Genomic DNA, 144179 nt, shown 5'->3' with positions numbered 1-144179 from the left:
GGATTTAGGCAACAAAACCACTTAGTTAGATTTAGGAAAAGACGTTAAGTTGAGTAACGACTCACGTGACTACCGAGTCATGTGACTAGCGACTCACCTGACCAACGACTGACAAGAGAAGGTGTTTGCTTTTAGTTTCACACGGGACACGAACAGCAGTTTCCTCCAAAAAAGTCCTGCGTTTGTTTGACCCACCTCTCCAGCCACCCGTCCTGTATGGAATATCTCGCTCTTTATACTACGCAGTCGCTCTGACCGTCTAGTAATGGGTAATCTGGTTACTGACAAAATTTGTCCAAAAGTGTATTGGATTAGAGTAGCTGACTGCACCTTTAATGTGTTTAAAGGTGTATCAGACACTAAGGCTGCGTTCACATTACAGTTACGAATTTATTTTTTCCCCAAGATCTGATCTTTCTGCATGGCCAGTTATCAGATATGTATTGGATTTAGGACCACATATGAAAGTGGATTTCACAACTCTGGATAGTTATCACCTTTGAAATTGTTTTCACTTCCGTCATGACAAAGTACACCAGGTTAACAGTAGAAATACAGCGTTACAAGTTCTACCAGTAAAAGATAGGTGGTATAGGAGTTTGGAACAAAGTGGTGGACCGACATCACCTTCCTGAGAGCCATGTGCGGCTAAAAACCCTTTACATTCACACATTGCAATGCATTGAAAACACATTTGTTTTAATTTGATCTAATTGGGTACGACTGCCAAATGGGCAGATTTTGCCAGTAGATAGTCTCTGGCTGTGGACTAAACGTGACAGCACAGCCAACATTACAAATAGCCATTTTCAGGGTAATGGAGAAGTGACTTGGCAGAGTAGTGAGAGACATCCATATAATTTCCTCATCCAAATATATGAGATGCAGCTTTAAGATGGATGACCAGCACTTTGTGGTACATTTGAGCTGTTGCTTACAACAGGGTGTAATCGTTTGGGTTGTACAAATTCTGTCTGACCTGCAGACGACAACAGCACGTCTTTCCGTCTGTCCATGTACTGATGGATGACGCGATGTGACACACTCAACCAATGATGTCGTTCAACTTTAATGTGCTAAATCGATGGCTTTCATATCAGGTGCTGCAGCCCCCAGGGGGCTCATGCTGGAGTTTGCTTGAAGTGCCATTTTGTGGCGAGGCAGAAACCACTTTGTTCAGGCACACCTGGATATGACAACATTTTACACAACTGCTTTGACAAACATGTTTACGATGTTTACTGAGGGAATAAATCAAGTGAGAAGTAGAGATATTTTCTCATAGACTTCTATACAATCAGACTCTTTTTTGCAACCAGAGGAGTCGCCCCCTGATGGCCAATAGAAAGAATGCAGGTTTAAGGCTCTTCTGCATTGGCTTCACTTTTCAGAACCGGAGGTTGCCGTCTGGTTAAAGTCAGATGTTTCGTTGACCAATCCATCCACCCCGACGTCCTCCCTCTGTGGACTCGTGCTAAAAGGCTGTCTCTTTTTCTCTCTCTCAAGAAAAAAAACACACACAACCAAAATGACAAATGTCTACACTATGTCTGAGCACCTTCAGAGAGCCGCCGCTGGTTTCCCTGACAACATTAGAGGCAAAATCGATTGTGCTCTGCTCCTCCGAGAGTGGGGATCGTACTCGGTTCAATCACCAAAGCACCTGCTGTACAGTATTTATTCGCGATTTCACGGCATGCGGAAGTTTCTCCCAATCCAAGCATGCCTGCAGGAAATCATTAAGACTCGTTATGCAGGCCGTAAACGTCTACAAGCATCACACGCTGTAGGCGTGGGGAACCGTGCTGCATCGTTTGAGAGCGCTGCCATTTCCTCACCGTGTCCTCGTCCTTTCTGAGTGATCTCAGTGGTTCTTTGTGGTTCATGCTGTTACACTGAGAGCAAAGTCTGTTGTATTCCTTTGTGTGTTTTTTTTTTTTTACAATCGGAAAATGTGCTGAAACTTGTTTTGTTAAAAAAATCCAAATGCTTTTCCATCTCTGCTCGTAACCGCCCGCAGTGCCTAGGCTCATCGGTGTGTGTTGCTGCGTCCTGTTCCTTGTACTCCACAGAAGTTGGTGCCATATATTTGTGTTCATGTAACTGATCAGGATGATGCCTGTGCAGCGCCTTGATTTTGCTAAGCTGTTTGCAGTCTGCTGTCATGTCCCCCAGTGTCATGTGCCTTGTCATTGCAGTCTCTCTCTCTTCAGATCCCGGCTCATGGAGTCTGCTGTCTCTGACATCATCCAGCCCTGCTTATAGATAGCTGAGATATTTCAGCAATTTATCCTGGTGCTTATTTTCATCAGACTTTAGCTCAGGATTTAAGAGTCTGTTTAAGGAACCTGCCGCGCACCGAGAAGATAAGAAGCACCTGACTTTATTATGCTGACAGGGTTAACATATCTAAATTATAATGAAGAGACTCTAAATGACATTACTGCACACACATGCATGCTCGCATCTGCCAAACAAATTGTGCTTTACACCCTGTATACCTATTTTATGGAGAAAAAGTCTCTGGAGGATGGTGCCTATTAGTGCATGATTGACATCAGTGGAATTTCTTATGTAACCCGTGGAGGGACAAGGACATTGTTATTGCTGGCTTTCCCTGTCATCTGAGTTTAGCGGCGGCTGTGAGTTTTTTCCCCTTTTGGTTCAGCTCCCAGGGCCAAATGATTCAGAGATGCTGTCACATGACACAAGTTAATGAGTAGACCGCACTACTGCAGCATGACAGCATGGAGGTCTGCTCAAATACATTGCGGCAAAGCGCGCCTGAGCATCCAAGGACAATGCTTTGTGAATTAAACCGGCTGTATGTATTGTGTGTCATTGTGTGTGTGTGAGTGTGTGTTTGTTGAAGGGGGGAGGGGTGCTCGTGTATGTTTTGACTAATATATACAGTCTGTGTGGTACTGTATGTCTGAGTCTGAGAGTGTGTTCAAAGAAAGTACGTCCTGGTCTTCATACCAAATGCACTTTATTATACTACCAAGACAGTGCAGCTTCAACTTGACAGTCAGTGTCCTACATCCACGTGGAATGCAGGTTGGATGCAAGTTTTGGTGTGTTTGATCCACCGGGCGACAACCTCCGGTTCTGAATTGTGAAGCTTATGCAGAAGTTCCTTAAACCTGCATTCTTTCTAATAGCCATCATGGGGCGAATCCTCTGGTTATAAAAAGAAGTCTGATTGTCTTTGATGAGAAAATGACCCGACTTTTCACTTCATTCGTTACCTCAGTTAACGTTTTAAATATGCGTTTAAGGTCTCAATCGCTAGTTTCAAGTCTTCTTCAATAGAGCATGAATATAGACGATGAAGCAGGGTATGCCTTAGGGCCTGGCTACCTTCTGATTGACATGTCGCTAACACAGCGTTGTCTGGTCTGGGAGTTGTCCATGTTTTCATTTTAGAAAACCCTTTAACAGTGTGTTTTCAGCTCATGAAAGTTATTGTAATATTTTGGTCGCCTGAAAACGTCTTATTCAGCGCTCGATTGTACTCAGCTCCACACTCTTGTGTCACTACTGGTCGAAAAAAAACAAGATGGCGACGGCCAAATTGTAGAGGCTGCAAAACCGTAGTCCACAAACCAATGGGTGACGCAACGATGACTACGTCCACTTGTTTTATACAGTGTAGTGATCCACTCTAGACATTGTCTGAATGGGAATATAATGCATTGCATGCTTGCATATTTATCTTCCTGAACTGAATCTTTGAGGACCACGAGTTGCCAGATGTGCTCTTTAAAACGTCTTATTTTTTTCTTTGTGCGCTGTGAGATGTGTTGGTTGGAAATTGGTTAGAGTTTTTCTCCGACAGCCGCTAGGGAGACAATTGTGGCATCAAAATTCATCTCCAGTGGATTATCAGCTTGCTTTTACATCTGAGATTGCAGTAGTTTAACCTTTCTCTGAAGTATAAAATTGAAGTTACCATTCTAGGATATTCATTGTGTGACTTCTTTCTCAGGTAGGAACCAAATGGTACAGTCAATCATGGCCCTTTTATGAAGACTTCTTGTTTTTAACAGACGAACTAGTCAGAGGAAGGCTTTCATTGATGGAGAGGTAGTTTGATGAAGCAGACAACAGAAGACAGCTGATTCTTAAAGGAGTAACCCAGCGATTGATCACCCCCGTCAAACAAGGATCAAAATGGATGCCGCAGACCTTAATATATCCTCATTCTGGACCTACACCTCCCATAATGCAACTCAATGGCCCAGATGTGACATCATAACTCATATAATCACTCTATAACTTTGTGGTCTCCAAGCCTAAACAGCAGACACACATATACAGGGAAATACAGTCTGTTTCTGGGGAAAGACAACTAAATTGGAATGTAGCATCAACCTTTTTTGTGTTGTGTTGTAAATCTCAAAAAGTCTTGATGGGTACATTTCACATACACAGTACAAACATTTTCAAAATTCATAGAATTTAACTTAAACATGGATAAATAGAAGTGTGTATATTACTGTAGTATGAAGAGTTGTGAGATAAGACCCCTGAACAATCGTACACTTTATTTATATTTTTTTAACTTATGGTTTATTTGATGAATACATGTTAAATATTATTTTATCTTTATTTTTAGTATTATTTTATTATTACTTACTTATTATTACAAAGCCCCAGAAGACACAGGCTGAACATTCCCTGAGACATTAATTTAAAGTGGTTAAAGAAAAATCGGTGGAGTGCCCCCTTTAATTTAGTTCTTCGTCACCTGGGCTTTATTTACAAAGATTTTAAATTGACATTGTTGCCATCTAATTTCACGCAGCTCAAGTTATTGTGTGTTATGCAACACCCTTTTTAATCTTTAAAATGCCTGCCTATTTTCAGCTGATTACTTTTGGGAAATAATAGCCTAAATATAGCAACAGAAATAATCACAAAACGTACATTGAACTGAGACTAATATCTACAGTAGAGTAAAGTACTGGCCCGGCAGTAGACGGCCACTCGTCACGGTGTTTTTTTTTCTGTCTTTGCTAACGCTCCACTGAACCTTTAGACAGACTATCGGCCCATGTTCTCATAAATGTAATATACATGTCTGTGTTCAGCGTCTTAGTCTTTTTCCGCATAGAAAGAGCAGGGAAAAGATCAGTCTGGCCACTCATGTGTATTCAGGCAGAAGGAACAACAGCTGGGTGCATTCTGTAGTGACTAGAGCGGCTTCTATCTTTCCCTCCCCATTTAGAAAGACCATGCAGAATGAACCTGCCTGCTCCGGAGGAGAACAAATCTTCTGTTTTCTCATTCCCGTGCAAGCACCACCACTCACATATCCAAACAGTATACACACACACACACACACACGTTGATGGCACATAAATGCACACGCACTCATAAGCCCCCATCATGAATATAGATAGTAATGAGCTCTTCCTCTGTATCTGGGTTCATGCTGCTGAGAAGGGATTGTCCCTTATGGCCGCGGTGGCACTGTCACCAAATGAAGATATGCAGTTCATCTAAAATTGAATATCACCCTGGCTGGGATCCATAATTCATTATCTAAGTGAAGACGTGACTCTCATGAAGTGGATGAGATTTAACGGCTCAGTGGGAGGGGTTGATAGAACAACGGCCCACACCAGGTGCCCTCATTCAGACGGCAGCTGAGATCCCTCCCTCTGTCTCTCCCGTATCCTTTTGAGAGGTAAAGTTCAAGGCTTGTCATTCCAGGAGGTTATCTCTGTCTTCCAAAGAGCTGCCACAGTCCCTGCCATTCAGTACTTATGCTAATGAGCACGAGGAAGCACTTAAAAGCTTTTAATTTCCGCTGTTTGACACCGTGCCATAGGTGATATGTCTAATATATAAGCAGTGCAGTAGTAAGCAAAAGAAACACGCAGGGGTGTCATAGTTTGCTTTTATTTGCATTTATTAAGGCACTGGATCAAATTAAAGTGGCTCCTCATGTTTTTCATCGTACTTGTAATGCTAGTAAATACAAGATAATGTAGATGTATTCTGCCACATTATGTAACAAGAGTTACATGCTGCAGGCTCTGTGAAGCTGTGCTGAGGCACGCTGGTGCTTTGAGTGAAATTCTAACGTGAGCACACACTCACAGTGGCAATGCTAACGTGCTGATAATTAGCAGGTACAATGTTTACCATATTCACCATCTTAGTTTAGCGTGCTAGCATGCTAATTGGAGCTAAACACAAAGTAAAGCTGAGGCTGATGGAAATATCATTTCAGGTATTTGGTCATAAACCAATCAGTCAGAAATTATGACCTGATGATGCCGCGAGAGGAAAGTCAGGATCATCAAAGTGCTTACAATTCAACCCGAGGAGAACGTCTGAAGCAAATTTCAGCGCAATCCATTCAATAGTTGTCAAGACATTTCCCTTCAAACCACCAGTGTCCATCTCTTGGTGGCTCTATGACACATCAATGAATACAATCACGAATCCACCCATCCAATCCGTCACATAGATGTTGAGACATTTCACTGGATAAGTGAAAACTTTGACCTGTTGGTGGTGCTGGATGAACAGTCAGGAGATCACCAAAGACGGCAGGACTCTTCCTCTAGGGACTATAAATAAATGTGAAATTTAATGAAAATCCATCCAAAAATATTTCAATCTGGACCAACACACTAAGAAAATGTGTTTCAGAATTGCTTTTAACCTTACAAGATTTTGATTTAATATTCTTTCAAACACCACTGTGGTCTCAGCTTTCTAATATGCGAATGCAGCCCATATATCTGAAAGTCCTTGTGGCGGCAGTATCAAAAATGAATTCACAAATAGCGAGCTTGTTTAGAGTTTTATCGCAATAAATCAGATTCACATTTGCGAATGTGAATCTCCCAGTTGGCTGACAAGAGCGAGAGAGACTGAACAAAGTTCAGATGTGGATACACACTTTCACCGTTGGCGGGTGTCCTTAAACACACGTGTTTTGTCAGTAAATTCATGATCCCATGTGCAGAGTACTTCTTTCTGCCTCTGTCTGTTGGGAATTAATAGTTGAAGGCTTAACTTCATGACTTTGCTTCTGACAACACTGGCTGTGAATCTGAAGCTGAATTCCACGGCTTGCCCGACTTCTCTTCTGACAGCAGTAGCTGGGAAGCTGAAGGCGGAAAGAGACAAGCTCCTGAGGAGATAGGCCTCATATAAGACAGTATGATGTAATCAGAAGTGAAAGAGGTTTTAACCTGTCAATACAGTCCAAACAGCAACACCATTGAAAATGACAAACAACAAAATCACTGCAAGAAAAGAAAAAAACCGTTTTATTTGTATTTATTTATTCATTTATTTGACAGGGACAGTGCACAAGTTAAAGAAAAGAAAGACAACACTATAGTATAAAAACCCAAGACAGTATTCTCCATACAATAACAATACTGAATATATATTGTGTGTGTCGCTGTACTTGACTTTGCTGGTTTGATCTGCAGTTACAGTTAGTTTGTGTTTAAAGTCTCCATTTGCATCCGTGGTTAACGATTATTGAGTCTGCTATAATCTGCTGTGGTAGGTTACTGTTTCTTTGCACATTTAGTGCTATTGAAGTATCTCAGTGTTGTAGGCTGGATAACAATAAAATCTCTGAATACTTTTATAGGACCAAAGATCAATAATTCAATTCTTAAGCACTCTCAATGGAGTAATCTACCCGACTGTAACTCAGGAGTTTTCTTTAGTAGCAGCTGCATTCAGTTTGCCTTTACCAGTAATTTAAACGATACAAGAGGCCCCTTTTTAATTTAGATATTCACAGCAGCTATGTTTACTGCGTCATCCCTTCCACAGTCAGCACTTTTTTTCATTTTGTGTTACGCTCTAAGAGCGGGGAGGGATGAGAGGATAACAATGAGATGAAAGAGGAGGAGAACATGAGGAAGCATTTATTCTGCAGCACAGTAGAGAGCGGCGTCTGTGTGCGAGCGAACGCTTGCAGCTCTCAGGTTGATTGTTGAGATGCGTCGCCTGAACATCTCTCTGATGTCACTGTGACCTAATGAACAAACAGGGAAGTGTTAGCACTCACACTGCTCATGCAATCCATAGCATCACTGTAGCATATCTTCGGCCTTTCACTGTTGGACTGCGTAGTCGATAGCTCTGCCCCCAGTTAGAATAATAATTACACCTGCGGTTTTGTTGGAGCCATTCAACTCCAGGGGGTTAAAGGCGATGTTTTGTCTGTACAACTCACCTTTCAAATTACCATAATGATGGCATTTACTACACTGTACAATTAAATAAATACACAGTATTGTCAGTCTACAACATCAAATATTTACATTGGTTTTAGGGCTAAGCTATCTCTAATTATTCGTCTGTTTTGCAGATTTTTTTGCATGTAGCATTAGATTGAATTTGCCTGAGTGAATGAGGTCTGCTGTAAGAAATCGTAGCAGGCAAAGTTGGATACAGAAGGACTTCTGCCTCTGTGAGCATTCACCTCTCGCTGCAGGACATGTCAGCCTGCACTCACAGCTTTAATTATCCAGAAAGATGACTTTGCTGCCCATCAGGGAGACAGGTGACGGACGTACAGAGTAGACGCAGGCGATCCGGAAAACACGCAACGCGGATCCACCACCCACCTCTCAACATGGATCCCGTGTCAAAAGTGATCGGCCGGTGAAGGATGAAGTAAACACAGCGGCCCTTTTTTTATTGCCTTTTATCCTCAGTGAACGTTTGTAAAAACTGTCCAGTTTGATTTTTCAGCAGGCCTAAAGAAAGCCTAGATGACTCGTGTGGAGACTGTTTGCACTTAGAGTAAAAACGTAATGGTCTCAGGCGTACTTTCCCTGTTCTGAATCAGCCCTTTTATCAGGGAATATTTTGGACCGTCATTATTTTGGGAGACATAAAGAAAAGCCTGTCCTGTGAATAATTGATAACCAGAGATGGAACCCAGTCTATAGTTTGTTTAAAAGTTCACTTGCTGAATCTCTTAACAGTCAAGTGTTGTCCACATCATACTAAAGTCATTTTTTCTACAGAACAAAACTGGCTAGCACAGTTTTTGCAGTTGAAAATACTTTATCACATTTATCACATCCTGTGTGGGAGAGAGATTGAAAGTTTCTCAATTTCTGCCCTCATTGTGGGGGGATCATACATTTCTAAATAAATAAATAAAAAACCCTGTCAGAGCTCTCATCATGACAATTAGTCTTGGCAAAGCCTTTGGCCCCGTAATTAACACCAGTCCAAATGAGGAGCCGTCTCTACCAACGACCTGACAGCCCTGTGTCCACATTGGCCTCACACATCAGGGCCAGTGTGTCGCAGCAGATCTCCGTTCGCACCCATTTCTGCACTTAAAACTCTCGTCTCTGCTGCCTGCATAAGCTCCCCCCGGGTGTTGCCAGACCAACGGTTTCCACCAACCTTCATGAACTGTTAAATTAGTACGGTTACAATCATTGCTTGCACTCCCCATAATAGGTTGAAATCATAACATGTATTTATAGGCAGTATTTTCGTTTTCCAAACCAAAAAAGAAGCCACCATGTTGTTGTTAAATCAGCCATGTCCTCCACCACGGCTCTGCCTCTTGTGACAGAGTGCCTCTTTAGTATGGAGGTGGGAATGGTCAAAGGGGACTTGGGAACTGAGGGCTCAGCAAGATTTGTCACATTTTGACACTCGCTTTGCTCCAGTAACCCGTGTCACACTAGGTCAACGTAATCCACCCCATTTCTGCAGAGAGATATTTCCCGGAGCAGATAGGATGATGGAGGTCGATGTGCAGCTGGTGTCTTTATGTGTGAACCAGAGCTACACAGGTAACAGGATCTGGCACTCGGGTGAAGTCACACGGTGTGGACTAGCTCTTACGCGTTAGGAAAAGTCAAAACAGGTGGGTTTGATTCATGCATCACATCGTATTCAGTGCTATCACCTAGATAACGCTATCGATCAATGTCTGAACTGGTCATTTACTCTCACAACTACGCACCTCTCTCATCAGCATCCATTTCTGACTTTACCTTTCACCAGCTCCCACGTCCACACCTGGACCGCAACACACAGTGAGCTGCAAAACCGAAAAAAAAGTAACTTTGAGAAGCTGACTCAACTGCAAACTCGGTGGCATTATCACCTCCCCTTGGGATGCTCTGATTAACTATTCCTAACCACAGAGATTTATCTGCTGCTTCTTTTACAAAATTCCTTATCTCCGCTGCCGTGAATAATTCATGTGAAACTGGAGACGTGAGAAGACATTGAGTTAGGGAAGGCTGGGAGATGATCGAGGACATCTTGCCTTGTCTTTGCTGTAAGTGTGTGACCTGAAGTATATACTGGGTTTGTAATTGGAAAACAACAGAAGTCTGGTTCAGTCTTGAAATATGAAGGTTAGTGACGACGCACATAACACAACTGTCCATAAGAAATCGTTTATTTCAAAAAGTTTAAAATTAGTTCAAACTCTCTGAAGCAAAGAGAAAAAACTCGGGACAGCTTGTTGTGTTTTTTAAATTTCCACACGTCTATACAATTTCAGATATATAAATGATTATGAAAGACATGCATGTAATGAAGACTTTCCACAAATATACCTCCCTCCAAAATATGACATTACACATTAACCAACACAACTTCTATTTAATCAGATTTGAAAAAAACAACTAGTTAAACTATTTTATTCAATATAAGTTACTTTCCGATTTAATTTAGAATGTTTAATGTAATTCTGCGATAACAGAACTGTGACACAGAATTTTGTTCTTCAAAATCACCCAGCAAAAGACTTCCGTAAGCTCTGTTTAGATGTCTGAAACATCAGATAATGAAGAAGACACAGCTCAAAGCCATTTTACTGAAAAGACAACTAACGTTATTTTCAATAGAGTGCTGCAGGGATGACGTCTTTCTGTAGGCCCAGCCGGAAGTTAGCATCGCACCGGGACCCTCGACTAAAAAGCCAATCGGATTTTTCTCTTGGATTTTAGATTATTGCTTAAAGTAAGCTCTGTGCCAAACAAACGTTTATGATACTTGCAAGTTTTCTTCAGCAAGATAATCTTCCCAGATGACCACCACCTTTTTAATTATTCATTCCTCCTTCCAGTGTCGGATGTGAATGGCCTCCTTGATCTTTTTCTGGTCGTCCTCTGTCTCCTGGTCGATGTTACCGACAGTTGTTGCATGTGGTGTTATACTCTCCCTCAGGTTTGTCCTGTCTTTAAGGAGTTAGTCGTAGACGAGGTGCAGTTGAAAGCACTGGAGAAAGTGAGTAAAATGAGTGAGTGGACCTTGAGTTAGGAATCTTTCGTGTCGTCTAACTGATGGGAATGAATTGCAGTGACAGAGTTGCTTTTGTCTGCTGGGTAAACTAGTGACTGTCACATCAAATAGTTTCACGTTACAGACACAAGAGGTGGTCCTGTGTCTCCCGAGCCATTTTTTCATTTAAATCTGCTTACTTACTTTGTGCAATGTATTCAAAGGAGTTTTGGTGAAGGCTTCTTTTCAATTAATTCAAAATCACAGCTGTCAGAAAAATAGCCAAATGATTTTGGGTTGGAGCTGAGCCTTTTTTTTTTTTTTTGCCTTTATGCATTTTCAATCTCAACTTCTAAATCTTTCACACAAACTCCTTTTCTCTCTGTCAGCTTGCCTGACTCTTCTCTGCCTGCTTCATTTCCCTTTTTTGTCCATTCTTCTTCTGCCTTGAAAGTTATTGATTCAGCCAACTACCAGAGAAAACGTCTCTGAAAAAAAGACAGGAAGGGCTGGTAGAGACCTTGAGGGCCTATTCGTACATATACAATGACAGAAGGTTCGCTAAGGTCTCCTGGGTTTAATGTGTTTGTATTTAATCCCCTCAATTTATGCAGACCATGAATAGCTTTCAAAGTAAACAGCTTATTGTGCCTGTTGTTTGCTATTTGGTGTGTTGCGCTATTAAAGATGTAAAGTGCTTGCCTCATTCTCCCAGATTTTACACACGTCAGAAAAACAGTTCAAAAGGAGGTGTTTGTTCAGGTTTGACAATTTGGAATGGGATCAACTTGAAGGTGCATTCGCCACACTTGACATTTACTTACTGAAGATTTGTCATAGATAAACATTTTTATCAGGTTTAAAGATGGTATGTACAATCAACTGTTCTGTTTTATGTAAAATCCTGGACGAGGACTGATACGTTTATTAAATGTTGAGCTATAACTTAAAACATAAATCTCCAAATAAGAATCAAAGCTTAGTTGAATTGGTTTTTAGTTCTGTTCAGGGTTTAGTTTAGGAGGGACAAACTTGGACTGTATCCATCTTAACTTATTCATCAAGCTTTCTCTTTTTTCTTAGATGCATAAGAAATTTTAATATTTGTGATGAAACTTTGATGGCATCTGATTAAAGTTTCACACCCTGTACTGAATTCTAACTAATTTAAATTATTTCATATCAAACAGAATTGTTTTTGTGCAATGAAGTGAGGCCGAGTTTCTGTTGACTGTTCTCTACTAGAATAGAGGGAATATTATTACACCAAAGTCACGCTAGATGTAGATACTCTGCTAAAGTTTGTTAGATGTGTACATTATTGGGTCCAGTGTACTCTTCATGTAGTGGCATTAATATCCAAATTTAAATTAGACAATTGCTTAAAGAGGAAGTTAAACATTTTGGGAAATATGCTTATCCACTTTCTGGCTTTGAGGTGTTGTTAGGCAGATTTAGTTACCTCTGTTAGATTTAGTTAGAGCCAGGCTAGCTGTTTTCAGCCTTTATGCTAAGCTAAGTTAGCCGGCTGCTGGCGGTAGCTTCATACATTCAGTCATTTGGTATCAGTCATCTTGACTTCTTATCAGCTCAAAAATGTGTCTGTGTGTTATCCCGAGTAACTGGGACAGAGTATCCAGAAAAAAAAACATGTTGCTGTTGATTTTCCACTTGAAACATTTTGTTTTGTTTGTTTGTTTGTTGTTTAGTTCTACCACTTCATGAATTTCCGCATTTCTGAATACAGATGTCAAAATGTTATGAGTAAAGTGAGAGATGAGGTTTTGTTGAATGATAAAACACAGTTTATATAGAATAACAGATATCAGAAGCGTGCAATAAAGTGTGATGAATGAGCTGCTGCATGAGCTCTCCGGATGAGTCCAGATGACACATCTCTGGTGGAGGAGGATACTTTATTTGATTAAGCAAAATCTATAAGAATGTGTTTATGTATTCGTGAATCTATGTGAATAGATAATGGACTGTTAAGTGACTTCCTTCAGTTACATTGTGCACAAATCTCTCTAATTGCTGACGGTTGTCATTCTGTTTTTTGTTTTTTGCACTGCCCTCCGTTAAAATCAAGTATAAATAGTGACAAAGCGAGTGCAGGCTTTAATTCGGATGAAATTCATCCTGGGGAGATTAAAGTGAAGGCCGCTATCTCCGGATCTCAGTGTCATCCTAAGTGTGATGAAAAGACAAAGCAGCGTGACCTTTGACCCATCAACCCAAAGTCACAAATGCGATACAGCTGGAAAGGATGTGACACATCATGTGGCTGCACGTATAAGCTGAGATTTAGGCACCACAGAGGGTTAGAGATCCGTACTTATTTAAAACCTAAACTCCAAAGCCGACATATGGTTTTCCTTGAGCTGATTGGCGGAGAGGCTCGGAGTTGATGGAACTGTCCAGGGTCCTGACCTTTGGTGCTGGAGCGGAGCGGAGCATCTCTGAGCTCTCCTCGAAGTCTTTACGAGCTGAGAGGCACAAAGTACACGGCTATTTGAATGATTTAATACAAGTGGATTTAGGTAAATTATGTTATTCCACATACATGTTGTTATCCCAAATATTTATTCAATTTAAAAGTGCCACAACTCTTCTCCAGAACACCATTTTGTTTTGTTGTCAGCTATCTTGGCCTCATCGAGGTGATGTCTGATAACGTTACAGTTTCCTTATCTGCAGTCAGTTGAGTAGTCATGTGACTGATACATCACCATAAATGGCAAGCATACAAACAACAGTATTATCATACTTAAAGGGAATCTGTTTACAGGTCTTAGGGAGTACTGCTTGGGTTGAAAAAGTTTTTTTAAAGCCCTTTGTGGCTCTCGAGCAGTGATTCTTAACAGTATTTGGCGTTAATGCCTTGTAATGCTAATAGACACCCGCCATTTCACAGCATAGAAGAACACAAAGTTAGTTTTCACATGCTAATTGAGCAAAACGCAAGTACGACACCGACTACACGAGATATGGATTTTCTTACATTGAGGACAAAAGAGGGCAAAAAACCTCAGTGTGTTTTGTGCAGCGAGGTTCTGGCACAAGAAACACCCTTCTCTCAAAGATAAACCTGTTGAGTACTTTCGAAGACGACTTCAAGTGTCTCACTTCTTCGTGCTCGAAGCAAGAACGTGCATCTTACCAGGTGGCACATCGTATTGCTAAGTTAAAGAAGCCCCACACCATTGCCGAGGACCTTATCTTACCTGCAGCCATGGACATGGTGAGAGAGGTGTTGGATCAATCAGCAGGGGATAAACTGAAAACTATACCTCTGTCAAATGACACTATAAGTAGGCGAATTGAAGACATGTCGGATGACATCAAACAACAGACCACAGCTCGAATTTAGGCAAGTGGTCATTTTGCATTACAAATGGACGAATCCAGACATAACAAACAAAGCAGTTTTACTCGTTACATGTGTTGGACGGGGACTTACAGGAACAATTTCTCTGCACAAGAGAGCTCCCTATACTACGACTGCAGAGGACATTTTCAGCTCAGGTTCAAACTACACCATCTTTTCATTAAATACATTTGAGAAGTTGAACATTTTCCTTGATTTGGGTCGCGGCTTGTCATTAAGGGGTGATGGTGGGTCCCGCAGCCAGACCAGTTGAGAACCACAGCTCTAGAGGGTCAATTTGTCACTCGAGTCAGCGTCACTTGTGGCAGATTATTACAAGTTTAAAAATGAAAAATATCTGGAGGTGAAGAGTTAGAAAGAGTTTACCAGACCTCTGTGGCCCGCTACTCTGCCTGAGGCTAACGGCTCGAGGCAACATTAGCAGCTGCTAGCATAGCGAGTTGCATTCTGGGTAATGTATGCGCTAGGTTTTGACAAGGAAAAAGAATGCCTTGACAAGAAAATAAGTGCATGGAATAAATGTTGTCGGAGTACATGGTGAACATGCTAAAAATCATACCTGCTTAACAATGCATTGCCGTTGTGAGCATGTTAGCATTTTGCTTAGCTTACCTCTGATTCAAGCCCAGGGGGAATTTTGAGATATGGCTTGAACCCGGCATGCTGAGTCTAGAAGCTAAGCAGTAGTCCGTACTCCATACTTGGTTCATACAGCGACTTGAACCGGCGTTTCCCAAACGAAGTCCCTACGGCCTGAGCTACTGCCACCCGCAGCGGCATTTTTTCATTTGTGGACAGACAACAAAGAGGGGTATTCCTGGCACAGCAGCAGCGCCACAGGTCTCGTAAGAGCGGCCTCTGTGTTGTTGCCTCCTTGGAGCATTGTTCCTATTAATCAGAAAGCCATTTGTGATGCCGCATTAAACCCTTGGATGTCTAAAATGTGACAAATGATGATTACCTGGGGGAAATCGATGATGATCACCACACTATTAACGGTCCCTCTGCAGGAACAGCATCCATCGACGTACAATTCTAGCGAGATTCACCGGCAGAGAAGGAGCTCTAATTTAGAACTAGCATTGTGTCAGGTGATTTAATCACTATGGTAGAGAAAGGGACCCTGGTAAAAAACAAAACAAAAAAACAACAACTAAAAGAAACGCTTGCATCTGCTACCTCTTGCCTCTTTTGACATCAAACAGATGAAACAAAAAGAAAACAAAACCTGCATTGTCTTATCCAGCCAGCGTGAATACAGCCGCTCTGTTCTGTGAGAGCAGCCGGTGAGTCAGACTGTGTGCCATTGAATTGCAGATCCAACGAGAGAGAGAGAAAAAACGGGAGGGGACTAAAATAAAATAGTGTATGGAGGCTGTATTATAGTTTCTTCATGGTCAAAAACATACTCACTGAACACTTACTGCCCTTGGCCTCTCTCAGGTCAAGGAGGGACAGTGAGCTTGGTGGCATTGACTGCCACGTCTGTGCAGCCATGTGTCACCTCTCTCCAGGGGATAAAATCCATATGTCACCTGCAATTTATGGTCTGCTTCTTGCATGTTCCCACACATGAATAAGTTATCATACGAGTGTGACTAACGCTTTGAGTTGGTTAGATAAGGGCTTTAATGTTCCTGTGTGTGTGTGTATGTGTGTATGTGTGTATGTGTGTGTAAGATCAGGTGTGTACAGCGCACCAGGGCCAGGGGGTGGCCTTTACTTATGCATGAGACAGCGGTTTTCCAGCTGATCACTGATTTGATTTGTCATGTGAGATTGCCCCTGAGAACTGTCTGACTGCAAAGGTCGTGCGAGAATTAAAAAAAAGAAAAAGCCCTTCACAGTGAAAACATCTCTGTGTGTGTTTTTTGCTTGTCAAAATACATTTGCACCTTTTTTAAAGACCATTTTCAAAAAATGTAGTATTATTGCTGAAGACTGTTTGTGTCTTTTCTTTTTGTTTCATTTTGATCGTCACTGATATCTGGGGATATCAACTTCTTCAGTTTATGCTACAGTAGAGATGGAGATGGCTATTTGCAATGTCAACCCTGCTTTATTTGCAAACATTGAAACTATAGCTGAGACAAATAGTTTTAATGATAAGTAGAAATGTAATTGTCAACACATTTGATTATTTGTTTAATTCTATCATTTGTGGCCACAATGGGCAGTGTGAAAAGCTGTAAACAAATTTCTGTCCACCTGATGAATGTAAAACCAATATTCACTCGCCTTTAGGTCTATTTCTGGTCTCCACCAAATCCTGAGGGAAATATCTGGCTCTTAAGCTGCTAAATGCTCCGCTGTGTTTACCAGCTAACCTTGTCTGCTATACAGGTAGCGTATCAGAGCTTTCTGCTTGAAACAGTTGCTGTAAAGTTGTGATGGATAAAACCAAAACATTAGGCTTAAAGACACAGAAATGCAATGTTGATTGAAAAATCTCTGTGGGTTTGTTACTATGAGAAACCTCTTTCACATCACATCAGTGTTACTCACCAACATGAATTGTATATTGTATGATGTGATGATTGAGTCGACTTTTTTTTTTTTACCATTTTGAAACCTGCATTGTATACATCCATGTTTTTACTTGTTATGAATTTTCTCCTTCCTCGCCTTTGCTGCTGCATTGTTGTATTTCTTGGTGCATTTCCACCACCTGTACATCAGTGGAATAATATGAAACCACTGCATCACCCACGACCACCAGTAGTGCTGCTTTATAGCACTACTAGTGGTCGAAAATGTTAATGAAAATCATTGTTAGTCGCAAATTGTAGTCCGAATTAAAAATATGAGTGTGATGGTTAAAATGCAGTCTAAATAGCTTATAGCATCTGTGTGTGTGCGTGTGTGTGTGTCTTTCTTGCTCGTTGTTTTGTCGCTGAATAAAACTGACTGTCTGAACACCAATGAGGTGGTGGTGGAGGTGTTAAAGAGGTTAGGAGAGAATCTCATTGTCCTTTCGGAAAGCAATCACAGGGACAGAAGAAGATTGTGTAAGTGTGTGTGTGTGTGTGTGTGTGTGTGTGTGTGTGTGTGTGTGTGTGTGTGTGTGTGGAGGAGACAGAGAGAGAGGAGAGTGTGTGTGAATTTACAGTATGTTTGTGTGTGTGTGTGTGACAAAGGAAAAGAGCTGGAGAGAGGAGGAGATAAAGAGAGAAATAGGTATAAGATAGAGGGAGGAGACGAGGGGATGGTGAGAAAGAGGGAAGAAAGGGTGGCAGGCAATAAAGCGCCCCATCAATCTGGTAAATGAGTGTCCTTCCACCAGAGGGTACTCCGTGGAAATGCAGCCTGCTTGGTGTTCATCAGTCACAGGTTTAGCACTCGTCCGCGCTATCTCACCCTCCGCTCCAACACTTCCTTATCGAAAGAAAGTAGCAACATGACAAGTGCTTTGTGTACGGGTCACTCTGCCAATTAGACCTTATAAAATGACATAGTATGTACTTGTCCACGTGCCACCTTCAAGGAGGGTACCAGCATTCGTTAGTGAGGTGTTTGTTTCAAATATCACCCCATGCTAATTCGACTTTTAGTCAATTATGTCTTTATCATGCAAATTGTTTTTGTTGCCAGTCTTAAAAACATGGTAGTTGACATTGTTTTTGTCAAAGTACAGGATGTATAAAACTTGGACTTCAATGAAATATAGAAGAATATTGGCAATTCTTTTTAAAGTGTCTCTGTCAAATGTTCCTTTATGACTAACATTAAATCTCTGGTAAAGGTCTTAATCAGATCAAACTGCTGATAATTACGCTGCGTTAATCAATATTTTTGATTAAAAATGGATTCAATTGCTATGTGTAATGTGAAATGCGGGTCGCTTGCAGTGATGAACCACACGGAGAATTATCACCTGACTGCACTTCCTCTCAGTTTACACCTATCATCTCATTGTTTTGGTTTCAAAGTCTGAGACTGCTGTTTTGGTTCACTCTTAACCCAAAGTTTGACGAGCCGGTGAGCATTTAGCAGCTAAAGGCAGATATTTCGCTAAGTAATTGGCAGAGACCTGACTGGCGTTAAAAGTGAGTGAATAAAAATCTTAAATTCATCATGTGGCCAGAAACAAGACTCTAAATGAGGGACAATGTTGCTCCGGACTTGTACTCTTTGCTAGTACATTGGACACTCCCTTTTTTTTTGCTCTGTTTTCCTGACAGAAACGTTTGGCTCTTTAGCTGCTAAGTACCTCACTATGTTCACCGCCTAGACGCTAACTTTTGCTGTGATGTTTGGCGCCGAGCAGGTAGTGTACAGTGAGTTTTTAAAGTTTATTTTCTAAAACAGTTTCCTTTTGTGGTGATGCAATGAGAGCGGTTTTTGAAAGCTGCAATAAAGTTCTGTCGAGTTTGAGAAGAACTGCAGAGTCAGTTAATAATTATCTGTAGGTCCGTAAGTACAAGCGACCCCTTTCACATGCATGTAGTCAAGTCATCCATTGTTAATATAAGTATATTGACAAAATCAACTTTAAGGAAATAAATGGTGATGCAGTAGTACTAGTGGGTACTATTTGCCGCCATTATTTTGGTGGACATCATCATGTAAGCTGTGGATCTTAACCATCCAGCGCTCAGACTATGAACTTATCCAGGAAGAGTTTTGATTGTTCTGTGTGTCAACATTAATCAGCTAGGAAGGGAACAGAAGGCACACAAATGTGGCCGCAGATGGACAACTTTCATGACAACTGAAACCTCTGAGGAGCTTCAGATGCACGTTTGGAGAGATTTTAGTGTGCATTATTTGCTAAATAAAATGTTCTGCATATTTGGAAGCTTTTTGTAATTTATTTCTGTTCAGAACTAAAAAGAAGGCTGTTGTCAAGGCTGAGCTTTGATGGTGGAATTGCTTTGTGGTGATCTGATGCTCGGAGCGTAAAGCGAGCCAAGCGTTTGTCATTGTTGTCACGAGTATTGTGACTCGACCACAGAATCCCATGGCTATTAGTGGTGGTGACAATGTGAGAATCAGTTATACACTTCTGAGAATAATGTTAAGACTCTATTCTGTGCTCACACAATGATGCGAACGTTTGATATCGCTGTCAGCGATGGAGAAAGAAACCATACACAGATTGGAGTTTGTTGAATGGGGGATGCTGCTATTCAAATCTGCATGTTTTTGTGTTTTAATATCAGCTTTCTGTAAATATTATATATTTACTGGAGGTTATTGTTGTGTGGTATTGTTTATTGTGCTCAGTCTCTACAATTTCAACCGCAGTGTTTTCTCTTTTTCTCTTTCCCCAATGATTCAGTGTACTTATCAGTGCACAAAACCCGAATGAATGTTTGAAAAATCTCTTTTTCTGTATTCCTGGAAAAATAGTACATGTCCCTCAGTGTCCAGTGAATAATAAGATATTTGTTCACTGATTTATTTTTCACAAACATGATACAGCTTTCTTTCTGTCCAAAAATAAGTTGGAATATTTTAAGTCAGAGAAACAAAGAAGTGTTCTAACATGTTTTTTAATTTGTTTATTTAATTAGACATCTTTGAAAAATAAAACAAATGACTGTTAAACAAGTGAAGACAATGTCTTTTATTTAATACCATATACACACTTATCAAGGCCTATAAACAGACTCTAATCATCAGGATACATCTTACTGAACCTCCACCAGCAGCTTTAACTGTAGACAAATGTGAAACTGCAGCAGCAGCAACTTACTCTGACCTATAAAGGTCACACTAATGCGAGTTCAACGAGGATCAAACAAAACTTCTTCAGTCATTTGGTGACGTCAGCGCATGCAGATGTCTGGGCTTGTTTGAAACGTTTCCCTAATAACAGTAATTTACTGGATGCTGTGATTGCTTTTAACAATTGCTGTGATCCTGTGGCCCACACATCTAACCACAGCCCACAGTGTGTCTGTGTCTGTGCAGTGCAGCAGGCTCATGGAGACATGAGACACCCAGGAGACGTCCTGAAGCGTTAAAACGTCCCACAGGGATGGACCCTCACTTCCCCTCTGCTTTTCTTTTTAAAGCTGCCGGACCATCTGGCTGCAGATGAAGCAAGAGAAACCTGCCCTCAGCTTTTGTCCCTTCAGCTTCTGTTGTATCTCAAAGTCAGAGTAATGAAATTGCTTTTTTTGCTACAGAATACGTCCCTGTAAATCACCTTTCCTGTGTTCAACTTTAAGGAAAAAATCCAAAATGGATCAAAAGGGAGGGATTCATATTTGAACAATTTTGGTTTGATGATGGTGCCCCCAATTTTTGCATTAATTTGCCGGAATACCATTTTCTGTCTGTCCACGTAGATGGAGAACTTGTTTCCATACAGCCAATCAAGTCTTTGCATAGAGCAGTTAGGTCAGTGTTCTATCATAGGCAGACGGTCACACTGAGCAACAGCCAGACAGCAGCCTGCTACACAGCACAGACTTGGAAACAACCACCCATATAAGCCTTTCCTGCTAGTGTCCCTAACTAACTCACAAACATGAAGCGCAGGCTAGATAGTTAGCTGGTCAGCTGCAGCACATTAACCCGCATGAAAACTACTAGCACTACGGTCCATTTAGATGCAGGTGTGGTCCTTACTCTTCAATAATTCTGCTAACAGTGTCTGCCCACGGCTTGTAAACTACAGCAAGTTTGTTTTCTTTTTCTGTTGCTCAGCCTGCCAGCTGCAATCAAACAGACACCGACTCGCGCCTCCGGACGGCTGAGACGAAAGGAAGCATTACTAATATTTCCGCAAAGACATTTTTTTTTTCTTTTCTTTTAATAATAAAAAAAAAACTATTAATCGTTCATTTAAAAAACATGTTGACGGCAGGACTCAACAATAAAGATTACCTTGGGCAAGCGGTAAAAATAGAATTAAACACATCGTTTTCTGGAGCTGATAGTGGAAGTAGCTAAGGAGTGAGCTATCTTGCTTCCTTCTCATCTACTTGCACATGGGCAGTACAGATCAGGCATTTCATTGCACCTATACTCAAGGTTAATCTGGTTTTAGCTAGCTCATCACCAACACTCTGTAGCTCTTGTCCCTCATGCTGGCCCTGACAGCTTCAGTGAGCTGACTCTCAGTTCATCTGCACTGACGTCTCCCTTTCGAACACTATTTTCTATTGTCTTTTTCAATATTAGCCTCGCTACACTCTTTGACTGCCTAACGTGGCAGAATTACTGAAATGATTGATTTTCTCCATAAGAATTTGAAATGCTGAAATGCAATTTCTCAGAAACAGAGTTGAAATATTTGCATATATATATATAATATATATGTGTATAGCAGGTGTTCATATAACATAACCTTCTAATGTGGTTTGAATGTAAAAAACTATCCCCAATCTTTTTTATTTTAATGACCCATTTTCTTCAAAAGACTAATACGCGGTCTTAACAATGGAGGAAAATACTTTCAGAACCAGCGCTATCCCCTATATAGTACTTATGAGCGACTTATATTGGAAACTATGGATTTAAGTCTGACGCTTTTATTTCCTCTATTCTATTCCAAAGCTCTGATCATAAAAGGCGTCTTTCTTTCCTAATGATAGAGCTCTGCCCTTCATCACTGGGGAAGTAAAATATGTAGAAGCTCTGCTGTACTATAATCCCAGTGTGTTACACATTTGCAGGCTTATTCTTCTCCTGCAGGAAAAACAACGCGACCATGGATACATTTATGTGGATATGATAATATACCTGGTTCTTTCAAGTAGCAGGAAAGAACCAAGAAATGTATAAATAAATAATAAAAACCTCTAGCTGCTTGTAACTCAAAATATAGCATCTAAACCCCGAGAAAGATGCTCTATTTTCACTTTGCCTGCTCCATAGGCTTAGCCACTCATCTCAGTTGCAAGATGACAGCACAGTCAAGGATAAATTAGTCTAACACTGCAGTGGCTAAACGCTGCCCATCATTCCTAGTCTTGGTTGCTGCCGTTGATCCACGTTCCCTCTACTTCATGTCCCTTGGTGTCAAGCACACATGCGATCACAGACCAGCTGGAGAGCGCTGACTGATGAGGTTTGTCAAGCAGCGAGATGGCAGTAGCAGCAATGGAAGTACTCCCAGCACTCTCCCAAGATGGAGCTACAGTGCGTCATCTGCGAGACATATACTGGCGAGGCAGAGTATTCCGTGTTCACCTCCAGTCCATCATCACTGCACAAGCTGCCTGCTAACAGGTGTCTACAGGGCCTACTTGATAATATCTGAGAATTTGTAGGAAATGATGGCTGAAGCCAATCCGGGTTTTTTCAGATTTAATCAGACAAATTCCAAGATTCTACTTTTTGCTACATCACTCCTCCGTCAGATGATGTGCTAGCTACAGACTTGGTGACCAGTAAAGCTCACCACACTTCTGGCCAACGAGTGGGAGCAGGTAGAATATGTTGTTCAGATCTGGTAACCCTCACAGTAAAACAGATAAATTGGCCAAGTACATGCCTTGCCACAGGCTGCATTACAGCCATGTTCTTACTCATTGTTTGGCGAGACAAGATCACCCTTCAACACAAGAACAGGAAAGACCTCAGAGCATCCCTCTTTCTTACCAACACATCATTCCAGCATCTTAAAGGAGAGAGAGGTGGAATATGTTCCTTTGAAAGATGCGTCTTCCAAACATCTTGCTGGTACAGAAGACAAGGCGTGTTTATGGCTAAAAGGAGACACACGTGCAGAACCGTGGTCTTGCACATTGTGTCTCGCTCTTGTCCCCAAAACTGTCCTAGCCCCAGTCCAGCTGGCAGAGTCAACTTACCCTGCAGTGACCATTGCTCCCCCATCTGAATCTCCATAGTCCTCCGGGTCTTACTGAATCACCAGCCTGCTCTCACAGCTGGTGAAAAAGAGCTCTTGTGGCAGAAAATAATGTGTTTTGAATGTGCATGATGCTGAGGAAATGTTCCTATTAGTTTACAGTATTTTCTTATTGAATGTGATACATGAAATGCTCACATCTGAAGTATCCTCTTGCCCATTGAATGCATCCGAGTGATTTTGTCACAGAGCATGTGAAGAAGCAATTTACAGTTATTTCATGTATACCACAATTGTCTTTGGAGATGGAAGACTGAAAGGTGAACTGTGATGAGTTCAACCTGATTGATTATGCACCACTTACATTTACTCAACACTAAAATCTCACTGTATAGCCCGCAAAGGTTACACATTTACATTCAGGCTTTTCAGGGCACCTTCAATGACACATACACAGAGACATGATTAACCTTAGTGATAGGATATTAACTTACAAATGGACATTAAGAGATATTGTCAGAGAGAAGTCATTTTCCTTTAGTGACCCCGTCAACATGAAAGATGTGCAGATAATTAATTTTGTAACTAGATTAACAATTTTAAAATGACTCATATAGGCTGGGGTTTGGAGTACAGATCTACGCTCCTGCTGTGGGGGAGGAGGTGGAGGAATAATTGGTGGGCTGGAAGGTACCTCAGCCTCAGTTGAGAAATGGGGGAACTGTAGCTAGAGGTTGTGCTGGTGGTCAAGGTAAGGCAATGACAAAAGGTTAAGCTTAGGGCACGTTCTCTTACTTCCATTTTTTTATCTGTGTATCAGTATTAAAAGCAAGTTTATGTTTAAGTTTACGACTGATGGAGAGCACTGTCTACACTATAATACCATGTTAATACCTGCTAACAATGCTATATATTCAGTACTAATAGTTATAAATGTGATTCCGTGGCTTCATTTGATCCTGTTACTTCCATTGCTGGCTAAACAAGCTTTGATGTTCACTCTAATTAGACCACTTTGCAGCACTTTTGAGAAAAAAATAAATAAATCTGTGCATATTTGATATGACCTTGCTGTAATCCTCTCAACAGCCCCGGCTCCTGTTTAAGTGTGTCCTCTTAATGGACAGATATGCTCCTCCTCCAGCCCTCTGCTCTAACCCTGTCTGACCACGGCTGCCCGGTCCTTTTGCAGTGCACCTAAATCTGGATCCTGTTGGATGCCCTGATCCCTTCACGAGAGCAAAACGGCATATTCCTTTTATTTAGTTTTGAGTGCCGGGGTCGATTTGAGCAGCGAGGGAAAGTTTGCTGTGTGGCTGCCCTGATCTTGCGTCCCATGGGATTTACGTGGGACTATCTCTGAGAAATCCGTTTAATGTGAGACCCCGGGGCTAGAATATGATGTTGCTCAAGCTGTCGTGGTTTATGGTAATGCAACTACAAACCCCCGATGCAGCAATATGTTGCTCTTTATATTTACACAGTAGGCCTAGGTCAATTTCAGGGCAGATTTTTGTAGATTGTTGTCCAGATTGGTATTATATTAATTGTCATGAGGAATCCCTGTTCAGTAAGAAAACAATGCAGAACTGAGTGGACACAAGCAGTAAAGATAATTATTTTAATGTATGTGCACTTGATGAGAAGATTTAAGCTACTGTCCTGCTGCATATTAAGTCCAGTCCTACTCTGGGGTCAGTTAGCATTGAAGGAGATAAGTCACACACAATCAAACGGATATATTTAATACAGCATTCAAAGATTAACAATAGTGTGAAAATGGGTTAAAAATACAAGATGCTATTAAAGGCCCAGTGTGTGAGATTTAGTGGCATCTAGTGGTGTGTTGCAGATTGCAACAAACTAACTCACCCTCAACTCACCCCTCCATTTCCAAGCGTGTTGGAGAACTACGGTGGCCTTAGGAATAGGTATCTTTAGGATTTTAGTACAACTAGGAGCTACTGTTGTCAATACTCTGCCTTGCTACATGAGTAAATAATTGCTATTAAAAATATATAGAGAATTTTTTAAACAAATACATTCTGAAAAGGATTAGAATATATATTTAAAATATATCTAAATATTGCTTATAGAGGAGCAACAGTTATGTTTACACATGTTTAACAACAAAGTCACTGTATAAAGTCATTAATATCTCACTGGAAATGAATGGGAAATGTTTTAATTAAATAAATAAGACTTTTGAGTGAAGTTTATAAAGAATGAAGGACATAGACATCCGTCATTTTCAGTCATTCCTCCTGTCCTCTGTCCTCCTGGCTTCGTAACGTGGTGGCTTATCAATACTCCGGTAATTTAGCACAGGGCCCGTTTAATACCGGGTTTCGGAATGCATCCCTATACCTTCAGATAACGTAGAAACGTGAATGGCTCTCGCTAGAGCCAGTGTCCGTTCACGGCGGCTGTGGAAACATGGCGGTGCAAGATGGCGGACTCCGTGGAAGACGACCCGCTCCCTATGTAGATGTTAATCGTTTTTTCTAAGCTAACGAAAACACTACAACTCTTAGTTTCAGGTGATTATAAACTGATTAAAACATAGTTATGAATATTATATTCCATTGCTGCCAATTAATCCCCCTAAATGTTGCACTCTCTTCCTTTAAGACATATTGGCGCAGAGCATAATGCCAGACAGCAGAAAACTCAAACAAAGTTCAAACAAAGCAATTGTGCTACATCCTATGGCATAGTTTAGCCTGTTTTGCTTTTTCTGTTTCCAGAGTAGACTGAAGCGTTTCCTCTCTAAACCCAAGCCCCCGGGACTATTAAAGCTTTGACATATATTCTAAACGAGCACTGGTGGAGGATTCACCCCAGCAGCTACTAACCGATAGCATGCAATAACTCCCCGGGGCCCAGGGGCTATGCTGAATGTATGGGCAGCGTGTTTTAACGGTGAAGACACTGGGCTCTGCAGGCTTGGCATGCATGACACAACGGCACAAGACTGCAGAGGTTGACGCGTAACACACAGCTTATTGGGTACTTTATGTCTTGTTTCGCCTGAGACCAATATAGTGTCAAAGTAATTGTATCAGGGAGGGAAATTTCGCAGTTCTCATCACCCGCCCTGCAGCTTCTGCTGCTGTTGTGCTTTATGAAGACAGAAATACAGAGACACACACATTACAACTCCCGTCCTTTCTATTCAAACCTAGAATTTGCCTTTTGTCTTTTATTCTATTAATAATAAGTCTTACTAGCAAGCAACATCTCTACATTCACGTTACTGCATAGCTGTGCAAAAAGACAATATTAGGATTACAGACAGTTTTTTTAATTAAACCCATAAAAGCTAACCCTTCCATTCGGCACTATACCATGCGTTCTCTTCTTGCAGAGTCACTGAAGTGTATCTCTGTGGTCAGGCAGTGCTGAGGTGTTGGCACAAGATGTTACCAGCTGAAAACATGCAGAAAGGAACCAGCAGCAGTACAGTAAATGGTAATTGGCCCAAGGGAAATGTGCAACCTCTCTCTCTCTCTCTCTCTAATTACACTTCAGTGCGTGCAGTGGTGAAGGAGGGAGAGCGGTGCATTGGGAACGCTTTAATGGGCAAAGCACTGATGAGAATCCTATGAGCGCCAAATGCTCCTAGCTCTGAATATTTCAGCAGGCTTTTGAGAGTAACATCCCCCATGTACAACAATCTGAAAAAAGATGCTTTCATATTTTTGAAGGCGAGCTTGCATGCCATCGACAAAGTTCCCACAGTTCTCTGACAAGGCAGTCAGGTGTTCTGGAGCTTCTACCTACAGTAAATAGTCAGCTGCTCTAGCTTGTGCTGTAATGTAAAGTCACCCATTTGTCTTTCCCGTCGTCTTTCCAAACTAACTACAGCAAACTGAAAACGTGTAAGTACATTAAGTACTGTGCTTACTACAAGTACAGTTACTGCCAAACAGTCAAGTTGCAGTTGACATCCGTGTCTGTCCAAAATGTCATCACTTTATCATTTAATTCTATTAGGCCGTGTTAAATTATCATAATTAGGATGTAAATTGTTGAGTTATGTCACAGTGACCTTTGACCACTAAAATCAAATCAGTTCATCCTTGAGTCCAGGTGGATGTTTATACCTGAGATATCGCATTCAAAAAGAGATCTGCAGGCCGACTGTCGACAAAAGGAATAAATAGAAACGAAGTCTCACTACATGTTCTATTAAGAAGTGCAATATCCCTGATTGTAGTTGATTCTGTCTTCTAACCATTGTAACAAACTTTGCCTCTTCTTTTAATGTGACTGACCAACATTTGGCAGCTACATCCCTTCCGCAGAGAAAGATGTCTCAGTGATACAGCGTCTCGGGCGTATAAATGCTGTTTGAATGAACGGCTTGTTGGACGTATGCAGCTACACTGTCAGAATCACTCCGTTGTATCTTCGTATCTTTAGCCTCCAGCTTATTGGACACTCAATTGTTCTCATAATCCTTGATAAGCAAAAAGCATTTTGCAATCAAAACAGAAAGAAGTCTTATTGTGTAACTCATATCCCTCCTGGTTATAGACTTGGCCTTTTCAGCGGCACAGAAACAGAAGAGAGGGAGGAGGTTGACTTTATGCCTCAACATTCGAGGCCGGAGGCGTTATCCGTACAAACGTCTGGTCCATTCTCGTGAACGCCTCGAGTGAATTTCTTCAAATTTGGCACAAACTTCCACTTGTACTCAAAGATGAACTGATTCGATTTTGATGTTTAAAGGTCAAAGGTCACTGTGAACTCACAAAACACGTTTTTTGGCCATAACTCAAGAATTGACATGCTAAGTGTGACAATTTCACAAAAAAGTGATGACATTTTGGACAAACATGGATATAAACTTCAACTTGACGGGTTGGTGGAGGTATACAACCATGAAGTAGTAATTCTGGTTTCAGGATATAATCGGACACATAACCCCCCCCCCCCCCCCCCCCCCCCCCTCCATAAAACAACAGATTGTCATTTTTAAACTACATAAGCGTAATATAACGGGTTTTAGAGATGCTGTTAGGTGGATTTCTTTACCTTTGGACAGAGCCGGGTTGGCTGTTTCCAGCCTTTGTGGTAAGCTAAGCTAAGCTAAGCTAACTGGCTGCTTTCTGTAACCTTATATTTAACAGACAGATATGAGAGTGGTAGTCCTACTCTCTGGCAAAGAAATGTGTTATGTGATCCGTCATTAAAAGGCTTCTGGACGTTCTTTAATCTGTGGAGGGAAACAAATCTAATTCTAGAAACAATAAATAGAAAATGATTGTTCTGTTTCTCCATAAGACATATATAGAAAAGTATCACATTTTTGAGGTGATTAGCCCTGCTGTCTACAGAAATGAGACTTGTTGCTTGCTTTCCCCCAGGCAGTAGAGAACAACACTTGCAACAGTAAAGAACAACACTTGCTGTATCCACAGGAAGCCCCGATGACATAACTTTGTGACTGAAAGGCGCTATTTGCAGATTCTCACCAGTTCAGTGGGGATAGCGGATGGCGCTGGCTCATCTAAAGTGTTAATGCTGTAAACGCGGACCTTTTACTTGTAGTAGCTTGGAGGAAGAGAGATACATTTTCACTCCAACATTTTATTAGATAAATCTGAAATAAGGCTGAGTGAAACCTCTGTTTTCGTATCAGAATAAGCAATATCATAAGCTACAGGATTCAGTTTCTGTATGCAAGCAGTCATTTTAGTTGACTTCAGTGTAAATGTTCTGTACGTTTGGCTGAAAGGGAGTCGATGAAATGGAAGCAATGAGGGAAAAAAAAGTGATTATTGAAGGAGACTGCAAAAGCCAATACCCAGCAGCTGTATATTCCCCCTTAGAACAAGGAGCGAGACCAGATCAATACCTCTCTCTCTCTTTCTTTTACGTCTCTCCCCTCCCTCTGCTCATCACCCGAGGCTGGAGGGGAACTGCACAGCTACAGGAGACATTTATTACAGGCCTGCTTGGTGGCTCTGTGGGACACAGCCCAGCAACTCTTGGTTCTGCTTGTTAGCAGGCCTCGTGTAGAAGTAGCAGCGGTTTCACCAGCACTGTGAGGATGATTGTTTCGTCAAAGTACATTTATGTTCAGAGTTCTGTCCTCATTTGTTCGATTTTAAACCTCTGTGTAAAAAGGATCTGAAAATATTTCTTTCTTTTTTTTGAAGAGACTTGCAAGGAAATAGATTTTTTTCACAATTTGCCCTCCTCTCTTCAACTTGACTTAATGAACTTGGTGCTTGAATGGAGTCACTACGAGTGCTGCAGGGATGACATGTTTTTGATGGCCAAACCAGGAAGTTATCATCACACTGGTTCTGTCGACAAATATCTAATGGGATTGTTTCATTGGATTTTGGATTATTTAAAAAAATAAGCTCTGTGAAGAGAATTTTGAAGAGTTAAAGCAATCTACAAAAGTAAAAAGCTTATGTTATGCTATAAACTAACTACACCACGCTCTCATGAGCGCGAGTATGCACAACGAGGCTCGGTAGGACCAGTGGGTGTGATCACGTGTTGTGGTCTCATTTAGCTGTTAGCAACTGCTTTTTTTAAGACATGTAAAAGCCTCAAAATTGACGTGTGGAGCATTGACTGACATGTTTTATATTGTTTTCAAGACTAAGTAAAAGACAATTTCATGGCTGTTAATCATAATGATCTTGAAAAGTGATGTAAGCTACTGAATTTTGTAATGGATTAATGCTCTGTGGCTTGTGTTTAATTGATTTCAGCTGTTTTATTATTATTATTTTGAATGCAATCAAATGGCAAAAGTCTTCATTGCACTGAAAATTACAGTGTAGTAGATAGAAATAAAACAATACAATGCCTAATTTCACACCCTTGCCCGGAAACAGGCATGTCAAGCTTGTTCGTCGTGTTTTTATTAGTTCAGCAGGAGTGACCTGAGCATCAAAAACATCTCTACCGTGAGAGCTGAAAATGAGATGCATATAGCCTAAAGGATGCTATACATACGTTATATATATACGTTTTTTTACCACTGGGCTTTTTCCCCTGTCAGAGCAAGAAACAACATTACATAACTGCAAGATACTTGGAAAGTCTCAAACATCTTCCAACAATGAACATTATTCAAAGCTGCAGCCTCGATAACATTTGTGCTTGTTTATTGTTTGTCGTCTGGCTTAGATTTTTCTGCACAATAACATGTGACAGCCACGTTGTATAGGAGCCAATTCAGAAGTCCCAGATCTAGTATAGGACTGCCCGACTGTATAAAATAATTTGGTGGTTTGATCATCAGAACATTTCAGTTTCAAGTCATTAAATTGTTTTTGTGGTAGAGGTCTGAGTCAGCAAATACTGTATCTTCAGAGTTATCAATTGGACATTGTTCATCTGATTACCCTTTTATATAATGAGTCACACTTTTGTGTTTTAAATTTGTTTTAATCTCTGAATCAGGACACCAAACCACATTCATCTATCTCCAGATGCCACTTTTCATGGAGTGTTTGGGAGAGGGTGTTATGAGAGAGAGTTGATAATGACCAAATTTACAAAATAACAACTATGTGTTGGGCTGTAATATCTGAAATGGGCATGCTCTCAATGTTACTGTGTTAAATTAGATTAAAGTTGCAACTAACTAGACGCCCCCCTGAGTCCTATGGTGGGACAGTTTGAGGACAGAGAAGGTGAAATGAAAACCAGAATTATCAAACTAAACAGATGTAGAGTCAGTTAATCGTCACTTAGCATTCAGCAGCTAGAGAGCCAGATATAAAAGGAGCATGCATATTTGACAAGGTGGCCAGAAACAGGACTCAATAAGCAACTCTATGCTAACAAGTTTGGCATATTCTCATAAACGATTATATCATGTCAACGATTCATTTCAGTCTTGTTGCTCAGCGCTTTCTCGTTGATATGTTTTACATCTTAACATGCAAAATAAAGTATTGAAGTAAGATGTGTTTTGTAATGTGCTCCATAAATACTCACGGTAGAGACGCTGTAAAGGCCAAATCTCACCATCCATAATGTTTGATGGTGATTGTGGTTATAGATCACCTCCATACAACAATCAACCAATTGCATGCATGACTTATTACCCTCCAAAGGACCCTTACATGACCAGAATACACAAGCAACTGTAAGATCACTCTCCACCATTACATAAGCGCACCACAACTGCAACCAATATTGCCCTTACGTATGAGATCCTTTGAGGTTTGATGATGCATGTGCTGCACATGTAGCTGCTGGTGAGAGAGACGAAACGCTCCTGTCACTCAGTAAATGTGCAAGATTCTCCGAGATAATTCCCACAGCCAGTTATTGCTTCCCTAAGGTGCGTGTGAGTGTGAAGCAGAGACATATTTGCAGCCCAAGGATTCATTCACCTTGTAATTATGCAAGAGCCTGCTGGCCACCATCACACTAACAGACAGACGGACAGATGCACTGAACCTGTGACAGAAATACGAACGTTATTTCTTTCTCATCTTGCCCCTGCGATGCTCAGCACTTGACAGGGTTTTCAGTGGTGCGGTGGAGGGGTGGGTGGGCGGTTTAGCACGTTTATGCGTGTGTCAGCGTGTGTTGGCGTGTCAGTGTGTAGGTGTGTGTCAGTTTGTCAGCAGTGGCGCCTACAGGACGTGAACACGTGGGGCTACAGTCAGCTCGGGTGGATGAATTACAGCGTTGTAAAACGCTGGTGTGTTTGTCAGCGCACCGCTGTGGCCGTCCAGGAGCTCTGACTCAGATAAGTGGCTGCTCTCGCACTGTAGAGGGTGTATGGGAGGTCAGAGAGACGGAAGAAGTGGCAAACCAACGCAGTGGAATGAAAATGTGTGCGGTTAACGTTCCACATTCAGCTCCCAGGCAAGATTTCATGCTTGCTGTGGGAGAGGGCTCTTACCATTGACTGATCAGTGAGTCACTCCACTGTGATACAGACAGCATCTGTTGGAGTGAATTTAATGCAGCATGGATTTCTGCTGTGTGAATTATGAGTTTCCATAACCTTGATGCAATATGACTGTCTGTTCATAGTGAGCTTTGAGAATGAGTAGGCCTGTGATAGAAGAAGATGACACGGTTGCCTTAAAATATCTCTGTTTCCCTCATTCGCTCAGCGTTGTGTTTTTTGTCTGTCCGAGCCACTTAGCCCGGTCCACCATGTTTCTCTCTTATGGCAGAGATATACAGTGGATGACAAGAACAAATTAAGGGCTATGTTAAGATGAATTGTAGTGGTTGCATTAACTGTAAGGCATATTGACTAAGAGATTTAGCTTCATTCCAGGCAAGTGAGGAATGACCATGGCAGCTTCAAAACCTTACCCAGAACAACGAGATCGGAAATATGAGACGAAAATATTCTTAGTAAATAATAACAGGACAGTTAAGCGAGGGTTTTTCAGATTGAATTCAGCATTTATTTATCTCTGCTCGTATCTCGATGCCACTGAAATACGTCTATGAAATATTTGCTCTTGGCCCAGAATTCTTCAATTTTTCGTGGGCATTAGGGGAGATTTATTGTTCCCTGTGGTTAGAAAGGAAAGGGATCACAGTTTATCCCACCGTTAGTGGATACGAGAGGATGGCGAAGAACCAAAAAAAGGATTTGTTGAAATGAGTGTTAATTTCCTGCTTTGAGACAAATAGCGCTCCCTTAAATATAACGCTCATTTACATACGTGAGTCACAAAATCGCTCTCCTATGCATTGTCAGCGCAGTATAGCTGCAGGCCGTACATCACCGTGGTGCTTTATATCGGGCCTCAGGTTGTCTGGTCGCCTGCTGTGGTGGAACAGTTCATGCATTAAACCGAATCGGTCGTCCTTTTCAGTGAGAATAGTCTGTGATTTTGTCTGTTTGTCTTTTCATTTTCATCATGTCTCCATTGTTCTTATGTGTTCAGTGGCAGCGTGATAGAGACAGTAAATCAAAGAAAAACTGTCTCAGCATATATATTGATCATTGTTTGCTTTTAATATCAAATCATATTTCTATCATGCAGTGGGATTGTTTTAATGCACATATATTTGATTTATTAAAACTAGACATATTAATTTGGAAATGCAATTTAAGACAATACAATGTGTATGTGTGTGTCCCTCCCCCCCGAACCCAAATAGTGTCCTTTGTGCACTGGTGCTCCACCTGGTGGCTTTCTGTGTAAAGCAATTTACATGAGAACTCACTGTAGGAGACAATGGCTCTGTTCTCCACATTAACTGGCTGTTATGCTGCCTTTGTGAAATGCGCCACACAGCAGAGACTATAAAAGTTGTTTTAGCTAAATTCCTGTACTGATATTTCAAGGACACACAGAGAAAAACATCTCTGAATGGGCTCTGACTCTAATGTTCTCATTAGCTTTAAGTATTGATGTGGAGAACTCCCCCTCTCAGCCTTTATATTGTATGCAAATGGCTGTTTAACTGTTAACTGTACTCTCTATAAAGGGATGAACTGGCTAGTCTTTTTTAAACATTCCTGAGAGAATCTGCCAATAAACTAGAATGAAAACTGTTTGATTAGAGAAAATAGCGTTAAAGTGTTATGAATTTAAAAGTAGTATTTTAATGTACTTCCACACAACTATCAGAATGCATTACTAAATAGCATTGCCAATCAGAGCTATTTCTTAACAATAACTTCCATGTTTAACAGATCGTTTCTGTGTCTCTTCACATTGCAGGATGAGCCCTTCAGGTCCGTAGACCCGTACTGATTGGAGACATGTTCTAACGACGACATCTCAGCCACCATGAAAGGGTTAGGAGCCAACCGCAGTCGTCACATGTCTGACTCGTGTGAACCTGCGAGATGCCCACAGAAGCCGCTCTATCCTTTGACCTCTGACCCCCACAGCTCCTTTCTGTTGAGCCCCACCATAAACCACTATGACACACTGGACCCCCATCTCCACCTGTGCACTCCCACCAGCCCCACCAACCTGACCCCTGACTGCCTGCTGCCTTTCAGCCAGTTGTCCAACAGCAGCACTTTCCCTCGTCTGCACTTCACCTCCCAGACTGAGCAGGTTGACTGCTCCCAGGCCTGCATGGCTGGTGGTGGCGGACTCGGGCAGGGTGGCAGAACAGGTGCACTGTCCAACTCCTTGTCTATGGGCATGGGCTTAGGTCTGGGCCTAACTGGTGCTCCGATGATCACCAGTGGATCAGCCACTATCTCCTCTGCAGCAGCAGCTAAGATGAATCGGTTACCCTCCAACCTTTTGGATCAGCTAGAGAGGCACCTGCCCCTGCAGCGCGACGGCTTCAGCACGCTGCAGTTTCATAGGGGACGTATGTCGAAGCAACGCAGTGAGAGCCCAGGACGCATACGCCACCTGATGCACTCTGTGCAGAAACTATTTGCCAAGTCCCAGTCCCTGGAAAACTCTGCAATCAAAGGCAACATGAACGGACGCTCTGCTGGAGGAACAGCCGGCACCACGGGTGCTGGTGAGGATGGAGGTAGACCAACACGCAGGAGCAAGAGTAAAGACAGGGCTAAAACTGAGGGGCCAAAGCAGAGACCTAGGCCCAATGCACTAGGCTTCTGGAGCTCAGATGATGCCCTGGACACTGACACAACCAAAGCTGGCACTATTGCTGTAGGTTACCGCAACCCTCTGACCATGATGTCTCTAGGCAGAGCGGTGTCAGACAGCCAGGCCGCTCCCAGGCATATCCCACAGGGCTACCACACCATTTCTGCACATACTCTCAAGACCTCGAAAAGCAGCAGTGACCTCAAGTTTCTGGCATGCCAGGCGACACAGGTAGTATCCAAGGACGAGGAGGGAAGAATCAGGGGAAGCAAGGATGATATACTGGTGAAGAGGGGCTCCTGGTCCACTCTCACCCTCAGCCAGGCCAGGCAAGTGTTGCAGAAGGGCTCTGCTACAGTTAACAGGACCCTGCTTAAATCCAAGTCATGCCACCAAGACCTGGCACAACAGTTCCTTCAGGTAGGAGGGCCAGTGAGTATTCATCTTCATCATCATTCTTTGTAAGTTTGCATGGATATTTATATAATTTCTCTCAGGTTTGTTGATTTTATTGAACAGTTTTGTCTGATAAATTGATTAGATTGACCCTTATTTTGTTTATCATACATAAGATAAGTCACATTTATAGATTTTTCATGACATTCATCACAGACATATCTTTTTCAAGTACCATTGCTGCACAACCCCAGAATCAAACTGTGAATATGGGTTAAAGACAAAGACACAAATCATGAAATACATACAGTGTCTAAGAGTCACACCTGAGATGACTGCAATGCATGGATTGGGAGTCTCACCACAGTATGTCTGTCTCTCCATGATCCAGGTCCCACTGGGAGACTGGGCAGGAACTCTGGGTCGCGGCCGGGGCAGAGGAACTGAGATCCCCTGTCGAAGGATGCGCAGTGGCAGCTACGTTAAAGCTATGGGAGACCTAGAGGACAGCGAGGACTCAGAGGGAAGCCCCAAACCTTCCCCCAAAGCCACCGCCCGACGCCAGAGCTACCTGAGGGCCACCCAGCACTCCCTGAGTGAGCAGCAGCCGCCTCCACCACCTCAACGCAAGTGAGTCCCACGGCGGAGAGTATCAAATTCATCATATTGAAATTATAACCTTGATTATCATGCTCACTGTTTTGCCATAGTTGTGTTTGTGCTCTTTTACCTTACATTCATTAAAATAGAAATAAGCACGGAAGGTGTGTTTGTTGTGAACATTCTTCTCATGTCCCCAAAGGTAGTCAGCAGGTGGCAGCATCCTGTCACAAATAATTGTCTGGATGTGCAGCAGCACTGAGTCAAAAAAAAGCTGATAGAAGCTATTCATGGAGGTAGAGATGTGTATCAATGAAGGGGGATAAGAAATGACCAACGGGATCATCTTGTACAAATGCAGTGGGAGATGAAATTTGTGCCATGTGTTTTACCCCTACATCCACACCGACAGGCCTCGTTGCTACGCTCTCATGCGGGAGGATTATCTGTGGTCTCCACTACAGAGTGCATGCTCTATGCAGCATCTGAGGTCAGTGTCATCCATAGGCAGGCAGTGTGGCCCTCCACCCACCCTCACTTGCCCTACCACCACTACCCACCACCTCGTTTTGGCTAACCTCTCCCAGTGCTTTCCCTCTCTGCGCCCTGTTCCATCACTTACCTTGCAGGTGCCCTGAGTGGTGTGTTAGTACTGTACTCTTGCCTGCTTCCTCGAGCCCTGATGTCATAACATGCAAATTTCCCATGGAAATCACTCAACCGCACCCTGCTGCTTATGCACACACATTTTCGCTAACACCAGGTGCCAAAAGGGCCAGAACAGAGGAAACTTTGCACTTCCTAGATCAATCATAAAGGCAATTTCATATTCATCAGTTTTACTCATGAATCATTGTTTTCTCTGCGCTGCTATTTTAAAACCGAGCACATATCAATTTCCACACATCCCAATAGTATTTCATTCTAAAATACCCAGGGGAACTTTTCGGAGTGTGATTTAAAGTTTCTTCTGGATATCATCAATTAAACACAGCCCTCACTTATTCCGCTCTATGACTTCTGAGAGGCTGATAATTACATTCACTTCCACAGCTCCCTGCCATCCCTGAAAGAGCTGTCGACTAATCGGAGCCTCGATAACTTAGATTGCCTGGTGAGCCCGCTGGAGGCCCCTCCACGCTACAGGAACAATGATTTCAGCCAATGCTCTGCCACACTGGGCAGAGGCTCGGCCGCTCAGGTATGTCTCTTATCTTATCAAATGTGTTGCTATTACTGTAGTCCCTCGCATGATTATTACTTGGCTATTTCCTCCTGTGTGTCTGTTTAACTCCGGTGTTGTAGTTTAGTGACAGCAACATTGAATGTATTTTTCCAGGGTATAACAGACATATCTTACATCTTACATATCTTATATCATGTCATACCTTATGCTATTTCAGATCTCTTACAATCAGCTAATGAGATCATTTTAGATCATCGACTCCAGTGACCCATAAATTAAAAGAAGAAGAAAATTATCAGTGAATACATCAACACACCTCTCCAATTTTGAATCTGCCGCAAGAGAATATTTAAGTGAATGTAATGTCTATTGAGACATTCTATGAAAGAGCCAGCCGGGAATAATCTGGTGGAATAGAAGAGACGCTTGAGAGTGTTTGCAGAATGTCAAAGTGGGACATATGCTTCTGCGTAGAGCTGAGGGAACTTGTTGTATGTCTTCATCAGCAGGATTGGCGTGGGATGCAGAAATCCCTCACCAGACTAATGCACACATCTTCTTTTTTTTTACCAAGAAGCAAAGGCACCCGTCTCAACCTGTACATGGGAGCTTTTACATTAATCCAATAATCATCAGGATCATATTACTGAGATTTTCACTGTCTTACAAGATGACAGTGAAGTTAATCAGGGTAAATAATTTGTGGATGCTAAACTACAACATTTCTAGTGACTTGATTTTGAGGGATTGTTCATCATGTTTATGCACCACGCACAACGCGTTCACATTTGCTACCGAAAATGCCAAGCGTAAAAATACTTTTACTGGCTGTTTCTACTTCTTTTTATGTCGCTTGATCAAACATTTCAGATGGTGCCGGCTGTCATCACTTATTCCCATGATGCAATGACGAATCTTTGCAGCAAAGACATACTGAAACAAAGCTATTTTGAGTACAATGCAGAAAAACATTCATACTGTCCCTGCACCAAGAACAAAATAGAGTCATACTTGTATTAGCTTTTAACTGAAAAGCAAAAAAGTCATCACCCCACCAATACATAACTCATAGTTGAAACTCCAAGGGGACATGCATCTTGATTGACAAGTATAGGTAAGCCAGTGGTAACTAAGTACATTTACTCAAGTTAAATATAAGTACTCAAAAGTCCAAATGTTTTGTATCTGAAGCATACTGGTTTGCGTTTATAGTCTGAGTAGGATTGACCAATCACGGTTGTGCAGGCTTTGGTTGCATGCAGGGAGAGCAAAAGAGGCAAAAATGCTTCATGGGAACCCACCGGGTCTTTTTATTGGTTTATAATTCGTTTGTAAACTTCATAGCTACTTGGGAAACAACCTGGTCGTACACGTCATCCCTCAACTCTAACTCCAGTCTTGCATCTCAATTTGCTAATCAGACTGTTCACAATGAGCAGCGCACAGAAAAGGAAGTCTTGGCCCGGTATCTGCTGGCTACACCAGAACCCTAGAAATACAGCCATTTGCCTCCACAGGCTTATCATTGTCATAATTGTAAATGAGTATTTTTTGCACTGTTGTATTGGCCCTTTTACTCAGGTAAAAGACGTGAATACTTCTTCCACTCAATGCATGTTTCTCAGTCTGCCCTCTGCCCTCAGCGTGTGAGTCTGCACACGTTCTTTCAGGTATACGGGCAGGGCTGCGGGCACTCACTTCCGTACTGTGAGGGGGAATCGCAGGCCGTGGAGGCTCTGGATTTGCCTGCGCCCACGTGCTTCCGGTCGCGCAGCCACAGCTACCTGCGTGCCATCCAGGCGGGCTGCTCCCAGGATGAAGACACCTCTGTGGACTCGGACTCACCGCCGCCCACCACTGCTGCAGGCTACAGTTACAGCTCCAACACCAGTGAGTACCAGTGAGGACAAGGTGGGACAAAGCAGCTGAGGATAATCTTTGATTTAAACAAAAATAAATAAAAAGTATAAGCAGAAAGGGAAGACTTATTTGCCATTAAATATAATCCACTCATCTATTTACTCTGCTTCATAATAGCCAAATGTACATTTTGGAGGAATTTTTAAATTGTCCCCTGAAGGAAGGACAATTCATGGATTTCAATGAAATCCAACAAATAAACCAGAATTTAAAACATTTTATTTTACTTCATATGTTTATAGAAAATATAAAGAGCACACATCTAAACAGTGTAGTATACTTCTGTCTTCGCTATAGGTGCAGTTATTTCCCCACCAGGATGTAATTGGTATATCAGATTAGTATCATTTGTTGTGATTCATCTCTGGGTTTAAAGAAAGCTCTGGAAAACACAATGACACATGAGATGTAGAGAGTAGCAGAACATGTTTTTGTGCAATGTTGGTATTAAAACAATTACATTTCAGTCTGAATAAGGATGTTTGGTTACGAGGTGCTTTGGATCTATCAGTAAAAGTCTGTGACAACATGTTCATACAGCAACAGGGATGCAGAGCGGAGCAACAACGGCACTCTTCTGATTCGATGAGTAAAAAACTGAAAAGCAAGACATTTTCCATGTGATCATATTTATTGTGAACAGTAGGAGTTAAAAGTTTGACTTGAATTAGGGCATTTTATATGAAATACAAAAATATGTTTAATATTCTTCTTCAGCTCTTTTTTTCTGACAGAAAATAAATAAATTAATGACATGGCCTGAAACTTAAGGATTTATCTCAAAATAAAACAAAATATTTTGTCCTATTAGTATCATCATAAGCACATTAAAGATTACCAAAATGACCATACAAACCAATAATATGGACACTAGTAATCCTTCATGGGTACCTATATGATAAATAACAACTCTCGTCATAGTGTCTAAATGCATTGCAAATTCATATTTTAAAATGCTTTGGACTTATGCCTCACACAATGCACATTCACTGTTAGCACAATCTATTGATACTGACCATTATTTTCAGTTATTTGCTATAAAGGCTTTATGTACTGGTTCCGTATTAAAAAAAAAGTTAAATTATTAATAATATGACCTACTTGAAGGAAGTATATCAATGTGAATGGGCTTATCCGATTTACAATTATGTTTATCTGATTTTGTGTAACACAAGAGGTATTTGTTTTTGTCTTGATTGTCAAAAATACCGTTTTTAATATGCTCGCCTTTACAAAAAGACGGGAGGGGGGAAAAAAGGAAACGCCTTAATTTACATATATCTCCATTGTTTAGGAGAAGGACGGTCACAGCGCATCTAGTATGAGCTTTATGTCGAAGACTATTGAGTACTTTCCCGCGCCGCCAGGGACCAAAATGAAACGCACCAATCAGCGAAGACAGTCAAAATTAACGTCACACAGAGATGTCAACCAATCACGTTCGTGTCCGGTTACATCGAGGTTCAGAACTGACCAATCGATCGAAGAGAACCGTTACGGGAGGAAACGTGGACTCCAATCCTCGTCGTCAAGGGCGTGTACTACAAATCTTTTCTTCTGTGTGTCTTACGGGCAGGACACCGTATAGCCTCGTCTGCATCTTGTCTGCATTTCATGAATGACCAGAAAATAAGGATTTTACCAGTCTACCACCATACAGTAAGATTTTGTCGCTTTTTTCTCCTGACTGAGCGTCAATCTTAAAACTGTCAATTGTTTCTCGGTACGCTATAGCATCGGCAAGCTAACGTGAGCTAACGTTGATGGTGTGGTAGGGTTAGCTATAAAGCTAACGTGGATGAAGAAAGAGGATGAAACACTATAATGCGAGTCGTTAGCAAGCAGGCGAGGCAGGTAGACAGTGATGTGGTCGGTGTTGTTACATTGATGGTAACGAGGTAGCAGCTGCTCTTTGTTTGCTCTCTTCCATCACCATCATGTAAATGCCTCCGGCTAACGTTAAATGTGTGATATCCCACCGTTACGAGCGTTAACTGGCTAGTAGCACGAGCTAACAGTAGCTGAGGCGTCAACGGCTAGTTAGGGTAACCAAACCGTCCACGTCTGTTATAGCGGATAGCTAACATTGGCTAATGCAGTGTGTAATGAAAGCGATGGTACTCTACTAAATGATGTGTGTTTGGTGTTTTAAGTTGTAACCTAATGATCATTCATTTAACCCATATCACATCCTGTGAAATCACGTTGTTTTAACTCGGGACAGATGGAGTATTTAGTTTATTTTACAGGTAATCTTTTTGGATTAACATTAGCTGTCAAATGAGGTAAAGTCATGTTAAACGATACTTCTCTCTTATACCCCAGACTCAACATGTGACAGTGATCTGAGCTCAGAGGCATGGAGGATCAATGAATCACATTTAGCTTATCAGTCCATCTACAAGTCAAAACTGACTTTTCTCTCTCTCTCTCTCTCTCTCTCTCTCTCTCTCTCTCTCTCTCTCTCTCTCTCTCTCAAAAAACACGTTTTTACCGATGGAAGATACTATTAAGTTGTCTCCAACTCTATTTTAAAGACGTGGCATGCATAGGTTTCTAGACACTTAATTGATATATCTTCTAAAAAACGATTCTATCTCAATTGCCAGGACTGCAGTGGGTATTTCTGGTCCACAGTTCTGTGCCATTTTTATTCAGTAGCTAGCTTCCATGTGTTAAGACCTGCGGACACAATCAATAATTGATGAGCTTCCTGCCTTGTGCAGTGCTTTGCAGTTAGGACACTTCACTGGGCTTTTATGAAGACCACCTGACAATAGAAGGATGTGCACACAAAAGAAGTATAACATTACCTTGCATTGTCTCTTTTCCATGCTTACTAACTCTATTGGTTATTCGAATTCAGCTCATCTAGTTGGAACTCATGTTTAGTTTAGCCATTACGGAAACGCTGGCTTTGAGGTTTCATTGTGCCAACAAGGTGTGTTCATTGTCTCCAAGCCCTGGTGTGTCTGTGTATTACCGTGGATAGACAGTGAGTCATCCTCTACAGCGTTACACGCTCTTTCTCTCACTCATTGATGAGGTAATCTCTTGACTGAATGGGCGAAGCCACTGTAGTTTCACAGTAAGTTCAACAGCAGACCGGCTTCCTGATGATGTGTGTGGAGCTCTTAGGCTACATCCACACTACTCCGTTTCTATTTGGAAGCAGATTTGTCAAATAGAAACTATCTCCGTCCACACGGGCGTTTCAGCATCATTTTCGAATTGATCTGCATCCACACGGCAACCTTCGAAGACGGACAGCACGTGACCATTAACGTACACTGGGCATGTAAACAGGAAGTGGATTGGTTGCTTAGTTTAAAAAAATACGACAGAGTAATAAAGTAGTCTTTAATAATGAAAGGTTGTGTTTGATACTTAAGATCTTTCTTTAAAATAGTCCTCTATAAACTCAAACAGACAGTTCGTGGAAAGTTGTAGAAGTTTTATTTTTCAGACTCGGTTATAGCGCTGCGGGTCTATCTCTCTCTCACATCAAATTTACTTTAAAATCAACACTTGCACGTAAACGTTTACTAGATTATGGGTCCATAAATGTGGTCAACACACGTCTCTCACTCGTCTCACTCTATTCTGCTCCTGCTTCGTGCAGGAAAGCCTAGCAGATCGCTAACAGTAGATCCGTGAAATAAAGACCATGGAATCTGTAGAAGAGTTTTAAGACTTTAGTGTGAATCTTTCTTATTTGTAAAACTGTGGAAACACAATATGAAATATGGCTTTACAAACTGTCCATATACACATACATGAATACAAAACAACAATCCATGACATAGCCATCATGTAACATGTCCGACTAGCTAGCTTCTAAGCTAATTTCAACATTACCGCCAACGGAGAAATGCTAACCGCGATTAGCATTTAATACAACACCAATGTTATACTAAAAGAGCAAATAGAATATATCTACGTACATCTTTTCATGCTTCATAAAGACATACTTACAGACTAAGGTCTCTCAAGGCTACCGAACGGAAGAAGTAAAACGTTAGTGCAGCGTGTCTTCTCGTTAGAATCTAAAAACAATGAGGCACTAACTAGAGAGGAGGGATAAATACGAGCATGAAAATGCAATGACATTCTACCACACAGAAATGTGGGGGCAGAACACGCTCGTTTCCTCGGTGTTGTCTGTTCTCACTCGTAGCTCTGAATAGCAGTTACCGCTAACTGTGGCTTCTGACGTCCGCTCCATTGGGCTGATGACGCCGCTGGTCACGCCACTCGCTAATCGCTCCAATAACAGCTGCTTCCTCCACAGAAATGCAGACTTTTACTACACAACAGCTGCTAGTACAGACAACAAAGCAAGCAACGCTTGAAATTCGTTATCCATGTTGAAATGAATCACTGGTAGTTTGTTTTCTTCCAGGTACGGGTCACGTGATAGTGAGTGTGACGAATCAGGGAAGGAGACGTCATGGCTGCTAAGAACCAATCCGGTAGCGATCACGGGTGTGGGCGTCATTTTTTCAAAACGCATCAGTTTCCGACCGTCCACACTCAAACACAACCCCGGAGTTTTCAAACACCTCCAACCTCGGGGGTGTTTTCAAACTCCTCCGTTTAGGGTGCTCCAAAACTCCGGCGTAGTGTGGCCGCTCAGTGTAAACGTAGCAAAACATATGTTTCCAAACGTAAGCAGAGTAATGTGGACAGGGCCTTAGTTAACATGGTTAGAGAGCGTAGCGCAGGCCTGTCCGTTTCCTGCACTAATGACATGCACTGATTAGAGAGCGGATTTATCAAACATCTATTTTGCACCCGGTAATGGTTTTGGCAGGCTTTTCAGTGGGGCACTGTACTTATTTAGAGCAGTGTGCTATTAAATGTCACAATGGTGAAAGATAAACTCTTTCCAATAGACATTTCTGATCTTTTTTTTGAGCAGCATAGTCTCAAAATGTAAGTAAAAGTTGCTCGGGTACAATACTCTACCTTGAGAAAGCTCCCAGTGTCTCATTGTGAACAGTTTGACCTCGGAGGCACTTGCCACGTGTCTTTTCATCAGCTGATTAGGCTGAAACCCAGACCGTTGCTGCCTCAGTCCAGCAGATCAGGCTAAGGACCAAAGGAGGATAAGGATATCAGACTATACAGCACATACGAATGCACAAACCAAGTCTCCAGAAGTGTAAAGTGTGGACTTTGGTTTTTGTCTCAGTTTGAATGGTTGTTCTCAAGCCAAGATGTTCTTATCTAATTCGTTTGGAATACTAGCCAGGGTGGAATGTAAAATGGTCATACTTTAAATTGAATCATGTGTGTTTGTCTTCCTGTTTTTGGTATTGTAGCTCTCTTGTTTTGTGTTGTTAGTGGTTTATTTTTCCCATGTCAGCGTTGTCTGTCTGTCTGTCTGTCTGTCTGTCTCAACAGATAGCCTTCTCTGTCCGCTGTGACACTGATTTGCTGCCTCTCTACTCATAACTTGTTCCTCTTATTCATTTAGCTATTGTGGAAAATGGCACAGATTCAATATACGATGCATTTCGATTTTCACGATGACTCAAATTTGAATGAAAACCCAGATGCAGTCCTGGTGCGCAGCAGGAGATCTCCTGTCATTCACTGGCTTCATAGGAATTGGCTTTCGTTAGGCGTACAGACTTTTGTTGTGATATCATGGTTCCCCTATGAACTCTGACGATATTTGTAATGCCAGCAGTTTTCTCATGCATAAAGCACATATATGGTTTTCCCAGCTGACATGTGATTCCTGGGCTAAGGCTAAAATAGATCTATTTAGCACAGGCCATCTTTCTGATTAGAAGTACAGTATTTAGCTGAATAGTGCGCCTTGTGTGCTTTAATCTGTTAGTCAGAAGTCATGTTCAGCCATGTGTCCTGGTTTAATCTTTCACTCTACGGCTCCCACGGCCTGTCAGCCTGCCATATTCTTTTACAATGAGACTAATCCTGGACAGAGCTTCTGCTACCACCTCTTTTCATGATACTTAGCTCATATCCAGTTTCACAAAGGTTCATCGGCAATAAGCCACAATACTGTTAACAAGGCTGTGTTTGGAATTTGCTTTTGTGTGTACTGAGCAACTCATGTTGAACTGCACACTGTCGCCGCTCTCAAGGAAGTTCAGTCTGCAGCCTAGTTAACACACGTTGAAAATAGTCAACCCATGTATACTTTAATTTTAGCGTGCCATGGAGAGCCCGTTAGCGGTCATCTGATAGCAGACAGACCTGCTGATGGAGGCGGAACATATCCCGGCTGAGAGGCTGCATGGCTTTCATGAGTGATGCCGTGAACATCTGATGATCACAGCGATGTTGACAGGGTTGTAATTGAACCTAATTGTCAAAGTGAGAGGAAGCATTACATAAAGAGTGATTCACTGACACCTGATGTCCATATAACACGTCAACTTGAAGATGTAAAGCAATGGGAGTTTTCTTTTGTTGGCGTAGCTGGCATGTTTGCGATTAGCAGGAAATAACCAACTTTATAGCTCTCTGTGTGTGAGTAAGAGGTGCATTGCAGCCTTATAAACACAGCAAATGTGACAGAGGCATGTGTTGAGACTTGGGGTTTAGCTGGACACGATAATTCACTTTGGGAATGTCATGCATCTGGGCTGTGAGTACTAAAAGAAGTGTCATTCTTTGAGAATAAAAGCTCCGTTGTTGGTTGGGTATGTACTCTTGAGACGAGAGGTCAGGGCTGCTAGAGATGCATGAACTACACGGAGCGGCTTCCACGGCAGTGTTTGTGTACGTTGGTGGGATTTAATGACGGCCTTACTGGTGCTGTGAGTCACCGGCGGATGACTGAAGTGTGGCGCCCTCACAATTATAGGGTGTCAGGTTGCTGTTTACATTGAAACCCCTACCGGAGAGAATAAACACTACATTTTCGTTATTGATTCAAAGCGGTGAGCCTTAAATTACTTTCTAGGTCAGCTTATTTCAAAGAAATATTCCGTCCATCATGTGTGTCAGTGAAGGGTGTAGTAGGGCAGACTGTTGACAGTCAGCCAGCTGTTTAAATAGCATCTACACGACCGCCTCAACTCCTGAAGAAAAGCTGTGGTTTCTCATGTTGTATTGTACTTAACTCTGCATCGTCCACCACAACCCTGCAGTCAGACTGATGACAGAAAAGGAGGCAACCAGTCCCATTCCTTCTCCCTGAGTCAGATTGTCTTTGGCCTCGTTTCAGTTTCTGCTGAAAGAATTTGTGAATCCAAGGTTCATTTGTCCGTCGGTGTCAAAATGTCACGCTTATGTTAAGTAGTCTACCATGTGAGGGCTCTGATTCATAATAATACAGTATGATTGTTGGTGAGTATTCATTTTGATTTGTTGAAAGAGAAGTCAAAAATCAGAGGAGCGGCTTGTCACTGTCATTAAAATGAGAGAAGCTGCTCCATCTTAAAGGTCCGCCCACCTTAAGTGAGCCTGAGCCACAGTTGATGCTAACTTTCACTTAATTCAGCATTTATTGGGTCCTGGATTTAGCCTGCTACATGAATGCCGGATAACGGTACGACCGATTTTTCTTCGCTTCCCTAGAGTCAACAAGCGCAAGCGGATAGTCTACAGGAACAGCGTCACTCTGCTATTGCAGCTCAAATTGTGTGCGTTTCTGCTATAATAACTTATAAGTTCACCGCCAGCAAAAGTGATTCGAGGGCCACAGACAAAAGCTATCTTGTTTTGTTTCATCCTTTCTCTTTATTCTCTCTATTAACTATAAATCGTACAAGTATTAATACCGCACAGTAAAAGTCCTGCATTCAAATGTTTACATGCCAGCGAGGTATGATCAGCACAATGCCCTTAGATTTACTTCTGGTCTGTTCCAGGTGGAGCGGCTCCATTAATAACTACGAGTAACCCCTTTCACATGAACACATTCATTTGATACGTGATTAAGAAATATACTGATTATGGCCTCATAAACTCCACCGTAACTCCTACAACAAATCCAGTCCTTGTGAATGTACTAATGGGGTAGATCACTGGCGAGATGGACACTTATCATTTATGAAATGCTGTGCAGGAAATTGGAGTTTGCAGCGCTGAATGTCACTGATTGGTCAAACAAAGTGAATGAGTTGAGAGGTGTTTGAGAGAGCCGGTGAATGAACGAGAGAGAGAGGGAGCAGTGACGAAGAGAAATAAAACTCTTTGCTAATAGTTTCATCAGTGTTACTTTCTAAAGCAGAAATAGACTATCAAGCACTCGGCAGATGATGTTCTTTGAAGACGGGCGTTGTGGAGTTTTCAATCTCCATCTCCACCTCTGCAAGTCTCCTTTTTATCGATTCATAACATCCACTTAGAGCTGCGCCCTAAACGTCGATGATTCTAATCATCAGTCGAGACGCCCGGTGGTGAATCTCATTTTGTCCGTCAAATCACTGCACTTTTTTTTTTTTTTAAGCTTCGTCATTGTGTATATATAGCAGCATGCCAGGCTATAAACTTTAATGAACTAAGTCGTGACTCAAAATTGCCTAACAACAAAAGTATGACCAGGAAGCACACCTTTTTTTGACTGGAAATGTGATGTTTTCAAAAATGTCAATACATCAGCAGCTCTACATCCACTGAAACATGCCACGCAACAGTAAAAACAAAAACCAACAGGATTATCTGTTATCGGGTTAGATGTGTTGGAAAATACAAACGGGAAAGTTCCATAGTTCCTGGAACTGTTTGGTCTAAAAGGGCGATGAAAAGGCAGAGTTGTCTTGTCTGACAGTCCCCAGAACAGAAGGACTGAAGGTGTGGCATGCAAAGGTCCCCAGAGACAGACTGACGTCAATGGAACACAACCACCAGCGTGTTTACAGGAAGCATGAAGGTAGATGTAGGTACAGTCTGATAGAGGCAGCAATAAGGGCAAAGTGCAGGTTTGTTTTTCAGATAGGCCATGTTTATGGCAACACCTTTATTTTACCTTTGCTTTCTCTCTGATGTCTGAAGTGACGAAGAGCAGGTTTTCTCATCCTAAGCTCTCTCGTCTCTTTCTCCATCTTCCGTCCGCAGTCGGCAGTAGGAAGGCTCCTCCCCCGGTCCCCCCCCGCACCACGTCCAAGCCCCTCATCTCCGTGACGGTGCAGAGCAGCACCGAGTCGGCCCAAGACGTATACACTGACCAGCAGGACCGTGGCAGTGAGGTCAACAGCCAGTCGGGACGCAGCAACTCCTCTGACAGTCTCTGTAGCATCCGCACGGGCAGTCTGGCTAAGGGGCCCCGACCTCTACCGGTCCCAGTCCCAGTGTTAGTCCCTGTTCTAATCCTGGGACCCGCTGCAGGCTCTGTGCATCCTGTTCCAGCCCCTCGTGACCTCCCTCCTCCCACCACCGCTGTCGCCACTACCACCACTTCCACGTCTACCCAGTCCCAACATGACACCCTGAGCTTTGGTTTCACCCTAGAGCCGGCCCCGACTGCAACCAAGAGGAAACTGTCCTCCATCGGAATCCAGGTAAGAATTGACTACTTTTTAGTTCGATACAATCGTAGAGGGAGGAGAGTAAAGCCAAAGTATTTGACTGGTTTTCTGTTGTCCATGATTTATTTCAGGTGGATTGCATTCTGCCAGTCCTGAGAGAAGAACCACTACCCCTGCCTGCACCCCTTAAGTTTCAGTCCATTGGAGTTCAAGTGGAGAACGGCAGGCCGTAAGTGTACACTCGCATTAGATGGAACAGTGAATGGAAGCCACATGTGATCTGATGGTTTACATGTTTAACAGAGATGCTGTGAAGACGGGATGTTAACCGATACATATGGAGATATTGCCCCTCATGGAATCATGATATGAAAGAGTATTGAGATATAATCGGCTGTTGAGTTCACATGGCATCTTAAAATGTTTTCATTCTCTATTCCTCATACAGTATCACATGTTTGTACACATATTGCCATGCTGAGCTAAACGGCTACATAGTATAAACAGAGTACAGAGAGAGTATACACAAAAATACACAAATCTCATTTTTGTTTCTGTTCTGCTGCCAGTTTCACGCTATTCTGATGATCAACAGTTGGTGGCGGTAATGCGCCAGTAAACATAGCAATGTGCTAACAAAGATGTTAAGGAAGACTATAAGCGAGGAAACTATAAGCCTTTTTATTATTGTCACAATGTTTTCAACCCTATTCAGATCTCCTGTCTGACTGCACTGTAGCTCATTACCTGCTTTTCCACTCTGTAACAGCACACGCTCACATTGCCGTTTGTCTTTCTTTGGCCCATGTGGCTGGTGAATCTGCTGTCTAGGGTCACTCAGCAGGCAGCCTGGCCGCAGGGCTCTGATCAAGGTCCTTTTACTCTTGTGTTGACTGTAGTGAGCTGAAACCGGTGCAGAACAGTGTGCTGTAATTTCCCCTAATGCCATTGGTTTGACGGCCTGCTTCCTTTTCTCCTGTTCATTATCTCTGTAGCAGCAGTCCACTCAGGTTTGATGTTGTAAACCTGATTTGTTACCAATTTCCTCCTGCTTACCATTCTCGACACTGTGTTTTCTATTTCTTTGTGCTCCTTTTGCAAAATATGATACTGCACCGTCAGCTGCCGTTAATGTCCCGTCAGCTCACTGACCCTAACCTGCTACTGCGGAACGTGTTTGACACGTCGCGTCATTGCCTTGTTTATTTGACTGTCTGTCAGAAGCTGATGTTTATGCATGTCTCTGCAGTCTCAGCCGGGAAAGCAGCATGGCCTCCAGACAAAACACGGAGACTGAGCCTCAGGAGCGCCAGGATGCCGCACCCACAGAAAACAACACGGCAAACTGCACCAACAGTCAAACATCGAATGCCACCGCACCCAACGGACAGGACAAAGCCATGGAACAGCAGCCCCTTAAACACACCTCAGCCGCCTCCAGGATATCCAGCCCGCCCCAGGTGACTCTGGACCCGGCTTTGGATCCCTCCTCGCTGCCACCGCCAGATCCCAGCCTGGAGTCGGGAAACTGCAGCGCCCACGGAGATGCTGTTCAGCCCGGCACGCCAGCTTGCCTCCGAGACGGTAACTGGTTTATGAAGCTGCTGCAGGCTGAGACCGGGCGCATGGAGGGCTGGTGTCAACAGATGGAGCAGGAGACCAAAGACAACAAGCTGTCAGAGGAGGGTAAGTGATGTGATTGCATGAAATGGTAATCAAAACATTAAGGCCCCATTCAAACATGTCATGGAAGGAGTCTTGTACCTAGATAGGATTTCGGACACTTATGCACATACAGTATAATCAGCTCTCCCGGGTCTCATGCGAATCAGGGTTGCTTTGTTACTTTGGGTCTTAGTGTTCCTGCAACCTGATTATTTATAAAGCACTGTTCTAGATCAACGTCAAAGTGCTTCACAATACAAGAGAAAGAAGTACCGTTCATGGCTTGTCAACTCGGTAACATAAAGAATTTAATTGATGTCCCAGTTCTAAAGAAGTGGATGAGGTCGGGCCTTGTTGACCGAGGACAATGAAACACAGCACGACGCGGTCATCACTCTCATTCACTCACAGCGACGCTGCTCATTGGAGGGAGAGTACTCTTTGTTTTAGCTGTAACAGAGCAACTGCGGAGTCATTTCACTTCTTCATCTCCCAGAATACCACTCAGGCTGTTGGGCAGATTCATCTCTGCAGTGTCTTAAATATGAATGAGCGAGGAGCAGGCTAGAAGTAGAGGCTCCATCAGATCATCGCTCCCTGTGGACCTGAATTATGAATTTCCATTTACATGCAAATATTAAAGGGGGGAAAATAGCTGAATAAAGAGTAATTTGTTATCCTCCCTAAGATTGCGTCAATATATTCCCCCTAAGAAAATCATGTACTGTCAAAGAATGTTAATTGGTAAATGTAAAGATATGTCATTGCTAGACAACATCAATAAACTCTACATACTCACTCTGTCCTATGTCTTGAACCTTTTATACACTGTCTCTGGATCTCAAAGTAGCTGCCTTTTCATGTCCTTTTTGTCTCATTACATATCTATTTTTTTTTTTAGCTGTTTCAATGACCTCTCCACAACTCGTTGATGATTTATCATAATCTTCTCTTTTGTAGTGTTGGGCACGATCCGCAGTGCAGTAGGCAGCGCTCAGCTCCTCATGACAAAGAAGTTTGAGCAGTTCAGAGGGCTCTGTAATGAGAACTTGGTGAGTGGCTTCATTACATCCTATTGAATCTCTCTTGATGCGCTTCTTCCTGCATGTTTTTGTTGGCCTCTCAAACTTACTTACCGACCCAGTTTTCTTTCATCTTTCTCTCTCCAACATCATTTATCTTCCCATTACTTTACATTTGGAGAGAAAACGATCTTTTCAGGCAGAAACGTGGAATCTTTGAGAGTTTATCTCATCAGATTTACTGTGATAGATTTGGGTTCTCTTGTCTTACTTGTCCCGCTGTCCCTTCCTGCCAGATTTTCTCTGTTACTGGTCCAATAGTGTTGAAATGTAATCATCTCTGAAAGTTTATTCGTGTCAAATGTATTTCTCTTCATCAATTTGCTTAAAAGGGAGGCTGCCCAGGAGATGTGTGCGTGTGTGTGGTGGAGGAATGTGATTAATTATCTCTGATTTGACTTGAGCCATTCATCTAACACTTCTCTCCACGGTCTCGTTTTCCTCTCACTAGGACGTCGGTGCCAACCCACGACCAACAGCACAGGACCTCGCAGGATTCTGGGATCTGCTACAACTCTCAATAGAAGACATCAGCATGAAGTTTGACGAGCTCTACCAACTGAAAGCCAACAAATGGCAACTTCCTGAGAAATCAGAGAAGGTGATGTTTGCTGACAGTTTTTTTTTTAAGAGTAGAGCAGCAACTTGAGTTGTTTTTATTATCTTTGTTATTAATCGTTCAACCGAAAGTAAAACTGTTTCATTTTTTAAGCAAAATAATTCTCTCTATGTAATTTGTAAATTGTAATTTTAAGCTTAACTTTGGCTGTTGGAGATTAAAATTAATAAATTAAATTGACAAAGCGAGTAATCGATTAATTGAGAAAATAATCAGCAGATTTATAAGTAATGAAAACATTTTGCATTAACTTAATAAATGCTAATGGCTTACAAATAAGGAGTTAATTAACAACAATGGAGGTTGTGGTTTCAACTGCACCTTATTCCTTTTCCTCCTCGACTTCCTTTCCTCAGGATGAAAACAAGCAGCTTCCCTCTGTGCCAAAGAAGCAGACTAAGCCCAGGCTGTCGGCGGGGAAGGACAGGAGCGTGGACTCCGTCGTGGACAAACAGCGGCAGGAAGCCAGGAAGCGTTTGATGGCAGCAAAGCGCGCGGCGTCAGTGCGGCAGAACTCCGCCACGGAAAGCGCCGACAGCATCGAAATCTACGTCCCCGAGGCCCAAACCCGCCTCTGATGAGAGTGAACCAGCAACCGATCATCGAGACAAATCCGGACTCCCTTCAGACATTCATTGACACAAACACACAGACAGATATGAGACGAACACGCAAATGTACGACGGATGCACAGAGGCCCCCCCCCCATAGTGGCACAGCGGAGGACAGGAGGAACGTGGGGATCACAATTCAGAATAACGCAGATCATCACGGCTGCCATTGGACAGAAATATCCTTGACATTTGTTTAATACTATTGTTATTATAATAATTATTATCTCCTAAAGTATATCAGGACTGTCTTAAATGTGCAAGTATCTCGGATAAGGACATCCTGTACCTTGTGAGCTGAAGAATCTTGGTATCCCAGAAGTTTACTCTCTTAAAAACTCCCCTCACCGCTGAGTCTACCGGCAAGTTGTGGCTGCCTGGTTTACGAGCTGACCTACCATCCACACACACACACTCAGGACACACATGCAGGTGCACTCGCTGTCCAGAGTCTTCCTGTTCTCTATTTGTATTAGGCTGCCACTCGTCGGGCGCGGCGTGTACTCTTCACTGCGTACAAACTCCCAAGATGGTGTTGATGTACTCAGAGGTTTAAAAAAAATGCAGAGAACCAGAGGAAGGCAGTAGCATATATATTATAAATATCACACTATTGCGATGTTCATTTTGTAAATGTTGTATACCAGATTATTTGTTAGAAAGAGGTCAGTGTTCAGTACCAAGGTAGTTTTTTATAGATCGAGTACATGTACTGTCATGATGTATTAGCACTTGATGCAATCATTCACTCCGCCTCTTTCTCTTCCTCTCCTTTTCACAAGCGCACACTACACAGTGTGTGTCTGTGGGCATCCATTGTTAAAGTCTTACCGTTTTGTTTTTGTGACGGGATGTGAGGATTGACTGCCCTGCCAGTGAGCTACAGAGGAATGTATGAAGTTGTATGCATTTTACAGCTCGTGTCGACTTGATCACTGCACTTTCCATTCACCTCAGATCAAGTTTGCTCACCTTCGTTTGCCTGATCATCCTGACTTTCACTGCATCCTCCAGTGATGTAGGGGGACCAAGACACTCACCACTCGAAATGGCATTCCCAATCAACCAGACCACGTGTGATGGGGTGGGGGTTTACGTGCCACTTGAAAGGAAATGGAATAGCATAGCAATAATAAAAATCGTATTAGAGCGAGCAGAGCAGTAGGTACCCAGTCTTCAGTTATTTAATTTAACCTTTCCAATAAGACTTTCTTAGTGTGATGAAGGATGAATGTTTATTTCTTTTATTGACCGACTGCCCTTGAAATGATTCAAATCTCAGGTTGGGCATGAACTTGATGGTAAAAACCACTATGGATGGATTATTTATTACATAACCACAAATTAGCTGGCCGAATGCTTCAGAGCCATTGACTAATATTTTAAATCCAGACGTACTCGGTGCTCTTCGGTGAGAAAAATCATGTTTGTTGCAGAAACGTGCAGGCTTAATAAGACGGCTGATATCAGCGGTCTCTTTCGCTGACCTTTCTAGCAGCTTGAACTCCCACCCCTGCTTGTTGAGAATGAACTGTGGTACATTTCTTTTTTTTAAATTTGAATGTCATTTGACACGTTTTGTGACCGTCATCCGAAACGAGGTCGACCTAAACATGTCTTTATTTCTGTAATTATAAGTAATGGTGCTGCGAGAGGCTTCATATTGTGCCAAGACGGCAATGATCAACATTTCAGCGTCATTTGATAAAGCTTCTATTTAAATTTTTTTAATTGAATCTGCTTATGAATTCTACCTGTCTGTACGTGTGCATTCTCGGCCAAGTTTGTTTGTGTTTGCATCCGCTTTGCCTCGTCTCTGACTCAACTCATGACTTTTTTAGTACAGGACTGGAATATTTTCCATGTTTCAGTTTTCTCAAATGGAAACGAGTGCCAAAGGGTTCATGAGTGGAACTGGGCATCGCATACTCATGCACAAGTGCAGGTTGTGACTCACTAGTTGTTTTTTATTTAAGAGCTGGTTCTCCCCCTACTGGTCAGTCCTCACGTGACACTCCAGACATCTTGTTCTGCTCCATTTTGAATCTTTTAGTTGACATCACACAAGAAATGACATTGAACTGGGAATGCTGACACAACACCGCGTTGTTGATTTTCTTATTCTCTTGTTTGTATTACATCAACAATGGACATGTGCATTTCATTGTCCAAAGAAACCATTAAACATCCCTTTGCTACATGTCCTGGTCATCATTCTTGCTATTGTTTTTATTTTTTTTGAAGCACTCATCCATAATGCAATGGTAATATTAGCCGCTGAGTTAATATTACACACAAATACATCATACGCGTTAGGTTAGACATTTTATTGTTGCTGTATAATCTCTAAAAGCATGGCCTTCTTACATATAGAAATATACAAAGATCCTTGCCAATGAATTTTCAGCACTCCTTTAAATAGGTCTAGCAAATGATCTAAAACTTTTCAATCTGTTTAAGGCATTCAGGGTATGTACTGTACGTAGAAGGTTATAACTGGCTGACTAATGGTGGAAAGTCCTCTCCGTTTTCATATCATTTGAGAGCCGGATCCCTTTATTTGCCCACATTACTGAACTTTAAGAGAGCATGACCTGATCAGGGATCTTCAGACAGTTTGTTTACCACTACTTCCTGAGTTTCAAAGGGCTACAAAATGGACAAACGATGACCAGAAGTTGCAATTCTTGAGGCAGATTATGTGGATGTGCTGTTCAACCTTGCGGACGAGGCAATATTCTCTGGTTAAGTGATTTCTAGGATTCATCTAGAAATATCTTTGTGTTTGCTTGATGGACAGAAACACGCTGAGAATTATAACCCCATTCTGACTTCAGCACCCGTCCTCTCTCTCTCTCTCTCTCTCTCTCTGTCTCTCTCTCTCTCTCTCTCGGCATCTGTCCTCTCAGAGATCCAGCTAGGAAAATAAGCAAAAACTGTAGATCCAGATTATCTTCTACTGACGAACATTATTTTACAAAACAAGCACATATCTTACAGGCGAAGGGTTGTTTAATGTTATGGTGTATTAGTTAGACACTGTGAGGATAGTTTCTTTTCAGAGAATAAAGAATTGTGATTGCAATGAGTTAGGTGGCATATTTTCTGTATGAAATAATCTGTACAATTAAAGAAGAATGCCACTTAATTTGGGAATGCATGTATGTTTTTCCTCTTATATGTTTAAACTAATCAACTCAATTCTATTAATTGTTGTTCTTGGATCTGGAGCACAGAAATAGTGTCCAGAAAACCTCTCTTTATGATCCCAAAGCCGTGTCATTGTGTTATAACTTACAATAAAACAAGGGTCAGCAAAACACCTTCATTTGGTCCACCTTAGTAAGAGGTCATACACGTTATACTCTTGGTAGTAATGACAGCAATATAACTACCTAGATATATGCACCATGTGACCAAAGGTATGTGGACACTGCCGTCCACACTGTACTTTGAGTAATTTGGGGATGTTTGTCTAGATATCTTAGCTTTAATTAAGTGAGATCTTAAAGGTGCAAGATCCGAGATTGGGAACATATCTGGCACTATGCAACCTGCTGCTCCTACCTACAGTAGGATGGGTTAAATGAAGAGGTCAAATTTAATGTATTTATCTGAATGTACCTGCATGTGTATGACGATTGAAATTAAGTTTTAAAAACGTGCTCAATACTTCTTCAGATTATAACGTGTTAAAACTATATACTAATTCTATATGCTACATTTATTTGTGTTATTCACAATTTCCAAAATATTCAAGGGGAGCTGTCTTTTCAATATTTTATTTTGGAAAGCCCAACCGGAAGCTGCTCGGGTGACAGCATGGTTGACATCTGTGAACTTCCGGTAGACACCGAGGAGGAGGAACTTAAAACATCCGAGAAGAAGAAGAAGAAGGAGCCGTCCGGTGACGGTGACGGTGGAAGCAAACTGCCAGCAGCATCGTAACAAAAGAAAAATAAGCAAATATTACTCGGCAGCTCGTTTGTGGTAAGTTTAAACATTTAGAGTTTTCGTCCCCGTTTCGCTGCAACGTTTTGTTTTGTCTTTTTAAACAACATAAAAGCGGAGGTGATGAAGTTGACCGCAGTGCACGTTAGGTACAGTGTGAAGACAGCTCTACTGTATGTGATGTCACGTAGAACTATTTACCAAATTATACCCAGCTTGTACACGAACCAGTTTACTCATCGTACTGCTGATAGTATCAGGGCAGGAGGAGAGTACATGAATGTAGGTGTTACAACTACCAGAATAACTTAATTAAATAACAACAATGACAACTCTGGTCGATTCCCACGTGAGCTACAGCCTACAATGCCAACAATGTCAATAATTCACTAGCTCGACCACTTTCATTGTGGATATTTGTTTGGGCTTTCAGGGAATTGTGATTTTCCCACATTCTATGGATCAAATAGTTTTACAAAATAACAGATAAATCGTTAAGGAAAATGATGTTTCAGCACTTAATCCAGAGAGCAGGCAGTTCTCCACATTTGCAAAGCTGTCACCAGCTAATTCTTTGCTAGAGTATCAAAATTGGAAGAGGTGAACTTGTCTTGTCTCTGGATAAATTAATTTAATAATAGACTAGTGATTGAAGCGCTGGTGAGTTCCTCTTCAGCATCCTTTTAACATATGACAGCATTATCACCTAACACTGTCGTCAGGCAGCGTTTGATATGATACAGCAAAGTCCTGTCCTCAACAGAGAGATGCTGACCTCATCCGAACAGTGACCAGAGCTCGCCGTCCCCAGACCAGCCGAGACAGGACCGCAGGACACCGACCAGACCGATCATGGCCGGCAGGCAGGGGAGACCTGCAGCTGCTCCCGACGGCTCAGCAGAGGCCAAAAGGACGGACCTCAGAGCCAATGAGAAGAAGTGCTGTGAGTGGTCTGTTTCTGTTGACGCGTTACCTGAGGCCTGTTCTGTATTAATGCTCCTTACAGTATTTAATCTAACGTACTCTCAGCGGGCTGTTTAAATTGTGAACTTCTTAAAATCACGTTTCCTGCTCTGTTGGCCACGAGTAAAGAGAGGTGATAAGGTCTCAGCAGGCACTGAGTGTTAAATGTCAACTTTGAGGCACCTTTTGTCATTATTGGTATGTATGCAGTGTGTGGGTGTATTCATACTGTTCCTTTTGAAGCACAGCAACACTGCAATGAGCAAAGTCGACATTCAGATTCAGCTGGTAAAAATGTCACTAAGCTCGGCTTCATATTAGCTTCAGACTTTGATGAATCTTTAACCGGGGAAGTGAAATGTTTCCATATATATAATACAGAACTATTCTGCCTGCTCCACGCTTGTAGACATCTGTTCGTACAATCTAGAGGCAAGTCTAGTCTCGCCACGTCTTTGTTTTGATAGATTCGTTTCCCCTGAGCTGAGGATGTTCTGTTGTGGACACTGAAAGAAAACCGTTAGAAGTATTTTCCATTTCGTGTCCCAGTCCTCAAGGTTACACTGGATTACTAAACCGGGTCGCTAAGCGGCCGGACTTTGAGAAACATTAACCAGCAGTCAAGAGACGACGATGGTATGACGGAAATGTTAAACTAAGCAGGTAGATGAACACGGCAGGGGTGACATTGGATTATTTCACAACCTTCCCTCTCCTTGCTGTGTACTGCACATCAGTGTGTATACAATATGCATATCGGCCCTATTATTGTTATGAACGGGACATTTCAGGGGCAAGTTTAAAGTAACGATGAGGGCCAATGTTAAACAGTCTATACCCTTGAATGCTTAATAACTAATACCTGTGTGTGTGTGTGTGTGTGTGTGTGTGTGTGTGTGTGTGTGTGTGTGTGTGTGTGTGTGTGTGTGTGTGTGTGTGTGTGTGTGTGTGTGTGTGTGTGTGTGTGTGTGTGTGTGTGTGTGTGTGTGTGTGTGTGTGTGTGTGTGTGTGTGTGTGTGAACTGCAGCTTGGGCCTCCTACATGACCAACTCTCCAACTGTGATAGTGATGATTGGGTTGCCCGCTCGAGGGAAAACCTACATGTCCAAGAAGCTGACACGCTACCTCAACTGGATTGGAGTGCCAACGAAGGGTCAGTACGGAAGCAATACTGCATGTTTTAGTTTTATGAATGTTGTAACGTTTGATCTGTCCACAGGACATGCAAACAGTTAGGATTGGATTCAGAGCCTCAGTGAGTCACTATAAAAAGTTATTTTTGGAAGGTGCAGTGCAGACGTGCATCTAACTTGAATCAGGGTGGCACCATGATGCACTGCTTTCTATTTTTATCTACCCGGGACAATACCTTTAAAGTTCTTGTACAAACAGCCCTGAAGGAAACATGACTCAGGTGGATATCGCTGGTAGGGCCTGTGAGCGTCTCCTCTTTTGCCGTTTCTCTTTTTTCTTTTTGTATTCTTTGTGTCCTAACATGTGGAATTGTTTTCTATTTAAAACTGCTGCCGTCTTGACCAGGAAAAAGAGATCTTGTCTCTTGGTGGGACTTTCCTGTCTAAATATAGCATAGATTAAAAAAAACGATTACTTACCTGAAAATATTATGCTTAAGGCAATGCTTTGTTGATTCATAGTTCCGTACATGTCACCACCCCCTTTCAGCTGGCTCAGTCTGCAGTTGTAGGATTATGGTTTCACCTGAATGGAATGCAGGAGAACTGGTTTGGCGGACTCGGTTGAGATGAAAGCCACCGCCTCGACGGAGCCATAAAGTAATCCTTGTCACTGATTTTGCATTCTCTTTTTCTGACTCTCTTCTCTCTCTCGGTTCCCTCTGCAGTATTTAACCTCGGCGTCTACAGGAGAGAGGCAGTGCAGTCCTACAAGTCCTACGACTTCTTCAGACATGACAATAAAGAAGCAATGCAAATTAGAAAGTGAGTAAGAAAGCTTTCTCTTCGCGTTGACCCAATTTGGTGTCGTAGATTGACTCCTTTCCCTTTGACTCCCCGATCAATGTACTGATTGTGTTTCCTCAGGCAGTGTGCTCTGGTGGCCCTGGAGGATGTCAAGGCCTATCTGAATGAGGAGGGAGGCCAGATCGCTGTAAGGACACGAAACACTCAATCTATTGTTTATGGATATGAATTGATTTGGGCTGAACATCTTGTGTTGTCTGTCAGGTTTTTGACGCCACCAACACCACCAGAGAGAGGAGGGAGCTCATCCTTAGTTTTGCTCAGGATAATTCATACAAGGTCGGAGTTACGTTCATGATTTCACCATTTAGTGTCGGTGTGTCTTCACATGAATTCTGAATTTCTAATGATTAACGCCTTTCGTTAGGTGTTTTTTGTCGAATCATTATGTGACGATCCCGACGTCATCGCGACAAATATCCTGGTAAATGATGCTTTTATGATTTATTTATTTCATTTTTTTTAAAGTTATAAGCACAGTTTTGTCCTCGTTGGATGTCACTACATCATCTCTTCACATGTTTCTCTCACAAAAGGACGTGAAGGTGTCCAGCCCAGATTACCCTGAGAGGGACAGAGAAAGCGTCATGGAGGATTTTCTGAAGCGAATAGAATGTTATAAAGTGACCTACAAACCTTTGGATCCGGATGAACACGACAAGTAAGAAAGCTTCACGCTGTAAGTCTTTTATGGCTAACTGTCCTCAGTAGTTTCCTTGTGTTGGCCTTGTAGATGATTTGTCTTTATGGGGGTCATAACAGAACAGAACATAAACTGTCCACCAGGTGGAAACAGGAGCTACTTTATGATCTTGTTGGTTATCGTCTATTATTTAATGGGTTGTGATCTGAGGAGCTGGTATACGATAAATCCTAAAGTACCAATAATTAGTCCGAAATTTAGCTCATGTCGTTCAAGGAAAACCACTAATTTGATTTCTTTATAAATTAACTGAAAACTTTTATATGTATTAAAATGAATAAAGTAACCTAACTTAAATTAGGCCCACATACTTGATCTTTGTTTGTGGAGAAGAAAAATACTTGTTGATAGCCTTGAACCTCGTCCTTGCTAATGACACAGAATGTCCTGAAGCGTGTGATAAATGAAATATCAGAATATTCAGACTACACCAAAAAGTACCAGGTATCCCTTCGCCCTTCGAGTCTTGAGTTACCGCACTGACTCACTTTCCGTTGTCCTCTTTTTCTCTCTGACATACAGGAACCTCTCCTTCATCCAGGTCATCAATGTCGGCCGTCGTTTCTTGGTCAACAAGGTGCAGGACTACATCCAAAGTAAAATAGTGTACTACCTCATGAACATCCACGTGCACTCCCACTCTATCTACCTCTGTCGGCACGGAGAGAGCCATCACAACGTGGAGGGACTCATCGGGGGAGACTCTGAGCTGTCAGAGAGAGGGAGACAGGTGCTCTAACTATTCATCCCTGCAGCATCTCCAAAAGTCTTAAAAGAAGTGTTTGACATTTTTGGAAGCGCACTTAATTAATTATGATACCATTCTAATATGTGCTTTTTTAAATATGAAGCAGCAGCTTATTAGTAAAGACAGGAAACAGCTATTCTGGCTCTTATTGGACAGATATGAGAGCGGTGTCAATCTTCTCATATCACTCTGAGCAAGATAATAAGCGTTTGTGCCAAAATGTCAAGCTAGTCCTTTGATATAATGTCCAGAACAACTTGAGAAGCTTTTGAAAGTTATAAAATCAAGCAACACATTGTAAACATTTAGTTTTAGCATAAAACCAGGAAGACGAAGAGAATATTTGTAACTTCCGTTTTGTGTTTGGGTGTCTCTTCTCCAGCATAAACGTCTCTTTCGTATGTCCTCCTGTCAGTTTTCAGCAGCACTGAAGGGTTTTGTTCAAGAGCACCATCTGTCAGACCTGAAGGTTTGGACGAGCCAGCTGAGGCGCACCATTCAGACGGCAGAGGAGCTGGGAGTTCCCTACGAGCAGTGGAAGATCCTCAATGAAATAGATGCTGTAGGTGCTCTCATCTGTAGCTGAAGAGACAGGCGTTCACTGTGAGGACGTGTGTTTTATTCGCCTGCTTTGTGTTTCAGGGAGTGTGTGAAGAAATGTCCTATGAGATTATTGAGGAAACGTACCCAGAGGAGTTCGCCATGAGGAGCCAGGACAAGTACCATTACCGCTATCCGGGAGGAGAGGTAACAGCCTGACAGATTAGAGTCTGTAATGCTTCTGCCCATTATGTTTCTTTGTGCCTCTGCACCGGCGACGGCCGTGGCCGGAGGCATTATGTTTTCGGTTTGGTCGTCGTTCTCGTTCTCGTGAATGTGTTATCTCAGGAACGCCTGGAGGGGATTTCTGCAAATTTGGCACTAACCTCCACCTGGACTCAAGGAATGAATATTAGATTTTAGTGGTCAAAGGTTGTTGGCCACAACTCAAGAATTTATGGGCTAATTATGCAGAGGATAAAATGATGACATTTTGGACAGACATGGACGTAAACGTTGTAATTGATTTTTGTGATTTTTGACCATTTAATGAGGTTTTGCTTTAGAGACCTCCATAGTTTTTTAGATTTGATTATAAATATAGTTGTCAGTTGAGGAAGTGATGATCAGAACAGTCACTGTTATGACTCTTACTCACAAACACACAACCACAAGGCGATAAATCTTGTTTAATAATGAACTGGAAAATGATCTTCAATAAAAGCTGAATCAAACTTGTCTGTACCTTTTGGCTCTAGTCCTACCAGGACCTGGTTCAGCGGCTGGAGCCGGTCATCATGGAGCTGGAGCGACAGGGCAACGTGCTGGTCCTCTGTCACCAGGCCGTCATGCGCTGCTTGCTCGCCTATTTCCTGGACAAGAGCGCAGGTAACAAGCAGAAACATGACACGAGCCTCGACAAAGCCTCACATTATAGAAACATATTTACAGTAAACTGCTGAGTCTCTGCGAACAGCTGTTTTTATAATTTATCTAAAACTTGTACGACCATTCTACTCAATCCCTCTTTAACAAAAGGGCTTATTGAAGGAATTGAAGATCATATTGTTCCCCTGAGAAGACATTCAACACCACAACATTTAGGTCTATTTGTGACATTGAAATCTGTCGTACTCTGCGGATTTGCGAAGGTGCGAGAAGAGGAGCAATTAAAAGAGACCTAAATGAAGAGAAGTGTGGCACGACTGACCAAGACTCATCCAAAGTGGATGCACAAGCACAGTAGCACCAGTCTAGTAGTCTGTCACACAAACTTCGGCCCTTTTGGTTGGTTGTAATTTGGCCTTTGACAGGCTGCTGTTAGTTGGTGTTCTAGCTCCAGACCACAGCTGTTTAAAACGGACCCTCTCAGTAATTAGATCTGTAATCGCAGTAGTGATTTACCTGTGGGTTGTTCCAATGGATAGATCATGGCTGTAAATGTTTCAGCCTATTTTGACAGAGGATAGTAAGGAAACATATTTTAGAAACAATGAATATTGCCGTCTGACACAGTGTCTTCTCTGATGTCACCACAAGAGGACGCCACAGTCTGGGTTTTTCAAATGCAGTACAAAGATGACTCGAAGCAGTCTGAAGACACATTAAGATCTCATTGATCCTCTGTTTGAAAGACGGAGGGCAGGTAGCCTCCCACCGAATGAGGATCTCTCATCAAGCTCACAATGCAGCAAATGCTGTTGCATTCCACGCTGGCAGAAATCCTGACCAGATCATAAACACTAACATCTATTTTGGAGCTTTGTTTAAAACAAAACTAGTGAAGTTACAGGGTTGCACTCTAGAGAGTTCTTGATAGTGGACTCTGGCTTTTGGATGGCATTGTTCTTATAACATAATTGTACTTGCATTAAATAAAGCACATGTAAACATGTGTGGAAGCACTCAGTGACAAGTAACAGCCCTGAGTAATAACTGGGTGGGTCGAGTGGAAAATGCTGCTGAAAATCAAATCCATAATTAGGCATGAGGTTTCGTCAGTCAGCAGAGGAAGTGGCTGCAGCATCTCCACCACAGTGTGATGACCGCAGAGACCAAACCGCGTGGGTGCAGCTCTGACTGGCATCTCATCCCACTGCACCCCCGTAAGGGACAAGTAGCACTGCAGTCTGAATACAGCGCCGTGCATCCCAAACATGAGGGGGAAACACAAACATGACTGGACATTTTGTTTCTTCTGTTGGCACAGATGATCTGCCCTACTTGAAGTGTCCCCTGCACACTGTCCTAAAACTCACCCCCGTTGCTTACGGTAAGTCACTTCACTGTTCACAAGTTGACTAAACTTCCTCCTCTGTTGGGTTGTGACGTGTTGTTCTCCTGTCTCCCTCTTCCAGGTTGTACGGTGGACATGTTTGACCTGAAGGTCGAGGCTGTCAACACACACAGAGACAGACCATTAGTAAGCTCCTGACCTTTTTTTAATTAAGTTCTGTCGTAAACACACTGTGACGTTTGTCTGAAGTTGTCAGTCGAGTTCAGTAGTGCACGTTTCTAGTGCGTGCAGCCAGTAGAATCAGTCATCCCCTACATCATGACTAGACAAACTGACCACGGCTATATTTAGGTCAAACCACACTTCCAGGAGTCTTCACCTCAAAAGTCCTTCCATCGTATATATATTAAATCTCTTTTGTTAGCTTCAGACGGAGCTAGGCTGGCTGGTTCCTCCGGTCAACGCTCATAGAGAAAGATACTTGTGCCTCACAAGGAATTTAGATTTTTAAAGTGTTTTTTGGCTATTTACTCGAACCAGTGATGTTGCAGTTCATGGTCAGTGTTAAAGCTGTGGGAGCAGCTCCCTCACAGTAAAGGACCAAATGAAAACGAGATCAATGAAAAGCCTCCAGTGTAATAGATATCCACCTTATCGAATCAGCCTCGGCTCTCTCTAGAAACCATTCGTTACCGTTGTATTTGTGAGGTGTGCACATTTTCATAACAACATCTGCTTTTACAGATGCCAGTTTATGATCGGGAAGCAGGCATACTTCATGCTGTGTACATGTTCTTGTATCATTGATACATCTGGCCTCTGGACTTTTCAAACTCTATCCCCCAACAGTGAACTGGATGTTCATCAGCGATCTGTGTTTATTCCGGGAATCCCAACGACACATTCAGAGGCTTTTTGTCTTTATTTCCTAATCCGCCCGCTTCATATCTGCTCCCCGGTTAAAGAGTTTGTTTCTGATGAGTGACGACTGTTGAAACCAAGAGTCCTAGACAGAGTGGGTGTTAACACATAAACACGTTAACTGACAAAGCTCTTGTTAAATGGGCTGAGAAATATCCGGTCTGCTGAGACCAAAATAGCAATGGTCCGTATATTTATGGCTGTTTGTCTCAGTGGTTGTTTTTCTCTCCCGGCTCTCCAGCAGTCACTTACACAGAACACAGTGACTTCAGAGCTTCAGTAGGAGAGGTTTAATTAGTACAACACACACAAAAAAACACACGCGTGTTAATCAGCCCACCACTGTCTGCTCTTCACTACCCAGAATGCTGTGCCGCCAGCGTTCATCCGACGAAACAGCTTCACCCCGTTGTCCAGCCAAGACCAGATCAAACGGCCGCGCCTGTACAGCGTGGGCAACCCTTCGCATGCTCGCATGTCCCAGGCTCCTACTTTACCCAGCATGCAGTTCTCTGAGGCGTCCGAGGGGGCAGAGATGCTACAAAGCGAGGTCAGTGCAGTGAGTGTTGCTGGATGTAATTCATAATTTTAAAGATAAATAAAGAGCAAACTGTCTGACAATAGAAAAACTAAGGAGCTATGAAACAGCAGCAAGGGAAAGATGAATAGTTGAATAATTTTAGTTTAGATTTATACGATTTATATGTATACGGCCTTATTTGTATTGGTTTCTTTGCTCTGTATATTGAGATGTGTTATTCCAGAGATGAGGGCCCAGTACAACCCCAGAGCTGTATTATCATGTTTTACATTATAAAGGTGTTTAGAACTAACAAAGTGGCCTTCACACACATCTTGGATGTGATTTGCCTCATAAAGTGACCTCCCTTAAATGTTCTGTAGCTCATAAACTGAAAAGAGGGCAGAAAGGGAGTGTTTCACTCCGGCTGGTGACCTCAGATTTTAATATTGGCTCAAGTTCAGTCGGTGCCAGTCAAAACAAACGCCTCAGTCGTCTCTTGGTTTGGTGTTTTTCTTAACGCTTTCTGCCTTCCCCCCTTTTTCTGTCCCGCAGGACTCTGTGAACGGTTTCGGTGCAGCACACACAGGCGAGCAGCATTAAAGAACCACAGAAAGAGGTATTTTCAGCCTCTTCCTCTTGCTTATCATGTGGAACATCTGTGGTCTCCACCTCGAATATCTCACATCTTTGTTTTGCCATTTACTCCAGGCTTTTCTCCACATGGATGCATCACCAGTTCTCAAGACCAGCAGTAAAGTGTTTACATTCTTAAACACTGTATCTGTGTAACCATGTGTTATCTCTTTGTTTTTCGTTGGATATGTTATGTGTGTGTGTGTGTGTGTGTTCGTGTGTGTGTGTGTTAGTGTGTGTGTGTGTTAGTGTGCACATACATACATGAACTCAATGCCTTTGCACAAAAGCCTTCATATCAAGGCTGCGATCCAGCTCCGATATATAAGAATGTAGAAACCCCTTGTACACTCCACATACTGTAGTCTACAGTCATATTATGCTGTATTAGATGTAGAACATGTTGATTGTGAATTTGACTCCTCTTTTTAGTTTTATTGTAAGAGAGTGCCTCTCTTTAAGGAAGCCATGTACAGCCTTAGTTTCCTTTAAGTTACCTTTTCAACATTCCCAGGTGATGTGCGTCCTTCCTCGGGCGGTCTCATAAGATGTAGTAATAATTTAATTTTGAAGTGTAATTAAAAGCTTATCAAGCTTGCAGTAGGCAGACACGGGCTGTAAAAAGTAATGAAATGTTTCGTCTTGCCTTGTAAAAAAACATTGAAGCAGCTACTGTGCTTATTTCCTCTGTGACACTTATTCTGCTCTTCTCTTCATTTGTGTTTTGCCCTCCACTCGCATACCAGCTTTAATATGTTCAGCTGTCCTCTGTGTCGATGTCAAGCTGACGACATTTGAGTTCCGTGAAACTGATGCAAATATTTCAAACACAAAGTGCTCCTGAATTATAATGCAATTCAATTCTTCATAGCTAAAAGTAAATCAATCGAATATACTGTATGATAATGACTAGCTTCATAGTAACCACGTGGATAACATCTATTCACATGACTTTGATTAGAATATCAGCAATAAATCAACATTTTGGGAAAAAAGTGCCTTTATTGAAAGGACTACAAGGCTGTGACAATAGGATTGAATGTCTTAAAACGAGCTGCTCGTTGAACACTGTATACCGTACATGTTTCCTTTTAATAAAGTTCATTTTATCGCATTGTTTACGTTGACGTCTCTTTATTTTGACCTCAGAAAAGTCTTTTAGTTTGGTGAAGAAGTGTGTGTGAGCTCACTGGGAGTCGCCTTTCTGTTTGATAAACTTCATGTCCCCAAAGTAAGAGCTCAAAGAACAAGAGGGCAATTATTATTCTTGCTCTGCTCACTGAGTGTTTAAAATGATGTAAGAAGCTTTAAATGAATGTGATTTACTTGTATACGCTGCAGGGTGAGTCATCAGGGAAACGGGGGAGGAAATGTCCCAATCAGTCGTATTTTAAGAGAATTTAATCTGCAAGTTGCTTTGACGCCTGAAATGATCCTTGAATGTGTGGATTCCACACTGATTAAAGATATTCAACAAAAAGAAAATGGATCACGGTCACTTAAACCAAAACTACATACCACATGAATATATACTAAATAATAAACTGCAGAAACCCACAAACATACATGAATAAACAAAGGAAAGAAGAAGAAAAGAAACAGACTAAACAATGCCTATAATTGAACTGTCCAGATGCCCATCAGGCCATGACGGTTGGGGTCAGAGGCCTGTAGCTGACTTTTGGTTTTAATATTCTCAGGCGGACCGCTACATCATTAGTGTGAGGGGTCAAAACATCTTCATGTGTCAGAGGAAGAGGGACTGTAATGAGATGACACTGTTTCTATTTAGAGCAACATTACGTTCATGCTGCAAGTCCCTTTGGATGAAAGTGCTCCTCTGATGGCTGTATATAGTTACCAGATTCTGTGAGGATGTTTACATTCAAAACGTGTGAAGATCTCATAAAACACGACTAAACCTTTTTGGCTTATGGCCCCTTAAACCAGAGCGATGTCTTCTTGTCTGGTCGCAGGTTACATTTGTCTACGAGTTCAGTTCAACCAAAGAATGATGTTCCCCTCTGAGATAGTTTCTCGTGACTCAAGAGGATAAAATTATCCAGTATGTTACAAAAGAGAGAGGTCACGACTTGCTCATCTCGTGACCCCATAGATTCATCTTTTTGGGGGTTCCTGACCACCAGGTTGAGAGCCACTGTCATAAAATATACATTAAGTACCACAGATGTAGCGGCTACTATTTAAAGACACTGCTTACATGTAATCCATAATCTGTACCCATTATCTATTTTTCATCTGCTTGTTTCTATTCCATTGTCTTGTTTTTCTTTTGTTCTGTTGCTGCTGCTCACTGGAGGTTACAGACCATAATTCTGCTGTATGACAATAAAGTATCTTGAATAAAATACTAAACTATAGATTTATTAAGAATTTTTATGGCATACTATACTATGAATTAATATGACTTTTTATATGACTTTTTTATGACTTTAAAAGGCATAAATAAAAAGGATCTGCCTGCTGTTTCCACCATTACGGCCGGGGTGTACAATCAGAGTCACAGTGACTCAAAACCATGCTGGCAAAGCTCTGTTGTGACTTTCCACCACAAGGAAACCAAGCAGTGGTCTGTGTTGATTAAAAATAACCAGAGACAGAGAGGCTGAAAACTCTGCTACCGGGTCAAGAGTCTCATACAGTTCAATTAGTGTACAACTAATGAAAGACAAGTTTAAAATGAGTGGAAATGCAAATATACAATTACATTTCAAAATAAACTTAGTGAACAGGAGGTCAAATTGTTTAGTTTTTTTATTAAATTGTTTTAGAGAGGTGTTCATTCAACTGTGTGCAGTATAAACTGCATTTATAGCGACTGTAGTTTGAAGTGCTGTTGAATTGTAGTGTGTCATATTCCATTTAGTGCCCTGACTGATCTAAATTAGGTTTACAAAATGTTTAAAAAATACCTCAATTTAATATTTATTAGACTGGGTTTAGACAAACAATACTAAAGGACGAAATTAACATTAATTTATTTGATTTCTGTGGTCTATTTGGTTTTTATTAGTAAAAGTGCAGTGGGGTTCTGTTCCCTTAATGTCTCTAAAAAGCTGATAAGACTTTCTTTCCCCTCCAGTAGAAACATGTTGACTTTCTTTCATCTATAAACGTCTAACTTGTTCAACTGAAATCTTAGAAGATCATGTGAATGTTTTGGAAAACGTTTGCTCCCCGAATAGTTTATCTGCTTGTTTGGCTTGTTTAGGATTACATTGAATTGGTTTAGCCCATAAAGTTATTGCAGATCACCATCTGGCACCCATGGGTTATGTTGGATTTATATTGATTGTTGGGATAAGGTGGCAGTACGTGTGTCCCTGTGTTTGTTTCCGTGTGATGTCGATCAGCTGGGCTGCTCCGGGTGAGCCACCCCCCTCCTCTTCTATAAATTGCCTGATCCGAGCCTGCTGCTGGCATTTGATTTGTAATCTGTCTCAGAGGATTTATTTACTGCACGCAGCCTCGCGGACTAACAAACATGAGGAACGTCCCGTGGATTTTTCTGGTTTCATCCTTTGCCTTTCTTGCTTCAGGTAAATTAAAGTAAAATCCACATTTCGCACATTGGGATTCTTATTTATTTATATTTTAACTCTTTGATCTTCCAAAAAAACAAAATAGCTCAAGTACCAAAGACATGTTCGGCACCACCGGAGTACCCGAACACCATCCTAGTGAAGAAATATGCGGCCATGCAGAAGTTCTTGAGCGGGGAGAAGGTTTATTATGAATGCGCAGAGGACTTCAGTCCGTACAGAGGAAGCCGAGCTGCGCAGTGTGATGGTGGGAAATGGACCCAGCTGACTCTAAAATGCGAAAGTAAGTACACTTATTAGCTGTTCAGTTCAGTTAAAGAAAGGCTAAACGTTTTTATTTGTATTTGGCTGCCAGTTGAATAATGTCTGGGGTTAAGTTCTGTGCTGTGGAAACTCTCAAGATGGAGTGAAGGTGTGCATCAGTGAGACTATACTCCAGTGTGGGTTTTTGTTCACCTTCATCACAGAGAAAAGCTGCTCGCACAGGTATGTGCTTCCAAACATACAGAGCGTTTGAGCAGCATGTAGGCGGAGTTGATGCAGCCGAAACAATGCATCAACAGCTACAATCAGCTAAAGCAGGTCTGTAACTTTAATCTCCTGTCAGTCGTCACCACAGGTTGAGCAGAGTTATGATTATCTTATTTACAAAAAAAATAGTAGTAGAAATACAACAAAAAGAAAATAAGTATTACTCCCCGTCGGGGAATCGAACCCCGGTCTTCCGCGTGACAGGCGGAGATACTGTCCACTATACTAACGAGGAGGAGCGTAAAGCGTCATGTGACCTCATCCAACCAATCAATGGGCTGACATGGAGTAGCTAATGAATATTAATTAGATGTGAAGTGTGTTTTAAATGTGTTTTTAAAGTATAGTTTGTAAAAGCGCTGCTTCACTGTGATGAAAAAAAGTCCAGTATAGAAATCCTGCTTACCTTTAACAGAAAAACAGGGAGCCTCTAAAAATGTTAAATAGGTAAATATTGTACTTTTTACAAGTAAATATTGTACTTTTTACTGTACTTAAACCTCAAACTATTTGATAACATTAATATTTAGAATGTAAAAGACAAACAGAGACAAGTGTCTTAAAAATTCCTCATACTGACTTCAATTTACTTTTGTTTATCTTTAACTAACTTGGTGTTTGTTGCTGTTGGACTGTATCTGATGTCTGACAGCAGGATTCACTTGTCATGAAGTGCAAACTTGCTTCATTTTCTGTTGAGCTGAATGAAAATAAGGAAGCATGGATCCCATCAAAAGGAGATGTCCCATTATTATTTTACGAGGTAGACTTTTTTTTCTCCTTACTTAAACATTAGAGTTTAGCTTTTTATGTTTATTTCATATTTAGTGTTTGGTAACAAGAGCAACCTATTTGAAAATACTACTGTAAAGCTCATCTCTGTAGACTCAAATCAGAGACATCTCTGTGTGTGTGTGTGGGGGGGGGGGGGGGTTGAGATAACCTCAAGAGCACCTACACAGACCGCATCTTATACAACGCATCTAAAAACTCTGCCTTGATCTGTCTGGAAAAACTCACCGAGGCTGGCATGCAGACGTTCCAGCAGCTTATGTGGTTTGTTTTGCGACATGGTGAAATAAAGGCGTCTGCCTTGTTTTTGTTCCATCTGGCAAATCACATTTCACCCTCCTTTCCATGTTGTGATCGGTCATTTACAATCTCGTTCTTCCGACAGAGAGATCATGTGGCAATGCCGGGGATCTACCTAACGGGGAGTTTCAGTATGAAGGGAATTCATTCGTCGGGGCGAAAGTTTATGCTAAATGCAAAGAGGGGTAAGTTGATGCTCAAAGGAAATCCTTAAAACTCTGTTAGAATAAGCCTCTGACTTTGTGACGTGTTTATCTCCATGTCGACAGATACACTCTGAAAGGATTCGACTCCATGATATGCAAGAAATCTGGATGGACCGGTGAACTCCCGTCTTGTGTAGGTGAGCAACCGAGCATTAGAGCATCATCATAGGCGTGTTATCTGAAACCCATTGATACTCTTTACACACTGTGGTCGCTGCACCTTAAGAGGTGATCTAATGCGGACGGTGTCGTGTTTAACGGTGAGTAACGACTGTGACGCATGTTTTGGGATTCCATCTGCTGTCCAGGCCTTAATCTAACTAATACATTTCCCTCCAAGCATAGCAGGAATAGTGAGGTGCAGATACTGTCTTTGTCAGACAGTGCCATCAATTTGGAGAAAAATAATTGTAATCTCTTCAGAGGGAGAGGCCACCTGCTCCACCCCTGCAGTGACCAACTCTGTGGACAGAACCGGAGATGTTTCTGTATACCGAGTGGGAGACCACGTCACCTTCACCTGCAGCCGGGGTTTCCAGCTGGATGGAGCTCAGCAGATCACTTGTGGACCCGGCGGCCTGTGGCAACCTCAGCCCCCTCGATGCCTGCCTTCACCCGATAAAGAAAGTGAGTATTTTTTTTTTGTTAACCACTTGTGTGGTTTATTAAAAACGAAGTGGTGACACGTTTGTTCACCCAGACTGACCCTTTGGTCTGTTCAGCAGGAGGATGCGGTGTGCCAGTCACCACCCGCGACTCCAACGCCAACCTCGCTGACCGGTACTTCACGATGACCTCTTTCGCTCGTGGCGACAAAGTCCATTACGTGTGTGACTTCGGATACGTTGCCTCAGGCGGCAGCAGGTATCGCAGGTGTGTCGGGGGAAAGTGGACACCGCTGCTGCTAAAATGTGAACGTAAGAACTTTTAACGTTGTGTTTTTTTAATGATCCTTCTCAGTCCTAGTTTAGAGATGTATTAATGTTTTTCTGTATTACCCGTTTAACTTGACCTTTTTCACGCTCCAAAGGAAAGTCATGTGGCTCTGCAGGAGAGATTCTGAACGGACTGTTTACCTATGCTGGAGTGGAGTTTGGAGACACTGCTACAGCTGTGTGCAATGAGGGGTAAGGAACATCTGTATACTGCACTGCTGTCCTACCATATAGATGGAATCAGAGTAGAAGAGACTTTGAGCTCTTTGCTGGTCATTTGACTTGTTCAAAAGCTCTCAGCACTGTGCAATGACCATAGAAACATGAGTTAGCCCGCTGCAACGTTCACAGTACACATGGAAATGGCCGTTCTGTCTATCCTGCCTTTATACTACAGTATACTAATACTATAATATGACTTTTTCAATCTATCATTATTTAGGAATCTTTCTGACACACTATACTATTAATTTTTATACTATGACTTTTTATATAGAATAGAAATAGAATGAGTACGGACATTGAACTATTTGCTGTGGTTATCAGATTAGTTCAAAAGTACGGTGCTCAGTACTGTTCATTGACCATAGAAACACAATAAGTTAGCCTGCTTTTATGGTATACATAAAAATGGCCGCCGCTGAGACTTGTATGAAACATTGACCATCCAGCTGTTGATTTGAAAGGGAAGGTCCGTTCTACTTATGTTATTCTTTTTAACTAAAAGATTTCGCATTCTCCATCTCTGAAACTCGCTGAAAAATGTATTTCTTTCACTAGGCATCATCTTGTAGGACGGGCAACCAGAAACTGCCTGAATAAAGGCTGGGACGGACGTCTTCCTGTCTGTGAAGGTGTGGTGACCTCGCATCATTTCTTATGTGGCCTTTTAAGTTTCCGTCCTCTTTAGCTGTGCCGACGCTACTGTATCTCTTCCAGCGGTTGTCTGTGCGGAGCCTCCAGGAGGGACGAATGCAGAGATGACGGGCCCTCACGAGCCATCTTACACATACAGGACTGAGATTCGCTATCATTGTCGTGTGGGAACTCTTATTGGACAAAGGAACATTTGGTGCACCAAGGATGGGACATGGAGTGATCCTCCTCCTACATGCAAAGGTCCTTGACACTTATAAAGTTGTTAAAAAGATGTATTATTTTTTTTTTTAAAGAGCTGTCACTATCTTATTTGATATGACTAGAATATAAATTGAGTTCCGTTTTCTCACAGAAATAACATGTCCAGATCCAAATGTGCCAAACGCCTACTGGACGGGAGCTCAATCCAAGCGGTATCAAGACAGGGACACGATATCAATAGAGTGCATCCCGGGCTACACAAAGACCGGCCCGAGCACCGTTACCTGTGGTGGTGATGGCCGATGGTCACCTGGCCTCCCTACATGTACACGTAAGTAATCAATCGTTTTTGTGTACGACTTGCATCATATTCTTAGTTTTACAGCACTTTTGATTAATTATGATCACATTTTTGTTTCAGGACGTCGTTACAACCGGAGGGGCTGATGAGTTGGCTAAAACGTGAAACTACAGTTTTCAATCCAACCTGGTTAAACCGTTGACCAGCAGTCAGTGAAGGATTGAAATGGTAGTCTCCTAAGCGTCACGTCTTCCTTCTACAAGTCCATAATAATACACTAATGGTGATATATTTTCTTACTCGCTCATAAGACTTGTATAAACTCATTATACAGACATTAAAATATGTTTGAAATGAAGCTGAAGTACAGTATGTTTATTTCAATAAGTGTCTTGGCTAAGTAACAAGTACAAACCTGTGTCATTCACCTCTGTACATAGCTTCTTCTTTTCTTAACAGTTGATAATGTTATGTATCATCTCTATAGACTAAACGGTGAGTGAGCATTTCATGAACAAACAAGCTACAAGAAAATAAGAACACCAATTCCATTCATTTAAAAAGACAATACAAAATCCAGACATTTCTTTACATGAGCAATAACAATTCAAGTGCAAATATCATTATCAACTCTATGATACATCATAGCAAACTCTCGTTAAAAGGCAACAATTAACAATAAAACAAAACTTATCAGGTTGCAGGAAAGAAGCCGATTCTGGTGGGAGGGGGAATTTTGGGGCATGTGGGCCGAGGGAGCGCACTGGGATGCTGCCCGTTGGCCTGTAGTACGCGGACATATTGACCTGTGGAGGAATTTCAACCTGACGTGAGTTCTTCGTGGCTTGGCCCAGCATCAAAATCCCTTTGTCATCCTAAAATTTAGGTAGCCTACTTAATAGAGTTTGAGATGGTACCCTTCATATCCTGTACCAATTATTTTTATTTACACAAATGAGTCCCCCCGAACAGTTGACTCAATTAAATTTGACAAGGTGTTGGGATTATCATAATCATCGTGCAGTCATCTTTACCAATTTGACTGAAGTGGTGGTGCTAAGGATTTAGGAATGGTGGGACTGAAGAGTAGTCCAGACATAGTGAGAAATATTTATTCCCTTTCTTGCTTTCCTTCAGGAGTCAGAGGTTTCTAGTTCAAACAGACACTCCAGTAATGTCCAAGCCATAAAATAATGCAACACATAACCCCCACCCCACTGATTAAAACGTTACAACTATTTCGTAATTAGTGAGCTTTAGCGGTGCTGGTAGTCGCAGTATTTGTGCTAAGCTATCTGTCCAGACGAGAGTTGTTTCAATCTCATTCTTGGCAATTTTGATTTCGATTTCCCAAAAATGTCAAGCAATTCCTTTATCTACTTGGAAGATCCTAACATGTTAGATTTTAAAATAATTTGACTCTTTTGGTCGCTGTTTTGAAATCACACTTTTCTTTTTACACACCAAATGTTTCCGTTTTTATTACATTTCTTGACAGACTTTACAATGTTTTTGTATTTCTCTTAATAAGAGCAGTTACACATTGCAACTTAAAACATCTTCTGCCCATGGTGACTGATAAATATTTAATAAAATGAGTCAACAAGAATGCAGCCTAAATCACATTTCACAAGCTTTGTTGTGGCGTCACAAAAGGGTGTAACCAAAATTTACGATGTGTTCTCATTCATTGCACTTAAGTAGGATGACGGGCTCTAAATTTAGTGCACAAGACAAAGTGACCCGTCCTTTTTGGGCGGTCTTTGGAAGAGCTGTCTTCATTGGGACAGAACAAAATGCAAGTGGGGTGTTTCAAAGGGAGTACTGGGTGTCTTTGGATTTGAGACGGGTGGGACGTGAAGGGCAGAAAGCAATTTTGGGGGTCCTGCGTACGAAATTTAGGATCAAAGAATTCAACCCTCGTCTGATTTCTTTTCATTATTTACAAGATTGAAATAAAAACAATAAAACTGGTAGTCCAGACAGGCAATGTGACATTATCAACTTACTGTGTAAGAACTAAGTGTTTCAGACACGGAGCTTCCTTAGTTTTAAACCTAGAGACTATTGGTGTGTAGAGTACATCAGAAAGACAATATGAGATTGAAGAATTAAAGTGACCTTTTAAAAGCAGCAGCAAACATAATGTCCCTCAAAGACATTTCTCTCTCTCTCTCTCGCGCTCTCTGAGACATGTTCCACTAGACGTCACACTATCATCTCTGTGGCTCTCAAGTATTAGTTTGTTATTCATCTCCAAAATGTCCACTATGTTCCTGGACTGATAAACCACCTGTTTGTGTATTTGCTTTAAGTTGGCTTAAAAACAAAAAGAGCAACAAATGATCCGATGGTTGGAAAACGCTGGTACAGTCGAGACAGGCGGAACAAAACATTGACTGTTTTAACAGTAAAACCCTTGAAACTGCTCTAAGAGCTCAAATATAGTAAGGCTTTGAATGACCCGGAACGTAGCTGCGACACAAAATTTAACAGCCGCTCCTCCTCGAGGACAGCACACAGACACTGAAGATGGAACTAGGGGTTACACAACACTTACAGTCATACGTAATGGTAGGAGTTGGAGCTCAGACCACTCATTTAAGCGAATACAATAACTAGCTCTATCAAGCTCAAACCGCACCCACAAAACGTCACTCCTACTGTCTGAAATGGGCGTTTCTATTGTTTTCTTTTCGTGGTTTCATTGCACAACAGAAACCAAACCCACTCACATACTCTACGTACCCACTAAATGCTTGAGCTCGGGATTGCAGACCTGTGCTGAGCGGAGATTGACAAAAAAAACCTAAAAACACAAATTTTCATTATTTCTCAGGTCTGCATAGTGTTTATTGTCAAAAGCCTACGGAAAATAAGAGAGGGTAAACATACTGGTATGTTTGTTTAAGTCCTGTAAGAGTTGCGGGATGGCGTGGAGAGGGAGGTCTGGGGAGGGGGGTGGGCCACAATCCCGTGCTTCAGCAGCTGTGTGGGCTTTACTTGTATGGTCGCAGGAAAGCGGACACTTTGCTGCTGATGAGGCGTATGAAGGAGCGAGGAAGCATCTCGTTGGACTCCCGAGTGGTGTACTTAAAGTAGTTGTTTGGGTGAGCCAGCACATCAAAAAGAGTCTTAATCAGTTTTTTATCCTGTAGGGACAAACGGACGGATGTAAACGCAACACTTAAATGCATATTTTCATCCTTAATAATCCTTTGAATAACATTTGAAGCTATTGCACAATGCTGAGAAACAAATAACACGCCTATATGAAAAGATTAGCAAATCATTTCAGTTATTTTCTGACTCATGCGAGCACTAATATGTTTGTTAGGTACAGCTTATTGTTTTATGAGTCACCTTTCACAGGTGCTCTTGTGTATCATCAAGAAAATAAGCCGGACAAACGCAGTAAGAAGTAAATCTGCTCACCTTGAGGATTTCTTGATGGTTTTCTGAGGCATACAGTCTTCCATCTCGCACTATGTCCTCTACGAGCTGTTCATAGTCCTCTGAATTTATAGAAACACAAGACACAATTACTTTCTGAGAAAACACTTTTTAAATGAAATGGTCGGATAAGTCCCGTAAGTGAAGTTAGAAAGTACGGAGTAACATATTTCCCCTCTCACCTCGTGGTATGTCTAACAATTTAGATGATTTTGGCCCATTTTTGCTAAATTATTCCTTATTTTGGTTATTTGTATTTAACACTTTACATGTCAAAGTCACAATATGTTATGTCATCGCTAGAATTACCAATCTGCCAACCAGTCAGGTTGTATTTTACGTCCATGCCTGTCCAAAATGTCATCACGTCATCATGTTATCCTATTAGACATTTGTATGAAATTGTCATAATTAAATTATAAATATTTCTTGAGGTTCAATTGATTAGAATTTGTTAGACAAATGTCACCGTGACCTCACAAAGCACGTTGTTGGCCATAACTCGAGTCCAAGTGGACGTTTGTGCCAAATTTGAAGAAATTCCCTCCATCGCATTCGTGAAAATGAGCCAGCGTTATGCATGAAAAGGGGCCAGAGGCAGAGAGAGACAGCAAATACACAGCTTGTGTAATGAATGAGAATGCTACGTACCATCATAAGTAACATAGGGGATCTGAAAGCCTCTGGCGCTGTTCGCCTCATTGGACTTGAAGTTAATCCAGAGACGTCTGGAGCGAGCTGTGAAGGCAATGGGCCGCTCGTACGTCTGGCATGTCTCGTAAGTGGTGATGGATGTAGCCGACCCTTGTAGGGGCACATACAAAACAATGGTGACTAATCGGGTTTGTATGGTGCAAATGATATACAGTATCAATACTAACTTGGACTTCTATTGAAACTTTAACCGTAACGAGAGACACTTACAGTTCTTCCTCATAACCAGCACATCTCCGCACTCATCCTCCGAGGGCAGGAAAATCTCCGGCACCACAATTAGGATTTTGCGCTTGCTGGGCGGATTGATGTTCCAAATACACTCGACGTTAGCAGGGTAATTACCGGGATAGTTGGGTGACTCAATGTAACCCATGAATTCGCCCATCTCGCCACCACATTGCCTGTCTAGACGAACACAAAACAAAACTAATTCGGCTCCAGCTCACGTCTGAGAAATCTAAAAACATAAAACAGTAATTTTCATACTCACTCTTGCACTGCGAGACACTTGTGGCACCATCAAAATCAGTGGTGGTGTTCCCAGGGCAGGTAATACAGTAGTTCTGTCTAAACTCTGTCTGATACGTCCCCACTGGGCAGCGGATACACCGGTGTACTGTGGTGTTGTAGTAATGACCTGGAGAACACTGAACTGCAGGGCAGAAATGAATACACATATTAATTGGGGAACGTTTTGCAAAATGATTTGAGTGTATTTTCTTCTTCTTTGACTGCATAAAAACGGCACAAGCTGACCTTTGACTTCACAATCATGGAAGGAGCTGGCACCTTCCCGCTTGGTGCCCAGTCCTCCCCCACAGGGGAAGCACAGGGTCCGCCCCAAATCTGGTTGGTAGGAGCCCTGAGGGCACGCCTGACAAGGTTTGAACCCATCGTTGGAGAAGGACCCCGTTGAACACTGGCCTGGATTTGATTAGTAGAGCATGGAGAGACGCTTTACTAAGTAGGAATACATAACTATCAGAAGTACATGTTTAATATTGAAAACAAGAACTAGGCTACCTGCACAGGAGGAGATGTTTCGTGCCCCGACAGGCCCGTGGCCGTCACTGCCGGGACAGAGGTCACAGCCCAGCTGCCCCTCCTTCTCCTGGAAAGTGCCAGGTGGACACTGGACACAGCGCTCCTGCTCGCCATGGTAGTAAGACCCCGACAAGCATCTGACTGAGAGAATATCCACAACGGCTCCGGTCAGAGAGGACTCACGTCAGTTTAATCAGTAAAAAAAAAAAAAATGCAAACCTTGAACTCAGTTTTTTTGGTTGATGCACTTGTTCCGAACATGAAACTTGAAATTATTATTATTATAGGCATTATAATAGCAGCCTTCATGGCTGAACACTTGTATTTGACTTCATTACAGTGTAAAGGTGTACCTAATAAATTGAACACGGAGTGTTTACTTCACCTCACAAGACCTTGTATTGCAGGTTATGACAGCATATGTCTCGAGACGACATCAACATCACATCACAGTAAATTAGCTCATCCAAGGCTCCCGAGTCCAGCTCTCCAGTCTTACCACATCGTCCGCTGTCCCTCTCCCAGCCCGGCCCACAGTTCTCCTGACTGGGAGTAGCCTGGGGAAGCTTCTGGGCCACCTCATATTCCAAACCAGCGACTCGGATCAGGAAGCGCTCCTGGTTGATGGACTTCTTCAGAGCCTTGATATACGTCTTTACCTGCTTCTCCATGCGCTGTCTCAGGCAGCTGAGATTGCAACTCCCTGTTTATGGTCCAATAAAACACATTTGTTTTAGTCACAAGCACACAGCAGATCCTGATCGTATTGGACTGCAACTAATGATCACTTTCAGTAAGGATTAATATGATGATTATTGTCTCGATAAATTCAGCTCTTAATTCCACCTTATACCCTTTTAAATGTCCATAAAAATCATCACAAGGTCAACGCAGACAGTAACTGCTGCAAAGAAATCGTGTTAAACTAGATGACTGACCTGTAGTGTCTCCCGGTTTGACCTCAGCTTCCAGCTCCAGCGTAATACGCGTTACCTCTTTGTTAGCGGGGTTGCGAGCGCGTCGCCCTTTAGCTTTCTTAGAGGAGTCACATTTGAGGTTGACAAATGTCACCAGGCAGTTGCTGCAGGGCTGCCCCCCTCCTGTGAACAACAGGATATCAACAAACCCCCCATCGCACATCAATAAATAATAATTCATGTTGATTCATGTTTGAGAGTCGAGATCTATAATTTCTTGGAAAGTATGACTCAAAGGCAGCAGATACACCATTAGCAGTTACATAAGTGCTACAACTTATTTATATGTATATCTTTTTTTGAAAGATGCTAATTATTTTCTCCATTAATTGACTAATTGCTTTGTCTATAAAATGTCAGCAAATTGTGAAAAATGCACATTGTGATTTGCCAGAGCCAAATTGCTTCTTTTATCCAACAAGTGTATATAATAATAATTGTATGTGACAAAAAAAACAACAAAATCTTACTGGCACCAGTGAATGTTTGGCATTTTTGCTTGAAAAATGATTAAAACAATGAATTAATTTTCCATTTTAAATATTCTGTTCATTGTTTCAGCTCTTAATTATACCTTATACCCTTTTAAATGTCCATGAATAATAGCAGATCTACACAGCAGCACTGACCTGGTCCAAGTGTCCGTCCTCTGTCCTCCGTCTTGCCGGTCAGCTTCGGGTGCAGGTGACATTTGGCGTTTTTAATCTTGAAAGAAGCCGTCTGCTTCACCGGAGGGGCCAAAGTCTCTACAGACAAACACAGCACAGTGGGTAGGGGGCAGCACACGGCAACATCACACTGCTGCCACAGCAAAGACAGACCGCCTGTGATTGACAGGTCGTTAAAAAGGGTTCGATTATAGGAATCTGGAGGGCAGCGAACCTATGCAGCCCTGACTACTGCTGGAGTTGAGCCTGGCAGTGGACTTCCCTCTGAAGATGGGGATACCACAACTGACTGAGTAGCTGTTATCAGACTCTGCAAAAGGTCACACGCAAACAAATTAAGTCTGGAGAATGTTTAATTCAAAATGACATCGGTTTTGCGATTGCACGCTCACTGTGGGTGACATACCTGCCAGATAGTGAGCCTTCGAGGCACAGGTGAGAGAGCAGCTCTCTTTCTTGCCCGTCTTGCTACAGGTCAGAGTGGCCTTTGGTGCCACCAGTCCAACAGCACATTTCATCAACTCTGAGGGGAAAATAAGACCCACAGAGAATCACACACTGTAAGCAAAGAAAGCGGAGAGAGTGAGAGAAACATGTGCAGGCACTGGCACGAGGAAAGTGCTTTGAGTGTGAGTCAGTGAATGAACCACAGGGGGGCAGTGCTGCTACATACCAACACAGTCTTTCCTGTTCCAGTGCAGCTTGTACCCTGGTGGACAGGTACACTCGTAACTCCCCAGAGTGTTGACGCAGCCAAATTTACAACCTCCATGGTTTATGCTGCACTCATCGATATCTGTGAATAAATACGTTTACATAAAGACTTTTAGTGGACACACGTAAGTGTCACCAGGACAAATTGTACACACCTACTTTAAAAAGGAGGAAAAAGGTTCTTCATCATAAAATCAGAAACCCTGAGAAACAATGTGGCCAGTTAAAAAAAAGATGTGGAGTCAATTTAGTTGAGTAAAGCAAAAGCAAAGCTGGCCCATCAAGATCCAGCACAGCTGTGAATGAGGAGTTCCTGAGAGGTCAGGTCACTTCATCCCGTCAGAGAGTCACATTCTAGCAAGATGAATGTGTTTGCGTGTAAACAGAAGTCCTTCTTCGTTTCTGTGTTGCCACATTCAACTTCATGTTCAAAACTTCTTTCCTCTCGAGCGTGGAAGAATTGTGGTGAGCAGTAAATTGCAAACACACGCCGAGCTAAAAACCACTAAAAGCATCCGGGATACAGATGCAGGCTGGCTGCCATTGACGGCAGACAGAAAATGAGTCCAGCGGGCAGAGCTGAGGATGCGGACAAGCGTCGGAGACACCGGGAAAGAGACGGAGATGATGGCAGTGATTGACGATCGGGCCTGCTGATATATAAATGCTCTTTCTTTTGTTGTTCAATTAGTCAGCCTGAATAAAAACAGTCCGCGTGCCACGGCACTCCCTGAAGAGGATGATGACTTCATCAACAGCAATGTGTTGCCAGAGCTGCTTGGAAACGCAGTGAGAGGTGCGCTGCTTATCCTCTGCATCAAAGCACTCAATTTAAAGGACAAAGAGCTCTAATGAATATCTGATGGAAGCGCAACTCATCTGCCAGCAACCGTTATTTTCGACTTCTCTGTTCTTCCCATAGTTGAAACGTAACCGAATACATGTATTCTGACCTTTCGCCAAAGTATTTTTCTTTGCGTGCTCTTACAGAAGATGAGATGAGCGGGGAAGGAAAACAAAAAAAGACAAATTGACAGTTAGACTCAACAATGGCTTTGTGGAATTTGAGAGGAATTTCGTGACGGTTTGTTCATGGAAATCTTGCCGTCCTCAAATTTTAATCACTTTTGTGTGCTGAATCATCAACATCAGAAACTCCCAGTCCAAACATCGTAGTGCGAGTATTCAAGAGGGATTTTCCTAAACACAATCTGGACAGCTAGATAAGATATCAACTTAAACTGTGAGGTTTAGGGGGATTATATTCATGCTTTTTCTTAGATCTATGTAAACATACATTTTGTCAGTACCAGAAGAAAGCCTTCTGTTGAGGTCAATGCTGGTTGGATCAAATGAGGTAAATTAAAAAAGAACTACAAAGTATTTAGTCCCAACTGCTTCCAGTCCAACTATTTTCCTACCAGTTCAGCAAAAATGAGCGGATTGTTTTGCTGGCTGAGAGGGAGAATGGCTGGATACACGCTCACTTGGGAGGAATGTTGACAGGCCTCGGCACAATGCTCGACAGCAGGTCACTGACCTAATTGGGTTTGTTTAGGGTGAGTCTATTGTTAAACACTGAGCACCGCTTTCTGGATTGTTGGCAGTTACACGTCGGCTGATAAACCACATGTGGAATAACATAACCTTGGTTATGGTCAGGAGGGAAAAAGCACAACAGGGAGCGCCATAAATCTCTGGGGTTATCTAACAGTTCTGACAGCGCCGATGAAAAGCGAGAGGAAATCATTCATCACCTTCTCTCTCAATGGAATAGGGAGACGCCTGACCGTCTTCTCTCCTTTCAGCAGCTCACTGTGGCCTGATCACAGTCCATCATGTGAGCAAAAGCCCTACAAATCGAATTCTGGTACTTTCATTACCCGAATTGTCAGCTAATAGAGCTGCCCGTGTGTGTAGTTCAACCATATATACAGGGGTGGATGAGATAAAAGCAACCCCTTGCGACAGAACACGACATCTCAGCACAGCAGCATTACGACAATCTCTCCGACTCGACTGAGTTTCAGCTGAGCATTACTTGAGCTTCATAAAGCAGGTATTTATTGCATGATACTAATACAGATGTTCCACTTCCAGCATGTGAGACGGCTACTATTATTATTAGTCATATTTCTATTATTATCATTCTATTATATCCACAGCTGCTTTTATTATTAATTATTTATATATTATTTCTGATATTACTACTCTCATCATAAATATATATCATTTCTGTCATATGGATTTGCTATGTTGTAAATCTATTTTGTTGTTTATTCTGCCCACATGACATCTCTTGCACTTTCTGTCTGTCCTGGGAGATGCATCCCTCATCTGTTGCTCTCCCTGAAGTGTCTTCAATTTTTTTTTCAACCCCTTAAACCCTTATCTGATGGGAGGGTCCAAGGGCAGAGGATGTCCTTCGTTGTACAGATTGCAAAGCCCTCTGAGGCAAATTTGTGAAATTGGACTATATAAATAAAATTATATTGAATGTGGCTCTTGCATAGTAAGAAACCAACATTTTCAAGGCCTTTTTACCTTTATTAGACTGTCAAAATATAGACAGGACACATGGGGAGAAATAGCGGTAAAACATGCACTGGTCCTCAATTCGGCACGTTGCATTAAGATGGTCCTATTTCTTACTCTTTGAGGGTGTAACTGACTACACTGTTGTGTTTGTGCAGACCTCATGATATCATACATTTACACGTTAATGCTCTCTGGTCTCATTGCTTATTCTACATTCTGTTGCAACATTCCTGATCAGTCGACCTGTCAAACTACAGACAAAAAAAGAACAAATCACTGCAAAGCTATGTATTTCAAGTGCATATGCCGTCTCTCTCCGTCTCTCCCAGAACTACTGTGAGGCCCTGAGGCGCTGGAGACAGCAGCAGATTCTTACTGGTGATACACACTCCATCAAAGGGCCGCCGCAACACCCCGATGTGCTCTGGCGGGCCTCTTGCTTCCTGCAAGGCAGATCTGACGCCCCCCCACACACCTCCTTCTGACACCAAAGGCTGTTTCTGCTATCTGTTCCACACCAGAGTACTGTAGGTACCTGCTAATGTTTAATGAACACAGTCCATACTCCACCTCCACCTTCATGTAACTACAGCACAAATCACCAACACTTCACGTTACTGCCAAGTGCAGCAAAAGTTCTTAGATTCATTTTACCGCCACCTGTTCGCGCTCATTTTAATCAATTTAAAAATCTACATTCAGACATCTTAATGGTTCTATTTTAAGGAAGCTGTGACATGCAGAGCCACGGGGTGAAAAGATGAACAATACAAATAAACAGAATCTTTGAAAACCATAATGTTGTGTGAACGGCTTGCTGTTAGGAAGGCAACTCAACATTGTCAGATATTGGAATAACCTTTATTTAAAAAAGGGAAAAAAATAAAGAGTGACCAAATGTTCACTTTGATGGATTACCTTTCTAGTTGTTCAATGACGTTGACTTTCACATTATTAAGAACCTACAGCCAGGCTAATGGCTCTGAGACTGTACTTAGGCCCAACAGTGCTTTGAGCTACATGCTAAACCCAGCATGCTAACATGCTGATGTTGAGCAGGTATTTTGTTATGTATATATGGTAGCATGCTAATTAGCACTAAACACAAAATACAGTTGAGACATTTGGCATTTGGACATAAACCAAAAATATTGGACAAATAAAGGGTTACTGTGCAAAGAGGTGTAGGATGCAGAGGAAGAGCAATGGATAGGAGAGATTTACATCAAGAGACAAGGCGTGCTGGCTCACCCCCACAGTGCGCCAGGCCGTAGAGGATGTGGCCTTTATGACAGAGGCACTGGAAACTGCCCGCAGAGTTGATGCAGAAGTGGTCACAGGTGCGATCAAAAGAGCACTCATCGATGTCTGCATAGATAGAAAGACATACTGTTACAAACCTCTCAAAAAAAATCACATAAAAGACCTTCAAACAGCACTTTTTTTCTGTTTTCATCTTTTGTCATGAATTGTAATGGGTCAAAACACAAAAAAGCATCCTTTGAAAGCAAGACATCTTGTGTTTGGTGCCAGGTAAAGTGGTTGACCTCCTGCTGTCATTCAGTTTTCCATTTTGACGTTCTGAAATGGACTTTTCGAAGTATCTTTGAAATAACAAGCGACCGCAGCAGGAGTCAAAAGAACGTCTGCTCTCTGCTTGATAATAGGAGCTGAAGTGCCGTATTCTCCGCTCATAAAACCTGCCAATCACCGTCCCCTTTCTCCTCTTAACCATGCCATAAATCACCCAGTGTTGTTAGAATCCACATAATGTGACGTCTCTTTCGTTGGTTCTGAGGACATATGGATTTCATGTGTTTAAAATCATTTACAAAAAAAACAGTGATCATTGCAGTATTTAAAGAAATATGTCAGATGCAGATAGGAAGATGTCTGCTTTTACCGTCTTTGGTCCTTCTGACCCAGACAGCCTCGTCAAACCTGCAAATACACACAGCAACATCTCCTTCCTTCCTGCCAGTAATGTCTTTCAGCCTTTCATATCGCCTCCCAGTCCTATCTTTTTGAGATTCTCTGCTCTCTTACACATGCATCCTGATAAGTCGCTTAAAATGTCATGGGCTCAAAGACCAGACAGATTGATGCATGAAGCTACAGGAGGCGGATGATATTTGGTTTTATTACGATCAAGGTTTCCTTTAATGTCAGCAAAAATCTAAGTCAAGCCCAGGCAGCACATGGTGGGAGACAATGCGGGATGTGCTACAACTTCGCTGGATGCCTACTGTAATTGACTAATTCAACAAAAGGTTCCCAGGATTTTCCCATGAAGAACCCGCTTTCATCCACATTATCTGAACCTCCTCCGAGTTATGAGGCAGCGCCAGCCGCCATTAAACAGTTGACGCAGGTATTTCACAGCAATTACAGGAGTTCGGTTAAATAATGGGTTCGGTTAAATAATGGGTTACCTTGAAGAAACCAAAAAGACAGACGGATAAAGACAGACATGCACAAATCTTGCATGGAATTGCACAAAATATTCACATATTCACGCTGGGCATATTCCTTCATGTATACAGCTAAAGTCGGTGCAGACCAGTGAAGACAGTCATCGAGGTTAATAATATATGTCAAGCATGCTGTGAGAGCAGCTTTGTAGGAGATCCGCAGGTTGATGTTCAAATGTTTGAAAAAAGTTATTAATTGATGACTCAACTCCACCTCATTAAAAACCATTAAAAAGAATCCACTTTTGCAGAAAAAAATATTTTTTTTTAGGTTGAACATCTAAATGATCTTTCAGAACCTGATGCACTGGTTCTATATGTGAGAGTCAGAAGTTATCACAAAGCTGAATAACGTTTCTCGTTCAGTCCCCGCTGTTCGTCCCCTCTGGTGGCCCCCGGAGGCTCATGACAGCAGTGGTAGATGAGAGCAGCATGGGTTTGCACGCGCTGGATGAGGCATTGCAAAAGTGATTGTTTTTGGCATATTGAGCGTAAACTTTGCTCAGCACACTTTTTAAGTGAAGAGTCAAAAAACCCCTCTGGGCGCGGTGACTCAAGTTTACCCTCAAAAAAATGTTGCAGTACGTGACGCCAGAAGTCGATCTGCAACTTATCACTATATCGTCTTGTGTTGTGCTGCGCCACAGAGGAGATGTGTGAAGACATCTGGGACTCCTACAGTACAACCCTTATTTATCAGGCAGCTACAGTGAAGTATGCAGCGGGTTGGCGAGACTGCATCATGAGGTGATGTGCATGTACGTGCAAGGCAACATAGAGAGATGTGAACAGAAATAACAGACCAGAGCTCCCATCAATTATTTCCTCTCTTTGCCCTCTATTAATCTGCCCACTCACTGCAGAGCACAGATCTGTGTGTCAGGACTCAGCGCCTCACTTTAACCTCCACCCTTATGCTCAATACTACTTTCTGAGGAGGCAAATGAGGTTGACTGGAACTAAGAGAAGGTCACTGTTGTTTATACGGAACAGATAAGAGCTCCATCAAAATGTTCCTTCTGGAGAAAACATGGCATCTGACGAGCATCTCCCCGAGTGCCCTCATGTGGATTAGGAGAGAGAAGGAGATTGTTGAGGGAGGAGGAATGCTGACAGAGGCTCAAGCAGACATGCCCCATCCTGATTCATGGGCCATGGTCGACTGACAGCAGGGAAACACCATGACTGTTTAAACCAAGATAAACCCAGAGTTCAGTTTACACATCTCAACACCTCGTGGAGACAGCAAACGTCTATTTAAGTGTCACAGAAAGCCACGACACACCACCGAGCCCTTATTAAACAAAACTGCAGTACTGTACCATTTGCTGCAGGTCACCCTTCATTTTCTTAATCTGCCAGCTTATGCTCATAATAGATGCATGGTGGGGTTATTGTATGTGTATAAAAGGGGCACTCCACACATTTGTGGCTCTGGAGGAGTTTCGTGAACTATGAGAAAAGGGTCGGCTTGAATTGAGCTTCCATTTTTTTTAAATCCTGCGTTATAAACTGGGAGGGATGGTCTTATAAAAGACACTAAAATACAGTTGAATTAAAGGTTAGTACAGTCAGGCTGTATCAATTTGTACAGTTTTACACATCTCTGCTCGTCTTTGCGGATGTTTTATTCATACTTTTCAGGGATTTACAATACAACTGGAAATTATTGTAGAAAGTATTAAAAGTTAGTGAGTAGATTTTCGTTTTCCAACTCGCATGTCAATATCCTTTAATACCATAATCATCCTTGTTTGTAAAGCTTTCCACAATAACGACTAAAAGTCAGGATAGCTCGGCCCCTGCTGCTCTGATTTTGACTTTTCTTTTTTCCAATCCGTCTCCTGTGAATCCCCCGACTTTATGGAAGTGCAATACTAAATCCACGGAGTGCCCCTTTAATCACATAGTCTAATACCAACACTAGGGGCAAACCCCCCAGAATCAGGGGATAAATCATTAAGATGAAGTTCTATTGAGAGGCACTCCGTTTTTATTTTGCCTGTCTCTCGTTCCAGGGGTGAGAAAAATGAAAGGAATGAGTGGAGAGGATAAGAGGCAGACAGTAGTGTGGAGTGTGTGTGAGCCTGGCAACACCTCACTCAACAAGAGGTGAGCTTTATCACAACCCTTCACTCCAGACAAAACACACAGCAGCAAACAAGGACAACACTGTTCCCAAGTTGCCCGTGTGCACCCAAACAGCACATGACTGAGTGGGTTAAGGCATGGTGCCACGGAAAACAAACTGTGATTTACATTCCTACCACATTTTCTCAGTCATCTGCGCTATTATGGCAAATTAAACTTTGCATTGTTCTGCTCTGAATACTGAGAGCAAGGCGTCCCACCAAAAATAGATTTGAAGTGACAAGAAAGTGGCTGCAAAGCCCAGTGACACAGTGTCTTCTTTTCATTGAACACATAAGATGTTTGTGTACTGGGAAGAGAGTGGTGTGATTCAGTGCAGCACTTCTAGACCCATGGCATGACATTGATGTGTACCAGGCTGGATATTGATCGACCACATCAATAAAGAAAAGAGAATCAAAAAAAATAGCGTGTCATCTGTTTTTCCACTCGGAGAGAGGCTGAGCTCGGCACCACAGTCCTAGCCTGCCTGTCTTCTCTCACCAGATGTTTCTGTCGTGGCTTGATTCATCCAAGAACCAGAGGTTTAAGAGTTGGAGCACTAATTCCCCACACCTGTGTTCGGCCATGGCAGACTCTTTATTAGTTCTGCAGCTCGTCCTCCCAGCTCCTGCTGAGCGATGGCTACCACCAAATATAACAGACAAACAAGTCAGAGAGGCCTGGTTTGGCTTCTCTGCATGCTGGAGGGAGCATATGTTTGTGCTATTTGGAGGACATTTTTGAGGACATCACTATGTTTAAGACAGAAAGTGTTGAGGTTGGTTTCGGGTATGCGTCTACAGAAATCTGTGTTGGTAAAAAGTGGTTCAAAAAGGGCGACCTACCTTGACAAGTTCTCTCATTGGTCAGCAGCTTGTAGCCTTTCTTGCAGCTGCACTCAAAGCTGCCCACTGTGTTTCGGCACACGTGATCACACCCCCCATTGTTGAGACGGCACTCATCGATGTCTGTGAACAGAAAATCACCAACAGGGGATACACCAAATCACACATCACAAAAGACTTGGTTTTTGGGAGTAAGTGGAAACAAGCTGTGAACAGAACACGGACATATTTTTCTTTTTAGCAAACCGCTAACGACCCATCTACACATCCAGCAGTTACAAAGCAACAATATCATTCATTTGGAGTTGTGTTTCTGTCCACCTGATGAATGTAAGGCCAATATTTACTTTCTTTTAGCACCGTTTTTAATCTCCACCAACTCCCGAGAAAAATATCTGCTAAATGCTCCACAATGTTGAGCAGCCGGTCGCTATCTCTGTCCGCCATTTGGTGCTGGGCCGGAAATGTACAGTGTGTTTTTCAAGCTCCATAAAGTTGAGGGGATCTGCAGAGTCGTAGCCATGTGATCCATTGTTGATATAAAAATATACTGATGATTATAGAAGCTTTAACAGGAGTTCATGAAAAGTTGTTAAATCTGAACAGCGAGGACGAGATATAAGAACAAAAGGCAACTTAGCTAATGGTGCAGAACTATTCCAAAATAGGATGAATACGTCCGTGACAGTCTTGCGGAAACTGGAAATAAGCTTCAGGGATTTCCTTACTGGCCCCCAGAAGGGCTAAAACCAGTTTGTCTGTGGCTGCAATGGGACGCAGCTCTCACACAGCAAAGCCTCGGGGCAGAGAACTCTAAATCATCGTTGTCCGTCTCCCTCCGGTTACTCTGCTCTTCATTTCCAATACCCAATCAATTTATCATGTGTTCATCCTCGCTTTTGATGGTGCTCTGTCTTGGCAAGTTTGGCAGCGGCTCTGATTAATTCCGAATCATCGTCACAAATGAGGCGTCCGTCTCTTGAGGGAGTCTTCCTCATCTGGTTGAAATAAATGCATCTGAAAAGGAATAAAACAATCCCTTCCCTGCTCCATCTTTGTCTCTGTTCTACAGAAGTCCCCGTTTTCTTGTGCCAGAGCTGCCTAGGTTTGTTTTCTTCTTATTGCGTCTAAAACCAAACTAATATAATATGTACTTTTATCAGAGTTGTTAGTGTAACATTACGAGCCGTACATGGCTGACAGATTCCTCTCCCGGCTGTTCTGGAAACTCAGATTGTCCTCATTCTCTCTAAAGTCATCCAACTCTCTGACAGTCAATAGTGCCTTTTTTTTTTTTTCATAGTCTCCTAATATAATTCTTAATTCTACCCTTAAGTTTGGAGTCAATTCTATTATACATAGTGTTAAAAAAATGTTGCAACAGGATGCTTGAGTTGCGGATTTTTTTGTGGCATCACAAAATATTACTCAAAATATGCAGCTGAAAAGCAAAAAAGAGATGAAAGTTTGGTGGCACAAGTAAGGATACAGACGTTGAACAGAGCACCTTGTGGGTGCAAAACAATGATAATGTAGTTTATAAAGAGAAACTCCAACTAGCGGGTAGGAAAAGTAAGTGAATTGATAATTCCTGTGAGCTTCAGGTGGACAAAGAAGCTCCGACGTGGCAACACGACAAGCGGGAGAATAAGTTGGTGACAGCTGGACAGGTGTGGTGAGACACGGTGATGCTTTACCTTTGCAGCTCTTGCGGTCCGGCTGCAGAGTGAAGCCAACAGGACAGCTGCAGCGGACTCCCGTCACTGAATCGTGACATGTGCTGTCACAGCCACCATTGTTCACCGCACAGGTCTCTGCAGGGAAACAACTCACAGTCAGACAAACCCCCATCGAGAAATACACCGTAGATGCCGTCTTGACCTACTTATTTCTCCCCATCAGAACAGCAAAACAGCAAATATGCATAATGGTATTATAGCAACAATTTGAAGGCACGCTATTGTACTCCGCATTATTTTTTTTAGTGTCCAACAGGAGCCAAAACAATAAGAAGCAGAGCAGACGGTCAGTAGAAAACAGGAGTGAAGAAGGAAACAAGAAAAGAGAAGAGAAATGCAGCAGCTGGATGAGATTAAGAGTAAAGGAACTGAGAAGATGCTTGTGAATAATGAAAGGGGACAGTCATTAGGAAATATGAGATCAAACACAGCCAAATAAAGGGTCTCACACATTTTCTCTATGTGTAAAGTGTGTGTGTGTCTGTGTGTGTGTGCATGTTTGCTTCTCTTTGTTCAAACGGCATTACGACCTCCAAGAGTCCTTTGTACTGCAGGGCATCTGTCCTCCCTCCATCATGAGGGCAGAGGTTTGACTTCAAGACAGATGCGACAAAACTGCCACTTTTTCCTGGTTTTTGACAAAACCTTCCAGGCATTTTGGGGATAAAAAAAGCAATTTCAGCTACCTTGCCCCCGTGTTGGCAAGACCGCTTTGAAAAAAAAAAAGGGAGGTAGTCAGTCAAGACAGGATAGCTGAGGTCTCTTCTCCAGACGGGGACACATTTCACTGAGACTTTCCTTTTAAGCAACAGCACAGGATAAATGTGTTCTCACATAAAGGAGACCGGTGTGTGCCTTAATAGTTTCTGGCAGCTTGATAGAAAGCCTCACACACTTCAGAACAAAAAACTAATTTAAAAAAGCCTTTTGCGACTTGGAACATCACTTTAACTTGCTGTAAGGCAACTGGTCATCCACACAGGACATCTCATCTCTCTAATGGGTTGTAGGATGCTGGCTGGCAGCGCTTTTAAAGAAGTTACCAGCCCAGCTGGGCCAGTCGAAGACGTCTCACTAGCAGGGAGATGGCAGCTCTCACACGTGGCACTAAATAGGGAATGCAGCTGCACTGGTTTATTTTTTTTATAGCGAACGAGGATCCCTTTGGGGAAACACCTAATCCTCTTCACTTAAATCTAAAATTGCACTGCCTGCAGCAGCCATCATGAAACTTTGCAAAGCTCTTTCTCTAAATTAAAAAAACTAAACCGTGGACTGGAATTATGCATCAAAGCAAAACAGGTGCTTACAGTGATGTCATTTTAAGTTTTATAGTTCTTTCATAGACGACAGTTCAAAACAGTTAAGTGGATGTTGTTGCTGAAGGCGGAACATGATGCATTAATGTACTGTACCAGGGTAAGTAAATATTAAATGAAGTATTTAATAGTAAATAAAGTTCATGATCACTTCATGAAAAATGGCTTCAACCTGGAATGGACTAAGTGAACATTGCAAACAATATGAGAGGCGGCTCGTCTTAGCTTACATGGCCATTAGCTGCATTCCTCACACTGTTCTTAAACCTTCTGTGTGTGTTTTCGGTTGGTTTCAACTCCTGGCCGGCGCTTCCCTTTGTCGATGCAGTTTGAATGCATTTGGTAAGTGTTGTCATGATTCATATGAGACATAACTATCAACTAACTTAAACTATTTGCCTTTTTTTCTCTGGTTAAAACATTTTCCAAAGGTTTAAAAGTGAACCTCTACTATAGCTGTCAAATGGTTTCAACCTGAAATTACACACTTTATAGGAGTGTTTGATTAGAACGAGTAAAGTGCATTTTATTTCTAGATTCAACACATTCAGCAGTTTTACGGTCTGTAGTACGACCAGTAGCTTTTGCAGGCCAATGTTAGCAAACTTTGCATAGATATGGCTGTGTGACTGACATTACTGCTTCCAGTCAATACCTCCGTCCCGAGCCAGGCTTGATAGCACTGTGGGTTCACATAATTGCAAAGTGTGAGCGGAGACAGTTGGCAGACGAGACGATAAGACGGTGTCAGGACATGCCTCCAAAACGCTTAGTCAGCCAGCCATCTCACCAAACTGTAATGACCATGTGTTAAGAGAGCAAAGAAATATTCCTGACATTATGGTTTTGTGAAGACAGGGGAGAGACACACGCTCTGGTATGTGTGTGGGTTTGTGTGTTTTGGATTCACACCAGCCACATCTACAGTGCACCGGGTTGGGACCCGCAATTACAGTAAGAGTGGGCAGATTTTTGTAAATATTCGGCAATATGACGTGTAGGGTGTTTGGTCTAATGCTGAGCCTCCACAGTGTATGTTTCATACAGACGGGTTCAGACAGTGTACATAATCTCTGAACAGGAAGCCACAAGAGTTCTTGCTGCAGCACTTCTTGACTTGCATAAGGACTGTTTACAAACAACTTGTCATCAGCCATTTATGACGGCCGCAAACAACATAAGTCAACGGGTGAGTGGACAGCATTTGCAAAAAGACACAAGGCAGAGGTTCTCTGGGTGTTGATCCCCGAGAATATATGGCTTTGGTGGAAAATATCTTGTTTTTTAAAAGAGAAGAAACGCTGTTTTCTTGACCGAACAGCAGACATGCAGTGAGAGTAAAGTTTCCCAGAAGGTGCAGTTGTTATCAGACAAAAAGCCGTCTGAATTTCTGAGGTGAATGCTCCCTCAAAAACATGAACCACACAATAAGAAAATAAACCACTGAGAGCAGTTTGTTGATGCTCTCTAGGGGTGCAACTGTGAAAGCAAAACACAAAGTTGGTCTCAGTAAGAAATTAATAAAGGAAGATGCAAAATATGTCTCTCGCTCCTAATGTTTCTATTTCTGAGAGAGGAAAAAAACCCAGAAACTAGGACACAACGTATTGAAATAGGTCAGACTGTTATATTGTGGCATTAAGGGGAACTCAGTGTACACACAGTAGTAACAACTAGTAACTTAAAACACTATTGTTTTGCATCTTACCTTGAGCAGGCTACTCCTCTGAGAACAAGCCTCCTCCCTCAGTCTCTTACATTGTATAATTAAATCATAAATCTCTTTGAAGTATGGAGGTTTGATACATCGTCGTAGATTCAGGAGTTTATATCTCTTGGCATCTTTGCCATAGCTATTAAAACACAGCTCATTTGTGATATGCTCAAAATGATACTATTTCTCTTCTTTATTTTGCCCAAAACTCGCTCCATTGTTCATTTTACTGCAATCGTTGTGAAACAAATTACTGTTAAAAACAAAATAGAAGAAGAACCTGGACTGAAATATCACACAGTCCCTGCAATAGATTGTTTTAGGAGACACGATTACGTGTGTATGAAAAAGCAAGTTTAGAGGGATTCCGTGTTTTATCTTTTCTATGAAGCAATCATGAACACATTATTGGCTCCCTCACAAAAGCTAATATGCCATGATGATGGAGGCCAGGAACACCACGGCTGAGTCGTTTAGAACCGTGCATGCTCAATTTCGTTCATTTCAGTCGTATCAAAACACAAATAACACTAAAGTCTTTGGTCTGCCTCTTAATAGCCAATCACATTTAAATTGATTTGGACTTCTGACAGAGGCTACGTGTACTTGTAAACATATTCTCATCCTCTACTTCGGGTAAATGTACCAGTGGATAAATAGTCCAGCATTCAAAGTCCTACCAAGGTACAGAAGTATTACAAGCCACCTGAAATTACACCTGAAATGTGACAAGGGCCCCCACAGTTTTATTGTAAGTGGTCATTAGCCGGAAAGGTTGGTAGCCACTCATTTAATCTTTTATTATGTATTTTATAAGTTTATCTGAGGTTTTTTATGTAATGTCTTTATCTGAAAAGTTACAACAGCTATCAGACAAAAGTAGTGTGGTGAAAAGTACAATATCTTTCTAATTGTAGTGGAGTAGATGAAGTGTCATAAAAAGGAAATACTTAAGCACCTCAAAACTGTGCTTAAGTACAATACTTGAGTAACTGTACCAATGTAGGAAGATGAATTTGTCATATCTCTCTATTTGATAGAGTGAATCTGTATCCCTTTATATTACGTTCATACTGCTGCTCAGAGACTCCCTGTTTGCAGCTGTGTTTTGAAAAGGTGCGGTTTGACACGGGCAGCGGCTGTTATTGAGAGGGCATTCACAGAAGGAAGAGGAAGGTAGGGGAGTGGGGGTCAGAGGTTAAGGGTCAGGAGGATGATGCCCCTGTGGGGAGGGGCCTGATCAGTGCCTGCTAGGTTGGCTTCCTCTACTCCCCACACCCACAGACCCCCAGAGAGAGGAGTCAGAGGAACACATATTTACCATTGGGGAACAGCTGTGGGGCTGCCTGGGACTGGAAACTCCTCTCCCCTGCATGCACGCGCACACCCACACACACGCACACATTGTAAAAACACCACTTTAGTTCTCTGTACACTTGAACCACGCAGCATCGGTGCGTTACGTAAATCATGAGCATGTGACAAGAACTAATCCGATGTAATTTACAGTATATCCACCTTTTTCCCATAATGAATTATGAGCGCAACTTCCATTTATTCCCGTCATCGAAGAGGCGGCAGTGAGAGTTAGCGCTATGCTGCAGGTGTCTTTCCTCTTTTTTTTTGGTGGAGATTTTAGGGAAATACATTAGGTGAGAACTCAACCTGCCACACCTTAAATGGGATAATGTGATTATACCTCTGCCTTGTACTACAGAGGGATGTGGGGAGGCCCTGAAGAAGTAGCGTTGATAATGTAAAGTAGCATACTTAGCTATTGTATTTATTATGCTGCTACAGACGGGGAATCGATGAACAGTCGGAATAGCTCTGAGGCGTATCAGTACCTCCACAGCAATAAAGTCAGGGGCGTTTTATTAAATGAGGTGGAACACAACCGTGTGTATTTAAAAGCAGACTTATTAATCACAATAGTAGCAGACAAGTAAGCCGTTTTGGATTTGTCTTCTTTGCAAACAGCATAACTTGCTTCTGATCACCATACCACTTCAGCTTAAGCTAAGCTAACTTACTTACTCAGGTAAAGGTATTATCACATTATCCCGTTTGACAGGTTGTTCCCACATTATTCATTTCTCAAAAAGTTCCAACAAAAAAGAAGATACACACATAATTCATGCAAGATATCATAGGGCTAGGAAAAAGGTGGATAGCATGGATGAGAGGGGGTCATCTCTCCTGAATTAAACAAAAGTTAATGGCCATCAGAATGACATTATGTTGTTGGAAAAAAAATAAAAATAAATAAAATAAAAAGACAGCCTCTTACTGGTAACAACTGAGCAAACAGCAGTGATTATTTTCCGACCAACAAATTGTTTATGACAGATCCTCGTCTAGAATGAAAAGGGTGACATCTCAAGGAAAAAAGTGATACCTCGCCACATGCAATCATGCAAATAACACATTCCACACAGTGCAGTTCTGCTGTTTGCGTGTGAGATGGGGCTTTTGCTAGTTAGTATGAGCCTTGCGAGCCTCGGACAGACAGAGCGAGTGGTGATTAGTGCTGCAAGCTGAAAGACGGGGACAGTCAGATCCATGCCTGCGCTTTATGGTGTCTTTTATGGACAGATCATTTCAGAATTAATGTTGTTCGGCTTTTATATCGAATCTCTAAGCACTGGCAGTGGCCCAGCCTTACAATTTATGTGTTGTCATTAAAAAGCTATTTGTGTTCATCATTTATGTCATATTACGACTTTTAATTGATTGGCTTTTAATTAAAAAAAAATCTACAAGCCAAATTCAAGTGTATCCCATTTCTACAGTCCACTGGATGTATATTTAGCTTTATACTTTTATACTAGACTACATGGCACACATTCAGTATGCAGACCACGCACACTCTCCCACCATACAGCTGGGATGACGGATTGGGCCTTTAAGCACATCAACAAATTGGAAAAAGGTAAAAGACCTTTTGAGGGTCTTATCTTGAACTGCAGTAAGAGCTACCATGTATATGCCTGCACTATTTCAATTATGTTATTAATTATAAACATTATTTCAGAATAAATCAACCCCTGTAATTAAAGCACGTTCTTCTGCCCCTTTGGCTGTCAGGATGACCAATTCAGAGCTCTTTTTAGGTGCCGGATGAGGAAGCAGATGCTCAACTCTTGAGAGTAACAGGTCAACACCACAAAGCATGAACAGTTCACGTCAACTGCCACAGATGGACCAACATGTCCCCGTCCCAACATGCAGCATCCAGACACAGCAATTATAAGCAGTTAAGAGGACAGAGCACTGTGAGGTACATCTGAACACACCAGCATGAACGCACAGACCACCCGAAATGAGAGCACAGTGTGTTTATGTTACGGGCATATGCGTGTAGACTACATGTGTTTACATGCATGTGATGCATGCACGCTGGATATGTACCGTTTGTGTGGTTGTTTGTATAGCTTTCTGTTTGTATTATAAAATGCATCTCTTGCTCCCTTTCTTCGTGTGTGTGTGTGTGTGTGTGTGTGTGTGTTTGGCATAGTGTGGCCAACTCTTCAGATGATTGAACTCCTGAGCATGTCTGCATCTGCCTGCTATTTGTGAATGTTTATGATTTGCTGTGCTAACAGCGTAAATGCTTCCACATGATGGTCGCTCCTTTATGACACTACCTGAACTTACTTGATGCACAAACAACTAAACCTGACTTTGTTACATTTTGTTGACTTCAGGCAAATAATCTGACTTCATAGATTGAGTAGGCGAGTTGAACAAATACCTCTGAGAGTGCGTGTGCTTGTGTGTATGAATGAAAGAGAACAACGTGCCCTCCATAAAGGCCCAGCCGACATAAAACTGCCACCAACAGTATGCAAGGTATGAACAAAGGTGAGAGAGGAAGGATAAAGAACCAACACTTCCAAACAGAGCAGCATGTGGTGTTTCATTACAAAATGCATGTCCAAGCCTGGGTGAGGAGAAACACCCCAAAAATGAATAAAAATGTGTCAAAAATGATATTAAACATCCCACAAGATGGATTGAACGGTGAAGCTACAGCATACTGAAAGAGCCCACCAGACTAACAACAAAGCCACTGACGGGGCAAGAGCTGTTCTGTAATCGGGCCATGTTTCTTTCAGATGGAGTATGCAGAGATTCAATTAATCATAAATGTTACTAAATCGAAATCAAAAACAGGAGTGTATTTTCTTTTTGTGTGGTTGCTATTGATACCCTCTACACTCTACGCATAATTTACTTTTTAAGAATGCGGTGGCTGGGAGGTAATTATCACTATGTGCCATTTTTTATCTCATTTGTGACATTCAAGGCTATTTGAAACTTAATTCACGATTAGAATTAGATTTCTTTGTTCCAAGAGAAAACCATTTGTTTTAAGCCTTGAACTAATTCAAAATGAAATGTCCTTCTGCAAAGCAGAGGTAGCTGTCATATCTTTTTGCCAGAGGTATAACGTTATTGTATTCAAACCTAGCACACCAACTTGAACTATTAGTGTACACAGTGCACAATAGTGGTGGCTTACTGAAGGTCTTCCGACGCTCGTGTCACTCTCTCTCCCCGTCAGTGGTTCATTTGGCAGATTGTTTGTTTTATTTAGGTTTTTATTAACTAATAGAGTGTCTGGGAGATGGAGCGCCCCTGTGTCGACCGCAGAGCAGCCCTCCCTCCACCTCTGTAACCCCAGACTCTGAGAGGGGAAATCAGAGATTTTAACTGGCTGACTGCTTCCTAATCTGGCACACCAAATGCGCATTTGCTCCGCCTTGGGAATAAGACAAGCTAAGACGTATAATTTGGTTGCGGTCAACTTTGTAGCGTCCCCCCTGGCCTAGCAGGGTACAGCAATAATGACAGGATGGCTGACCAGACCTTGACATAGGTCTGGCTCTCATCAGGGCTGCGGTAATAAAAGGGAATCCAGCAGCATTGAGCTAATCAGCCGCTACCCAAACCGAGCTCCCAAACTTAACAGCCACGGAAACCGAGCAACCACCTCACCAGTCTGCAGTCTGCTCTGCAGGCGGAGCCTCTAATTCTATTACTGTGTTTGTCTTCCTGACAATGAAAATATGTCCTGTCCAACTCACTGAAGCTTCCATTACAAACCCAGTTTACCAACACTGCAAAGTACTCACAGAATTGGTTTGAATGGGTTTGTACTGTATACAGAAACTATTAATGACACTCTGGTTAAATTAAAGACATGTCTGCAGTAATGGTCGGTCTTAAATTTACACCTGACTAACTTCATTGTTAATGTTCCACGATTGTCGACTTGTCGGTGCAACTCTGCATGATCCGTGCATGTTTATTAGAACTGTGCTTTGACTCTACAGGCCCCATCTGATAGGAAACCGCCCTTCAAAGCGGTTCAATGTGCCCGAGAGGCTGAATGATTTTTACTCAACTTAAGTCAACCGAAGGCAAACACTGATAAATAATGCCAGTGGAAGGTTAGGTCAGATGTGCGAGTTAATTCCCAACGGGAAGCGGTGGAGGTACTGACCCAAGGGCTAATGGAAGGTGTGCGTCTGACTGCATGGCTGAGAAACCGAGAGGAATAGGGAGAGCTGTTGTGTCCAGTGAAGAAGAGGAGGATGAGGAGGAAGAAGAGAAGCCAAAGCAGATGCGGGGACTGAGAGGTTACTGGAGCAGCAGCAGCGGAGGGGAAAGCACAGTGGGTGGTAGCCTTTTGTCCTTGTATGTCACAGATCAAGAGCTACTGTAACAAGGCCAGTCTCTCAACTTGCATTTTATCACAACAAACCTCATTTCAAACGTTAATTCAATTTGCTGTCGGGATATTGGGTGCCGAGTTCATCAGTTGTGGCTCAAAATGTTCCCGTTCAAAAGCCATTATTTCTGGCCCTTGGTAGTTGTATCGGGATGAGGTGACTCACCTACACAAGTCTTTCCATCGCTGTGCAGGACAAACTTCATGTGGCACAAACACTTGGGGCCGTGGTCCGTCTCCTCGCAGATGTGCTGGCAACCCCCATTACCGTAGTTACATGTCACTATCAAAGAGCACAAGTCGTTAACGTAAACGGCACATACACATACTTTTGACAGTAGAGAGGTGACAAGAAATGAAGGAACAGAGAGGGCTACGACAAGCAACAACCGGCCATATGTTCTGTAACATAATCACTGCGAGCTCAGACTGCATTCAGTCCTTCAGAGGGCCTCAAGGAGACTTTATGTAAAGCTTCCCATTGCAGAGTTTCTCAGAATGATTGGACAAACAAAGTCACAACTTCGTCCCAACATTTTAACAATATGGAAAAGACAAACGGTCTGAAAAGCAAGAGCAAAATTATTTTTTTGAACTTTCAACATTTTCTTATTAAACTGAAAGGTTTAAAGGGTCACTTTGATTATTTTTCTATTCGGACCCTATTTTTCCATGTTTTTGTGTCTAAATGGGGGAAACATTTTTGATATTCTTCCAGTATTCGGTGACAGACAGCGTTGCAGCCGGCAGCCGCTAAACGGGCTTCAATGAAATCACTCAGGGCAACTCCACACCGTCAATTTACGTCCACTAAAAGTGCTTGTTTTTGCCAATGACAAGCTCAGATTGTGATCTTCGCCAGGAGAATTATGAGATCGACCGTGTGTGTGTGTGTGTGTGTGTGCACGTCCGTGAGTGCGTGTGTGCACCTCTATGTCTGTTAGTGATAACGTAGCACACTGCTCTCTGAGTAACTCTACTGAGTGCACTTTTCTTGTTATAAGGGTCTGACAACATTAAGGAAAGTACCCTAGAGTAAAATAAAATGCTTTTCTTTTTCTTTTTCACTTGATCCGCGCTGTTTGTTATTGAGTCTAACCAAGTCTCGCTCTGAGAAGTCTCGTTCTGAAATCTTGCATCAGTATTGCCAAAATCAGCTAAATACCCAGCCATGACATATGAAGTCTTTTAACACTAAGCTACACTTTCTACACTCCAACACAACAAACCCCGACACAAATCGAAGCTCGTTAGTGGCAAAAACAAGCACTTTTAGTCGACGTGTATTGTCAGTGCGGAATCGCCCCGAGCGATTACATTGCAGCCCGTTTAACGACTGCCGGCTGAAAGCGTTCTCCCTCAATACTGAACCAATTTGAAAAAAATGTTGACTCCATTAATGCCAAAGTTACCTAAGGTCAAAAAAATCTGTGTATCTTAATGTGAAGAAAGGAGTTTCTTGCTTTGCATATTCACAACTTCAACTGGTGAACTACGTTAATAACATTTACCACTATCATGGTTTTAGTCATTCATTACTCCCCAGACTTTAATCTATTACCACTAAGAATTTGGCATTGCAACTCGATGCCGTGGCCTCGTGCAAGGGGCTTACTCCCTCATTGTAAGTCAGCCTACGCGCTACTGAGACCGTCTTCATTTTAATGCATGCAATAAATTCTGCAGAACGAGCAAAAACTTTTAAGTGAACACATTTTTTTAATATTTCTTACAAAGGCAGTACAGGAGTACGATTTCTGGTTGAAGTATGTGTGTGCAAATACATTTATCTACTGACGGGCGAGGGGAGCATTAACCGTGGCACCTCTAACACACCTGTGATGACAGAGTGAAAAAGAGCACGAACGAGCAGAGGCTTCCACCGCCATCCTGTCTGCACCCTACCATCCCAGCGCCTTTTGCCCTTTTCCTGGGCTGTCAGAGGGAAAAAAAACTATAGAATAACACTTCTCCAATCCTTATCCAAACACAGACAAATCCCCCATCAGCCATGGCCCCAGCTCTGACAGGATGATCTCCGTTGCACAGCAACAGGAAGTGTGCGCTGTCCATCAGAGCAGTCCCCTTCGAGTAACCTCCACACTTGCCCTGGTTGTGTAAATGATCGCTCCTTATTTGATAAACATGTTTTTTTTTTTACGAAGACTATTCAGGAGATTAGTCACTGCTTGGTAATGTAACTTAAATGTCAGTAGCCTACTTTAAATCGGTTGGAAGGCATTTGTGGAATGAGTACAATTATCCATCATCGGCAGGTCTCCAACCCCAATTACCTTTTCATAAGGAGCCTATAAATCCTCCTTCTGGTGTGTTTCCCTGTGTGTGTGTGTGTGTGTGTGTGTGTGTGTGTGTGTGTGCAGAGGGGAACTATGCTTCAGGTTAACATGACTTACATTTGCAGTCCTTCATGTTACGCGTGAGCTGGAATCCAGGTCGACACTCACAGGCGATGCCACCCTTCTGTGTTTCCCTACAGATGTGTGCACAGCCGTGATTCTTGTCCATGCAAGTGGGTCCGTCCTTTCCGCCGTCCGCTTGCGCTGCGAAAGAAAAACGGCAAGGAGAGAGAGAGAGAGAGAGAGAGAGAGAGAGAGAGAGAGAGAGAGAGAGAGAGAGAGAGAGAGAGAGTGAGAGTTTTTAAAGCCAAAGACCATTCAGTAAACTAAGAGTTTGGTTTGAAATTAGATGTCACAAAGCTTATTTGAGGAGTGAAAATGCTCAAATTCCTGTCAGGCTTCCTGACCCTGAGTCACATATATGCCTACTGCTGGTGACTGACATGCCCAGTACCCCTTCACAAAGATTCAAGCACTTGTTGGAACATGCTCACTCGGTTCAGGCTATAAAGAGGAGGCTGCCTACTGAAAGGATAAACCTCCCAGCAGGAGTTGATCCCATAGACCTGTAATTTTATTGAGGTAATCCCCCCATAAAGAAAAGAAAGGAGGAGCACACTGGAAAAAATAACTCCTCGGTTAAATTCTCTTAGCAGAGACTCAGATCAAAAGGGGATTGCACTACAATAAAGGGTCAGCGCTCATTTTCATCAAGGTTGAAGCACTTCAGTAAGAATGTGTCAAACCTCTGAAAGCACAAAAGGAGACATTGAAGAAAAAAAAAAAAAAAGGCTTTCATAATTCAAAGCTTTACTGACAAACATAAGCTGTAAAATAATTTCCGCGTGCTGTATAAATGCTTCATGAAGAGGTACAAAAGACACCAATCATGCATGTCCGTGACTTAAGACCCTCACGTCATGAATTATTACACAAACGGACGCAGTGCTCCCTCTGCTTTGCTCTGTACTGTGATAACTTCGTGGGGAGAAGACTGATTTAGTTGTGAAACCTTGCCGCCGCTACAGATGCAGCGACAAACACCAGCTCAATAGCTCATTAAAAACCAAACACATCTATCTCCGTTTCCTTCTCTTCTGGCGAACAGGGAGTCAGTGAGCAAGAAGACATCTCCATTAATGTCTCATTAAATCTGATGTCTCCATGAAGGGTGTTTGGAGGTCTAACTTTCTTAATTAGCCAACTTTTTGTTTTTTTGCTGTAAATGTAAGTGTCAACACCTGGTTAAGCTCATATAACCTTTCACGCTCTTCCCCTAAAGTCCAAATGTAAAGGGAAAAATCTGCATCGGTTATGTGGATGTCCAATCAGTGTTGATGGTATATGTAATCAATTGAAGCAATAAATCCCTAAGTGCATGCTATATTGAGAGAGAAAGCTGAGAGCTGCTGGAACCGTGTCGGCCTTGACTACATGTACCAAGATGCATTGCGCTCAAACTACTGACGCCCAGCCAAAACATAGTGTAGCTGAGGGTTATGAGCTATGCCTGTAGCCTACTTATGCCGGTAATAAAACAACACAGAGGCTCCGTAGTCCGAACCAACGCGAACCAAGAAGGCAACAACTATACTATTTCTTATTTTCCACATTGTCAACAGCAGCGCATTACAGCTTCACTCCCTCCGTTTTTACCTTTCACAATAACAGCCCAACTCAAATTTACTCAGCATTTTGCAAAGAAAACTTCCACGTATAGTAACACACTCTCTCAGGGTTGGCGTCGGCGTCAGCATCCAACATAAACTGCCCACGCTGACACAACACACAACACAATGATTTCCGTTTCTGTCGGCATTTGAGAGCAATTGGAGGTAAGACGCCACCAGTTGGCGTTTGCTCGCAGCAGCTCTGATTCTGGAGGGTCCCCATCAGCCGTAGCCTCGGCCCGCTGCATCTCTTTGGCTGTATATTCTGGCTTGAATAAATACGGTTGAACATCCGAGTCAACACTGTAAAATGTATCCTCGTCCATAACATCTTCTGCACTCGTATTTTGTGATGCCATTTTCGCTGTTGAAAATGTAGCTAGTTTGCGACACGTGCTAGGAGAACAAGGAAATTCTGTCTTTGAGCGGCATCCTGAGCACTCGGCTACCGAAGAAGTACAAACTGAAACAGCCTTTGGTTCTTCCCCGCCTCCAGCTACTTCACTGTCAAATCAAATGACGCCACTGGATGCAGTTTGCAGCTGTAAACTCAGCTTTCTTGGTCAATACAGCACGCACTGAGGAATTCATTGCTTCAATCAACTACATTTACCATCAACACTGATTGCACATCCATATAAAAAAGGTGGCAAATTTTCCCTTTAATTACTTATTTATGTACTATTACTCCTGCCACCATAACCTCATTTAATTATGCCTTCTTGTTTTCCACATGTTTTGCCCAGAACTCAACCTGCCCTTGTATGTTTTTCCACTTGTAGCTGAAATCGACTCTAATCTTTCTTTATTTCAAGTAGCTGACGATGTTCGGGTTTGATGACCCCCCTGGTTAAATACTTTCCATCACTTTAAGTCTGTCAACAAGTGTCACCATGTCCTACAATCCTCTCACACTTTGCTGCCTGAGCTCCCGTCGTTGTTGCAGACAGGGTGAACTATCAGACACTGCAGCGACAGCCATCCCTGCTTAACAAAAGACTCAGCACTGAACAAACACGGGGCCAGCGTTTCAGCTCTGAAGGCAAGAAAAAGAAAAAGAAAAAACATGGCAGGACTGAGTGAAGTGACCGTGAATGAGCGTCAACAGAGCAGCTGCTGTAAAGTGCTGCAAATTTCACAGCGAGGCGTATGGATATTTAAGTAGGATGTGGAATTCAGTGGTCCCTTTCCTCGGCCAGAGCAAGAAACAGACATCTATGAACTCAACAGAGGATTGAATTTCCAGCTAAGTAACCCCCAAAAGACCAAAGATTACGAACTAAGGTTGTATTGTGCATCCCAAAACTCACTTCACTCCCCCTTTATTTCTATGTAGCCCCTTTCCCTCAAATGCTACAGAGCCATCCATCATTAACGGACTGGGGCCAGAACCTGGGCCTTCATCTCTCTGAAGACCAATAAAAGCCAACGTGTTGACACAATGGCCCTTTTCTCCAGGCCAGGCCCAGCTATCATCCACCGTGTGCAGTTCCCTCTAACTGGCTGCCAAAGGCCTCCAGTTTTTACCATTACTAAATGATGGGAAGCAGAAAGAAAAACATCCTTTCATAAGGAGGTGGATGGGAAAGTTAAGGAGATGGGGGGGGGGGAAACACTAGATCATATGCACCCCGATCCACTAAAACAATCTGCTGACCCATAAAACATAACTATATGTCGGAACTAATAAAAACGATCACAGCTTTATAGGCACAGACCTGGACAGTCCAAAGTCTTGGAATTGAGAGGGAGCCTTTTCAAATAGCTAGCTACCAGACTGGATATGAGTTTTCACACAGCTCAACACAGACGGGCGTCATCAAAACTACTGCACTTGTGGTAAAAAAAAAAAAAAAAAAAAAGGGAACACTGCAATTAACCAAGAAAACAAGTGGGAGTGTTCCCTCTGCAAAGGAGCCACAACTTTAGCCTCACCAAGAGAGGCCGTGACCTCTGCACCCAACACTAAGAGCTCATGTTGTTGCCAGAAGCCAATAAATCCCTTTGTTGTTCAGCTCGCTCAATAATAACCTGTATGTTAAAGAAAGAGTTTGGCATTTTGGGAAACATGTTCAACTGCTTTCTTGCTGAGAGTTCGATGAAAAGATTGATACCACGCTCATAGCTCATTTATATATTAGTATAAAGATTGTTTGTTTATTCCAATAAAACCGTGTTTTTACACGTCTGTTTTTGTACAGACTGTTTCCATTCTTTGTTCTAATTATTTTAATGTGACCCACTGAGGTCATGTTGAGCATTTTGAGCGCTCACTTTTCTATTCTTACCTAAAGAGAACACCAGCATGGTCCTTGGGGATAAAGTGCCCACAGCAAATTATTCTTCGATCTCTTGAAGCAAAATCAATTTCTGTCATTAAGTCGGTGGAACTTCAACTTAATATGTGAGATCTGCCGCAGCACCTCCAGGACATTGCATTAAGTGCATGGTCACAACACACAGCCACCTTTTTGAAAACCAGCAGGTCAGGACAACAGAGAAGGTGAAAGCAAATAAAGATTTACTGATGATGGCGACTCCTGAGGGTGTGGAGAGAGATTGATTGGAGCTCAAATCACTATTTCAGCCAGTGGCGTTAAAATTTTAACTCTATCGCTTGTCAAGTCAAGTTATATATATATATATATATATATATATATATATATATATATATATATATATATATATATATATATATATATATATATATATATATATATATATATATATATATATATATATATATATATATATAGCGCCAAATCACCACAGAAGTTATCTCATGACACTGTTCATGTACAACAGATCCACTCTTCCATTAACAGAGAGCCAACAATCCCCCAAGAACAAGCAGCGCGACAGCAGCAAGGAAAACTTCCCTTTTGTGAGGAATTAACAAGCCGTTTCTCAGAAGCATACCAGCTCTTACTACACTGCACAAAAAACAACTGAAAACATATCTTCTGACATGAAAGCATCTGTATGATGCACAAAGGACCTTCAGGCTCTGTAGGTCTGCCCTCCTGAGCTAAACTCTCCCTACCAAGAAAAGAAGCAACGGTAAACTTTCAACAGCAGGAAGTTTTAACATCACAGGTGGAACTGCGCAAAAGAAGTTAACATGGGTGCTCCAGCTAAAATGCAGACGTACAAGATCCTGGAACAAAAGATCCAAGGAGGCCACAAGTTCTTCACCCCAGAGCTGCAAGCTCTCTTAAACCTGAGAACCATGTAGTGGAGAGACTGAAACAATGGGGCTGAAGTAGTGGAAGGCATGCCAAGGGTTTATGGTCTGCTCTGAGTGCTTAGGGCAGAGAAAAGAGGGCTCACGGTCCACGCCGAGATGCTGTCATACGTCTCAGAGGGGAGACGGTCCCCTCTTTGCTCGATGCTGGCTGGAGAACATTAAGAAGCTAGTGTTGGTTGGTTACAAATTGAAAAGAAGGGGCCTAAGCATGGAGCCACCACACTATTAAAGCAGCATTCCTTCCTCTTAGATAATGGGCCCTTAAAAGTTTTAATAGGAGGATAAAAATGTCAGCGCATGAAAAGGAGAATGGCAAAGGAGCTGAACCGGATTGAGTTGAGTCGAGCTGTGCTGCGACGCAGATGGTCGGAGAGAGCAACGGGGCAGTCGGTCTGTCAAGGGGAGTAACTCTTCCCCAACGACTCCGTTCATAGAGAATCCATCCAAGTGCTACTGTTTGGTCTGTTGTGCAAGCGCTGATTTTCTCCAGCTCCCCAAGGCCTCGTTGAGGCTGCTCATTTCACTCCCTTTCCTCAGAGAGGAGCCACTGAAAGTGCCGAAAGCGGAGGATGGAAAAGACAGCAGAGGGCATTCTGGACGGAAAGATGTCACTGCCGAAGCGCTCAATGTTCAACTGTATTAGTGTACTGTGCTCCTGAGAACAAAGCACACACTATATAGGTACCATATGCTCCAAAAACCATAGTTTTCTAATCGGTGTGTACAGTTGAGAGTGATACTGCTAGTAAATCAGAATATGCGTTTGCGTTGACACACGGGTGTATTTGCATAATGTATGCAGGTTGTGTGCGTCTGCCCATCTGTGTCACAGACAGTTGTGCAGCACCTGCTGGGGACGTGCCACTCTCGCCTTCACTCCTCCTCCCATCCTATCAAGGTCACCTCCCTGTGCAGTCCCTGAGGAGCCATGCATCCTGCCAGCAGAACAGACAACACGGCAGCACAGCACAGCTCTCTTTATAAAGACAAAAGATATGAGGTGCGGTGTGTTATTACAGAATCACATTCTTTCCAAAAGTCAAAAAAGGGAGAGGCAGCTGAAGAAGGCATCCGTCTCTGCAGGGCTCAGTCTGGCCCTTTGGTTAAAGCCATGACAGCCAAGTGTTAGTGGAAAAACCCCACTGGCACTCAGGCAGTCCGCAGCATCGTGCTGGGCCGGCCAGCTTAGTGATGGCCTTCAACAAACCCACGAGCAAAAAGGGATGCCCGTCTGGGGAATTCAGTGGCAAGGCAGCCAACATTTGCTCCAGCCCGAGCCACTGATGTATATTTGTTCAAGGGTGGGGGAGAGGCGGGTGGGGAGGACATGGTAAAGTCTGGCCAAAGAGGGAAGATAATGTAGGAAAGAGACGGAGGGAAAGTAAGAACAGAACATATGAGGGGTGGACAGAGAAAGACAAGTGGGACAGTAAAGTGTCCCGGGTGTCTTCATCTCCGCTGCTGGGCTAACGGGAGAGACTTAATAGGCAGCAATGGGAGCACCAGGCGTTCCCTTCGCTCCACTTCCCCGGAAAAGGAAAAGAGCCTGGTTACACGGTTGGGCTGCAGAGCAATGGAGCAGCGACTTCTGCACTTGTAAAAACAGTTCTGTGGCCAATGCACAGACAGGCAGGCAGGCCTGCTGAGAACCAACATGGGGAACATGTAAGAACCGTGTCAGCTTCTGCACAGCGGGACATCCACGCAGCACAAGACACGAGCATACACAACAACCCATACTTTTTCCTTTCGCGAATACAAACAGCTAAAATATATTTGAGTTTTCAGTATTTAACATTGCATCATTGGAATGATGGAAATTGGCCCTTGAGCAGCGCATTACTTCATGAAATTAAAATGTGCAAACAGTCTGCTACAATGGACATTACATTCAAAGAAAGTAAGTTAGTTTATCCGTTTACGACAGCAACAAAACATCAATAAAACAGGGTTCGATGACTCCATGTCTGATTTCATACAGGAGGAATGTGACAGCCGGCGAGCAAAGCCAACTGAGAATATGATGCAAACATTTATTATGGATTTCATCATATTTATTGGAAAATTGCTTGCGCTGCTGCAGTTCTGGCCAGCACAGAAAAAACCCATATCCTGAAGTGGACATGCCACGGTCTGCATCAAAATGGCATTTCAAAAATGCGTCCGAATGAGCCTCCAGCCGGATTAAATGAAAATGAGAGAGCAGAGAGGGAAGCGAATGAAAGTTGTAAACACAGGAAGAGGTTTTCTTTGACAAAGTAAACATTTCCTGGAAAGACGAGGCCTACTGTAGAGAAAAAGAGCAACGCTTGTATCCACAGTCAGGTGACTGATGAAAAAAAAAAAAAAAAACATTGGAGGAAAGTGTTCTATTATTCTTTCCAATATGGTAAAATAAGTAAATGTTTTGGCAAGAATGATTTCAACATGAAGTGGCCCACACTGAACTCTTGTACACAGTTATGGATTTTTCTTTAAACGTCACTTTTCTGTTTAAAAAATGTTAAACGAGACATGGACGTTATCCTTCCTTCCACACAAAGCCAGCCACACTCGTGCCGTAGTGATTGGCAGTGTGACAGGAAGTTTGATCCAGAGCACTCAACTTCTTTTCATTTAACTTGAGCTAGTTCAACTTGTTCAGCTGTGCTGTCTCTCAAGCAATTCTGCAGAGCTGACGATTCAAATTTCAAATCACATATTTGGTGTGTTTTTGAGCTGACAATCTGACAGAATACAAAAGTTACAATATGTGACTTGCATAACAGCCCATAAGTGCACACTTAAGGTAATTGCCCAACCGGATGATGCACAGGACTAACATTATGGACGTGTGGGTTGACTGAGCTTGAATTTCCAGAATTCCAATGTGCTGGATCCCGTCTCACGCACACATAGTACGTCCCTGTTATCCTCCTATATAAAAAGAGACGATAAATCAAAACGCACAGCAGCGGGACCCTTCTTGACCTAAATGGCATTCCTATCAACCACTGAGCACCTTGGCTGGCCTTTCACAGGCTTTATTTCTTGACGGGGAGAAATGTTTGGGGAGAATAAATGAACTGTTACATTTTGGCCAGCTAGACGATGGAGCCTTCATTTGGCCGGAGTTATTCCTGCTCAGGGGGGCAGGGGCAGGTCTAATAAGAGACAGGCCAGCAGCAGCCTTGTCGTTAGCTGAGAGGCTGGCAGACCCCTGCTGCCTAATTGGCACAAGCTCACTGCTTAACAAGGGCTTCCTACCAGCGCTACACTGCACTGACCATGCTCTCCACTGTCCCCAGAAAGACTTGCAGAAGTTGCCCAAGGAACACTTGAACCATTAATGAAAGAAATGGAAAGCTGATGTCTTTTTAATGAGAATAATAATGCTCATGAGCAAACTGCACTCCAGGCGTTGCTCTTTAAGAGGGGCCTTTGCAGAATGGATGGAGCGTTGCATTTGAAGCGACTTGGCTGGAAGATTAAATCAGTTTTAATTTCCCCCCTCCCTCTGAGCCACTTGTACATGTATTTCTTTCAGTAAGCAAGGAGTGATATTTGCAGCAATTCTGCAGGGTGATTGTCCAATAACTGGGCGAGTCTCTTCCTCACTACCTCCATGTTCCCTCAGACACACACTGCTGTAATAAGAGCAGTAATAATAAGCAGACGAGTAGTTGCTCTGACCGTTAGTCTTTCAAAAAATAATGAAACAATGACAGAGCGGCGGAGTGAAGGAAGTTTGAAGATTTATGGCGGCTTTAATCTCTTGCTCCAAATGGGTCTCATCTGGAGGCAATAAAGACAAATTTAATATGGAAATGGAAGATTAACAGGAACTGAGGGCATTTATCAAGAAAGAAAAGACAGAGGAAGTGAAAGAGAGACGTGGGGGGGGGGGGGGGTAATTGGAGAGACTGGACCGGTGCTCACAGTCTGCCTCTGACAGATATAGCAGTAGCGCTTTGAAACACAAGAACCAGCTTTTCACTCCACTCTAATAACACTGCGTTTATGAAATGTAAACATTGACAGTTCAAGGCCAGGCTGATCTCATAAAGCAGACTTCCAAGATCCTCGGTTCACCATCCAGGGGACTTAGGATCATCGCAGTCTAATGACTCCCAGCATCGAGCAGTTATCACACAAAAGAGAGGAGGGCAGAGACGGAGAGACACTCGGAGCCCGATGAACATGCCGTCAGCAGGGCTTTGTGAATGACAAGTGCTGCAAACGCCCAGGAAGCAAAAGATCTACAACACAGTCCCAGAGCCGAGGAGTCTGTGGACAGCTGATTAATTACTCCTTGAATAAATGCGTTTCTGTGATAGTGATAACAGCTGTTTATTTCCTCTGATGTTGCTGTTCTGATCCGTGGATAAACCTGCCAAACAAAGAACAGAAGCAGGCTGTTCGCTGTGCCACATGTACAGTGAAACAAACAAGAAGAAAAGTAACTGCACGACACAGAACAGCACAGGGAACACAATCAATTCGATTTTTATTTTGGGAGTGAAAGTCCCAATTATCTAAATCTCCAGCAACAAAATATCTCTGCTTTTAAAGTCTGTATAATAATTAGTACGGATGTCTCACAGCCTGCACTCACAGCCTGCCATTGTTAGTCTATGACATAGCCATGTGGTCAAACTGAAATAAGGATTTTAATATGTTAGAACAATATATTCTACCAGTCTATTGGGAACAAAAGAGGATTCGCTTTCAGTCCACGTCGGGCTTTCGGTGCAGTGCAACATTATTTCAGACTATTAGGGTTTCAGAATAATGGGCTGTCGGAAAGAAATGGGCAGTCCCATTTCAAAAAAGGGGGAAATAACGTTTTGTATCATCGTTTCATCGATACTAACGCGCTCCAGACAGCAGCTCGCCGCAGAAATTCGACAGTCCGTCTCCTAGCAATGCCGGCTCTCAGCTGCCAGTCAACGGCCTGACTTTCAGACATTGGAAAAGTACACTGTAGTGTTATCATTGTTTGAAAGCATTGTAGGTTGGTTTTTAGTTTGGCTTTTAGTTCGTTTTTTCAATCGGGAAAATAACTCTTAAGTGATTCACCAAAAATGTCTTTGGCACCACGAATGGAAAGGACTCAGAATTAAACTCTGCACATCAACAGGTTTTGTGAAAAATGCTCGAGCCATTCTACGATTTAGCGATACGTACAGCGACAGCCGAGCAGTCTCTAATCAGACATCTTCGATCCCTGAAGTGTCCTCGGGCAAGATACTGAACCCCATCTGTAACAGACGACAACCTCTGTGCTGTTGTTTCACAGACTTTACATAATAGAGATATTTTCCTTTGCTTTGCTTTACATACAGCTGTGACGTTGTGAACGTCTGCATATCCACAGTGCGCCTTGCTGTCTGTTGAGTAAGCCTCAGAGCAGGTTGGCTCTGTACCTTCTCCTGTCACGTTTCCATCCCACAGGAATGCTCCATAAACAAGAGGTGTGTCTGCCCCAGGCTACACCTTTAATTGTTTTCTCTGCTCACAGTCCCCCGAAGGCCACTCTCATACCGCCGCTACCTTAAAATGCTGCCAAGCACTAGATTGGCTCAATTTGAAAGGGTGGGAGAAAAACAAAAAGAGATTTATTCCTTTTCTTCTTCTTTTTTTCTTTTCCCCCTCAGACTGGAGACACCTACCATTGAACAACATATGTGTCCTGCTATTTCCCATAAAGCATCAAAGCGTGTGTGTGTGTGTGTGTGAGATTAACCTTTAGGCCTTTGGATACAGGTATGCTGGTTGTCACTCAGGAGGAATCCTTCTCTGCAGCGGCACTCGTAGCTGCCCATCATGTTGACACAAATCTGTTGGCATCCACCGTTGCCTTCTGAGCACTCATCCACATCTGCCGGGAGACAGACGCACAAAACAAAATTAATGAGACAGAACAAATGCTACACAGATTACCGTTTGTCGGAAGGTCGTCTGGGATCAAATCCAAACCCATTAAATGGACAAGTAACTCGGAATGACAAACGGAGACGGTAGGAACAAACATACGCGATACATAGAGCAAAAGTAATTGTTTATGAAAGATCTTCTCTGAACCAACACTACTTCTGAAAGAGCATAAAGTGTTCTGGATTTTAAGGCAGTACAAAAATACTCTGTTACAAGTTAAAGGCATTGAAATGTCACTTAAGAGGACGTATGTATCATCAACAAAATGTACTCAAAGTATCAAAAGTAAAAGTACAAAAAATGGCCCTTGAATGAGTATTATATGATTATATTATTTGATTATTATAAGCGGTGCATTAACGTGTTAAGCAGAATTCTACGGTTGCAGTTGGTTAAGGAAGAGCAAGTTTTAACTACATGTTGGGTAGTTTGATCTGTAAAATATTTTATTTCATATGTTCATTATATGTTTCGTATGTTAAATCCTAATCTTTCAAATAATTAGTAAGCAAATCTCTCAAGTAAATGTAGTAGAGTAAAATATATATATTTCTGTCTGAAATGTAGTGTCGTAGAATACACACAGTATAATAGGAAGGAAATACTCAAATACCTCACTACCTCAAATGTTGTAATACTTGAGTAAATGTACTTGGTAACAATCCATCACTGAATATGATACAATTCATCAAACCCGACTGTGTTTGATAAAGAAAAATAAATGGTGTATTATAATTTGACTGAAAACATTCAAGTTAAAAAAAACTGCTTTTTCACACCTAGAATACATTTATTTTTAATTTAAAGTGTTTTAAATAATGATTTAGAAATGACTCACTTCCAAAATCAAACACAATAACCAGAGAGGTTGTGCTCTGAGTGAGATGTCATACAAAAGGAAAACACAAGGCACAAAAAGAAGTGTTTGGATATTATGAAAAGCCAGAGGAGCTTGTCTTAAGCCGTTTGAGGAGGCCGTGTCTATCTTAATGGTTATCTGACATGGCGGCACACTGAGTTGCACTGAAAACCTCCAACTGTGCAGCACTAAGCCGTAAAAATGCACATGCAGCATAATCTCCAGGCAAGTGGGAAACCTGATCCACCTGGGCCAGAGTACCTGCTGATGACGAGTGTCTGTCAGCCCCATGACAGGAGGAATGCAGGGAGAGGGGGGAAGGAGGTGGAGGGGGGGGGGAGCAGGAGGGTAACAAGCAACCATATGAACCCTCCTCAAGTGCATAGAAAGGCAGAGCATTTACAAAGGTGTCGCCTGAGGCCTCGTCCTGCCTCAGGGCAAGAAATGGGAAACTGACCACGAACGAGAGTTGCTGACTTCATTTCCACCGATAATGAATTGTGCACATCCAGCTGTTCTCTCCTAATGGCACGAAACTAGTTTCTTTTCCCCCAACCCATTGTGGGACTCAACAAAACAAAACAAATGGACAGCGGCGGAACATCTATAAATCTTTTGATAGATTTGTTTATTTTCAACATGAAAGATCTTGCACGATGTCATCTTCTTTTACATTTGTTTTATGCTTTTGTTTGTCTGCCGTGCTGCAGGCCTCCCCCTGTGCGTGACTGTACTCTGGCTCTGGAGGTGACTCTTCCCCCGGAGACCCGGGCTCTGTCCCTCACTACCCACCACACTGGAACATTATCCATCCCTCTGCTCGATGCATCAATAATCTGCTGTATACACAAGGTTTTCTTTTAATAAACCGTCATGCGAAACTAATTTACTGTCTATTTGTCCAGTCTGAGAAGGCGTCTAGATTAAGTTTCCTTTCTGGGGAATTCTCGGCCCGGCAGAGATTGAAATTAAACTTCACTCTGTCCTCTTCTTTCTTTCTTTTTCCCCCCCACATAGAAACGAAGGGACATGAGGATTCACCAAATGCATAAACACACACAGACTGTGCTCACAAAGTGGCACCTGGCAAGGCAGACATCTTTGGGGTTGTTAAGTAGGTCAGAGGCAGGTAGCACTCATGACCTTCGCCGACTTGCAAAGTCTGCTGTCCTGTTCTCACATTCCATCAGCAACACTGTCTCGTTCCTCTGAAAACTATGCGTCGTGTCAGTTGAGGCTGTTGGGAAAAGCATCACTCTGCAGCCAGGTAAAGCAGTGCACTCATAGAAAAATAAAAATCAGTAAAGTTAGACTTTATATCAGAGTAAAAGAAGGACAGTTTAGAAAATAGTTGGACGGGCTTTCATTCAAACTGTGTGGCTGCCTTGGTGTTGACCGCATGGTCTCATCTCCCCATCATGAAAGTGGCAGCAACAGAGAGAAGACCTTTGAGCTGACGGAAGCTGCCAACCACCCACAGCTGCACCTTTACAGATAAACTGTAGCAGGCACCAAAAAAAGCCAAACTCCACGAGAAAACATCCTAACACACACATAAAGTCTCTCTCTCTCACTGACACACACACACACACACCAAAAATGTAAAAAGGCTACACAAATACAACAGAACTCGGCACATGCATAAAAATGCCCATGAGAAATGCAGCCAGCCTCAGAGGGCCTGGGGGAATTCTCTTTCCATACCTACAGCGCATCAATGAAGGTTTCATTTCCTGATTCCTTCATCCCTCCAAATGAGGCGTCGCCTGTCAGAAGATCTCTCCTGTTTAAATAGCTCCCATAATTGCCTATGTTGTGTGCTGGGCGAGGCTGGCGTCCAAAGCAAATATTTCCAAGCGGAAAGGGGTTCTGGCACGGCCAGGAGAAGTGCTCATGTTATTTGGTCTTAGGTTTTTTTTTTTGTTTTTTTTATTCTCTTGAGAGAACGGAAAAAAACCCGTCTTAATCAAGTTAAAAGGGCTGCCTCACTTCTGAAAAATGAGACTCGTCTCGGCTCTATCCCTGCTTCATCTGAGGAGTCGAAGGGAAAAGGAAGGTTCAAACGGAGAGAGATTAAGAGATTGGTTGTGTTTGCGGAGGCCATGTCCGCTGGTTCCTCAGATAGCCTTGACTGTATATATAACATTTGGCCTTGCGCAAAGCTTTAGAGTCATGTAAACATGGTGGTTGCCTTACAGAAACTCCTGCACCCTTATTTTGGAGAAACACTCAACTCCTTTGCTCACATATTTTTTAAGATTCAGCGACTTTGGGGGCATTTATTGCTGACCCAGAGGGGGGGGGGGGGGGGGGGGGTTTGCCAGGGGGGGGAGAGTGAAAAACTACCACTGTCTGTCATCAAAGCTGTCCATGCATCCATCCCACTGCTCGGCTTCTGCCTGGATCAGACAGAACTGTCTCTGTGGTCCAGACAGAGTAGAGACGAGGAGGTGAGTGGACGGACACTGGCCTCTTTGGGCATTTCGTTTACAGGCACACACACTCTTTAATAAGGCAGAAAATCGGAGCCATGTGCAGCGACAGGGAGCAAAACAGCTGGTGGACTGCAGGAGGCGACCATGTTGCTCTGGTAGATGAACAGGCACCGGCGTGGCTTGACTCGGTGTCAGTGCGGAAGGAGAGTGGCGCATACACAGCCAGCTCCAATTAAAACAAGATCCTCTCTTATTTTAAAACAGGATTACAGGATTTCCTCTTTGTCTCGGTCGCTGCTGAGAGTTCAATGACACGGCGCATTTCTTCAACCCGACTTGCATGAGCAGCGAGCAAAGGCGCCAGGTTTGAACCCAGCCTAGGGGGGGGGGGCAACTGAGTCCACAGATGCTGGAAATGGCTTTGTGTTAACAAACAGCCAGCCTCACTCTGACACACGTCTGCTGAGGTTGCATGAATTGATATGTTGCAGGAAGTCCTGATCTTTCATCTGCAGAACACACGCTCACTTAAATCAAAGAAGAGCATTTCAAACTGGAAGTTGATTCATTAGGACACTCGCAGTATTTAGCTTTGAACAATTTATTAGTTCCAGTGCTCTCTGTCTGACAGACCCAGTGTTGTTCAATACAACTGACTCACATCTGCTCTGTAAACATGATTTAAATCTCTGTTTACGGGAGTATTTTATTCTTGAATCAGCAGGTAGGGATCACTTTTATGCCAATATATAAACAAAACTCATTCAGCTTTGATTGAACTCAGACTTTTTGGACTTTGGGCCTGTCTCCCAGGTAACCCTTTGGGTAAATAAGCACATGCTTAGACTCCACGTCCAATCTCTCACTGAGTTCTTTCCAAAATGAAAAAAAAAAGATCATGCTAAAAGGCATTTCTACATTCCTCCAAAACAAGTCTGGAAGTATTTTAAAAACAAAACCCCAGGATAAGTGTTTGGGTGGACAGCTTTATGCCAAGGAGACGAGAGGCCCTGCGCTGACGGCTCCCAGTCTGCAACATCCCTAAGCCCAATCTCAGGCTTGAGTTTCCCCCAAAGCCCTGCCAGTGGGCTCAGCTGGAATTGTTCATTTCATGGTGGATGGGACGGAACAATCCTGAGAGAAGAGAGAGAGAGTGTGTGTGTGGATACACTCTTCAGGAGCAGGCTAATGCACCAATCTCAAATCCGTCCTTTAACTCATCACTCCAGCTCCTCTCCTCTGAACTGTGGAGAGACTCTCTTGTCCGAACTCGAACCGTGCGTGTCACAACAATCAAAGTGACTGCTAACTGGGGAGACAGCGGGGAAGTGAGCAGGGTTAGTGCTAAGCCTAAGAAGTGTCTCTACTATCCTGAACCCCTCTGGGTATGATGGGAGCGGGGTTAACCAGATCATCACTTCCCTGACTCAATCCCACGTATCCGGGAGTTAAAAAGCGACTAGAATGAAATGTTTTCTGCACGAGTGAAGGGTGAGGACGTTCTCATCACCGCCTCGGAAGAGTGGCCAACGCAGTTAAAAGGAATGCATTTAAGAGCGCTGCGGGGCAAATCAGCGTGACGCTCTTTGATGACTACTTTTCCCCATCAGGAGCTGGTCAATAATGCATCACTCTGAAACCTCCTGTTTGATTAGTCAACCTTGCGACGTGATCCCAAAGGATTACAAGAGCAGGGGTACAGGCTCGGCCAGGCGGGGACTCAAGAGACTTCGTGGTGGATGACAGATGACAGATTAAGCTTTTCTGTCAGAAAGATTGAGGGACATCCTCAAAAAGAATCTTTTAAAAAACAATGTCACGATACAATTAGCAAGCCAATTAGCAAACAACAGTGTTAACTGACATGACCGCTAACCGCTATTCTTCAAAAGCCCATTTCAAAGCCGTAACGACTTTTGAGTTATAGATCATGTTACGTCTTTGGGGAAGGTTAAAGTAAAAGGGCGTTCATTTCCCTATAGATTGCACAGGGAATTGAGCACTACTGAATCAATACAAACCAAATCAGTGTTGGTCAATAGAAATCTGAGACCCCCCCAAAAAATCTGTTCTCTGGGCAACATGGAGGCTACATGTACGACGCATGATGAATATGAACATGCAATGATGAAAGCGTTTCCTTTACAGCACGGTGGCTCTCTGTCAAACATCTGTCCATTTCATTCATCCTGCTTGGATTCCTCCCAGCGAGTCACACTCAGGCCGCATGCGATTGTGGCATTTCCACTTTATGGGGAAGCGTAAGAAAACATCTTCACTTGTGTCTTTTAGTTCCACATCGGGGCGAAACATTGTGATTTGTGGTTGCGGAGAACCGGAGTATTAAGCGTAGATGCTTGCGATATTAAGCTACTTGAGAGAGTTTAAAGAAATAGCAATGATAAGAGGGTATTTGGGTTTCTGTAGGACCTCACCCAAAACGCATAGGTCATAAATGTGGGGACGGTGGTGCTACAGTGGGGAGCTAATAGCCTTCCTGCATCTGGTTTTCATTCTAAAGAGGATGTGTGTTTTGGATTAAATTGACATTGATTCCTCTGTTTTTCCTAAGACTCTAAAGATCCTTTACAGCCTCGCCATGAAGGAGGTGTGGTGATTAAATACCATCCCTCTCTTACCTCTGCGAGATAATAGTCGTGACATTCATTAAAGATGTAATCAAGTTCTTATATGCTTCACTTCCTCTCTCCAGTGTGATTTGAGAGGGTACAATGGCTCCCTGTGAGGTAAATTATACAGTGAGTGACATCTCACTCCGCACAGACAGGAGCAGTGTGCTGTGATATTGCATTGCTTCCACCTTGCTGACTCCCTGACATCTTTGTGGGATTTAGGGCAGTCGGTGGAGACCTCGGGGGGAAAGAAAACAGAGCATCCCGGGTGAGGCGCACTAGGCAGCGTTCTGCTTCACGCTCCGCCGCCTTCTGCCACCGCCCAATGTCATTATGCTGCCAACACATCCAATTACAAGCGACCGTGTGGCACGCGCCGCAGCGAGCAAACAAAGAAGACATCGACAGGGCTGAGCGTGCATTGGCCTAACTCGAGTCCCTGAGCTGACAGTCACACACACACACACACACACACACACTGGTGCTGTACTGGCTAAAGAAAAGCTGAGAGCCGAGAACAAGCCGTTATGGACACCACCGAGAGTTTATGCGGCGATGTAACCATGAAAAGCAGCCGAAATAAAACAAAATCACTTGAGCTTTTTGGAGAAACAACATGGGGTGAATCCAAAGAGAAGCACCTGAAAGATCTGTAAACTGAACTTCTGAGGATCAGGTGAATGTCTCCTCCTCTGCAGCCTCGGGCACATCTGGTCTATAAGGGTTGTGAGGGTCTGACCTCGTCTGGGAACCAGCTGCTTAGGCTCTCCTCTCCAGGGCCAAGGGGACTAATCTTTTCTCAGGGGCCGAAAGGAGCTTAAACCTGGAAGAGGAAGCTGGGGCCTTAAACATGAAACCTCGGCTATACCTCTTCCTCTCCTCTCTTGTGTTTGTGCAGAGGATTATTTCCTTTAGCAGAGCAGAGCGGAGGCATTAGAAGGAGTTAAATTCCTGAGAAAAGATGTCTTTAGAGCCCTTTCAGGTCTCAAGGCAAGAGTTGGATTTGTACTTGACAGCTAAGCCATGCGTCGATTAAAAAAAACATCCACTCATTTAATAATTCATTTGATCGCTGTCTTCACAGGATTATGAGGGAATTTCTGAGTCAGATCTCAACCAGGAAGTCTCTGCGAAAAAATAAAAAAATTGTGGAAAGCTCTCTCCTGTTTGATTATGAAAATGTATATCAAAGTTATCAATGGATGCAACTCTGTTGGATGCAACAACAGCAGCCACACAACCATACATTGCAATCACACAGCTGCACGCAAGGCAGGAGCTGATCCACGGCACAGCAAATGATCCACGCACAACTCGACGCCGTTGCTAAATGGCTTGGAAAATAGTCCTGCTTTACCCCGAGATACAAGTGCCCGAGGGAGGAAGACGCACAGAGAGACAAAGAGACAAATACAGTAAGAGTGAGAGAATCGACAAGTCAGTGCAGGTTTATTATCGATCTAAAAGATGTGAGTTTTTGTTCCATTCCACTTTAATCCCGGCATTGAATGCAGTCCATCCAGTAAACTGATACGAGTCCGTTGCCTCGTGTGCCCACATGTAAAAGCGCCTTCCCAGTGAATCACTGTTAAGTGCTGAGAAGTTTTCCTGTCATCACTTCATTCACCTCGATGCGAAATCCGCTGTAGCAAGTCGCCTGGTTGCTTTCTTCTACAAAACAAAACAGCTCACAGCAGCTACGAGGGTTAGCCGGCTTTCAATATCAAGTATCAGCGAAAGGTTGTTAGGTTGAGAGGTTGAGAGAGGTGATGTCTGAGGAGCAGCGGGGTCTGACCTTCACAACAAAACAAAGGAATGTAGGGTGGGTGAATGGGGGAGGAGCAACAAGACAGAAAGATAGCATGGGGAGGGGGGGGGGGGGGTCTATGTTTAGCAGCTCCCAGCAGCAGGAAGATGAGTTTTTTTTCCCCCCCCTTCATTTCATAACCTGTTAAGCGTAATACGTTCTCTGAGAGGTTAATATGAATGACACACTGGTGAAATATTAAACCATGGGAAAGTACGGCTGGCTGACGGCTCACTCGGAGCTCTCAGCTCAGGGTCAAGCTCTTCATAAATTCACCACTTTTCGTCAGACTTATTTATAAAAAAAAAGAAAAAAAAAGTCGCCTTTTTTCTTTTGTGAAAACACATTTGGAAACTACCTGCTATGTGAAATGAGGAAATATCTCATGCAGCAGTCTAATAAGAGCTCAATTCAGCACAGAAACATATATTACCATCCACGATGTGACATTACACATGCAGAGAACAGAATTGCAACCACATGGGTTCTGTCAGGCCGAGTTTGAAATATGACATTCCCATTTAATGCATGTTTTCCTGACAAAAGCCCCTTATACAACACCGTTTTCCTGCATAATTAAGTCAGCTGCGGAAAATGTATGTAAAACAATTAGTTTACACTGTGTTGAGGGCACACACACACACACACACACACTCACCTAGACAATTGTGCCCATCATGTGCCAAGCGGAAGCCATCATAGCATGTGCACCTGTAATTTCCTGGGATGTTGATGCACTCGTGGACGCAGCCGCCGTTGTACTCAGTTGCACACTCGTCGACATCTGCAGAGAGAAGATACACGAGGATGTGAGAGCAGTTCCTTCAAAACGTTAAACAATCAGGATCCAGTTAGGATGAAGGATGAAGGATGTAGGAGCAGCAAACAGTTAGGTTTTTTTGGGGAAATACTCCATTTACTTGACGAGAAGATCAATACCACTCTCCTATATGTTTGTTAAATATAAAGATGCAGCCAGTTAGCTTAGCATTAAGATATTAAGTTATTCATATGCGCATTAATCTCTGGAAGAAAGATAATGAGCATGCTTATCACAATGTTAAATATAGTCTTATAAAATCTGAGTGTGATTGTGTGGCCATTCTCTACTTTCACAAGAGCTCTTATGAGGTAAACAGAGATGAAGCAACAGCTGTGGCAATTAGTTGGTTCACCTGTTACTGGGTCTATGCCAGAGCTTCGCTGATATTATGTTTTTAAACTCTTTACACAGATTGCCAAGATTTAATGCCATATTTAATATGTTAAAATGTCACCGGTTTTATGCCAAGACATTACTTTTTCTCTTTGGAATTTTATAGTTGGCAGGATGCAAAAGCCTTTGAAACTGCTCTTTTTTTTTAGCGGAATTGGGCACTAAAAGCTTTCTACTGAGACGCAGAGAATGAACTTAGTAAAATTACATTATTGACAATACAGCCTGACTGGTAGCCAATACTTAATATAAGGCTAATATTCACCATCAGGCTGATGCATTGATCAAACCCTGAAGTTCATCAGTCCTGAAGAAATGTGACACATAAACAAGAGCAGAGGCCGGAAGATAAAGAGAGACTGGAGATTGGCATGACAGCCTGAGAGGAGTTGTCTGTTACGGTTATGATGATGGTTGAGGGGCCCGTAAACTGAGGAGACCCAGGCAAGGTGGACCGAGATACACAACGCACTTCCAGTCAGCACTCTCTGGCCCATTTAGGGCCGATGAGCCCGGTCGTTCAGCTCCTCTTTGAGGCTGTCTCACTCTGGGCTTAATTGGACTTGACAGCGGAGGGATGGCCCTGAAACAAGGAAACACTCTCCTGCTCCCTGCTTCTCCACTTCCCACACATCGCTGTCATTCCCCGATCACAGCACTCAATCAACCATCACTTTCATACTCCTCTCTAAACCTGGAACACCCACCACATGTAAACAATGGGATTTTTCTCCAACTGCTTGCTGAATTTGTTTTTATCCGACACTCGTCACATCCCCCTAAGTCAACTCCAAACTTTTGTCCCTTTACAATACAATAAACAATATACATATTTGTCTTTTACAAAAAGAGTAAAATATTCTGAGGGTTCAGGTTTTACCAGACTTTAGGTAGAAAGATGAAGTCCTGGACGTATTTCTATGTTAAGAAGACAAAGAAGTAAAAAAAAAAAAGAATTCATTTAAAATTAATTAAGTAATAAAAATTGATTTTATTATTTTTTTAATCAAAAGACATTCACATTGGGGTTCATTGTCATATTTTGCCCACTGAGGAGGCTCAGGAAAAACTTTACAGATCCCTTAAAAGGTGAAATGTGTAAAAAGCTGGCCAAAATTTTAAATGAAATAACATTATCAGCAGAATGTGATAAGGTTACAGTATTGACGTTATGTCAAAGACTGTAGTGTCCAGTCTGCCGACATGAGCACTGGGATGAAGAAGAAGAGCTGCCCCGGGGGTTTGCCAGGTTGAAGTCACAGGGTCCTTGTTTATTGTCTTTGTTTATTGGATTCAATATAAACTGGCAGAAACAAGAAGCCGACTCGTATTTTTGTTTCGTCCTCCCCGTCCGTGAGAGACTACTTCGCCCGGAGGAGAGCTGGCGGCATCTCCGCAAAACGGCCCTTCAGTTAGCGGCTGTGGCCGCTGATCCCAGACCACTTGACTCCACACCGGATCAGCAGTTGCTGCCGTTAGACCCGGTGCTGCCCACTGGCAGTACATTGAGGTGCCCGCTGTCGCCCCCGGCCCCGGGTTATCAAAACAAACACGGACCGTACGGGCCCCGGTTAATGGCACAGTAAACATAAAGAAGGCTGAATCGCTCTTTTCGTTTCCATCCTTCTGTAGCTCAACAAGAAAATACTGTCCAGAGAAACACAAAGAGGGAAAATTGGAAGATGCCGACATCAGTGTCACTGAGAATTACAGCTAGCAAAACCTGCTTAGATGTCCACATTGGCACCCGCCTATTGTTTTAAAACATTTGAACACATTGTAAACCTGTCCTCAAACAGCATCAGTGTGTCCCCTGAAGATAAAAACTTGTGCTTCAACTCATGCTCATAAAACACAGCTGTTGCTACGGGTTATATTGAAGCTATCACTAAAGCTAAAAATCAAACATGAACCCTAGATATTGAGTTCTGCTGCTCTCTTCCAACACAAATAGGTTCGGCTCCAATTCAACAGGCGGTCAGACGCCACGCTCCTCAAATGCTACCGCCAGTTACTGACACGCTTTGTGATATTTCCTCATTTTCATGAACGTTGCTTTTGAATTGTACAGCACAAGTATATATCGGCTGACCTTGAGCTCAGTGGAAACCCAACCTCGCACGTATTTTTACAATAGATTCAATAAAGCAAACTTTTATGACCCACAGGCAGGAGGCCATGAAAAACACTCGGTCAAGTAAATGAAAGAATAATAATAGTAAGCAAAAAAAACGACATTGTGAAATATGGTTTTGTAATAATACTAATATAAATTGTGGAATATAATGATCCGGAGGCTTTGGGTACATTGGAAAAGGTTAGAAAAACAGACTTGTGTCTGACAGTCTGCGAGGCTCTGGCTCTGGAAATATCCCTGACTGCTTGGCGGGGCCTCTGACCGCCGTTTCAGCCACTATCTTAATTCTCTCCCTCCAACATGTGTAGGAAATTTACTGCTTCATTTCATCTTGTCACAAAGGAGCACTCTGCACCTGGCTTTCCCCCTTCCTCCGTCAGCCGCTCCCTCCCTCGTCTCTCTCCTCCCTCTTCAGGGAGAGTCTTAAAGCTAATGAGTTATGTTGAATGAGACAGAAGGTCTTATCAAGCCTGTCACTGGCCCAGGGGGCTTACGTTCAGATGGATAAGGCAAATCAACATGAGAAAAGTTCCCTTTTTAACTTCAACGTACAGTCAAAGTCCTCCCTGTGCTCTGACCGAGGGGAGCAGGAGTTTGTGCCTCGAACCGCAGCTGGAAATGAGCAGATGAATCCGTTAAAACAGTTACCTTCACAATGTTTGCCGTCCCCTTTATAGCCCGACTTGCAGATACATTTGTATGACTTCAGGGTGTTCTGGCAGATGGCGTCGATGCTGCAGTTGTCAAGCGCCTCTGCACACTCGTCCACATCTAGGAAGGAGGAAAGAGGGAGGGGGGGGGGGGGGGGGGGGGGTTAGTGGATGAAGAGGAAACATTCTCGTTGATGGCGACATAGTTATACGACAAAATACAGATTTTTGGAATTTCGAACTCCATGTAGTTGATTGTACTATATCTCACCACTCAAGAGTAAAAGACAAAAACAGTGAAAGTTAATACAAATCATATCCCCATGATTGTGAGGTTAAGCCTGGTTAAATTGGTGCCATTTGTTCCAAGACTAGGAACTCAAACACTTGATTTTGCTGCAGTGACCTTTAACAGACCAACTGGACCGCTGCCTTTGAAAAAAGCCTGTACAATGTACAATGCATTTTGGCAATCTCATTTTGCAGGTATTTGATCAAAAATCCATCCAATACTTGTTGAGATATTTCAGTCTGGACAAACCGACAGACCAACAGTGCCATCCCTTTGCAGACTAAGAGGTGATGAAAACACACATTTGAAACATAATAATGTAACGCACAGTATTAACTTCAATCAAAGTGGGATGTTCAAGCCCAGACTAATGGATCACATTTATGCTCGACCAGTTCTCATAACCCTGACTAACAGATATGGGCAGACATAAAAATAGCTCTATATAAAAAGGTAACTGTTGTATAACTGCTGGATTGAGTTTGAATTCTAAAAAGAGAGAATGTGAAAAGATAAGAATGGAAATGGATTTAACCAGAAGCATGATCAGGTTTGCCTCACGGAGCCCCTAATCCCACCAAATCCCAGTTAACTAGCCCAGGTGTTTAGGATTACCCCCTGCACACAGGGGAAGGGCAGCTTAACAAGGTTTACATAGCTTCCAATATCCACTCTTATCACAAGCCCTCTGCAGGAGCCGGCTGATCCCACTGGGAAATGACCAGCAACCTAAACCCCTGAGCTTAGCATATTGCCTATATCTGCCTATTCCTGGAGGTCATGAAGTCTGCTGTGGAAGATGGGACGGCGACGGCGCAGAATGCACAAAAGTCCGTTGAAAATCTGTGTCACGGTGTTGAATGTAAAATAGCCATTACAAGGGGTCTCAACACCTTCAGGCCAAAATAGTGGAAACATCACAATGGCACCGTGTTAACGCTGGTATCGCTACAGGACGGAGACACAGCTACCAGGTCAGAGTCATACTTATCCTACTGTGACATTTCACTCATAGTTTGTAGAGGTTTCAGGGAAACAATGGCCGTCGTTACACTTGTCTTTTGGGATTGGAACTCAGCTGTCTCCGCATACGTGTCCACGCTCCAATGAGAGCTGCGTGATCGTGTATTGATCGGCTATGATCGGCAGATATACACATTTCATTTCCGAATAGCTTTTCCTTTTTTTAATTGAAGAATATACCTGCTAATTCAGAGATAAACATATTTTCCTTTAAATACTTCACAAAATAAAAGTCCCATTATTTTCTTCTCTTTTATTTTGAAGCAGAAACATTAGAGAATGTTGGGTTTTCATGAGCAGCAACTTAACTCGGCTCAGACGGCAGGTCTCAGCTGTGCTCCAGCCCCCGTTTTTTTTCCTCTTCTCGCGTGAGACCCGGTAGATGATGCGAGACCTGCCTTTGATACATTGTCCGGATTGTGCCCACATGTGGTCCACGACTCACTGAGATCCGAACTCAATGCGAGCCAGGCCACCTCGAGCATGTAGTTTGGCTGATCGGATCCCAATGAGAGCAAGATGCGACCTCAAAGTGTACAGACTCGACAGTTAATGCGTCCTGGCACGATCGGATGACAAAAGTCACACTGGAAGGATAAGTGTAACCACAGCCACAATCAACATGCTCACATGTTAATGGATTTGAAATTCTAACTTCCTGATTTAACTCCAGAGGTAAGAAAACCTCATTCTAAATCAAACTGAAATTTGTAATAAGTTAAAAATCAATAAAAATCCACCTGGTACAGAGCCCTACTCAACAGCATGTTGTGTGGTTCACTCCATATGTCTATTCTTTTTTTCCTTAAGGATCTATTAATGTTGCTTTTTTCATATTAAAGGTTACGGGATCACCAAAGTGCTCATAATTCAACCTGAGGGCCACATAAATATGCATTACAATCCATCCAATAGTTGTTGGAACATTTCACTAAAAAACAAAAATGTCAACTTGCTGCTGGCTCTGGAGGAAAAGTCATGGGATCAGCAAAATCAGTAGGATTTATCCCCCGGAGGCAATATGTGCACAACATTTCATCTTAATCCAACTATTCAATAATTTAGTCTGGACCAGAGCAGTGGAAAGCCTGACAGGCCGACATTACCATCCCGAGAGCCACGCTACATTTTCCTCAATATTATTAAATGTCTGAGTCGAAATGGAGATGTCAAAATAACATGTTAAACATCTGCTTTTCGTCAGCTGATACAAAAGGTTGAGCATGAACACTGAAGCTGTCCAAATAAAGTGATACCAGCTGAGGTTTTTTTTTTTTTCATACATTTGCAACGTTCTTTTTAAAGATTTGTCAGATTTTGTGTGTTTGTATAGTGTTTACATTTCTGTGCAACACTCAGTAAAGAATATAGCACCTGAGACAGTTGTGGCTCCTCTCTTGCCAAGTTTCCACAAAGCCATTTAGTGACGCAAGAGCTCCCCGAGCCCTGCATCGATTTATATTATGCGAGAACAATATAGATCCTCCTTAAGGAGCAGCCTGGGTCTTCTGTCTTCCAGGATAAGAGCAGGAGAGGCCGTGTGAGGAAGGGATTTTTCAATAGAGGAGGCATTAATCACAACAAAATATCTGTCTTATTGTCAGGTTTGTTGGTGCCCAGCCTCTGTTGTAATTAATTTTCATTATGACAGAATCTCAAAGAATCTCTCTTTTCATCTTGTTATTAATGTTCCCATCTGGAGCATCCGTTCTCTTTATCACACCAGTCTGCAAGGTTTGCCGAAAATCACTCGCCTTGAGAAGCAGACACACACACACACACTCTCGAGGTCGAAAACTGCGAGTACGATTCAAAGATTGACAGCAAAACACATCAGCTAAAAGGTCAATGGTGAAATTAAAACACAAATGTACAAAGAGTGCAGAAAACAGTCAATTATGTCGGTTTACGCCAAAGCTCAGATTTTTTTCTTCTTCAAATTTGCATCCCAAACAGTTTTATTGTGTTATCATCTCCGCCAGGAGATCATGTATTTGGTCATGTGTGCATTAGTGAGTGTGTGTGCATCTCTGTGTCTGTCTCTCTACTGTGTATCTCGCATTCTGCTAGACCCGTCAGTCTAATATTTTTAGTGCTCATTTATGACAATGCTCAAGGACCTCTTGTGGTTGCAGTGATTCACACTTTTGGAAACATTTTAATAATTGACTATTTTATACAGCCATTGATTGCTGGCCTCTTATTACTCACAACTGCTTCAGTTTGGACTCTTGTTTCAGCTGTTACTTGAAACTTATTACTTGTAACTTTAAACTTTGGTGGCATGGTATAGTTACAGCACGGGCTAACACTCCACTAACAGTGAATATGAACATGAGAGAAATGTCTCACTGTAGACTGTTTTGTCTACAGTGAGAAGCCCATTTACCAAGATCTGGAAATCAACCGGGACACAATGAGACAAGCAATTTGTGACTCCCACATTCCCATTTCCTTTGGTGTGAGCTGTACAACATGTAATGAAAACAAATTAAGAAACCCTTGCCCGCAAACTACAATAGCACGTGTCCGTCAAAACATTGTCTAAAAAAATCCACCCATAAGAGTTACTGGGAGTGTTCCAGGACGACAAAAGATAATTGTGCTGGTCTTGTTGGAAACCTAACATGTCTTTTCCATGGAAATAAACATGTCAGAATCAATATATTCTTTGAGGCTCCTCTGAATGCTTGAGGAAAGAACATGCAGCGTGCTCAGTAATGCTGCCTTGGTAATTGACTCATGGCCAAGATGAAAAGATCCATTCTTTTGTGTTGAGGAATTAAAGTTGTTGGGAACAAGTTAAGGCAGCGGAGGATGAAGCCGGCGCTTCGAGACAAGGATGAATAAACAAAGCCAAAACAACAAAACCAGAGAAGAAAGAGATGTTGGGCAACGCTCAGATGTTTAAACGGTTTCCTCCGGGGAATGTGTCATTTTGAATATTGCTGCTGTTGCAGCTCTCCTCTGGTTCATGCACTTGAACACATTAAAGCCACAAATAGCTGGAGTCTGTGTTTAAACCCACTGACATGCTCACAGTTCTGAATTCAAAGATTTTGTTGGATGAAAACAAGTTGAACAGTAATGAAGCGTGTGAACCGATTCACTTCATGCTCTATTGTATGCTCAATAAAACTTAAAACTTTGCCGTGTGTCGAACTCCCAAATCCCTAAATGCATCGTCACATGCTCTTGACTCAGCAAAGCAGACTTTACATTTTTCGGAGGCGACGGTAAATAAACAGGATTTATTAGAATTGTGTCACATTTGCTGGATACAACATCCAAATGTCCTCGGAGACGGTTATTAAGAAAGTTACTCTGAAAAGCCATTAGTCCGTTTCTTCTAAAGTAGTCCCTACGTGTAAGTCAGAGCTGCTGGCTGTAGAGGTGAGACCCTGTCCGAGGTGGTTTTCCTCCCTGATTTATGAGAAGGACCATGGGATAAGCAGTGCATTTAGCTGGGCCGGCTCGAGGAGGTGTTAGCAGGAATAAAACTCAGAGGGCAGAGCGCGAGTGTGTGGGAGAACTGTAGGGCCGAAGGCGTGTAGTTCAAACATAGGGCAATGTTTACTTTGAGTGTTGAGACCCTCGCTGTTTGCTTTGCCCCAAACCTGCCCCCCCCCCCCCCCTATCACCTTTCCTTCAGATACAGAAATAGACTGAGTGGAGCTGGGACACCCATAGGTGTAGCTTTACTCACGCCGACACCAGCAAACTTAAATGATAGTCAAAAAATATGGACCAAGTGATGCCTTCAGTCAGCCAGAACGGTTCGGTCCAACGTTTGAACAGTTGCGGGTTTCGCATCGGAGACGAAACATTCCTGCTTGACAAAAGTAGTTTCAGATGAAATCATTTCTACGAGCTCCTCTCGCGGCGGAGGAGGAAGGGTGCCGGGTTCAAGTCCATAAAAAAGGTGTTCCTCGGATCACAGCGTTTGTCGTACTGCGCATAATTACAAAGGAACAAGTATTGTAATTATGCGTCTTAGAACCACACTTACACTATACTTAGGGTTGTGGTTGTGCAGGATGGGGTTACGGTCAGGATTATTACTTTAGGTGCAGAGCAGCAGAGAGAACACTTCAAAATCCCCTCCAGACATGTTTTGAAACAAATAAAAAGACTGCTTAAAAAAATGATTTAGATTTGATTTGATTTTTTTTTTTTTTCTGTTTTTTTTACACAAATCAAATAATAATTAATTAATCGGCAACTATTTAATTGTGATGTTTTAAGCTAAAATCTTGGCTGGGTCCAGCTTTCAATGAATTACGTGGTTAAAAGTTCTTAAAATGACTTCTACTCCCTCACCCACATCGGAAAATCCAGAATCTATGAATATGCAAATATTGTTTTGTTCGTTTCCAAAGTTTAACCGCTGGGTACAAGATGTCTCCTCCTTCACCGAAGAGTCGATCTTCGACTGGCTTCCAAATTAGTTGAGATTTACCAAAGTTTTGTTTGTATGTTCTCATCTTAAACTCCGATTGAAGTGAGCGCAGAGAAACGATTCCCCTCCAGCAGATGAATATGAACTCTGCACACACGTCATTCTGCACAGCTCAAACATCAACGTAAACAATAAGCTAAACCAAAATCTGATGAACCAAAATCAAAACTGCTCATTTCTTTAAATCAATGTAGCACATGCACAGCACATCACATTAATACGAGCATACTGAATGTGTCTACATGCTATATACGTTACTCACTAATGAGCGGAAGTGAGGACAAGGTTGGGGAGAGGACAGGAACTATGGCTGGGTGTTGTGGATTTTCAAAATGCGCAGGGCAGCAGAAAAAAAAAGGGTTTTGATGAAATACAGACGTCAACATTAACACAAAATTTTGCATCTCCCCCCAACCCCCCTGCCCAGATCCCCCTCAGCTAATGAAGGGACACACTGTTGGTTGTCCAGCAAGCCTCTAAAAACCTGTGAATAAAAATATCAACTGCTTCCATTCGGGATATTTACACTCATCCTTCACACACTCTAAATGTTTAGGAATCACGACCACTGACTGATCCTGTGCTTTCAGAAACTGTGATCACGACTTCAAAACCACGGCTCCCTCCCTGCTTGTGTCCACCAACCATGAAGCCTCAGATTAATCTGAGGCCGGAGGGAAAATGAACAAGAACATGCGAGCTGAGTTTAAGGAGGTCAATTTCATGTTCACATGCTGAAAGACTTTCTGTGCCTTCACCTTGTTTATACCCGGGACTTTTAGTCCTTATATCTACTGATTGTCTATCATTTAAATTTCATTAGTTGTGTATTTTCCTTAAAGGGGATACTTCACCAATTTTACACATGAAGTTCAGATTACTGACGAGACAGTACTACTCAAACAGCAGTATAATGTCCTGAAGGGAGATGGATGTACTGAATGAAATAAGTTTTTCTAAAAAGTTTAACGAATACTTGAGGCTTAAAGTCCAGATATCTCGACCTCTGCTGCAAATATTTTGTCAATTATTTTGTAATATGCTTCTTGTGAGTCTCGTACGAGTGCAATGGCTGGAGTGCCTCTTTAGGGCATAAATTGAAGATAATTTTCTCGACGAGTGAAGCGACCATTCAAGGTTCGCATGCCCATTAGGAACGAGCCGATCGCTTGGCTCTCCGAACTGCTGCTTGCAGACTTGTTCTCGAGAGCCGCTCGTTACTCAGTGACTCCGGGGGCAATGAGGAGTTTGGTTGTGTTGTGCGTCCAAATTGAACCAACTCTGACACTGCACACGCCCAGCAATACACCCGCCAAGTGTGAAGCAGACTCTCAAGAAACATGAGAGTCTGCAAACATGACATGCACACTTACATACAGACAGACAGCGATTCCTATGTTTAAAGTTTAGTATTGCTCTACAAACATTACTTTATTCATTCAACTATAATGTAAGACCAAGAAAATCAGCAAATTATAACATTTGAAGACGTAGAGCTTTAACATTTTGGGGCATCTAATTTATATTTCCATGTGCATAGTCTTTGTGAAATAAATAATCCAACCTACTATATATTTAGTATTAGTGGAAATAGTGACCCTTTAATATTCTACGATGTTTCATAAAGCAATATGTTCAAGATCTTGCTCAGCTTCTGAGTATTGCTGAATTAGATTCTACAACTGTCTGATTCTGTAATATGCAAACACTGATATATAACGGATGCGTATTTGGGTTGTTCAACACGTTCAAGGTCTTCATATCTGCTTCTTCCGTCTAACACACTCCCTAACACACTCGCGCTTATAAAGGCATCGTCTGTTGATGCCTTTATAAGCGCGAGTGTGTTCTTTCCAACAAAACAGACGGCAACAAAGACGAGCCTGGAGACTGCAGAGTAAAGAGCAAGCGGACTCACCTTGCTTCATTTCAAAAAAAAAAAAAGAAAGGCTCAAACTCTGTAATTAATGGGGATTTCTTGTGATTTCGATCATAGACCCAGCAGCTGGGGCTGCGCCTTTCCTTTAGCATGTGTGGCCTTAATAGACTATGACTCACAGACCTCCGGACCACCTCCAGAAGAACAACACATATTACAGTAATTAAGTGAATCATAGAATAATACTGAGAGAGCGCAGAGAGAGGCTGTCATGACACTCTCTAAGTGTCAGAGGTCTAATGCATACCACACTGAATAATTGAGCATAACTTGTAAGCGTTTCCCATAAGGAGCCAAAGTGACAAGAAATTCATTTGTACCTTTCAAGGGATTTTTCACCCTTCTTGGCATGTGTCGTCCACCGTTAATGACTTCTTGGCCTCGTGCAGCGTATTTTATATACGGAAAGGGCGGCACTGAGTCCAGCTGTGTGCCTTATATTTATACAACCAGAGCTAACTGACATGACACTCTGCCCTCTGCACACAGCAATTACATTCATTGGCGGTTGCTTTAACCAGATACAGTACCAACTCTAAAGATGGCAATGTAGCAATTACAGCAGAAGTGTGATATTTTTAGTTGTTTCCTGTCAAACTGAGGTACAAAGTGAATGGTTCTCTGTGTAAACTGGGAAGCAGACATCAACTACAAAAGCTCAGAAATGGGGAGTTCAGCGGGCTGGAACTGACTGGATACATGCTTCGTTTAAATGCTGTGAGACAGCGTAATCACGTAACGCTAACATTTCACTCACACAGACGTATCAAGCGTTTGATGGCCTCTCCATCACTGCTCCGAGGGTATTTCAATCAGACTGCGTGAGGGGACGTCTTCACATGAGGGAAAAATGTGAGCGGAAAGTCTGGGACAAAACTTTCTTTCAGATTTTCCTGGGATATATTTGCCAAAGATATGAAGTTTGCTATGATGTATGACAAACAAAAGTTTGGCATTTTAGTTTGAAACATCGCATTTTCATAGTTATTATTATTAAAAATTAAAACAAATGTTGAGAGAGATTTCAACCTTGACAAATGCCTTTTTCCTCCATGTAGACGTCTCAAATAGTCTTCCTGCTGCGTAGTTTCCCTAAAAATGTGTTACTGGCTAAATTCAAACTGTACCCTGTGATTAATCAGTGAAGCACAATGTCATGTCTGACAACTCTAAATATGTTTATATAATTGTAAAAATATTAGTGTTGACAGTTTTTATCATTTAAAAAAGCTAAAAAGCTCTCTTCCACTTATCTAGACTGCTAGTTGACGCAAAGCATGTCCCCATCCGTATACAGCAATATAAAACAATACACACTGCTTTATACATAGTGTTAGCTTTCTGTTCTTTTTGGATATATGGAAGTACCCTAAACATGTGAACGACACACGTAACCATGTAATAACCACGTAATAGTGAGCATTGGAGAAGATTAAGCTAAAAAGGACTGAATGCCTGCAGAGCTACAATCAGTAGTTGATGCATTGTTTAGTTTATCAAGAGAAAATTAATCAGCAACTATTTTGTTGATCAATTAACAAAACAAAAAGATCTGATTCCAGCAATTTGAATATTTTCTTGTTTTCTTAGTTCTGTGCCAGTAAACTGAAAAACGTTGTTGGCCAGACGAAAGCAATCTTAGAACATTACGATGTGCTCTGGGACCTTGTGATGGGCATTCTTTGCAATTTGCTGACATTTTATAGACCAAATGATTAATCGAGAAAATAAATCGGTAGATTAATTGATTATAAAAGTAACCCTTGGTTGCAGCCCACATGCCTGCATGATGGACGGTGTAATGATTTAAAACACAAAGCCATGAACAACAAGTGCTTGCCAGTAATCAACAGTATAAACTATTACAGTCTGCAATAAATATCTATCTGGTGTTTAGCGGGGGCGATTAAATACTGCAGAGGGTAATTTGTTTTTTTTCCCCATGCCTTTGTCCATTGAGGAAGTCTCATTTTCATCAGTGAAGTCATCCCCCTTTCTACCCAGAATGCATTGGCCAGAACCCACCAAATAAATAACTAGCCCTTTTTTTTTTTTTTTCTCATCTGGATTCCTTGATGTACTGGGTTGGATTTTTCCATTACTAAGCAGAATAAGAGCATTTCCTTTCACTTCCAGCAGTCTCTAAAGCTGGCGCTCACCATCAGGAATGTAAACACACACACAGTCTGTAAACAAGGCTCTCTCTGACCCCCAACCCCCCTCCAACAACGCTGACCACCGCAGACCGGCCTAATGACGTCCCTCGCTGACCCCCCCCCCCCCGAACACTCAAAGAGAGACGCAGCCCCATTATTCAGCCGAGAGGTCACAGAGGGGAGCGGGGAAGAGGGCGAAAGAGGAGGAAGGATGGTGGAGCGACAGCCGTAGGCCCAGGAAAAGTACAGAGACTGACATGACAGTCCCACTGATATCTTCTCCCGAGTCACAGTATCCCCAATCAGTGAGTAATGGAACAGAAAAAACTAAACGTGGGCTGTGCAGTGGGGGGGGGGTTAGAGGATTAATGATGAAGACGAGCCGACGCAGCTGGCTGAGGGACGGCACTGAGGCTCCTCAGCGAGCCATCAGCGGCTTGTGAGGAGGGCTCTGGAGGTGAGTTTAAGACTGTGGGGTCAGAGTGCCGTCAACGCTGACTCCATCCTCCCCCGAAACCAACAGGGATGTTGTCAGCACAGTGCCGCATCTGCACAGAGAACAAAGGCCACTGACAGGGTGAGAGGGAAAGAGAGGAAGAGATGGGAGCTGGAGAGAAGAGTTTTCTAATTTTAACCACAATGCCGCAGTTGAGAGAAGCATCACAGGACTCATTTGGAACATATTGTTCCGATTAAAGCCTCGCTAAATTAACAAGCTCTCTGCACTCCTCAGTGTGAGGGTTCCAATGTTTTTCACCACTGAACACTGGTGTTGCACACAAAGCAGTTGTTCTCGGGGAAAGTTTGGGTGATTCAACAACTTCTCCTCTATTGCATAGCAAATCTGCAGCCCTGCAAGCATTCTGAATGAGGTGACGGGTAAACATTGGTCGCAGGGGTCTCGCTATAGCTGCTGATAAGGTGATTTTCTGTGAGAGAAAGGGAGAAAAGGTACCACGACAGAGCAATCTCAACAGCTGGTGGGTTCCCCCGGGGGGCAACATTGACTGGTTCGGTTCCGTCTGGCTGTGACCCATCATTCGTACAGCATACAGAATTTGTTAATTCAGTATATGCATGCAGATGATGAGAAGAGGCAGTTATTAAATATAATTTTAAGCAAACTGAAGGAAAAGCCCACCGGATGCTAGTAACCAAAGACTGAAAATAAGAAGTGCACGTAGTCATTGTGACGTAACCCATCGATTTGTGGACTGCCGTTATGAAGCCTTGAGTTTGGCGACTACGCCGTCGCCATCTTGGATTACAGCTGTCGCTATGTTGTTGTTTTTTCGCAACCAATAAACAGAAGTTACCATATTTGGAATGTGAAGGAAGAAATGTAGAGATGCCGAATACGGCTCTGGTATCAGCAGACCTGTCGCAGTTAGCGCGCCCTCAAGCATACTACGCTTAATGGTCTATTGTACTCTAGGACCTAAATGGGACCATGATTTACTAAATGAACATCATGCTGTATTGAAGAAGGTAATACATCAAGTGAGAAGTAGAGATATTTTCTCATAGACTTCTATACAATCAAACTTATTTTTGTAACCGGAGGAGTCGCCCCCTGCTGTTCAGTAGAGAGAATGCAAGTTTTAAGACACTTCCGCATTGGCTTCCCTCGGCAGAACCGGAGGTTGCCGGCTGCTAGTAACGTGTCGCGTGCCTGTGCAACCACAACCTGCTGGCCAGTGAACGAGGTGGGAGGCGGGACTACACTACAAACATACACAACGCTACAGTTATTCTCAGCTGCATGCACAAGTGTGTAGTACTGCGGCCGATCAATAGGGTCATTCTAGGTGGCATCAATCTTGTCATCTAACTCCAATAAATGGATATCTTACAATTTTGCACTATATATAAATTAATGCTGGAAGCCCTTTATGTGATGGTGGTACATTCTTAATGTCATAAATGGAAAGGCAGTATAGAACTTTAGCCTTTCAACAGAGTGGAATAAAAACCATATTTCTCATTTTAACAAAGAAAGTCAGTCTAGCGAATATGCAGCTTTATTACAAAAACTATTTCCAGGAGAAACGGATGGATTAAATGCTAATCATTTGGAAAGTGCACTTATTGAGATTCTAGTTTGGAGACCTTGAGTGGGGAAGTCACATTTCTTAAGGCCAGAATCTTTGACAGTCTGTTGCAGAGAGGAAAATGTCTCGGCTTTACATTCCAGTGGCGAGGATGAAAGTGAGCAACTGTCCAGAACGAGGGCCCGCTGAATCGCCATGGGTCACAGCTCGCACCAGACAGCTTCGACTTTACATGTGCCTGTAAACACGGTGCTGCATTTGTATGTAGCTGCCGCCTGCCTGCACTAAAACTAAACTAAAATATGTGTATCAAGCTGCAACTTGGCCATGGAACTAAAGAAAATAAATAGGCAAAAAACTTGAACCATTACATTGTTTTTTTTTAAAGAATTCTCTGTCCATCGTAGAGCCTCATTTTGAGAAGTGAAAACACTTCTGCCTGCTAAGTGCAATCATTAATATCCAGTCCAAAATCACTCATCGCAGTCAGACACATTCACTTGTACTCGCAACACACCCATAGATCAAAGTCGTTTTTTCCGTGATTCATACCGCATTGCTCTTGGACAGAATTGTTATCAAGTGTTTCACCACTCAAGTAATGCCAGGATAATAATCTCTCGGTTGCTCTGTAACAACATGTACAGCGGTGTTGGAGCACCACTTGGCAGGCAGATGCTTTCTGAGCCGAGTGGTAAAGTGAAGCCGGATTGATCCCCTCCACCCACTCATCAGCGAGTGGCCGAGGGCTACCCCGAGGCTCAACCTGCCTCAGACACTCCGATCATAACGAGAACGCAACCGTCTGACACGGCATACCCGCTGCAGAGAAAGGGAGAAGACAAGAGAGTACATTTTGTTTGGGTAAAGGGGCATGTATCTGTTCGGAGCTCATCTGCTTTAATTTAGTGAGAGGTAACGCGTAGGAGAGACTAAAGAGCGACATGTCACTTGCGTTAAGCGATCAAAAACGCAACGTCCTCAAACACAAAGTCCTTAAAGTGGCAATCTTTAAAGAAGACGTATTATGCTCATTTTCAGGTTCATACGTGTATTGTGGGTTTCTACTAGAACACATTTAAGGTACCATGTTGTAGAAAGAGACATTTTCATGTCTAGATAAAAATAAATATATATTTTTTAACATTAAAGCATGTAAATATTTTAGTCTTGGACGATTTAGAATTTCTCTTTGTGTGAAAACAAAAACATTGTGCTGGAGTTTAGCAGTCTGGAGTCTTTTTGTTGATATATTTACTGTAAAACAGCATTTTTTTCCAGGAATGTCACTAAAGACACCCAGTTAGTATACTGCAAATACTGCAATACTCTCATCAGTGGGCCATAGCCTCAATCACCACTGTGTTACCTCCTTCAGCGATAGTGACTTAACAGACACTTATTGAAATGAAAATCCTCAAGATTGCCACTTAAACAGAGTCTTTTTTTTCCCCCTGGCTGACCTGAACGCATCTTCCATTTGCCGGCTGTTAAAAATTACACTGCCAAAAAATTGTGCTCTGGTACCTTTGGCAGGCAAATAGAGACTTTTGCATCTGCTTGTTATAAAGTCACATCCAGTCTGTGAGGGGATAATAGCAACAGCCCGACAAACACCACTGCGGGAGCTCGTCAGGAGTACGCAACGCAGAAACCCTACAGCCTGACAAACGAGAGTGAAGGTGATGAAAGAGGAGCGCCAAAGGAGAGACGCAAACTTAAAGCGAGACGACTGGCCGTGGTCAAAGAAGACAGTGCTGCAGTCTATGTCCACCCGTCTGTCTTTTTCTGTCTTGCTGCTAAATAGCGAACCTTCAGAGAAGTTCAAGGCCATGGGCAGAAGTAAAAGCCCCATTAAAATGGATATTTTATGCGGCTCCACATACAGTTTCAAAGAGCGGTCCAAACGACCACAGACACAGCCTATACACTCTCTCACTGTCCCAATTACACACACACACACACACGCTGACACTTCCATGCTTACACAGACCTGCAGCATATCCAGCTTTCTGTCAAGTAACACATAATGGGCCGGACAGGACCGGGGAAAGCGACGAAGGGGACAGAGGAGAGCTGTGCACTGTGACTGCTTTTTTTTGTGTGCTTTTTTTGTTGCAAAAATATAAATAGCGCACGGGCTGACAGCGAGCTTTCTGACACACTGGGTGTAATGCAGCCGTTGCTTATGGCTGACAGAGAAAAAGCACAGCTACTTCATTAAGTGCAAAGGAAAAGAAAGCGGAGGACAAAGCAAACAAAGCAAGAGTTGGGTGAAAAAGGAAAGGGGTGAGTGAGTGAGTGTTGGGGGTGGGTGGGTGATGGAGGGGGGGGGGGGGGGGGGGTTCTTCTTCTTCCTTTCCTTCTCGCTCATAGTGGAGACTCGGGCAGTATCTCTATAGGTAAGCTTCCCCGTCACTTGGGCCTCACATTGCCAAGGCTGCTCGGTTCCCACAGTGTGCCCGGGCCTGGATCTGGCCTTCCTACGCGCTCAGGCAGCCCCGCGTCTTTAGACCCCCAGGCCCCGGAGCAGAGGTTACACCAACACAACCAGCCACAGCAGCATGTCAGCCCCACACCAACCGTTGCCTTGGTGCCGCCGCATTAACGAAGAGCTCCCGACTCCGTTCGAGGGAAAGTGATTTGCCATGACGTGCATGGCTCCCCTCTCTCCTTTCCTTCTCTTTTTCCTCGCTTGTTGCTGCTCGCTCACTGAGAAACCTGCTCTCTCTCTCTCTCTCTCACTGTCTGTCTCTGCACCCTTAATCTCTCCTGTTTTCAGCCGGTCTCATTTTTCCCTTCTTTGTCATTCTCTCCACCACATCCTCAAATCTGCCCTCCCTCATTCCACTGCTCCCTCGCTCCCTTTTTTTCTTAGAGTAATGACCGAGGCCTGAACCACTGTGCCATGATTAGACTGACTGATGAAAGACAAAGGCTCTTGTCGGCAACATCTGCATTGAATAAATATTGAGATGACAAATTGTGCATTTTTTCTTTTAAGTCTTCATCGCTCATCCCTCCAGTTTTTCCAAAATGGTTCCCAGCTTGAAGACGTGTCAGTGCCACAGAGTTGCCACCAAACATCAAACGCAATATTTATTTTCAGTTGGGCACAAAATATGCTCACAAATAACTCCGGAGCCAAACACAGAGAGCACGTCGCTGCCGAGCTGCTCGCCTTGCGCAAGGAACCGGAGGAGAAGCCGAGCGAGCGGTCGTCCACGCCGTTTCGCTTGGCGACCGAGAAACAGGTGCACGCCACGGCCGACCCTCGACACTCACGCAGCGGCATTCCACGCCACAGGGAAGTGTGTAATCGATGTTGTGGAAAATAAAGTGAGAAAAAAGTAGTTCTAATTGCAAAATGTAAATATTGAGTTTTCCCACAAGTGGGGGCAGACCACCCAGGATGCAAAATAGTCACCCACCCCCTTTCCCCTTTTTGCCTTGTCGACCGCCTGAGAGATGTCTTTTTGTGTGTGCGAAACATCACCGGCCACAATCGACACTCACACAGAAAAAGAAAAAAAAAAAAAACGGCGTTTCTTTTGCATATACTCCTGGCAGCTCTGGCTTGGCATTTGCATTGTGGGAAAATGAAGTGGTGAAAAAAAAAAACCCTGAAGGAGAAAGGCTGAGGGGATCACAAATTGAGTGTGTAACACCGTGTCTTTCTTGCTCCTGTAAGGTGCCGGGGGGGTTTTAAATTCAGGCTGCCCTTGTCTGGTCTGAATAATTTCTCACAAGAGAGGAGAGCAAGAGGGCAGCCAGCTGAGCAGGCCGGCACTGTAGCTGCAGTGTCTGACAGACAGAGACTCCTCCGTGTGCGTGTTACAGGCCGGTGTCAAATACTTGTCTGGACCGTGGCAAATACCTCCCGGTCGTCTCACTACAATCACCTGCAGGATCAGATATGAAACATAACTGTTCACACTGATGATGCTGTTTGAAGATCAAAGGCAACAGAGAACTTAGTCAAACTCAATTCAAGCCTTTTTTTTTTTTCGCATAACTACAAACAACTGAGTGTACAGACGACAAAAAAAGAAATTAAGTGATTGCAAAATGAGTCAGTGGATGAACAGAAGGAGCCTGTTTGAATCAAACAGAGTAATCGTTTGATCCAAAACTTCGCTTTAAACCTCTAATATCCCAAATACTCTTCTTTTTCTACTTGTTTTAATAAGCATAGATTAAAGTCCCATTCGTTTAGACAGCTGATCAAGTGTCATCACTGCCGGCTTTCCAAAAATCCTCCAACAAACCTATCAATTAGGCACCAAACCGATCATTCCCAGCCATCAGGAGTAAAGAAAAATTTGCTTTTTGTTGACGTGAAAACTTACCTTGACTGGTTTTACTTCCTGAAGCGGACTGTTGGACAAAGGCGACCAAGCAGAAACCTACAAATCCAAGGCTCGCGCGTATCAAAGCGTGCATATACATCTTTAACTTAACAGCTACAGTCGGAACACGAGCACTTTCTGAGAGCTACGATGCGCGCGAGAGCACATGCAGAGGGTGTGTGTGCGTGCGGTATAAAGGTCTCTTGTTATTCCCTCTGAGCACCCGCTGGTAGGACACCGCGCGATCCTGTTTCCTCTTTACGCCTCGCTTATACGACTTTCAAGTGATCGGGGTTGAGGACAGCCCGGCGGCGCGGAGCGGAGGAAGGCTTTTCTGTTATCATGTTTCGAGCCAGACCGATGTCAATTTAAGAAAGGGGGAGAGAGAGAGGAAAAGAGAGAGAGAGCGGGAGATGGAGCGGCGGGGTCTGAAGGGGGAGGAGAGAAGAAGAAGAAGCGTCCGCGCTGCGCTCCGGACTCCTCTGCTGCTCCTTCTCTTACTGGCCCTCACCGTTTCCTTTTTTTCCCTTCTTTTTTTGTTATGCAGGAATTTATTACACGCACACACACACACACACACACACACACACACACACACACACACACACACACACACACACACACACACACACACACACACACACACACACACACACACACACACACACACACACACACACACACACACACACAGGTGCTGGTCGGCGAGAAGGTGGACCGGGGTTCTGTCTACCACGTGCTCGGGCTGGCGTGGTCACCTGGCCGGTGTCACCTGCTCAACAAACAAACAAAAAAAGTCCCCCCCCCCCCCTCACGTCGGCGGGGTGGGAAGCGAGGGGGGAGGGGGGGGGGGGGGGGGGGCAAGAGGGCGGATGGATTTATAAAGGACTCAGATGGGAAAAGTAATAGCCTGGAGATTGCATTTTGTTCTTGGCTCGTGTGAAGCTGCAGCTCATCCAGTCCGACTATCAAACCAATAAGCGCCCATTTTCAACGGGTCGCGGGGTGCAGCGTTGACGTGATGGAGTCTGCTGATGGAAGAGGAATGTGTTCATTAGAACGGTTCGTTTTATCAAATGTTGACATTAAGAAAAAAAGTCTGAGTGATCCAAACACGAGTAGATGTTCGATGGCATTCTTAAAAACGATTTAATTTAGGAGGGGGGAGATTACTTTATATCCTCAATGCCTACTGAATGGAGTTAAAAGTTCAACTGAGAAAAGCACTAAATTGCATATTTGAAAATGGGAAATGAAAACCTACAGTTTTTCATTTTATACCTCCACTGATTTCCCTGCATCATCATTCCAGGTCACTTTAATCTCCCTGTTTTAGCTGGAGCTGGACCTGCATGAAGAACTGAAATCCAAGTGAACCTGCAACTTGTATAAAAAAAAATATGCACATGATGAAAATATTTTTTCTTAATAAAAGTCCCTGTGGATACTACGTTGAATGAATAAACTACACCAGCTGCTCACAATACACTCGGATGAATCAGGTACGATGGCTAACAATCACTAATTCTTTACAGGGACGTTGAAGAAAGCGTTGTCATAGTCATCTGGTTTAGGGACCAAAAACAAAGCATACTATATTGTTTTTGTGTCATCTGCTTCCAAAACCGTAACCAACGCCACATCATCTGCTCGTCAGTATTGAGTTTTTTCACTGCAGGAGATTCAGCTTGACTGCCACATTGATTTTTAATTTTTTTTAAACTGGCTTAGAATAACTAACGCCCGCCTGATGTCAGAAGTCAGTCGTATGGAGAGTCACTTAGGTATGTGTGAAGCACGTTGTTAAAAAAACAACCTTTCAAGACTACTTTTCCTGAAACCAAATGCTACGAGTTTGGAAGTTGAACGGGTTAAAAGCCAGTTTGCTATAAAATCCCAAACATCAGCCTTACCTGCAAAACAGTGATCATGAGGCGCTGTTTGCACACCATTACCCCCCCCTTGGTAACCTTGGGTAAGCTTGAGGACCTCCGTGAATCAAAACAGACCTCTCACATCACCCGGGAGCACAGCCCACTGAGCTACTGTGCCACATTTCACCCGCAATCACATATGAAGCATTTGTTTTCAGGAAGGGCCCCCGCGGAGGCAAAGCATCTGTAATCCCCACACCTGCTGGCTCCTCCCGCATTATCACCTAAATTAATCAGCTGTGTTGATGCGTTTGTGTTTGCATTTCATCGTACCGGCAGATTCCACACTATAATTATCGCGCCGGCTCCCGTGTGTCATTTGTCTTCTCTCAATCAAATCTAATTCAGGCCTCACAATGAGGCTGATTGGAGATAACGACTCTGTCTTCCGAGGATGCAGAGAATCTGAAAACAGTGTCATGGCTGATGCCAGGGAGGATTAACTTGTATCATCATCCATCTTATCAGAATTTTGTCATTCATTTAAAGTTTATGTGTCAAATTGTACCTTAGATTCGAAGAGATATCACACAAACAGGGACATTTAATATGGTTTCCCGTGCTACTCCGAGTTTTGCCAGAGACCAGGGGCTTTATAAATAAGAGATTCAGTACAACAATCCTGATTCGCATCCACACAAGAAGCAAAAAAAGAAACATGTAAATCCACGGCACAAAGTCGAGCAGTTCAGTGTAATTAGAATAACATCCGTCAGGGATATGGAAATATCCCACGTCCCTGTGTCTAAACCTCTGGGTAATTGTGAGCACTTGTATAACCAAATGAGCTCAGAGTCACTCGGGGAGTTCGAGAAAGTCAGCGCACGGATGCCACCAGTCACAATGGAGGATCAGTGCACTTTTTTTTTCCCCCCGTGGAACACTTCATTAAAGACAGAGGGGCTGCGCACGGGCATCCCACTGTGCACCAAACCGAGCTATTTTTACACGAACAGACACACACAAGGGGAAGCCGAGGCAATGTTTAATTTATGACGCTCGTCGTGAAAAGGACTTGGGCTACACACTGGGTGAAGAGCGAGTGTGGGAGGTGTCGAGAGAGCAGCGAGGATCTTTCATAGATTAGGACTCAAATCAGGCGGTACGGTATATTACGGCCCCTTTTCAGAGACGGCGAGACCGTTTCTATGCATCGCGTTCACGAGATTAGCGGCCGAGTAACTGATCGCAAACCTGACGTGTTTTGGAGCTTTTCCTTGATTTTGAAGGCAACATCAGTTTGTAACTTTTGTTTCTGTTAAAAGCGTTGAAGGCATGGCACAACTTGGATTCGTATGAAAAATGTGTGATTGTCAGAGATGTACCACATTTAACAACCATTTAATGGTTAGACATTGTTATAAACTACTTTTCTTTTTTTAATTTTGAGTCAGACGATGCTGTAACAGCTGTTGCGGGAAGATAAATGCAAGATGGATGCATGTTGGGAGGCGTCCGTGAGAGCCATCGCATGCACTATACTGCATGCTAATGAAGTAAGGAGTTAGAAGTCCTGCAGAGAGCCTAATGTTCTCTTCCAGATGGTCGTACACAGGGGCACATCACCTCAGCTCCTCA

At 42.7% G+C, this 144179-nt stretch overlaps 4 protein-coding genes and 1 non-coding gene across 7 annotated transcripts; 3 read left to right on the top strand and 2 right to left on the bottom strand.

Moving 5' to 3' along the window:
• Positions 1–34159: 34159 nt before the first annotated feature.
• On the top strand, positions 34160–54676 carry dlgap4a (discs, large (Drosophila) homolog-associated protein 4a). 3 transcript variants are annotated; one of them, XM_076099750.1, is made up of 12 exons: positions 34160–34808; positions 34842–35368; positions 35736–35974; positions 36998–37145; positions 38801–39020; positions 44419–44446; positions 48100–48532; positions 48631–48728; positions 49749–50185; positions 51125–51216; positions 51698–51847; positions 52222–54676. In XM_076099750.1, exons 1-12 carry the CDS (start codon positions 34160–34162, stop codon positions 52441–52443), a joined length of 3243 nt encoding a protein of 1080 aa, XP_075955865.1. In that variant the 3' UTR covers positions 52444–54676. The 3 variants fall into 3 exon arrangements, with proteins under 3 accessions (XP_075955865.1, XP_075955863.1, XP_075955864.1); XM_076099748.1 differs by lacking the exon at positions 44419–44446 and adding an exon at positions 36357–36434 and having other exon boundaries at positions 34160–35380; positions 38774–39020; positions 48090–48532; XM_076099749.1 differs by lacking the exon at positions 44419–44446 and having other exon boundaries at positions 34160–35380; positions 38774–39020; positions 48090–48532.
• Positions 54677–56333: 1657 nt separating this feature from the next.
• LOC142957877 (6-phosphofructo-2-kinase/fructose-2,6-bisphosphatase 2-like) lies at positions 56334–66808 on the top strand. The gene is made up of 17 exons (XM_076099751.1): positions 56334–56466; positions 57191–57370; positions 58418–58543; positions 59252–59348; positions 59451–59517; positions 59595–59669; positions 59758–59814; positions 59927–60051; positions 60616–60823; positions 61257–61403; positions 61484–61588; positions 62140–62269; positions 63591–63653; positions 63739–63803; positions 64903–65088; positions 65614–65677; positions 65770–66808. The coding sequence occupies exons 2-16, from the start codon at positions 57280–57282 to the stop codon at positions 65659–65661; spliced, it is 1590 nt and encodes a 529-aa protein (XP_075955866.1). The 5' UTR covers positions 56334–56466; positions 57191–57279; the 3' UTR covers positions 65662–65677; positions 65770–66808.
• A 2542-nt stretch (positions 66809–69350) lies between these two features.
• Positions 69351–73620, top strand: LOC142948297 (complement receptor type 1-like). Its single transcript, XM_076090245.1, has 10 exons — positions 69351–69540; positions 70966–71065; positions 71150–71235; positions 71510–71713; positions 71809–72003; positions 72117–72213; positions 72802–72875; positions 72961–73140; positions 73253–73432; positions 73523–73620. The coding sequence occupies exons 1-10, from the start codon at positions 69414–69416 to the stop codon at positions 73546–73548; spliced, it is 1269 nt and encodes a 422-aa protein (XP_075946360.1). The 5' UTR covers positions 69351–69413; the 3' UTR covers positions 73549–73620.
• trnad-guc (transfer RNA aspartic acid (anticodon GUC)) lies at positions 69952–70023 on the bottom strand. Its single transcript has one exon. It is a non-coding gene; the product is annotated as a tRNA-Asp (tRNA).
• A 2781-nt stretch (positions 73621–76401) lies between the features above and the next one.
• On the bottom strand, positions 76402–140767 carry scube3 (signal peptide, CUB domain, EGF-like 3). The gene is made up of 23 exons (XM_076092122.1): positions 140668–140767; positions 124397–124519; positions 121054–121179; positions 112471–112605; positions 101886–102032; positions 99638–99754; positions 95056–95103; positions 90660–90776; positions 88963–89085; positions 84765–84881; positions 80935–81057; positions 80668–80784; positions 80476–80571; positions 80223–80339; positions 79555–79716; positions 79116–79319; positions 78596–78757; positions 78329–78496; positions 78063–78224; positions 77780–77977; positions 77507–77659; positions 76838–76917; positions 76402–76554 (listed from the first exon to the last, which is right to left on the bottom strand). Exons 1-23 carry the CDS (start codon positions 140765–140767, stop codon positions 76402–76404), a joined length of 3048 nt encoding a protein of 1015 aa, XP_075948237.1.
• Positions 140768–144179: the final 3412 nt, after the last annotated feature.

The sequence above is a fragment of the Anarhichas minor genome, unplaced genomic scaffold, assembly GCF_050575085.1.
Source record: "Anarhichas minor isolate MPS153535 unplaced genomic scaffold, ASM5057508v1 ptg000003l, whole genome shotgun sequence".
Classification (NCBI taxonomy): Eukaryota; Metazoa; Chordata; class Actinopteri; order Perciformes; family Anarhichadidae; genus Anarhichas; species Anarhichas minor.
This window is presented reverse-complemented; position numbering and strand designations above follow the sequence as displayed.

Excerpts from the sequence above, each read along its gene's own strand:
- dlgap4a (XM_076099748.1), top strand. The coding sequence starts at position 34,160 with ATGAAAGGGTTAGGAGCCAACCGCAGTCGTCACATGTCTGACTCGTGT. Across the intron at positions 36,435-36,997 it reads TGCTCTATGCAGCATCTGAG|CTCCCTGCCATCCCTGAAAG; the intron begins GTCAGTGTCATC and ends TCACTTCCACAG. Across the intron at positions 51,848-52,221 it reads TTCCTGAGAAATCAGAGAAG|GATGAAAACAAGCAGCTTCC; the intron begins GTGATGTTTGCT and ends TCCTTTCCTCAG.
- LOC142957877 (XM_076099751.1), top strand. The coding sequence starts at position 57,280 with ATGGCCGGCAGGCAGGGGAGACCTGCAGCTGCTCCCGACGGCTCAGCA. Across the intron at positions 58,544-59,251 it reads GATTGGAGTGCCAACGAAGG|TATTTAACCTCGGCGTCTAC; the intron begins GTCAGTACGGAA and ends TTCCCTCTGCAG. Across the intron at positions 61,589-62,139 it reads ACCGCTATCCGGGAGGAGAG|TCCTACCAGGACCTGGTTCA; the intron begins GTAACAGCCTGA and ends TTTTGGCTCTAG.
- LOC142948297 (XM_076090245.1), top strand. The coding sequence starts at position 69,414 with ATGCAGAAGTTCTTGAGCGGGGAGAAGGTTTATTATGAATGCGCAGAG. Across the intron at positions 71,066-71,149 it reads TATGCTAAATGCAAAGAGGG|ATACACTCTGAAAGGATTCG; the intron begins GTAAGTTGATGC and ends CCATGTCGACAG. Across the intron at positions 73,141-73,252 it reads TCCTCCTCCTACATGCAAAG|AAATAACATGTCCAGATCCA; the intron begins GTCCTTGACACT and ends GTTTTCTCACAG.
- scube3 (XM_076092122.1), bottom strand. The coding sequence starts at position 140,767 with ATGTATATGCACGCTTTGATACGCGCGAGCCTTGGATTTGTAGGTTTC. Across the intron at positions 124,520-140,667 it reads AGGAAGTAAAACCAGTCAAG|ATGTGGACGAGTGTGCAGAG; the intron begins GTAAGTTTTCAC and ends CCTCCTTCCTAG. Across the intron at positions 80,785-80,934 it reads GAACAGGAAAGACTGTGTTG|AGTTGATGAAATGTGCTGTT; the intron begins GTATGTAGCAGC and ends TTTTCCCCTCAG.